The following is a 144,179-nucleotide window of genomic DNA, read 5'->3' as shown; positions in this document are numbered from 1 at the left end:
TATGAGTTAATCAGACTTTGTCAAAACACAGTATTTAAGAGCTTAAAAAATACTTGGATGTTGGATTATATATTAAAAATAACCATGAATGAGTTCCTGGGCTGTAGGAGACATCATCATAGATCATATGACAATCTTTGGTGGTACAATGACGATCCATTATCTGTAAATGCAATTTTTTCCCACCTCTTATATAATATAAGAAAGTTACAACCAAACTTTAATAGCTTCTTCCCTATTTTTTCTGGTTTCCAGTGGCTCGGGCTGTGTGTAATGGCTTCTTGTTATTGTTGTTATCTAACTTGCTGCAACATTTTGACAAGAGCCAGAAGAAGTAAACAGGAGTCCGCGTTTTCCAAACTGTACATACGTCTCAGACATTTGCAGCATTTCCATTAATTACCAAAGCTGTGGCGGCATAATTTGCCCCAACGGAGCATTATGACAAACCAAAAATGTCTTTAGACTCTATTATGGCTCATTTGTATAAATCAGACATGGTGCACGTCAGAGTTCAGACCAGCATCTCATGGATATTTTTCAGTGTCTGCAGTTATTTCATCATTTATTTGTTTGGCAGCAACAAAACAATAAACCGTTTACTGTAGCTGAGATACAGCACTCAATGCAATGATTTTTGAACTGAGTAGGAAAACGCTATTATTTATTTATTACCTCCACCAAGGAGGTTATGTTTTCATCAGGGTTTGTTTGTTTGTTTGTTTGTTTGTTTGTTTGACTGTTAGCCAGATAACTCAGAAAGTTATAGACGGATTTTTATGAAGTTTTCAGGAAATGTTGATACTGGCACGAGGAACAAATGATGAAATTTTTGTGGTGATCTGGGGGGTGGTGGTGTATTTTGATGAAATTTTCTGGAAAGGTTGATACTGGTACAAGGCACAAATGATTACATTTTGGTGGTAATGGGGAAGGGGGGGGGGGGCAAATTTTGATGAAATTTCAGGAAATGTAGATACTGGCACAAGGAACAAATGATGCAATTTTTTTTGGGGGGGGGGGTGATTTTGATGAAATTTCAGGAAATGTTGATACTGGCACAAGGAGCAAATTATTCAATTTTGGTGGTGATCTGGGGGGGTGATGAAATTTCCTGGAAATATTGATTATGGCACATGGAACAAATGATTCAATTTTTGTGGTGATGGGCGGGGGGGCAGTTTTTGATGAAAGTTTCAGGAAATGTTCATACTGGCACAAGGAACAAATGATTCAGTTTTGATGGTGATGGGAGGGGGTTTGTTTGTCTGTCTGTTAGCAAGATAACTCAAAAAGTTATGGAAGGATTTGGATGAAAATTTCAGGAAATGTTGATACTGGCACAAGGAACAAATGATTCAGTTTTGGTGGTGGTGGTGGTGGGGGGCAAATTTGGATGAAATTTCAGGAAATGTTGATACTGGCACAAGGAGCAAATGATTCAATTTGGTGGTGGTGGTGGTGGGGGGCAATTTGGATGAAATTTCAGGAAATGTTGATACTGGCACAAGGAACAAATGATTCAATTTTGGTGGTGGTGGTGGTGGGGGGCAAATTTGGATGAAATTTCAGGAAATGTTGATACTGGCACAAGGAGCAAATGATTCAATTTTGGTGGTAACTCGGGGGGGGGGGGGGGGGCAAATTTGGATGAAATTTCAGGAAATGTTGATACTGGCACAAGGAGCACATGATTCAATTTTGATGGTGATCTGGGGGGGGGGGGGTGATGAAATTTTCTGGAAATATTGATTATGGCACATGGAACAAATGATTCAATTTTGGTGGTGATTGGGGGGGGCAGTTTTTGATGAAAGTTTCAGGAAATGTTCATACCGGCACAAGGAATAAAGGATTCCGTTTTGATGGTGATGGGGGGTGGGGGTGGGGGGATTGTTTGTCTGTTAGCAAGATAACTCAAAAAGTTATGGAAGGATTTTGATGAAATTTTCAGGAAATGTTGATACTGTCACAAGGCACAATTGATTTAATTTTGGTGGTGATTGGGGGGGGGGGGGGGGGCTGATCTGCCTTGGCGGAGGTCTGTGCTCTCCGAGTGCTTTTCTAGTTTGTTTATTTAATGATGCAATCTGTGCGGTCCTTCTAAAAAAACAGATTATATCGCTCAGCCCTGCATGACGTTTTCATACAGTTTCATAATTAACATGCCACAGCATCCACACTGTGCCTTAACTGAGCTGTAGAAAATATGGAGTCAACACGGATGGTGTGACCCCAATTACCCTTTAGTCTGCTCTGAGACCGGCATGTGTCCCTGGGTGTGTTCATGAGTTTGACCATATTTGTTTGTGTGCATATTTTTGAGGCCTTCAGGTACTTTGTAAGACAGAAACTTAATATAATAAAAGAGCTCCTTTTACTTAATTCCTCTCTGATTATTAAATTATCATCACAGTGGACTATATCGCTTGACCTTTAACCCTATTATAGTTTTTTATTATCTACTTTTGCACTTTATGTAGCTTAACCAGATGTTTAAATCACGTGGGCGCTCTGTGTAACATGCATTTTGTGTGTTTGTGTTGTGTTTAGGAGCTGTTAGTGGAGCTTGGTTGGGCGAGCAAATCCAGAGGAAGGGGGGAGGAAGAGGAGGGAGGGAGTGCGCAGACAGAGGGAGGCAGCGGAGACGACTGTGATGATGAAGATGGCTGTGAAGCATCTGGTGAGGGGAATGGTGAGTCACAAACAAAGCAGACGAGCAGAAATACAGGAACAAACATCAGCAAACAAACACCCACACGCATAATCACATGCATTCGTACGCGCATTCTAAGCTGTTGTTTTCGTGCACAAATAGAAAACCTGTTTTTACGAATACGTAAGGTAAAACACCCAGAAGTATATAAACACTCATGGATGGCGGAGGTTTTAAAATACTGCTGCATCCACATATCTTGTGCCAGCAGGGAAATGCCCAGAGGGAAGGATAGCACTGAGAGATAGATTCAACTGTCCTTCCTCTTTCTTCCCCTTTCTTTCTTTCTACACCCTCCTCTCACTTTTTCCATCTCTTCTTCTGCTGGTCTCAGCAGTTTACCGCATTTTCCACTCAGTCAGGATAAAGAATGCACTATCAACCAGGTCACCCAAAAACAGAAATGGAAAAATAAACTCTAATTATTCATTTATCTCCTGACTTATTCATTGTGCTTATGCTTATACATAATACATGGGTGTCACAGGGAGATCTAGGGAGCCCTGCGAGCCTTGAAGCAATCCACCAGAGTGAATATATTTAATATAAGACACAATTTAAATTGTTGACATGATAAACTTGCTTTACACTCTGGCTGACGGCCAAATGTGATGTTTTCTGTCTTTGACCTATACCACTAGGTAATAAAACTGCACTTTGTATTCTCAGTTTTCTCAAAGTTATGATTGAATTTGCAGCACTGTGATTGGATGTTTTCTGCTCAGTTGTTGCTAAAGATGTAATGCAGTGTTTTTGGTGTCATTGGGCAAAAATTCCACAATTATCGTAAGTGCTTAATCAATAATAGATCAGAAAATTAACTAAATATAATTAGATAAGAGTGCAGGATGTGGGTAGTGACCAAACGAATAAGATCACTGGAAATGGAAATGGAGGAAATGAGTTTCGTCTGCAGAAAGGAGCTAGACTCTCCTTCCTTCAGAGATAGGAGGAGGAGTTTGGCTCAGAGTAGAACCGCTGCTCCTCCACATCCAGAGAAGGTGGTTGAGTGGTTCAGGCACCTAGGATGGATGGATGGATGGATGATGATAGATTGATGGATGGATGGATGGATGATGATAGATTAATGGATGGATGGATGGACAGATGGACGGATGGATGGAAGGATGATAATAGATTAATGGATGGATGGATGGATGATAATAGATTAATGGATGGATGGACGGACGGACGGATTATGATAGATTAATGGATGGATGGATGGATGGATGGATGGACGGACGGATGGATGGATGATGATAGATTAATGGATGGATGGATGGATGATGATAGATTAATGGATGGATGGATGGATGATACATGGATGGATGGATTGATGGATGGATGGATGGATGGATAAAATAATGTAATAAAATCTGCATTAACATGAATATGTAGTCCTCCAGACTTACATAACAATTAGAATGAATGTCGACTTTCAGTCCAATGACAAAAAAAGTGTTTAAGTTCTAGAGTTCATTCACAGCCACATGGACTCTGTACTCAGCTCCACTACTTCCTGAACTTCAGGTGGCTCCTTTATTTCCTGTCTTTCATTATTGGACACATTGATTAATCCAGGTGTGTGTAATTAATCAGTAGTCACAACATAAAGTAGCAGACACACCTGGATGAATCAGTGTGTCCAATAATGACAGACAGGAAATAAAGGAGCCACCTGAAGTTCAGGAAGTAGTGGAGCTGTGCATAAAGCCCATTAACAGAAAAATGTTTTCACCATAGATTTATAAATGTCTACGTTTGGGGCAAATCTATGCTCTACTGCCACTTCATTCCAGTTTTTTGCAGCATAACGGCTAAATGTTGCTTCTCCATATTCAGTCTTGTCTCAGGGCTTGTCTAGCTGACCTGAGGAGTCCTACTCAGTTTATATTCCTTAAACATATCACTAATGTACTGTTGACCTTTAGATGAGTAGCAGCAACATTTATCCTGCAACTTGCAACTGAAGTGGTGTAATGTGCTCTTGTGTCTTAGTCCAGGGTAAAACTCTGACATCAGTTTGATCCAGTGCAGTTAGAAGACCAGTACAGTAATGGACTGTACTGGGGGCAGTGCAGAGGCTGCTGCCCCCCTTCAGACACACAAATGGGGGGGGGGGGGTAAATATGTGACTGTAATTACTGTAATTACCAACGGCTTATCAGGTTCAGTCAGATGTAATTCCTACTCTGTGGGTGGATGCAAAATGTTTCTGATGTAATAGTTTCATTAGGGGGCCAAGCCCGCGGGGACTGGGGGACGCGTATGCCAGCATACGCGTTCCACAGTTCCAGCGGTGCTGTGGAACCCTATTGTTTTTGTACGGATTTTTTTTTATTATTATTATTATTATTATTATTATTATTATTATTCATTATTTTTATTCTTCCGTTGATAAAACTGTTACTGCAGCCAAAACCGTACATGGTACAGCGGTGCAATTTGGAGGGTTGGTCCAGACCCCTGCAGGGACCTCAGACGCAAAAATGCGCATATAGTCACCAGCAGGGGGCGCTATAATCAAGGATAATGCGTTTTGGTCTATAACTCCCACACCGTATGTCGCACATTCAAAAACCTTATATCGTCAGATTCCCTGAATAGTAATGAATCAAGTGAGCTAGGCCACGCCCATTTCCGCCATGACTTTTTCCCCCGCAAAATCGGAAAAATTGAAAAACTTACTTTTTCGAACTCCGACTTGGGAGTTTGTCCAATCTGCGTGAATTTTGGCACATACAGTCTTCTCATGGACCTGATCTAAACTTATCACAAGAATTTTGTTCAGTCGAAAAATGTGCAAATTATAAACAAACAAATTTCAGTAGCTAGCTAAAAAAATGCTAAGTGTTACATATCTCGGTCAAAATAAATGCTATCAACACCAGATCTTAGATCCTTGGTTCTCATGTGACTGTGAGGGTATGAGCCAAATTTGGTGAATGTTGGCAACTAGGGGGCGCTGCAAATGTGGAAAATTTATATCTCTTAAATGGCTGCACCAATTTCTACGAAATTTGGTGGGTATGATGGAGGGCCCTTCTTGAGGCAATATCTTGAAGGTGGGTGTGGCTGAACAATGTGGGCGTGGCTTATTACAAGTTAAACAACAAACATTTCCTACAGCTGAACTGTTCTGCTGAGGGCTGTGAAATTTCTATGGACCCTATAGAATAGGACACAGATCTACCAGAGCAAAAACTGTGGATGTGCGCCACTAGGTGGCGCTATAACGGACAAATATGCGTTTTTGCCTATAACTTCCAAATTTTGAATGACACATTCATAAACTTTACATCTTTGTATTCCTTCGATAGAGATGAGTCTTTTGACATAGGCCCCACCCACTTCCACTGCATATTTTTCTTTCTAAGTTGCTAGATATCGAAAACATACTTTTTCGAACTCCTACTAGGGTTTAAGCCCCGTTGGCTTCAAACTTTGCACAGACAATCTCCAGAGGCTTCTGATCTAAAGTTATCACAATCAGCTTGCTGCTGTAAAAAATGTGCTAATTATGAACGAACAAATTTTTTTGCTAGTGAAAAAAACACATATTCTTGAATATCTTTGTCAAAGTATATGCTATCAACATCAAACTTAATATACTTCTTTTAGAGGTCAGCCAGATGGTCTGTACCAAATTTGGTGCAAATCGGACAATAGGGGGCGCTATAAAAAGCGAAACACCAAGTCACAAAAAAGTTGGTCCGATTCACAAAAAATTTGGTGAGCATGATAAAGGGTCACTCCTGAGACCAGCTGTAAAGTTTGGTAATGATTGGTCAATGTGGGTGTAATTTATTACAACAAATCCCAGTCCCACACATTCCTCCTTTTGCATTCCTAATGCATTGGTCCCATTCCAGTGAATGCAGGGAATCCGGCTCCAGCTGTTCCTGCAGCCTAAAGCGTACATGGTAGAGCGCTGACATTTGGAGGGTTGGTCCAGACCCCTGCATGGAACTGAGACGCAAACAATTATATATGTCCACCAGCAGGGGGCCATAGAACCAAGGCATATGCATTTTTGTCTATAACTCCCGCACCGTGTATCGCACATTAAAAAACCTCATATCCTCAGATTCCCTGAAAAGGGTTGAATCATGTAGGCATGGTCAGGCAGATTTGGGGGATGACTTTTTCCGGCAAAATTGCGAAAACTGGAAAACCTACTTTTTAAAACTTCTACTTGGGATTTTTTCCGATCTGCGTGAATCTTGGCATGTACGCTCTTCTCATAGAAATGATACTAAGTTATCAAAAGGATTTTGTTTGGTCAAAAAATGTGAAAATTATTGATGAATAAATTTTTGTGTAGCTAGCTTAAAAAATGTTAACTATTACATATCTCGGAAAAATTAAATGCTATCAACACCAAATAGTAGGTACTTGGTTTACATGTCACTGTGAGGGTATGAGCCGAATTTGATGAATGTTAGCCTCTATTGGGCGCTGCAAATATGTGAAATTTTTATCTTTGAAACACCTTTACAGATTTCTGTGAAATTTGGTGAGTATGATGTGGGGTCACTCCTGAGACCAGCTGTAAAGTTTAGTAATGATTGGTCAACGTGAGTGTAATCTATTCCAACTAATCCCAGTTGCACACATTCCTCCTTCCACTCTACTGGTGCATTTGTCCCATTCCAGTGAATACAGCGGCTCAGACGGTGGAATACTAACTCCAACTGTAAACCCTTATGAACGGGGCCCAGCCTCCACCAGCTCAGCCCCAGACCCACGTCCTTCAGGGCCGACTTCCGGGGGCTCTGTGGGGCCTGGGGTCCGAGTGGGCGGGGAGGCTTGGCCCCCGTTCATAACTGCTCGCAGTTCTAGTTATGTTTATATTTAGTTATTTTTACAAAGAGGTGAGAACTGCAGAAAAGAGTGTACTGTCAGACTCTTAACTTTGCCTCAGTTTTTTTTTATTTTTATTTTTTTAAATTACACTTCAACCTAATTTCATAAAACAAAAATTACTGGATTATTTGCCTTAGATGATGGTCAAGCACATAGGGATAAGGTCATGAAAATACTGATGTGGATGAGGCAGTACCAAACACAGCATTTTAGCATGCACTTCAAATGACATTTCTAAATGTCAGTTTAAGTGTATGCTATATTTAGAATATTTTGCCATCAGACAGACTTTTGTCTGACATTCTCTCTGACAGGAGACTGAGTCCCTGCTGCGCTCTTCAAAGCCATTGTCAATCTTTGAGGAAAAACAGTAGTTTTACCTCTTGGAACAGGTGCTGTGATGTGTTTGTTTGTTGGTTTGGATTTGATCTGACATGTTAGATATCCTATAATGAACTGGAAGCACACTAAGCATTTTGGAAAATGAATGAATGAATGCATGAATGAATGCATGCATGAACAAATGAGTGAGTGAGTTAATAGGTGAGTGAGTGAGTGAGTGAGTGAGTGGATGAATGAATGAATAGATGGGTGAATGAGTGAGTGGATGAATGAATGAATGAATGCTAAACACCAGTGTCCCACAATAATCTAAATAAACTAACCAGTAGAAGTTGTGTTAGATCAAATCTCTCATCTTCTGTGAAGTGAAATGATTGCTAAAGGAGCCTGGCAGGTTTGTTAAAAGGGAGATAACAGTTTTGGATTCCCCGTCAAATAGGGCGGACAGCAGAGAAAAAAATCTTAATTATATACAGGGAAAGCTATTTAACTTTTCTGGTGGTTAAAATCCTCAAGCTTCCATTCTAATTCTTTTGTCTTCAAATTGGGGCTGTGCTGAATACAAACTACTTCAGATATCTTTATGCTGTATTGATCAGTATTGATGAATGACATCAGGTATCGGCAAATAAGATAACACTAGTTCAATAGCAGTAATTGTTTATCTGTTTTGTTTTATTAAAAGCTATTCCAGAATTTTGTTCTCATTCATTAAATGTATTGAAGCCCTAAAAGAATAGTTAAAAGTTTAGTTATTTTTCAGAATAAATAAAGATGTCTTAGTTTATTTGGCACAAAAAGACGAATGAGTAACAAAAGCAAAAGAAACCAACAGAAAATAATTCTAGCATTCGTTGTCATCCACATTGTTAAACAAAACAATCAGCCCAGTTTTCAATAAAACCCACTTCAAATAATCTGAATTTAGTCTTTAAAGCTGCAGAAGCTGAAATCAGAAGGAAAATACACAGCTCATTTCTGCAGCTCTTTATTCATAGTCCAAATCAAAAACTTCAATTAGTTCAGATTTAACTTTATTATTGCACACTGTCACAAGTACAAGTTAGTGAAAGGCATATCACATCTAACCAGAAGTGCAAAGCAGTAGGATATTATGATGTAAATATGCAAATATGCAGAAGTAGAATTAAAAAAAAATAAAAATAAATAAATAAATATGTGTGTATATATATATATATATATATATATATATATATATATATATATAGATAGATAGATAGATAGATAGATAGATAGATAGATAGATAGATATAGATAGATATATATAGATATTTTTTTTAATATCCTACTGCTTTGCACTTCTGGTTAGATGTGATATGCCTTTCACTAACTTGTACTTGTGACAGTATATGTTGTGCCTGTATGTATGTATGTATATATATATATATATATATATATATATATATATATATATATATAGATAGATAGATAGATAGATAGATAGATAGATAGATAGATATAGATAGATATATATAGATATTTTTTTTAATATCCTACTGCTTTGCACTTCTGGTTAGATGTGATATGCCTTTCACTAACTTGTACTTGTGACAGTATATGTTGTGCCTGTATGTATATATATATATATATATATATATATATATATATATATATATATATATATATATATATATACAGGCACAACTTAATTGTTTATACAGACAAGTCCTTTAAAAATTGCAAAAAAGGTGTCCAGATCTTATAAAGGTCTTTGATCTTTCCTTGAGCCAGGGACGTCAGCTTTTCCAGTGCCAGGTTAGAAGACATTTCTTTAATCCATTGGTTCACTGTGGGTCCTTGAATATCTTTCCATTTCAAAGAAATAACTCATTTGGGTTGTAATAAACAAAAATTTAATACTTTCCTTTTTCTTAAGATTACTTGAAACTGTGCAGGGAAGATGTGCAAAATGCACAATTTTAGATCCACAGGGATAATTCTGAAGTTTCTTGCAGCCATGGGATGCTATAGAATGTTTACAGTGGGCGACACGGTGGGGCAGTGGATAGCACTTGTGCCTCACAGCGATTCCAACACCGGTCGATGGGGGTGGGTTTTTTCTATGTGGAGTTTACATGTTCCTCCAGTGTCTGCGTGAGTTTTCTTCCTCCCACCATCCAAAGACATGCACTGATAGGTTAATCGGTTAATCCAAATTGCCCATAGGTGTGAATGTGAGAGTGACTGGCTGTCCGTCTGTGTCAGCCCTGTGATGAACTGGTGACATGTCCAGGGTGTACCCCACCTTCACCCATAAGTAGCTGGGATAGGCTCCAGCGACCCTAGAGAGGATAAAGCGGGTCCAGAAAATAAATGAATGAATATCTAAGTATAATTTTTGCATTTCACAAATTCATCCCATGGGCCAGACCGGACCTAGATTTGCCCCCGGGCCCATGTTTGACACCCCTGCCTTAAATCATGCAGCTCTATTAGGAACACCTTAACAGCTAGTGCAGTGGCTAGCTTGGTAAGCACTTACAGTAGATAAAAACAAATACATCGCAGCAAACAACTTGAAACCAGAATACTTACAGATAATGCCCCTACAAGCATATTTAAAGAGTAGATAAAAGATGTCTGTGTCTGTCTCTGGATGTGGCGAACAGTGTCAGCCAGTTAAGCAGCAATGTTCAACTTAAACCCACTCCTGGCGGTGAAATAATAAGCTCAGCAGTATTGATTGGCAGCTCGCTGAACTACTTTTCTCATACTCAGCATCTGATTTAGACAGATTATTTACTTTTTTTTTTGGAGTGATCTCTCAACAAATCTGTTTTCCCTCATGATAACAGCAAACAGAACCAGTATTTTGCGGATTATCAATGTAATCTCCACCACCAGGGGCCTGAAGGACAGATTGTCCTCAAAGGCTGCAAGCTACACCCTCATCTATAGGCTATGGAAAGCTTTACAGTCCATGTCTATCTTTAGCTGCAAAAACACATATGCCGATTAACTGGGCAACATGTGAGAAGACCCCGGCCCTCGATAGGGTGACGTAACTTTCCATGACACCCAAGTGGTTTGTGAATGGAGATTTTATGGCTGTTTTGACCCTGGACTGTTATTTTCAGGTCAAATCAATAATGTCATAACACCATCGGTTGTGGTGTTTCCTGTGGCTTCAGTCGTATGGAAATGTAGCTCCAATAGAATAGGAATATCCCTGTCAGAGGTTTGCTTCACACCTCTTGAGTTTGATGTTGTATTTTAGTGAAGCGATCTTTGTTCTGCGTCATCTCCTCAACACCCGTGATCACAGATACGTCACCCTCATTACCCTCATGTCACAGGACCTCAGTGGTAGACTGGAATCCCTGAGGACATGATGGTATAGGACATGTCAAAGGTCACGGTTGCTTTCATTATCCCCTGCTCTTTTGTTGTCATTACTTGAGCCCTTACAATGATGTATAAATTGGGGTTTATTTTGATACTGAATATATTTACATTATGAAGTACACTAGAAAAAGATGTATTAAAAAAACAAATAAAGCAAAACTCAATTTTATATATATATTTTTTATAATTGAAAAGCCATATCTGGAGCCAGAATGTCTATTCTCGCACTGTTTTATTTTTATTTTTACTTATTTTATGTTTACCTGTTCTCTTTGGCTTTTGACACTCTGGGAATGTTGACATTTTGTTTCTGTTTTTATATTTTAACTTGTCTTATTTATTTGATTTTATTGTTTCTTAATGCTTTGATTAATTTTATTCACTGTGTTTTTAGTCTTCTGTACGGCACTTTGGTCCACTGTGGTTGTTTTAAAGTGCTTTATAAATAAAGTTGGATTGGATTTTATGTGATAATAAACTGAATATATATAGATTCTGGACGGTTGCTAAAACAAAACAATCCAGCTCTAAACTAAACTGTAAATGTAAATATCTTTTACTATAAATATATGCTCCCTACATTACAGTTTTACTACGCAATAATTAAATGTTGAGAATTAATATAAGAAAAAATAGCTCTGCACTTATAATACAGGAGTGTCCTACATATTTCGCTTATAGGACTTCAAACAAGGGCTGAGTGTGAACTAGATCTGTGATCACCTTTCATTTTCATTTTCATTTTCTATTCTTATTGCTATGCTATGACTATGGATGTAAATTACATTTCCCTGCCAGAATCCAGCATGTTTACATCGTGTATTATTCTAATACAGATGTTCATTAATGTGCACTATCCCTAAAAAATCGAATAAATACTTAAATGTTACGTATTCAGAGACAAAAGATCTGTTGAAACAGTTTCACAGTATCAACTGAATTTTATGACAGCGTTGTGATTTTATTTTATTTTTTTTAATGGAAATGACAGCAGAAAGTGCTTTTGTTTCCTACATCTAAACACATACGAACGTCATGATAGGAACTCCAGTATTTGATGTAAAGTCCTGTGTTTTGTGTATCTGCTATCCTCCTGCCATTGAGCAAAAGCAAAAAATAAAAAAAATAATGTTCAGTATAAAGTTTTCTTCCATCAAAATGAAGGTACAGCTATGTTTACTGTTAAATGTAAAGCCGGTGCCGTTGTGTTTATTACCCTGCCTGTTTTCGGTTCAGTTTGTTTGTTTCTTTGTTTGTTAACTATTGGTTGAATTCACACCAAATTGGGTTTATAGATTGCCAGTGACCCAGAATAGATTTCATCACATTTCAGGAGCAGTAGGTCAAAGTTAAAATTTTTTGTGAATTATTAAAATCTTTTTTTTCCCCATTTACTTATAATGGGTGAAATTTCAAATGTCGATAGCAGCAAAACTCTTGGTTGAATTCATACCAAATTGGGTTTATAGATTGCCAGTGGTGCAGAATAGTTGTGATTACATTTTAGGAAAAGTAGGTCAAAGTTAAATTTTTTATGAATTTTTGCATTTTTTTTCTTCTCTTATTTACTTATAATGGGCGAAATTTCAAATATCTGTAAAAACATAAATTTCGTTTCAATTGATCTCAAACTTGGCACATATATAGAGGCAGTTGATATGCTGACATCACCACAAGTATAGACATGATAACATCAGCTGGATTGATGCCAAAATAAGCTATAATACGTGTGAGGGGTGGGGTTTGTTGTGCCTGGCACCACTTGTTATAAATTGCAACTGGATTTGCAGTTTAGTTGCATATAAAGTTTGCGAGACAGGGTTGAAACAAACATCACTTTAGGCTTTGGAAAAGTTGACAAGCCTTTTCTGGGTCAATTACTTCATCATCATTGTGAGGGAGAATCAATAATAAAATGTTGTTATTTTTCATTTATGCTGGATCGATCAGTGCTCTGAAACACTGCTCGGACACAATGTAAAACTATGATTTTAAATATAATTCAGTTCCTTACATTGTTCATTTTGTTGCTTCCAATACATCAGCTTTGAGCTCTAAATGTTCACTTGCTGCCTAATTTATCCAACCAAGTGAAAGGTGCCATTGTAGTGACATAATCAATATTATTACCACTTCTCCTGTTTGTGGTCAGAATGTCATGGCTGACTGGAGTATTCCAGATATGGGTGCTTCTATGAAACTGGGTTCATTTTGGTACCTGCCACTTTACCAGCTTTTTAGAACCAATAATAAAAGGGAAATTTAGGCATATTTTCCCCCAGGATATACCTAATGATGACTCAGATAAATGCAAAAAAAAATATTATACTCTTGCTCTGAGCCATCCCAAAATTAATACATTTTTAATAAAATACTGGGGCCAAAAATAGGACCAAAATTGGGACATGAAAAACTACTTAGGTGTCAGTGCATTTGATCTGGAAAACATGGCTTGAAATGGTCTAATATAGTGCTATAAATAAAGACATTGTGTAAAATTTGATGATCCTAGTGGTTTTTCTAATCCAGACATGCAGGTTTTTCAAGCATCGGCAGTCTCATTCCAGGTTTCGCGTGTAACCCATCGTGTCCACTCGCATCACATAGAAAACCTGCCCATTTAAACATGTATAAATCGTGTGTGATTGTGCAACAGCTGTCATTTTTATGAAACACTCTGCCTTGTATATTTACTTCGATTCCCAAAATGTACCTTTGACAGAATAAAAAGATATCCAAAAAAATTGTAGCGTGCAATTTTCGTGTCCTTTTTGCCATGTTACACACAGATTTTTGTATAAAAATAATGTAAAAATTAGAAAAATGTGTTTTATCTGAAAAATAAGTTCTCTTTTATCTCAGTAAATATTTATTTTTAAAATAGACTGAAAGTGCTTCCAAATTTGCTTCATAACATTAGCCTGCATCTGGTTTGACGTTTTAGCCCCCATGTCCTGTTTTTAGGGACCAGTTTCATAGAAGTACCCATATAAAAAAAAACCAAAAAAAACATTGCTTTTTTTCTAATCATGTTTACACTGTTTACATGTTCGTTGTGAATGGATGTATTGATTTCACAAATGTGTCTTCTGTGACACCCTAAATGTTTGTTTTCATATCCTGCTTCTCTACTGTGTTTAACAGCTCTAAAAGTAAGCTAACTGTAGGCACATTTGTCTTAGCCTTTCCCCTAACCTTGATATGTCCGATCTGTGAGACATAGGCCTCCCGTTGGGCCTGAAACTGGTACATTGGCTATTTACAGAGAAAATTGCTAGTTATGATTTACTGAGGTGGTGGTGTGCGGGGACCGGGTTTCTCAAGCTACAATGAATTCCTGAAGAAAGAATCACAATACAGAGTGACAAAAGGGGATTTTCTGCATGTCTCGCTGCTCGTCGGCATCCCTTTGCATATAAACAAGTCTCAGAAGTAGTGGAGCTGAAAGAGAAGCGGTATCAACCACACACAAATCACCGAGATAGACTCGAACAAGCCATTTATTTTTGAATGATTTGTACTTTTTATGCCTCTACCGTTCATTAAATCACAAGTTTTGATTTAATATATGAATAAAACACCATCAGATGAATAAATCCAGGGAGTCTGAACTTTTTTTTTTTTTTTTTTTTTTGCATATCTGTGTCCTCTGACTCCCTCTTTAAAATTCTGCTTAGACCACTTTTCCCAAATCTGAGTCACTGAAATGCAAATTCTAATACGTTACATGAAAGGAAAGGCAGAGAAAGTGATTTTTAGTATGATACCATATTTGGCAGGTTTATGCTGACACTTCCAGCTCTTTGGCTACGTTCAGACAGCAGGTGTTAATAATGTACAATTCAGATTTTTTGGTGAAATCCGATTTTTTTTTTTTTTTTTTTTTTGCTCGTTCAAATTACACATTAGATACGACTTCTATCAGTTTTGAGAAAGCAACCCTGAGGTGCAAAAGAGGTTTGTTGCATTTTAATGACATAAAGGTCGAATAAATGCGACCTGGCCATTCAGACTGAAGTCGCATTGCAAAATATCAGATACTATAGGATTTAGGAAAAAAGGTGAATGACACGCACATCCAAAATTAGAGGTGTGCAGGATCCCAAAAAAGTAGAACATGAAAAAAATAAAACGTGAAAAAAATAAAGGAAGGACCTTCCTTTATTTTTTTTCACTATAGGATTTAGGACCACATATGAAAGTGGCCTAGGTCGGATTTGAAAAAAGCTGGATTTGTGCTCTTCACAGGTGGTGTTAACGTGTTCTTTTGTTGGAAGCTCCAGGGATGAGTCTGGGTTCAGCTTGGTCTCAAAGTTGACAAAATTTATTCAGATCACAAATAAGGTGGATTCTCAGCACTGAGAACTCAAAGAACAATGAGCCCCAAACATCAGATGAATTGTACATTTATTTCCCTATGGGCGGGCTCATCCATACAAATGGATGGGTCTTTAACTTAGCGTTATCTAAAAAGGTCAAGCAGAGGTGGGGCCTCAACTCTAAGTAAACTTATACCAACAATACGTTTACTTCTTATCACCTATTTTTGACAATACTATGTGTGTGAATATGTGTGTGTTTAGACATGTGTCTAAAAGAAGAACAGAAGATAATTAACTCCTATGCATATGGATGTTTCCTATTTTAACAAGCATAACCTACTGACCAATTATTTAAACTAGACGAGGATAAAACATAAATCTGGTCACAAAGAACTCATCACTAATGTTATTGTAATAAAACAAATTAAACAAATGAATCCTATGTTAAAACATTAACTACTAACTAATAAAACAATTCATCCAATTACTTCATGATCTAAATTAAAATAATATTTCAGTGGGAAGCAACAAAGTAGAAGTACTTCGTTACTGCACTTAAGTAGATTTTTTAGGTATCTGTACTTTACTTGAGTATTTATTTTTATGGCATTTTTTAACTTTTACTCCCTACATTTTTGCGTAAATATCTGTACTTAATCCTCCTTACATTCTCAGAACAGGCTTGTTACTTTTTCAAACTGAACAGATGTGACAGTACGTAAAATACTGTCACATCTGTATTGTTTCATTTTACCCGTGCCCATACCCGTGAAAATTCATGTAATTTTTTTTTTTTTTTTTACCCACCCCTGCATGTTTTTGTGGGTTACCTGTCGGGTACCTGACCCGGTGCAGGACTCTGGTCAGTACCATTCACTGTGGAATTAGAAAACGGAAACTTTTATGATTTTGCCTGGTTAAATAAGTATTGTTTCATTCATGGCAAAGAAAAGCAGTTTTACTTTTTACTTTTGTACTTATTACAATTGAGAAGTTGTACTTTTTTTTCTTTTCTTTTTTTTAATTTAACCTTTATTTAACCAGGAAAAAAGATACCATTGAGATTAAGAACCTCTTTTCCAAGGGAGTAAAGGAGTTGAAACAGTACTTCTACTTTTACGAGAGTATTTTTTCCCACAAGTACCTGTACTTTTACTTCAGTACAGAATGTGAGTACTTTTGCCACTTCTGCTGCTGTTCAAACTGTCTTTAACAGATTGGATACAGATCACATATGGGCAAAAAAATCGGGTTTTGGACACATTTGCCTGCAGCCTGAACGTAGCCTTTGACTATATTTCATTGTTAAGGTGGGTTCATATATGGACATTTGTGTCTAAAATGGCTGTGTAACCACGATGACCCATTTCTCAGTCTTAATAACTGGAATAGATCTAATAAAGCAGTGCTTCATGACTTGTTTTTCTCAATATCGACCGCTTTTTGTCTTAAGACACTCATGATTGAACTCTCTCTGTCACTGTGCTATAAATTAGAAGTGTTAAATCAAATAGAAAACACATTTTTTTCCAGTCCTGAAAGTGTTTGTCATGACATTTAGTGAGAAGAGACAGGAGAACAGAAGGATGAAAGGTTAGAGATGGGCGCCAAGTGTTATCAGCCAGAAGCTGGAATTAAATCTCCCAACGTCAACATCCCGCCAAGCCTGTGTTTTAGATATATGGGTCATTTAACACCGAAAAGTTATTTTAGTCATGCTACGGCTGAACACAGCCTATTATTATTTGATTTAAGTCAGTTTTCCACATAAAAGTGAGTTGATCTCATCCCAGAGAGAGAGGGAGAATGATTTGGCAAACATCATTCACAGATCAAACCACAGAAAAAGGCCTAGCATCTCATTGTGTGAGCTTAAATTAGCTTCGTGGCGTTTCATATCAAGGTTTTAAGAAAAAGAGACTTTGAGCCAAACCAGCTGATAGTGTATTGAGTTTTAGTTGCTTTGAAATCAGTCGAAAATGTGGCTCATGCTTTGCTATGTACGTAGTTCTGCTTTATTATATGATATCAGACACATTTGTACTTATAAGATTCATTTATGTTTTGTGGTATCCCAGTGAGACAAACCCACACCACACACTGTATATTACTAACACAGACTTATTATGTTGCGAGGGAGATTCTTTCTCATTTACTGTCCTTCTCTCTTTTCGTTTAGTCATTTCTCACCCTCCCCTTCTCTAGAATTCACCAAGATTAAACTGATTGATTTTCTCTCCTCAAACCAGCAGAATCCCTTTTTCAACTGCCCCCTCTCCGATCCCTCTGTCTCCCCAGACATATCCAGGTCCTATAACGTCAATAATGTAAATGTAATCACAGCTTCTCTTCTCTTCTCTTCTCTTCTCTTCTCTTCTCTTCTCTTCTCTTCTCTTCTCTTCTCTTCTCTTCTCTTCTCTTCTCTTCTCTTCTCTTCTCTTCTCTTCTCTTCTCTTCTCTTCTCTTCTCTTCTCTTCTTCTCGTCTCTTCTCATCTCGTCTTTTCTCTTCTCGTCTCTCCTCATCATGTATAACAAATGAAAAGCTGTGTCACCATAATTCCTCCAGGTATCCATGAGTCACATAAAAACCAATGAAGTCTAGGAAGCATCAATCTTTTTCTCCTTTTCTATTGTCTTTTTTGCCACATCATTTCATCATCATTAATATTCATGAACTCCTCGCATTTTTTATTTTATATTTTATTTTTTTAACCAAGCTGAGACACTTTTGTGTGCGTGTATATATGTAAGAGAATGCGTACCAGCATGGGCACTCAATCCTTGTAACCATGGTTACCAGGTGGTCTGTCCTCCCATGGGTCCCCTGTGTGATGACAATGAAGAAAGAGAGAGAGAGAGAGAGAGGAGAGAGAGAGAGAGAGAGAGAGAGAGAGAGGAGAGAGAGAGAGAGAGAGGAGAGAGAGAGAGAGAGAGGAGAGAGAGGAGAGAGAGAGAGAGAGAGAGAGGGAAATTCAGAGATGCAGAGGGAGATGAGGTGTGGTGCCATCTCTTTTGGACATGTAGCATAATTTTGCAGGCTGTATTTGCATTATCTCCTTTGTAGTGGAATGCATTTTATGTGGTAAATTCAGTTTCTTTTGCATTTAAAACCCTGTCAGTGTGAGCCCGCAGTAAATAATGGACACACAAATGGAGAGTATACGTTGCCGAGCCATTTTCTATTTACGTCCTGCTTCCATGTGTCTTCCCTCCATCATCTCTGCTGTGCTTCTCTGGCCTCTCCCCCACATCCCTGGGGCCAGATTCACAAAGCCTTAAGAAGCTATTTCATCTTAAAGGGAAAGGGCAGTTTTTTCCAGCTCTTGAACATGTTGCCCCTCTGCCTGAGGACAGTTTGATCTGCATTCGTAAGCATCGACTGCTGTCTAAAGGGAGCCAGGAAGAACAATAAAAAGTCTGGCAAGGCTTCTAATCTGCACCAGTGACTATAAAAGTTCCCAAAGCAAGCCTTTGGATGGGATTGATCAGCACTATAAAATGAAACTGCTTTCTTTGTACATGCATGAACGGGAGAGCATAAGGGTGTAAAACATGCCATGAATCCAACCAGCATTCCACTGATAGAACCGCCTCATCAGCTGAGTGGATGTATTTATTTATTTATTTTTTGCTATATGTTCTCTCAAGTCATTATAACGACAGAAAAAGATATAGGATCTGGAATAAAAAAAGAAAAAAGAATGCTTCAGATTACTTTTGGCTAATAAGGAAACCTTCTAAGTCGACACTGTTCACACTTCATATACACATATTACATGTAACATATGTGCAAGATGCATATGCATTCATGTGTGAATGGTTCATAAAGCAAAAATGAGCTCATATGAACACTGGTGATAACAGCCTGATGACTGGTGTCGATGTAGAGGAAGTAGATTTTCACAAACACACACAGACACAAAATAAATTTCACATAAGGGTGCTTCTATGAAACTGGGTACATTTTAGTGTTTTTGGTATTTTTAGACCCCCCAAAAAAGAGAAATTTAGACGTATTTCCCCCCAAGATGTACCTAATGATGGCCTCAGATAAATGCAAAAAAAATTATACTCTTGCTCTGAACCATCCCAAAATTAATGAATTTTTAATCAAATATTAGGGCCAAAAAAAGGACCAAAATTGGGACAGGAAAAGCTACCTAGGTAAAAACATGGCTTGAAATAGTCTTAGACACCGCTATAAATAAAGACACTGTTAAATATGAGGATCCTAGTGTTTTTTCTAATCCAGGCATGTGGGTTTTTCATGAATCTTAGTCTCATTCCAGGTTTCGTGTGTAAACCATCGTGTCCACTGGCGATACATACAGAACTTGCCCATTTAAACGTATATAAATTGCGAATGATTTTGCAACATCGGTCATTTTTGTGAAACACTCTGCTTTGCATAATTTGTTTGATCCCCAAAATGTACCAGTGAGAGAATAAAAAGATATTTTAAAAAAAGGAGCATGTAATTTTCATGTCCTTTTGACCGTGAGTAAAAAGTAAAATAATGAAAAAAATAAAAATAGTTTCTCTTTTATCGCAGTATTTATTTTTAAAATAGTCCCAAAGTGCTTCCAAACTTGCTTCATAACATTAATCTATATCTGGTTTGAATTTTTAGCCAATCAGTCCTGTTTTTAGGGACCAGTTTCATAGAAGCATCAATAAGCCTGCAAGCATTTGCACGTTACATATTCTACCTTTAAATGGTGACATAGACCCTACATGTATCTGCAAAACATTGATCATCAGTGAATTTGAATAGTTCTCCTATGGTTTCTACTTTTGGTTGTTTATACTGTGTCACTGATTACAAACACACAAATAATTGCATCGCTAATTTTCCAATTTTTTGCCTGACCTTCCATTTGCAATTCTGATTTCCCTCTGAACTGAACTGCAACTGACAACATAAACAAACATCTCTGTAATTTACTTGAATGAAAAATTCATTATTGCATGTGCAGGTTACATCCAGAGTAAACAAATAAAATCCAGCTGAAAATAAATTATAATATATGAGGCAGATGAGCTCAGTTTAACATCCTGCTATGCTGTGTTAGTTTTACTTCGTATCTTTTTCACTCATGTTGAACAATATGCACGTGTTATCGTCTGTGTTGTAACTGTCTGTCACCATGTGTGTGTGACATGAACATCATCACTCAATGTGTAAATTCAGATATATTGGAATCTGATCCATCAGTCACTGGCCCTGACCAAACAAGCTGAAAATCAGCTCAGTCAATGAACAATTGATGATCTTTACTCAGCACTGAAATAGATGAGCACTGATTTGAAGCACGTATTCAGCAATTAACCAAAACAACACTCTTTACCCTACTTAATTAATCAGATTAGTCTGATGGTATTTTGTTTCAGTCTCAAACATTGATTTTCTGTTAATTCTCTGTGTCATAAAAGCTGCTAAATGCTCATCGTTGCTTTCTTTATAAATATTATTACAAATGTACAGATCATACCATGCAGCGATGGATGGATGGATGGATGGATGGATGGATGGATGGATGGATGGATGGATAGATAGATAGATAGATAGATAGATAGATAGATAGATAGATAGATAGATAGATAGATAGATAGATAGATAGATAGATAGATAGATAGATAGATAGATGTATTTGATCACAAACTGGAAAATTACAGTGTAGCAGCAGCAGCAGCACAGCACACATTCAGTAACAATAATATAACATGACAGCAAACATGGGTAAAGAGAAATATAAGAGCATACACTATACACTATACACTGTGCATTATAGATTAAAGATAAAAATATCTGGGAAAAATCTGGATAATAACTGTAATGTGCTGAAAAATAACTGTAATGTGCTGAAATTATAAAATAATATAGTAAATATTCCACTTAATCTGACACTGACATAGCTCTTAAACACTATTTATACAAAATGGAATTAAAAATCACAGAACTGAGTCATTTTAGGAAATTATAGTGTTGTTGAGTTGCTTTGGTACAGTGTGAAAAATTAAGTTTTTTTTTTTTTTTTTTACTTAATTTTTATTAGATTTTCTCTTTTTTTTCAGTACAGTACAATTATACATTCAAGTGCAGTTCAATGAATTTCTTTTCCCCCTACACAGCTGAAAATGTATTCTCATACACCTCCACAGGCACATATGATGAAGTTTGAGAAAGCAATAACAATTATAGCAAACAATGCTCACTCTAAAAAAAAAGAAAAAAAAAAAACAGAAAAAAAAAAACAAGGCTATAGATATAAATCTTTGTCAGAGGTAGGATGACAGCACCTTGATAACATGGAGTATTCTTGTATCACCAGTAAATATTATTGCAGCAGTAAAGGTAACATAGGTTCCCATCTTTTAGTAAATATGGTTTTCTGAAGCCTGAGCAAGTATGTGATCTGCTCCATCTGGTAAATATCCCAAACTTTTTGAATCCATGTATTATATGAGGGAGGTTCTGGTTTCATCCAACTGATGGTTACAGACTTTAACCCTTTCATGCATGAATTATGACAGCCTTAATCAAGATTTTTTTCTCTGTAGTGTTTTTATTCCTCTTTAGGCATGGAAAAAAAAAAACCAAAAAAAAAACAATGGAATTGATTTTTTCTGACCTATATTTCATGGAATTACAAAAATATTCACTCAGCTGGACACCATGCGTTTAATTATAGAAGCAAAGAAACATGTATTTACTGATATACTGTGTGAAAACTATGAAATAAAAACACTTTTAATGCTGGTAATCTGATGGTTTGTCACATTTTAACACACCTGCATGGAGATAATATGCAAAAAAAACAAACAAGCAACTTTTGTTTAAAAAAACAAACAAAACAAAACTGTTTATTTCAGTCTAGTAACAATTAGCCTCTTTTTTTTTTTTTTTTACACTCAAACGTGTCACTGCAGATCAGGTTTATCTAGAACGGTAAAGTTACAGTAATGGTATGAATGGCAGAGTATGGGATGATGCACAAAATAACAAATCCATGAATATACAAGAAAACACCTTTCATCAGCTGTCCACTGTAGAGACCACTATGCATGAAAGGGTTAAGGCAGTGGTGAATAATATATTCAAAAGGTATTTATCTGCTTTTCTTTCCAGACCTTCAGGTATTACTCCCAAAACTGCCACTGTGAAGCTTTGTGGGATGTTCATTTTAAAAACCTCCTTCAGGGCATTGAACACCTCCCTCCAAAACACACTTAACTTAGGACAAACCCAAAATATGTGAGTGTGATTAGCTCTATGGGCTCTGCAGTTCCTCCAGCATGAACTGGGATGTTGGGGATCCATCTTTGACACTATTTCTGGTGTTCTGAAATATCTAGTGATTATTTTCCATTTGAATTCCCTCTATGTATTAGAATTCGTAACCAGATGTGCCTCTGTACATACATCGCGCCAATCCTCCTCAGATATGTCCACGTTCGCCTCTGCCTCCCATCTCCCTCTTATCTGCGAGGAGTTATTTTGATTCATAAATAAGAAAATATTATACAAAAAAAAAGAAATATATATATATATATATATACAGGGTGGGGAAGCAAAATTTACAATATTTTGAGGAGGGGATTTAAAGACAGTGTATGTATGACCAATTAGTTTATTGAAAGTCGTGAGAATTTATTTGCCACAAGAAAATTGACATAATAGAAAATGTTTTTATTACCTCCGCCAAGGAGGTTATGTTTTTGCCAGGGTTTGTTTGTTGTTTGTTTGTCTGTCTGTTTGTTTGTCTGTCCGTTAGTGTGCAACATAACTCAAAAAGTTATTGACAGATTTGGATGAAATTTTCAGGGTTTGTTGGAAATGGGATAAGGAAGAAATGATTAAATTTTGCTGGTGATCGGGGGTGGGGGGGCCCAGGGGGGGGCCCCCCACCCCCATAAACATGATTCCCAAAAATTGCTAAAGTTGGATTTGTTGCTGTTGTCAACAAGTGTTTTGGTGTTCTTGTGTAAGATTTTAACTTCAAATCATATTTTACTGCATTTCTAACGGTCTTGTTGTCTACCTCAAGTTCAATTGCCATTTTTCTCATGGATTTGGTTGGATCCTTTAGGATTTTGGATTTGAGAGCTTTAATAAAAGCTTTGGTGCGTTTTTTGTTGTTTCCTCCACTTCCAGACTTTCTCGTAATAGTTTTGCTCATAGTCATTCTCTTCTTTACATTATAAACAGTCTTTATGGACACTCCAACTATTTTTGAAATCTCCTTTGGTGTGACGAGTGCATTCAGCAAATCACACACTCTTTGACGTTTGCTTTCCTGATTACTCATATGGGCAAAAGTTTCTGAAAAGGTATGGATAATAATGTTAGGTATGATTATGACATCAATATATGTTTGGTTTCAAAACAATTGACGTAGTGCCTGCTGAGAAAAAACAACTAAATGTTCATTGTAAATTTTGCTTCCCCACCCTGTGTATATGTATGTATGTATTTATATATATATATACATATATATATATATATATATATATATATATATATATATATATATATATATATATATACATACATATATATGTTTTATGCAGGAATATTTATTCTATTCTTATTATAAGGTTCCCATTTGTGTTTTTATCTGAAATACTGCAATATTGGGCACCCTTATACAGTCATGGAAAAAATTATTAGACCATCAAAAGTCATCAAATGCAATCAAGTACTAACTCCTGTGTGTATCATGTGACTAAAACAGACAGAAAAAAAACATGGAATGCCTAAAAGCACTGTTTTTTTCAGTACAATGCCATAGATATTGATGTAAGAACTGAAGTGATTTTGGTTATTATCAAGAAAACATGGAAAATAACTAGGTATCAGCTCTGAAATTAAACTCTTATAAGCTATTTTTGTTGTTCTCATTATATTTGTCCAAACAAATGTACTTTTAGTTGTACCAGGCATTAAAATGAACAAGAAATGGAAGCAAACAAGGGTGGTCTGATAATATTTTCCGCGACTGTAACATATCTAATTGTACATAAAGACATAAATCTAATTTCTCTTTTCGCTGCTTGTTAAAGTCTATCCTTGGTTGCTTGGTTTTATTTTATTTATGTTGCCCATCTCCCTATCGTTGCTTGAGGCGTATTGACCACATACGCAAGTCATTATCCACCCACATAAACACACATCCACAGAAGGAGAGTGTGTAGAAGGAGGGGATGGAGGGAGCAGATACAGGAGAGGACGGTAGGTGGTAACAGTGGGAGAGAGAAAAAAAGGGAATTTATAAATGATAAAGGTTACATGCTGAGTATGTGTGTGTGCTCCCATGGTTTTCTTATGTTATGGGGACGTAAACCCGTTCACATCGTCACATTATGGAAGCATAAAGCTGGTCCTCATCATTTAATTTGAGGGATAAGGTTAGGGTTAGTATTGTTGTCAGTGTGTGTATGTGGCTGTGCATTTTTTATTTTCCACTGATGTAAATTTATCACTTGCAGCCATCAGCTCCCTCATTGCCTCTGACTGTAATGTATAAATTTAAGGGTTAAGACTTGTTTTAAGGTTAATTTCACAGTAAAGCATGTCATAGTTAGAGTTTGTCTCCAGGAAATGAATATGTTTGTTTATTTCAAATTAGCATTAAAACCAAACAACAAAAGGATTATGTAAAAGAACGTCCAACATTTGAAAAGAAACGGGATGAAGTCTAATTTATAATCTCCCGCCCCCTTACCCCATCCTTCAACCTACCCTAAATTCCTTTGTCAGATCCCATAAGTAACTCAAAAATCCTATACATATCAGACTAAATTCTAACTATGCACAAAACACAAAATTGCTGTACATATCAAGGATAGACTGTCCATTTTGCATCAGCATTTCACATTAAGTAAACTCTGTCCATTTTGTAGCAGTAATAGTGCTCATATAAAAAACAAAAATAAACTCTGTCCATTTCATAACAATAATACACATATTAAAAAACTAAAATAAACTCTATTCTTGTCATGACAATATACATATCAAAAACAACAGTATATATATATATATATATATATATATATATATATATATATATATATATATATATATATATATATATATATATATATCTATTTCATAACAGTAATGGACAAAAATAAACTGTCCATTTCTTAGCAGTAATATACTTATCAAAAATAAACTCTGTCCATTTTATAACAACAATATTCATATTAAAAAAAATAAATAAATAAACTCTGTCCACTTCATAACAACAATGTTCATGTAAAAAAACAAAAATAAACTCTGTCCATTTCATAACAACAAAACCCATATAAAAAAAACACACAAAAATGAACTCTGTCCATTTCATAACGATAATACCCATATAAAAAAAAACAAAAATAAACTCTGTCCATTTTATAACAACAATACTATATATAAAAAAACTAAAATATACTCTGTCCACTTCATAACAATACTCATATAAAAAACAAAAACAAAAACAAACCCTGTCCATTTCATAACAATACCCATATAAAAAACAAAAATGAACTCTGTCCATTTTATAACAATACCATATAAAAAAAAACTAAAATATACTCTGTCCACTTCATAACAATACCCATATAAAAAAAACAAAAATGAACTCTCTCCATTTCATAACAACAATACTCACTGAAACAAAACAAAACTCTGTCCACTTCATAACAACAATATTTATATAAAAAAAACAAAAAATAAACTCTGTCCATTTCATAACAACAAAACCCATATATAAAAAAAAGAACTGTGTCCATTTCATAACAATAATACCCATATATATATATATATATATATATATATATATATATATATATATATATATATATATATAAATAAATAAACTCTGTCCACTTCATAACAATACTCATATAAAACAAAAACAAACTCTGTCCATTTCATAACAATACCCATATAAAAAAACAAAAATGAACTCTGTCCGTTTCATAGCAACAATAGTCATTGAAAAAACAAAAATAAACTCTGTCCATTTCATAACAATACCATATAAAAAAAAACAAAAATATACTCTGTCCACTTCATAACAATACTCATATAAAAAACAAAAACAAACTCTGTCCATTTCATAACAATACACATATAAAAAAAACAAAAATGAACTCTGTCCATTTCATAACAACAATAGTCATTGAAAAAAAACAAAAACAAAAATAAATTCTGTTCATTTCATAACAACAATACTCATGTAACAAAGCAAAAATAAACTGTGTCAATTTCATAACACTAATACCCATATAAAAAATAAAAAGAAAACACTGTCCATTGCATAACAATAATACCCATATAGAAAAACAAAAAGAAACTCTGTCCGTTTCATAACACTAATACCCATATAAAAAAAGAAAACTCTGTCCATTACATAACAATAGTACCTGTATAGAAAAACAAAAATAAACTCTTTACCATTTCATAAAAATAATATCCATATAAAACAAAAACAAAAATAAACTCTGTCCATTTTGTACAATAATACGCAAATCAAATAAGCTTTACATTTCTCAGCAGTAACATACATATCCAAATTAAACTCTGTCCATTTCATCATATTTCCTCAACACATCAGATTTAATTGTCTTTTTAAATGTGTTGTTTAATTTAATTGCCTTTGTTTCATCCTTTAAATTGTTCCATAGGTTGATTCCTTTCACAGAGATACAACCCTCCATCATCCTCCATTAGCCAATGTTAAGTCCCCAGAAGTCATGGAAACACCGTGGTGTGTTCAAGTTCAGCATGTGGCAGTGGTTAATAAGCAGCAGAGTTAAATGATGAATCCTCAGGGTAGGAGATGGGCCTCATTAAAGAATCACTTTGCTCTCACTGACACTCCCTCGCTCATCTAACACAGCTAAAGCCTCTATGTTTAGTTCAACACACTCGGAGGGAGATGAAACAGTGGAACTTTATAAAACGCTGTACGCTGCAGAACATCTACTGAATATCTACGTGCACGGGCGATTCCTTTCACTCCACATATCAACATGTTTGTAACCTCTATCATGTCCTATTCACTACCTGCCTGCCTGTCCATTAGCTGTCTGTTTGACTATTCACTGCTTTGCCCATCTTCGCCTGCATCCTCAACACCTGAGTGAGTTTGTTCATGCAGATATGATGCGACATCATCTATTTATTAGTTCCTCTCTATGCAATGTTGTTATTTCTACAGTTGACCTTTGCAGAGAAGCCTCCTGCCCTCGCTTCATTCAGCTCCGTCTGCCTCCCGCTGCATTTCTCTATATTTAAATGTGCACAGAGACAAAACACAATGCTCAAACTAAACTGCACCGCCAATCACTCTGCTCTGTTTATTCATTCATGCACCTCTAATCTCACTCAGTCCCTCGTTGCATTCACTCTGCAGCCTTCAGCTCATTTTTTTCTTCATGGTTCCTCTGTGGTTTTTATGTTTCCGCTGGAGGCAATGCTTCACCTCTGCGAATGTGACCTTGTTGAGATGCTTCACTAATGCAAGCAAAAGTGTTAATAGGTGCTATAGTCATTCAGAAAGCGCTCACCATTAACCTAGATATCAGTGCTTTAACTCGAGTAAATACACAGTTTAAGGCAAGAGGTGAAGGTGATGGAGGTGTTACCAAAATAATTATATGGCTTCATAATAAGTCAACAAATCCGTACAGTAATGTAATGTAATACAATTAGTACAGGATACAGTATACTTGGTCGGCAGCTAAAATAAATGTGCTTGGTTGGTAAAATGTAATTTTAGCTGAAATACCATCCCATCTTGTGTGCCCCATGGGACCTAGCCTTGGATAAAATATGAATGGCAGTCAATGGTGAGAGACTAATAATATTTTGATTCTGTTTGGCGTGTGTCCTCATTCGCCCACATGTTTGTCAATTTAAAAGATAATTTTACAAGTCAGGAAAGTCGCTAAAGATAGTTAAATATTTTATGTAGTTTTATGTGACAGTGGTCTGCATCTGACATCGCATGTGATACACGTCAACGACCCCAAATCGACTGTTATCTTGGTATTTTTCACCTCGTTCGAAAGCGAGGTGAAAAAGCATTAAAAGAAATAAGAAGAAATCACTAGAGTTTGGTCGTGTTGAATCAGCAGGGATATTTTCAGTAGCTTTGAACAGATTGCGGAGACAGTTACAGTGACATCATCTTCACGACTGTCAGTTGGGTTGTCTTTCTATTTAAGTATTAACAGTTTTTACCACCAATTGTGTGTAACTGTCTGAGAGACAGTGCGGCCATTAGAGAGTACAGTGTTATGTTTTAACAGAGTATTAAGTGTTAAATTCATGATTTTATTTTTGTTTAAAAATGATTTCAAGTTTGTGCTTTAAAAATGAGATATTGCCTCATGTACCTTTTAAAAAATAATATCCATTTTATGTAAGAGTTTGTTACGTAAAGGTCATAAAAGGGTCATGACAAGAGGATTCTGGGAAGAGCGCGTGAAGATGCAGACCAGTTACGGACTCTTTGTTTGAAGAAAAAACAAGACTCTGCATTCGGTTTATGGCGCTAACGTTGTCACTGTGTTTTTTGGGATTATTACGTTGGAGTTTGTTGGAGATCGAGACAAAATAAATACATCATTCATAAAAACATCAATATGAAATGTGGCCGTTTATTAAACCAATGCAGCTACATTGTGACTTTCATGCTGGGGGCGCTGCTAGCAATTGTGGGCCCCGTGAAAGCTAAATGATCTGGCCCTTTATAAAATTCAGTATCTTATCGATTTGTCGGAGTTGGGGGAGCAGCAGTTGTATACGTGGGGGTGTGGTCCATAACTAATGTAACTAATGCTGGTGTGAAGTGAAAGTGAAACTTAACATGCTTTCAACGTCCGACTCCTAACTTAGATGCCTCTATTATACAGCGGACCTGACGTGAAATTTTCACAACTTCTAACCTGTATCCACTGGGCCCCCTCCACTGCTCTGTGGGTCCCCCAGAAATGCTGGGCCCCAGGAATTTGTCCTGTTTACCCCCCCTTTACAGCACCCCAGCTTTCATGACTTGTAAAGTTATCTGAAACTGACAAACATCATATGTGTAAATGATGCATAATTGACTAGAAAACAGTTTTTAACACAATGATGGGACCAACTAATGTAATGCAGAATATTACTAAAACACTTAATAATGCTTTAGAACAAGGGTACATTAATTAACATTTCTTAATTAATTAATCAGCATTAATAAACAGTAAAGTGAAGTGCTTTTCTTAAAGTGTTCATGGTAACTAGGCTTTTTATTATACATCTACATTAATCAACATTACTTAATATAGAAATAAACATTAATAATAATAGGTCTCATATTAATTTGTTCATCATCTACATCGATTAACTTGAATTAATTCAGTACTAATTGGTATTACTCGATAGTGTTCAAAAAACAATAGTAGTAAATTAAATTATCATTAGTAAATTAGAAGACATAGTAGTTAAATGCTGGTTAATGATTATTATAGCATTAATTAATGTTGCCCTAATTGGAAATTGTTAACAAATATTTGTCTTCAGTTCTGTGTTTAGTTTAGTTTTTTCATTATTATCCATGTCTTTGAGGTGTGCACTTTTTCCCAAACACTTTTTTTTTTAATTAAACTGAAGATGGATTCACCAGAAGCCTGATTTTTTCTTTTTCTTTTTTTTTTTTTTTTTAAGTTATTTTCTGCGGTTTCTTACGATGAGCCATACACTGTAATCACTCCAATTCTGAGATAATGAGCCACCTCATTATGACTTTGTAGAATAAACTGGATAATAAAATACTTGAATTTAATCAAACCAGTCTGCTCTAGGATGTCATAATTCCACTGTGTTCTCTGCCAGGTTTACTATGAATCCAGGAAATTGTCATTGGTGTTGAGATATACTGACTGTGAATTCACTGTACAGCCTTTTCTTTCTTTCTTTCTTTCTTTCTTTCTTTCTTTCTTTCTTTCTTTCTTTCTTTCTTTCTTTCTTTCTTTCTTTCACTGCTTTATCGCTCTAAATTGGTTATCTTTTTATAATTTGATAACTTGCTGAGGCTATAATCCGCACCTACGTTTCACTGTGTACTTCCTGCTTTGTGTGCATGTGTGTGTGTGTGTGTGTGTGTGTGTGTGTTTGTGTGTGTGTGTTTCCTCCCAGGGGAACTGAGGCTGAAGTAATGAAATGCTCATTACTGATTCAGCTGGAAATGCTGGGGATACATTTACACACCTAGACACACACACCAGCGGTTCAGACACTTTTCAAGGTCACCTCACATCATTTGTGTGTCTGTGTGCATGTGTGTGTGAAAACCTATGTCTGTTGTGCACATACAAATTGAGGGGCAACAAGATTGGGCATAATTAGGGCTTAAATTGACAGCTCTGTAGTACACACCAGAGGCGCCTGATATCAGATACCATCATTAACGCTCTCCGTCTTTCTAACTTCTTCCTTTTTACACACACATATTCACCTTCGCTGTCAGTTCACCGCAACTTTTGCTCGTCAGATCAGGCATTCCTGACATCCTTTCATCATTTTATGAACACAAACTCAGACGAGCGCACATATACTGAATATAAACATAAATATTTGAGCTGAGGTTGTGCTCTGCAGCTAGACAAGACAACACAAATGCTCCTTTTCCTCACATCAAAACGCTTTACACACAGGTCAGGCTGATCAAAGCATAGCTAACATGTTTCAGCGAAGACACACAAAGCACATGGAGCGCATACACGGGATTGGCTGCAGTTGTTACGAAGATGCTGTGTTGTCAGTAGGGTTTTGTTTCAGCTGGCAGACTGGAGGAATGCAAGAAAGAGAATTAAACGCAGTTATGCTGAGGTTTTGGTATTGGCTTGTCTGGAATGGATTTTTTTTTTTTTTTTTTTGCATGGTTGTTATCAATCAGACTGGAATGCAGAATTCTCATTGGTCCAACAGATTAAGGAAACACAGGTGCAAATAATGATTTTGGCTTTGGGTGTTAAACTAAAACATACTGGAAAATAAAGAGTTGGAATGATTAATGAGGGCCTTTATCTCAGTTCTGTCAATAATACCAGAATTACATTTGCCTATAATACAGTCCAATCCAATCCAATCCAATCCAATCCAATCCAACTTTATTTATAAAGCAAGTTGAAACAACCACAGTGGACCAAAGTGCTGTACAGAAGACTAAAAGCACAGTAAAAAAAAAAATAATAAAAAAATAAAAGCATTAAGAAACAATAAAACAATAAACAATAACACAATAAATCTGAAATTTCCCCTTGTGGGAATAATAAAGGCATATCATATGTTAGTTTTGTCGATTCTTATTTATTTCTACGTGCACTGCTTACAATGTATTTAGGTTTTTTGTTCTGTTTTTGACTTGTTTCCTTCTTTTAATTAATTTTGTTTATTTATGATTGTATATTATATTAGACACTGTAAGTACTTTTTTTATTTCAAGTCTGTGGGGAGGCCCATGATAAACCACTTTGGTTTTTGGCTTCCCCGGCCTGTCTTTTACTGTTATTATTATTGTGTTTTTATTGTCTTGTATACATGCGAATGAACAATAAACGATAAACAATAGACAAACAATATCTTATCTTATTTTGTCTTATCTTATTTTGTCTTGTCTTGTCTTGTCTTAATAAAATCAAATAAATAAAAGAAGTTAAAATATAAAACAGAGATAAAATGTCAGAAGTGCAAGAGTGTTAAAAAGCCAAGGAGAACAGGTGGGTTTTAAGAAGAGATTTAAAAACAGGCAACGAGGAGGCCTGTCTGATATGCAGAGGTGGGACCTCTATAAAACCCATAATTAATAATAACAGTTCATGGGCTGTTTTTTTTGTTTGTTTGTTTGTTTTGTTATTTTAATGGTATATATTATTGGATTTCATCAGTGAGAAGGTTTTTTCTGAAGACAATCTATTATTTAAAGCTGATTGCAGATTTGAGCTTTAATCGGGAATCAAATAACCTGTGTACGTTTGGATATGAGATAGTAACATACACCAATTGTGTGTTTAACCTGTTATTATTTAACATTTCCAGACTCTGTAGGATGTGGGTGGGACACAGTTTCTCTTTAACCCTCAAAAACCTAAACACCTGCTGCCGACCAAAAGTATCTACCGATCTAAGTTTTTTAATAACAAATGAATCACAAATTTCCCGTGACCCTAGTGAGGATAAAGCGGGTTCAGAAAATGAATGAATGAATGAATGAATCACAAATTTTATCAATGCGTTGAAATAATTCGGGTAAAATGCAGTTCTGCAGCCTTTCACCAGGATCAGATATGATCCATCTGGACGTTCAGAGGCTCCATAGTGACAGTAGAAACCCCATCATGTTCTGTAATATTGATTCTCCAGTAAAACCCATGGAGTTTGATGAATGACAGTGGTTGTAGACACTCGATGCTGGAAAAGATTTCTTCTGTTCTGATGTACTAGCCTTTGGATTTACTCTGTGCTTTTATGACCGTCTACATGATCAGTAAATGAAATATGGGAAAATACCTGATTTACACTGAAAACACAAAGGGTGATATTATAATAAATGCTGACAAATATAGAGAGTTAATATAGAGAAAAATTCAAATGGAAGTCGCAACAAAAATGCACTGAGGCCCATTAACCCATTAAGACCCAGTGCTACTTTTGTGTCAGGTCCAAAATATTCTTTTCTCTATATTTAGCTTTTCTTAAGTGATTTATCACCATTTATTATGACATTATCTTCTGTATATGGTGTTTTTTCAGTGAACATCAGGTATTTTCCTACCTTTAATTTATTAGTCATGTGGATGTTCATGAAAGCTCAGATGAAAGTTGATGGTTATTATATCAAAAACAGAGAAAACTGAAGAAAAAGTGACTTTTTCAGCAAAAATATATCAATAACTAAATATAAACCAAGTGTGTCCATCCACTGTCATTTATTGCATTCCATGGGTTTTACTGGTGAATCAGTGTTGTAGAAGATGACAGTGTTTTCACGTTCACTACAGAGCCTCTGAGTCATATCTGATGACCATGAAAAGATGACAAACTGCATTTTACATCAATTATTTACATGTATTGATTAGATTATTGGATCAACAGATTTTAAACATTTTAGAACAGTAGATGGTTTTGGTTGTCGGTGGCTGTTAAGTTGGTATAAAAATATTTGTACCTCTTTCTATGAAGTAATTACGACAACGTGATTTATTCTTTATATATAAAGTGTAACTGGGATTCAGTATGTAATCAATACCTCTGGTCAAAGGTGATTACTGATGTGTAGAAACAGGAAGAAAAAGAGGAATGTGTCTGAAAACCAAATTAGTCCAATTTTATGGGCGACGGTGTACATCTTCTGAACTCTAAAAAACACCAACACCAAATACACTGCATTGTCACTTTATCCACCTGCTGATTGCACTGTTAATTACTTGCACTATCTGCACAGAACCATAACCAGTACCGTCACAGTCTCACTCAACCCACTGGTTTTGTCCACACTGTATATTGTATATTGTATATTTTGAAACTTTATCTTACTTGTTTATTCTCTACCTTACTTGTTTATTACCTTCACCAAGGAGGTTATGTTTTCATCGGGTTTTTCTGTTTGTTTGACTCTTAGCAAGATAACTCAAAAAGTTATGGATGGATTTTGATGATGTTTTCAGGAAATGTTGATACTGGCACAAGGAATAAATGATTAAATTTTGGTGGTGATGGGTGGGGGGGCTGATGTGCCATGAAGGAGGTCTGCACTCTCCAAGGGCTTTTCTAGGTTGTTTTTTTTTTACTTAAACTTGGATTGGTTTTTCAATAAACAAGCAAAAATTAGGCCAATGCTTTGACTTACAAATCAGTATAGATACCTGCACAAAAATTTAAATAAAATTTAAAAAAAATACAATAAAATTACAACGGGAGAGGGATTCATGTAGCTCCGTGTGGTGAGGATGCAAAGGATAAAATCAACAAAATCAAGGCCACTGGGACCATCTATTTAACATGGGCCAAAGGAAACATAGCCCATTCATGTGGCTCCAGTTTGTCTCAAGTCTCTGGGGAGTGTAGGGAAATGTTTATTTTATTGTATTTTATTTTTACTTACTCCATGTCCTATGTATGCACCAAACCACTGAAGCAAATTCCTAGTAATGTGAACCCTGTTTACTCATTTGTCAATACACATGGTTCTGATTCTGATTCTTGGCCTTTAAGTGCTAACATAGACTCTTACAACTAGGGGTGTGTATTGGCAAGAATCTGGTGATACGATACAAATCACAATACTGGGGTCACGATACGATATATCACGATATATCATGACGCTGTTAAAAAGCCAATTTTTTGTTTGTTTCTTTTTTAAAAAATTATTATTTCCTTGAAGAATTGAATTACACCCAAAATATGCACAAATACTAACCACATTTTCATTTGATCACAACAGGATCTAATGCTATATCACAAAATGTTCCTGTGTTAAAACAGAAATTACGTTTTACAGACATTGCAGTTTAAGATCCTTTCAAATGTTCATACTTTATTAGTCCATAACTAACATCATAACATTGTTTTTGTGCAATCCCAACAAAAGAACTAACATCTGCCTTTTCAGACAGTAAAAAGTGGTTTTAGGATGCTTCGAATAACTACTATTTAATAAAACAGTGTTAAATATAAACAATAAATACCTAAAAATATCGATACAGTACTTTTTTAATATCGATACAGTATTTTAAATGAAATATCGCAATATATTGCAGAACCAATATTTTCTTACACCCCTACTTACAACAGTACAGACCCACAACAACTGTCTACTCTGAGCAAAAGACGCTTTCCTTTTACTGCAGCAACTTAAAAATGCACATACAACTTTTCACAACTCGTGGCATACATACATACATCTTACTTCTGTAAAACATCCTAAGCTTTATGGGTAATGCAAAGCCTCATGGGAAACGTAGTTATCTTTATGCAAACAATCTTAGCATTCACTATTGCTTATTTTAACTCCGCTTTTAACATAAATCACAAATGAATAGTATCTTTTACTCAGAAATAAATTAATTGCAATTACATATGCATCATGAAATTATAATAAATCCAAAAACAAATTACTTCTACTTTATCTTTCCCAAATAAAGTCACAACAACATGTTACTCAGTCACATCTGTCCCGCTATAAACAATACCAGACATTAAAGTTACACTCAGACTATTGGTTTTTATAAGCTATGTAAGTGTAAAACCAATAAATAATGTATAGAATAAATAAGCCTACCTGAAACATAACACTTCTTGGTACTTCCTGTTAGTTCATATGTAATAACTGTTCAAATTGTTCATATTATGATTTTTCTGTTGTAAATTATATTCAGTAATAAACAAAACACACATGTTCAATAGCTCTTCAACAGCTTCTTAAGTGTGTGTGTGTGTGTGTGTGTGTGTGTGTGTGAGAGAGAGAATGAGACAGATGCACTACACGTTTGGCAGCGTGTGTGTTTCCTGAGATTCACCACAGTTCTGATTTATGGCCCTGCCCCACCTGCTCAGGGCTCTTACTGTCACCCCTGGGTGAACACTTCCCTTGGATTCAATTGAATTTTTATTTTATTATTTTAAACAAGTGTCTAAATTACCAGCCGGTAGTGAGGAGGATGTATTTCTTTGGAGAGGAGAGGTTGATGTATCGCTGCGCTGCTCTTTTCTTCAGCTCGTCTTAAGCCGGGATGACACGTGGCCGGCATTTGTGTCCCTCTTTGTAAACTGTCGGCTCAGCTCCACCGGGGAAGCGAACTGTGCATGAATGGAGCTGTTAGCTGGTCCTACGTTAGGCATCTAGGAAAAAAAAGGCAGCAGGTTTGAACTGAAATAGCGCTGACCCGAACGCAACAAAAACAACGCATGCAATTCGCTGTCAGGATCCTTCAAATGTCAGTCCTGTATTCCTATTATCTCACACACACACCAAAACACACACACTCTCATTACTCATTGCAGGAAAGGTTAAACTACCCCATGAGTAGGCCCGGTGACACTCTTCATCACTCATTGCTGGCTTTGTGTGAGTGTGTGTGAGTGTGCACGTATTTCTAGTCAATCTGCCATATGTGACATGTTCTGGATTGTTGCTAAGAGACAAACACGCCGAAGGGCATGTAGGAGGAGACTGCATGTTACCACCCGCTCCAGGACGCATAAACACACTGATACACATGAACATATGTGCACACAGACATGCATATTCATATGCAAAACAGTTAGGGTTGAAGTTGCGGTGACATCGGCGCTGTTCTGTGTACAAAATGTTATGAGGTTTCAATTTATGTTAGTTTTGAGCATTTAAGGAACAAAACAAAACTACTTTCCATTCATATTCATTTATGTAGCACTTCAAAATCCAAGCTGCAAAGTGTCTCACAAAAGCAGGAGAATAAAACAGACATATCTAAAAGAAGAATAAAGAGATAATCCCATAAACACACATAAAAGTCAACTTTGTATTGTTCATATAAACCAACCAAAGTACAAAGTACAAAGACGTTTCAACATGTCAACACCTGCATGAAAACACATTTTAGGATCAATGACCGCTGATATTATACTGAACTTAAAATGTGTTTTTATGATCATGGTGCGATTTGTTGGGGGGGGATGGGGGAGATCAACCCCACCTCTGGTTTTTACATCCCTACTTCTGATCAGTGAATTTCATCCCCGCAACAAACCAATTGAAACAACAGGCAGTTTTCGTACACATATCCTACATTACACTAACATTCACCTGAACCAAACTGTCGGCAGTCTCAGAAATCGTGAACGTCCCCATGCACTGGGGCACCGTAAATGGGGGGTAAACATGACAAATTCATGGGGCCCAGCATTTGTGGGTGGTCCGTAGAGCAGTGGAGGGGGTCCAGTGGATACAGGTTAGAAGCTGTGAAAATTTTGTGTAAAATCCGCTGTATAATAGAGGAACAGAATCCGGGAGTTGGACATTGAAAGTATGTAAATGTTCACTTTCCTTTCACGCCAGCGTTAGTGCGTTAGTTATGGACTGCACCCCCACATATATAACACCCACCCCACCCCGTTAAAAAAAAAAAACATCCACCTCTGTTTTTTGACAAATCGCACCCTGTTTATGATTACAAAATGTGCACTTGTTCTGCAGGATAAAGCGATGGCACTGTGATTCTATCCAGTACTTTTCTTTAAACAGGTTCACACCAGATGTGACTCAAGGACAAATCAGACCACACACACAGGCAGACATAAACACAAACACGCACGTTTACACACTTGCACAGTTATGAACCCGGTGTCCCGTTTTGCTCTGTGCAGCTATTTGTCAAGTGAGCATTGCAATAAAGGACAGATGCTTAAGTGGTAAACATTCTGCTGAGTATTAAGATATCTAATTTACCAACGCGCACAATCAAAAATGAAAACACTTCTTCTTCTTCTTCTTTTCTTTTCTCTCACGCATATTTCCTTTTTTTGGCAGATTATGTGACTGTAGTTTGAAATGTCTGATGTTATATCATGTTCGTCCGACTTAGAAAGCATATTGTGTTATATGTTTGTGTACAGATTTGTTTAGGTGTTTTCCTGCTTTCCTTTAATGTATTATTATTACTGTATTATTAACCCTTAGTGTGTGAACATCAACAAACTCACCTCATTCCTCAGCTACTGAAAGAGGTTCTTTGTCTATTGTGCTTTGGGACAATGTCTATTGTATGAGACAGAATCAGATTTCTGCCAAGCAGGTGTGTGCGTCTGTGTCGTTGTATGTGTGTGTGTGTAGGTGTGTGTGTGTGTGGTAGATGGCACACTCTGTCTCCCTCTTGTCCTAATCCACTCATTTACCTGAGTTTCCCCCATGAGGAGCCTGGAGTTTTGCCAACACACACTCTAACACAGATGTGTGAAATGTTACTCCATTTAATGGGCGACTGGCTGAACTCCACCAGCTGTTTCACCTTTTTCATATGCATGCATGTTTTTGTTTGCGCTCCTGTATATGTATATGTGTGTGTGTGTGTGTGCGCATGTTCCCTAACAATATTCACAACCATGCAAAGCTGTGGGTGGGTGGGGTGAAATCCATAAATCTTCCAGGTCTGAACAACAAACAGCCATAAATAACACCAAAACCTTGTGCAATCCCGACACTAAAAACAGAACCAAAAGTCACTTCCACAAATCTTGATGTTTAATTATGGGTGTATTTATTTGGGGAAATTTTGCAACTATTTTTTTTTTTTTTTTTTTAATCGTTCCAAAGTCCTGAACTTGTTTTGGTACATTTAATTAATGTTTCCAAACTGTTAAACTGCATTAAATGTCATGCAATTGCTTGCAAACATGATGCTTTAAATCCCGTATTTCCTCTGTTTAAAATAATTATGAGTTAATTATCATACACTTTCCTCACACAAGACACGAACCGCAGATATTTAAAATAAACTAAAGTATTGCTGTTGTTATACATAATGAGAATAGGAATAAGACAAGGTATGAAAAATAGGACTATGGAGGTTTATGAGACCCACATCCTTGTGAAAGATCGCTCTGCTTTTATACTGATAAATGTACAGTTTATTATATTTCCTCCTTTTCTGTTCAGGTGGTTCATCCAGTGGCCTTAGTCCAAGGACGAAGGACGTGGCTCCTCCTCCTCCTCGTCGCCCCATCCCTCCTCATCAGCTCTCCCCTCCACAGGTAGGTCACGGACATTCCTCTTTTTATGCGCTTTCTTTTCCCCTTCTATTTATTCATTTTTTACCATCTTTACTGTACTAACCCATCCTTGTTGGCATAAAACAGCGCAGTAGCCACAAAAAGGTACTATTACATGTTTGTGCAAACCATGAAAGCACATAATGTCTTTGTTTGTGAACCAAAAATATTTCATTTCCTCTATTTTTTTTCTTTTTCATAGTAAAAATAAACAAGCGAGTCTTACATTAAACACAATTCGTGCATTTTGGATGACCTCCGCCATTTATCAATTTATTTAACCAATCCAGTTGTCAGAACATGTTTTGCCTTTCATCAGTAGGTGGTTATTGTTTTTGGCTTACATACAAAATCCATGGCTTAACCAGTTATGAGCTTACTCAACTTGCATCCAAACTTTAGGTTTATGCAACAAAAGCCCTTTGATTAAGATTAGTTGTGTTGCTAAATATGCTGTGAGTCATTTTTGTCGTTGTTCTTTATGAAACAAAGCTCTTCTGTCTTTTTGTAACCATCACCAACTGTCTTTGCCTAAATTTAACCACAAAAAAGACTGAAATGTTATACAGTCACGAAAAAAATTATTAGACCACCCTTGTTTTCTTTAATTTCTTGTTCATTTTAATGCCTGGTACAACTAAAGGTGCATTTGTTTGGACAAATATAATGATAACAACAAAAATAGCTCATATGAGTTTAATTTCAGAGCTGATATCTAGACATTTTCTGTGGTTTTCTTGATAATAACCAAAATCACTTCAGTTCTTACATTAATATCTATGGCACTGTACTGACAAAAACAGTGCTTTTAGGCATTCAGTGTTTTCTTTTCTCTGTTTTAGTCACATGATACACACAGGCGTTAGTACTTGATTGCATAACCATTGTTTTTGATGACTTTTGATGGTCTAATCATTTTTTTCCACAACTGTATATAAATGTAATTTCTGGGTGACATGGTTAGAAAGTATGACTTCTCTCTACATCCAACTTTTTCTGAGTGATTTACCACTATTTATTATTTTATCCTCTGCATCGTTCATGAATTTTCTTGTATCTAACTTACTGATCATTTAAATGTTCATGGAAGCTCAGAGTAAATTCAAAAGGTCATTATATCAGAACGGAGAAAACCGAAGCAAAAGTGATGTTTTCAGCAAAAGTTGTAATTCACTGAACATAAAAACACACATCTACCAGCAGTTTCATTTATGAAGCATGGTTTTTACTGGTGAATCAGTGTTGCAGAAGGTGATGTGTGTCAACCTTCACCACAGAACCTCAGACATCCAAATTTCTCATAACTGATGACTGTGAAAAACCAAGAAACTGCAATTTTCCAAAATTTATTCAACATTTTCAATTAGTAATAGTTTGTTAAAGTCTCTGATGGTTAACATGCTACAACGTGGATATGCATTATTAAATTAACCCATAAAGATCCAGTGCTATTTGTCCAACAGTTCCCAAATGAATTTTTCTCTCTATTTAACCTTTCTTAAGTAATTTATCACCACTTATTATAATATTATCCTCTGTATTCTGCATTTCTTCAGTAAAAATCTGGTATTTTCCTATATTTAATTTACTGATCATGTAGATGTTCAAAAAAGCTCAGATTAAAGTTAATTATCATAGTAGCAGAAACAGAAGAAAATTTTAAAAGGAACTTTTTCAGCAAATCTATCATTAATTGAACATAAACCCAGTGTTTCCATCCACTGTCATTGATCCAACTCCATGAATTTCACTGGTGAATCAATGTTGTAGAAGATGATGGTGTTTCCATGGTAACTATGGAGCCTCTGAACGTCCAAATGGGTCATATCTGACAACCATGAAAAAATGAAAAACTGTATTTTACACCAATCATTTACATGGATTGATAGGATTAATGGGTCAGAAGTCATTAAACATTGTATATCAGCAGATGATTTTGGTCACCAGTGTTTGTTTGGTTCTTTATGGGTTAAATTGTTCAATAAATTGTATATTTTGTCACAAATTGTCATAATCATCTTGAAGAGTCAGTTTATGACATGAAGTGCATTTTTACTTCCAAAATGTTATTCATATAATGCTCTATCTGTATTCTGTGTCAGGTTGCTGTTCGAGGCTCTGCTCAGACGTTGGTGGTCCAACCCTTACCTTTGACCTTGGTGACCCTGTTGTTTCTGCTGCTGTCGCCATGGGAACCACGCTGACCTTCAGTGGACGGATCCCTTTTGGGATAGAGACAGAAAGATGACCACGTGCTGCATGTTTTGTGATGTTATTCAGCAATGTGGAGTTTCTGTAAGCACAGTTCATCCACTCTGATTGTTTTTTTGGTTTTTTTTTTTTTCGTTTGTTCAAGTCCAGGCTGCTCTGTTGTGGAGACAAGCTGCTGATTTGTCACAGCTATGAATGCGCAGTATGTATTTTTGTATTACCTGTACTGACCTCTACATTTGTCTTTTTCTATTTAACTTCAGTAGAATAGATTGCACAGCACTACTGACTTTTTACCAAGAGGGATGTAAATACATATACAGGCAGGTGAAAAATTAAAATACAAAACCTGATGGGAGTGGTTTCTTCCAGGGTGAGAATGCCTCCATCTGAAGGGTGCAAAGGTTCACTGAACGTGTTCAGGAGTAAATGATGTGAATCATATGCCGTCACCTTCACAGTCCCCACATCTCAACCCAGCTGCACATTTGGCAGGTTTCGAAAAGACATGTTAGATGGCAATCCCTACCTCCATCATCAAAACACTAAATAAGGGAATATCTTTTGGTAGAATAGTGATTCATCCCTGCAGTAGAATTCACAGATTTGTAGAAGCACTTCCAAGGCACATTGATGCTCTTCTGGCAGCATGTGGAGCCAACACCTTAAAACAGAAACACACAAAAAAAATGGAGTGTTTGGAAGTGTGATCAACCGAGTGTGATGAAGGTGCTTTTTTTTTTTTTGGTGAGGGAGCCAAAACAGAAAAAGCGAGAAAAAGGGTTCATGGCTCTGTCTTCTGACAAAAAAAACTCTGCTCAGATAGCTTTGTCGTGATTACATTTGAAGAACATATGCTTCTGTGTGTTGAAATACAGCTGGGTTATAACTGACACCTAACAAAACAAACAAAATAACTCTCTTCAGCGACACCCTGACCATTATTAAAACACTTTACAATGGTTTTAACTTTAATTTGTCACCTATCTGGATATAAACATATATATCAGATATATATTTATGTAAAGACTTTCTATAGATAACACTGGCTTGATGTGTACATAGAGATTAATATAGAGCAGAACAGATGACCTATACGTTATGCCCCCACCCACCACACATTAAGATCCATGACAGCTATAGTGAACCTGAAGCCTTTCACTTTTAAGGCAGCGTTGCACTTTACTGTGGGAGGCAAAAATGTGCATGACTTTATTACAGAGAGCAAAAGTCAGGTGGCTGTAAAAGAACATAAAGCCATTTTTCTGCCTAGACCAGAAAACCCATAATGTGGTAATTCAGAAGGATGTACAGATGGTCCTGCTGCATGATGCAGACTTTGACATTTTGGCCTGTAAATTGATGCAGTTTGAATAGAATAAAGCCCATCCAGCACCTTTTATAGTTTTTGCAGCATGTACCCTGAGCATTCAATCTCCTAAATAGTAAAGATCTTTCATAAGGGAGCATCTTCTGGCAGTTTGTCATCTCATATGGACTTATAATACATCTCAAAGTGTAGGTGAATGCAGAGAAAATATGGAAAATGTATTTTTAAAAAAATGCAGTGTGCAGAGTTGTAAATGCATGATAAGGATGGATAAAAGCGCTTTTAGTTGAAGAGGTTTTTTTTTTTTTTGAAAGATAAAATGCTCATTTGCGAATAAGAAAATCCAAAACAATAAGAGAAAAGACTAAACATTGCAAGCAATTCAGAGACAGAAAAAGCAAACTGAGCAGTAAATAAGAAGACATCTGATTGTCATATGCAAACACTAAAATTTCATGTGTTTTCAAAGCAATCTGGTTTCCAACTGTTCTAATTAAAGCTGCATTAAGGGCTTATGAAATTATGTGAATACACTAAATCTTAAAGCCATAATGCATGTGTTATTGTCTTATCTCGGTATCATGTGAAGGCAAGACACTGATCAGAGTTCAGCTGGGCCTGGATCCAAACACATAAATTAAATATAATTCATAATAATTAGGATCATCAAGTCCCTCTGGCTCTCTGTTCAGTGTCAAACCCTCAAACTGTGCACAACAGCAGGATGGACAACTGGAATACAGATCAAACACAGTTAAAAGGGTGTAAATGAAGCAAGTGAAAGGTGGTGGATGCATGTATTTGGTGACTCAGATCTACATGCATCTCACTTTACTACATTTATTAAATTGCTCAGATATATATGTTTAACAAAGACTATACATTTTGAACAGAGGTGGCTTGTTCTAGTGGGGATTCACGCTTTTATGTGATTAATTATGCCCTGCAAAATTTCAAAATGCTCTTTTTATAAACAGGAAGAAATGTGACTGACAGATGAGACAAGTTATGAAATACAATTAAGAGCTTAACTGTGGTGTGGTATTTGGGCACTGAGCCCAAACATCATGTTTGCTAGCGGGATGCTTTTACAACATAATCTGTCAAACAAATACGTTATTATTTGATTACTATATACGTGTTATACTCAGACAAGATGAGATTTTGGATTCAAGCCAACATTTCCATCTTTGACAGCCCACCCCAGATGACCTCCTGCATGAACAACCCCCAACGCACTCACAAACACACACAAAGACCCTAAATCGGATAAGAAAATGGATGGATAGATGCTATTTTATTGTTTTTTTTTTCCAACCTGGGGTATAAACCAGGATGAGCTACTGACTGAGAGAGATTTTGAAAATGTAAAAAGTATATATTTTCATATATTTTATATGGTGATAAAATTGTTTTAAAATAATGGCATCAAACAGCTCTTTTACACAGTAATTTAAGTGTTAAATCAGTGTAACGTTTCAGTAAAGCTCGCTTTCAAGTAGGAGCCGCAAACTACTACTATTAGTACTTTTAGATTAAAATGATGAAAGCATCTTGTTTGTAGTGAATACTGTGCGAATCGCTCAGTATGTTTATTCATATCAGTGTTTTTTGTAGCACAGATATGAGTGCTGGTTGTTTGTCTACTGCTGAGTTTTCAGCCTGTGTGGTGACGCACACTGGTGGTGCTGTGTCATAGTTGAATAAATTGTTTCAATGTATTTTATCCATGCCTAACAGCTCTCTTTGCTTAGGAATCCTAATTTTTGGTTGTAATGTAGCAGCATGTAGACAAACCAGGGTGCAATAGATCGACCTGTTAGCTTTGTGGTTACTCTTACCACACTGAAAAATATTAATGTACATTAAACCAGTGATTGTCACATGGAAGTTAAATAAACCTGCAGTAATGTTTGTCTGCTGTTCTGTCATTTATATGAATCAAATCTGCTTATTCATGTACTGTTTTCAATAATGTTTTATACTACTGTCTTTCAGCGGTGGTCCATCAGAGCAAAGGCTTAAGCATCATCACAAACACTGACCTACATTCACAACCTAAATTCTAATATTTGTTCCATGAAATTGTATTAATTTATTCAGACAATTCTCTTCATTTCTTAGCGTCTCTCTTGGCAGCACTGCTTCCAGTACATGTATGTGGACACAGGATATTTTGTCCAATCAGATTTCAGTCTCTGTGTGTTGCCTGGGTTAATCTCTGCCCAGGGCCTTCAAAATGAGTAGTGCTTGCCCGTGTAACTTTTTTTTTTTTAAAACTAATCTCCGTACATAACAAACATGGCAATTTCACATTCTGTGTCAGTGTGGCATACATTGCCTAAGGGAACAGAATATCAATAACAACTGGCAAATATTAAATTAAAGTCCAAATCAGGAAAAAGAAGTCTTGAAATTAAAAATAACAATAAAAATAATATTTTAAAAAACTGTAAGCAATTTTGGTTTACAATTTTTCCTAGTATTGATTTGGAGGGGGAATTTGTTCAACATTTTGTATAATTTTGTAGCTTTGAGGTCTTCAGTTAATTTCAGGGACTTTAAGTATAGTTTGAATTCCTTTATAAAAACAAACTTGGGGGATGACTTCATAATTCTATTTTTGTGAATAAAGAATTTGGCAAGACACAACTCACCACCTGCCCATGGTGGGTGTTGCGAGAAAACTAGGGAAAGCAATGCCTTCCGGGTCATTACAAATACCTTTTTTTTTTTTTTTATTGGCACAAAGCAAATTTACAGAACAAGAATGGGATAAACATTACAAAAGAGAAATATAAAAATACATTTGAGACATGGTGGAATGATTAAACACAACTATTACAACTATCAGAAACAAAAAATAAATTAAAAATAAATAAATAAATAAAATAATTTTTAGACATTTGAGGTGTAATGAAAATATTGAAGCAGAAAGAAAAATAAATAACTAAATCAGACTGGACAACAGAGCACAAAGGACTAGGCAAGATATAATTAAAACAGCAAGGATTTAGATAAACTAAAATAAAGTTTTCTGGCTTTTTTTTTTTTTTTTTTTTTTTGACATATTTTCAATATACTTAAGAGATTTGTAATACTTAATAAAATAATATAAAAACAAGTTAAAGGAGTTTGTATTTTTCCACTTACAAGAATGAATATATTTACCCAAAAATAATAATAAGGTTAACTATATCTTTGACATTAACTTCTAATGAATCCATAAAATAAATAATATCACATAAAGAAAAAGATGGAATATTTTCAGTTTTTAAGGACAACCAATCGTGAATATCAGCCCAAAAAGAAATGCTGTTTGAACAATTAAAAGAACAAACAATTAACGGTTTTGGCTTCAGATGAACAGAAAACACAGGGATCCACATCAAAATTAAATCTTTTATGCCAAAAATCATTAACAGGGTAAATTGAACATGCAATTTTGAAAAGAGTTTCTTTAACTTTGGGAGCAACAGGGCACCAGTCATTACAAAGACCTACCTACGGCAAAATGGAAATGAAAAAGGAACCTTTTCACTGATGCCAGTTTTAGATTTTCAACATCACCTAAAGTCAGTTAATGAGCTGTTTCCCGTTTTTTGTTTTTCATTTTGTAATTTTCAACGAAAATCGAATGGCGCGCGACATACACGTACCCACGTACCGTACACGGACCCTGTTTTTTTTTTAACCAATCTGATTTCAATTTCAATGTCGTCACCATGTATCCTTCCTCTGATTGGACGGTAAGAGCAAAACGTAGTTTACGTAAGTTTGGTTGTATTATTTTTGATTCATGCTAAAAAAAAAAAAAAAGCTCATTTTAATTGAATTCAATTAAACTAATAATATATTTGAGGTAGAATTTATTACACCCACAGTGGCTGTTGGAGAAGAGGAAAATTGTTTGGTCTCGGACATACTTAAAAGACCATTTTTAAGGCGGAGTTTTCCAGAAAAGCTGGACATGGTGCTTCCATCCCTGATGCTAGCTTGCCAGTGGAGTGGACATTTTCTGTCCTCAACAGAATATAAACTCATACCAGGAATACGAATGGACAGAGGACACTCTCAGCCTTGGCCTCCATGGACATAAAAAAGGACTTATTGATGGAACTGAAACACACAGATCACCTCTATGACGGAGTCAGTGAAGTTTTTCTGCGCAAAAGAAAGGAAGTTGGATTTTGTATAAATAATGAGCATCTCTGGTGAGTAGGCTATGCTATGATGTCTTTTTATTAATTTTTTTTTTTTTTTTTACGTTTTTTTCCTGTCATTAGATAAATATTGAGTGTGAACTGCTCCAGATGATGTACATGATACAGTTGTAGTTATAGTGTAGAGCACAGGTGTCAAACATGAGGCCCGGGGGCCGAAACCGGTGTGGCATAAAATACGGACCTTGTAAAATTTGGACCTATTGGAATTTGCGCATGCGCGAGCGCAGCCTTACCGGATGTCAGGTTCAGCGAGGCTTATGAAATAAGTACCTTGCGGGTAGAACTGTGCGCTTTTGGGTTGGGTTAGGGGTTAGGGTTAGGGTTAGGGTTAGGGTTAGGGGTTAGGGGTCGCTGAACCTGACATCCGGTAAGGCTGCGCTCGCGCATGCGCAAATTCCAAAAAGTTCCAAATTTTACGAGGTCCGTATTTTATCACACACTGGTCCGCCAAAGGGTCCAATCTGGCCCGCAGGATGAATTTGCAAAGTGCGGAAGATATTTACAGTCAAGGGCGTCAAATTGGAAAATAATAGCATAATAACCTAGAAATAATGACTCCAGATTTTCTTCTTGGTTTAATGTGAAAAAAATAATCATGACATCATGCCTCTAAATAATGGCAACACCATTTTTTTCTCTTTAATTTACTGCAAAGAACATTCAATTCTGATATCCTTTAATAATAAAATGTCAGTAACCTGAAAAAATATGAACAACCTGAAATGTCTAAAGAAAATTAGGTGCAATTTTAACAATATTGTTTCTGTTTAGTGTCTTGGTAGATCTGACACATGTAGAAATCATAAGTTGAGGCAGAATATTGATTAGATTTTTCTTATTATTTCTTCTTATTTTTCTTCAGAAATTTCAGTTTTTTCAGGTTGTTCACATCTTTTTTGTTTGGATAGTTTGTAAAATGTAAATGTTTTCATAATTTAATGTTATTGTTTGCATATAAAAAATTTGTAGTTGTCATTATTTACAGGCTATTATGCTATTATTTGACTGGTCCGGCCCATTGGAGCTCAAATTGAGCTGAATTTGGCCCCTGAACTGAAATGAGTTTGACACCCCTGGTGTAGAGGATTTGTGTTGTCTGAACTGGGTTTACAGCTGTAGTAATAATGAGATTCACCATCAATATAGGAAATGTCTCTCTCTCTCTTTCTCTCTCTCTCTTTAATGCCACGCCTTTTTGTATAGTTGTGATGTTTTCTATAATTATGATGTCATCATAATTTCCTTCTGTTTTGACATTCATATTCGAAATCAATCAATCAATCAATCAATCATTGTGGTGGTATCAAGAGCTGGATTAAGTCCAGTAAATCCCCACTGAAGGCCCAGGTACCAAATACAGGCCCGTCATTGCCATAAGTATTTGGACAGTTGCACATTATAGTATAATTTTGCATCTGCACAACACCACAGTGGATCTGAAATGAAGAAATCACAATTTGATTGAAGTGTGGACTTACAGCTTTAATTCAAGGGATTTAATAAAAAAATAGTGCATTAGCCATTTAGGAATTACAAGCAGTCCATTTTCAGAGAAGTAATTGCACAACTGACTGACAAGCAGCTTCATGTCCAGATGTGTCCTGTTCCTTAGTTATTCTATAACAAATGAAGCAGATAAAAGGTCCAGAGTTGATTCCAGGTGTTGAATTTATATTTAGTAGCTGCTAACTGGAAAACTATGAGAGCAAAGAAGTGTCAGAATCAATAAAAATAAAAAGATTTTTCTTAAAGTGCTTAAAAAACTTTTTAAACTGTTGACAAGTAGCTACTTCATTCATCAGTTTATTGTTTCATATTTAATTCATATACTGGTCATTCAGTTTCTAGACCAAACCAGTGAAGATGATAAAAAAAAGATAGCAAAAAGGAGAGGAAACACTAAAAGAATGTGAGATAAAAACAGTTAAAACAATGAGACAGGGAGACAGTGAGAAGGAGACAGTAGGTATTTATATTTGGTAGCTGTTCACTGGAAGTTTTATTATAGTCCAAATACTTATGGACCTGACAACGCATGATTTCACAACACAGAATACACACCTAAGTATCCAATTTAGATTTTAACCTGACTGGGTCAAATCTTAGGAAGATTTAGGCTTAGACTGTACCGTGCTGAGACATGTTTGAGACAGAAATTAATATATGAAGCTGTTCATACTCTACAGAAGAGCATGTCTTTTACTATTTGCTTGTACACTGTAATCCTGCTGATTACAAACCAAAAACCAGCCTGTTTTATTTCCAGTGTTGGTAATGCAAAATATTACTAACTCAATTGTATTTAGTTAAAATGTAAAGGGGTTATAATCCAAATACCAGCTTTAAAGGGTAAAAGGCATCACTAATTTCCCAAAAGCCCCTGATTTAAGACAAAGAACAGCACTGAATCAGACTCGTTTCCATAAAATTACAAGCAAATCAGGGATGAATCATCGAAAAGGCATCAGCAAACAACCACCTCAAGTGAGCATAAAAACATGTTCTGATGTGAAACTTCAAAAATATGCATTAACCACTTTCATGAAAATGCACCTTTTTACCTGTGCACACATGACCCAGAGGACAAGTATGAGTAGGAGTAAATTCACCTATTTAGCTATTTTGTTCTGTTTTTCATCCATTTCATGTAGAGGAAAAACAGAGACCGCATAAAAAAGTCCCATTGCCATTTTCATTATTAAGGGGATTAATTACAACAAAACAGTTCAGAAACAAAGTGAAAACAAAATGCTCGACTCTGAACTGTAATTTCACAGTGAATTATTTTCATCCTTATTTACTGGATTTCATTCTACACTGATGATGTGGGTCATAAAAGGTCAAGGAAAAATCTTAGTCACTTTGATTCTTTTTACAAGACAAAGCATCACACTGCTTTTTGTGTTTGTATTTACTCACAGCTTACATCTCTGCAGCAAGTGTTCACATTTATTCACAGCGACTTCTGGGTTCACTTAAGGTAGAAATATTTCATAAATGCCACAGTCATTCATCAGCACACAGTGATAATGTAAGACAGTGTTAGAGGAATCTAAAGTGTTTAAAATAGGTTATTCTGAGTACTTTTGACCACAAATTACATCTAAGAACCTGTATTTGTTGATATTTAGTGAAATATATCCTAAATTTAATCTTTTTTTTAATCTGTCCTCTCCATACATACAATAAACTTCATGCCTTGCAGTAAAGACATTTTAATACAGAACCTTTAAATAATTCCTATAGCTAGGGGTAGGAGCAGGATCATATTTATACTTTATTTTATTTATTTATTTATTTATTTATTGACACTTTGTTTTTATTAGTTATTTATCATTTTGTCATACAGAACACAACAAACAACAATCGGCAACACATATACTTTATTATTATTGGTATAATTTCTTTTTTTTTTTTTCATTATTATCATTTTTTGCTGTTTCTATCCTCTCAACATTGATAATTTCTCTTTGTAAGAGATCAGTGCAGTGAATTGCGAACCTGTGAACTTTCAGTATCAGGTAGTTTTTCAATACATAAGGCTTGATTTTCCTCCAAGAGATTTAAAGCAGTTGATAGTTAAAATATCTCCCAAAAACTAAACACTTCTGCATTCCACTATAGCAGAGACTTATCTAAAACACTTAAGTAACAGTGCATTTTAGCATTGGTGCATCCGTCACATCTGGTTTGCGAAAACAGGCTGGTTTGGAGGCGTCAGAGCCTTTCATGTATATATTTACGTGTATGGGAACAGAGCAGCAGCTCTTTGGCCTCTGGCCCTTTGAGAGATTACTGTGATTGGATTGGCATGGTCGGGAATTTGGCAAAGCATACCCTGTTGGCACAGGACACTGCCAGGGGATGATGAGAAATAAAGACATCATTGAATGCAAATCACCATGAAGAGGAAGACACAGTGAGAAAGAAAGACATAGTGCAGGGGAAAATGTGCAAGAGCAGTTCCCATTCCTCATCCTGATATTGGCACAGTCACATCCCAGCCTCATCTAGCATTTCATTTTAACAACACCATTTTATGATGTCTATGAATGAACCATTTAATTAGTTTTTTATTTATTGTTGTCAAGATCCGTTTTAATTTATGGTAATTTTTATATATAATGATACAATGTGCTGATGAATTATCTTGATGCCCAAATGCACTTTATCTAAAGATGAAGGAAGAAGTGACTTACTTCTGCAAAGTGCAAATCCTTTAAACAGGAGAAAAAAAAAAGACAAAGGATTTTCAGTCTTTTTGTTCTCAGGTGAAAAGGTGAGGGTGGTGAGGAAGAAAAAAAAAAAAGCGAGGCAGATCTACTCTTGATGACAGCGAAGGAGCAAGACAGGAAATTTACAGAAAGTTGTTTCAACAAGCTGTGGTTTCTCTGCTGAATAATATCCTTCTTCATGCCAGCGCTAATGAAATCAGAGCTCTGATTATGTTACCCTTTCTCCGAGGCTCATGGTTGAGGTTTTCACTATTTAACTCATATTTGTGTTCCCATCAGCATCAGTATTTGCAGCCTTCAAGACACATTATATCAGATTACCAGCTGTGTACATGTTTCTAGCGCTACATATTTGATAACAGTCTACGCCATAAAATATGTTGACAGTGAGCCTTAGGTAACAGGGATCATCTGTACGGCACACCTGTATACCTCACAGGGAACACACACACAAAAGATTTGGAACCAGTATTCTAAACACTACTAACTATGCCGCAGCCGTAAAGGTTAGGTAAGGAAATCAATGCCCCACAGAGCTGGATTTAGTAGTAAATCTGGGCAAAGAAAGAGAATTTTCTGTGTCTAAAGTGAGAAATTTTTTCAGTTCCCACAAAACAGAAACTTTAATCCACAATGGACTTTCCCAACATCGCCATTCAGTACTGGTACACAACCACAACCCGCAACTCCATACTCTCCCAGACACCAAAATTAAAGTGTATATTTGGTTCTTTTTTTATATATATTTTCATCTTTTCTTCATCTTTGATACATGTAAGTAAATATCGGTGTAACTGATGTCCAACCAACCGACAAACCAACAGATAAATAAGACTAAATAATAATATGAGACTTTAATCTGATAGCCAATCACATTTTAAGAAAATAAATCTAACTTTGCCCTAAGCTACTAATACGGGGCTACATTTAACTAGTAACAAGGTAAAAAGTTCTTTGCATATTTGCACATTTTCTAATCTAAGAATATTAGATCTTAAATAACAGTCTACTTTTAAGGCATGTATTGTTTTTCACTGGGTTGAATGGTTTAAACCTGGTAAACCATGGGCTATTTTTTTTCCAGCTATCAGAAAGCAGCAAAAAGTAAGACAATATTTATAATCATCTCTTCATAATGCAACCTTTTTTGCTCTTCTTTGTTTCGTTCCGTGAGTTTTAGTTATAAAGAAACAATACTTATACTGTTGGATCTATTAGTGTTATCTAAGCACTGCAAAGTTTGTCGCATTGGTCTGTTTTAGTAAATTATTGATGAGGTACGCTGGTTTCAGACTGTTAGTTATTTGGATATTTGCTTATTAAAGTGCTTGTTGTGTAAATTGTGTTCTGTTTTCCGACAGTTGGTTATGTTGACCTTTCAGCTGACAATTTTTTCTGGTTACGTGGATGTAGAGCATGTGCATACTGCTACAAGTAGGCTAACGTGTAGCATTACCATGGTAACCCAGACGAAACAACAGCTTCTTCCAGTACCGGGGCAACCGGGCTGAAGAGGCTACGAAATATAAGCAAGGAACATTAGCTTACACCAGTAGCCGATTTGTTTGTGGGCAGCAGTGTTGGTAACGGTGACATGCAGCTACAGCAGTTTAGAAATAAGAACTGACTATGACCAAAAATATGGAGAAAAATTGCAGTCATGGCATTGGATGATTTCTTACGTCTCTATTTGCTGAGGTCTTTAAAAAAGGCTCAGTCTCAGCTGATTGGGTTTCTAATGTATCAATCAGATATTCATCTTATTTATTGTTTTATTGGTTCCTCTGTTGGTTGCATTAATATGTTATTCTGTTTCCTGCACAGATTTGGCCTCCCTTGGGGTTAGAAAAGATTTGTTGAAGTTGTATTGAAAAAAAATTGGTTATATTAACCCTTTCATGCATGAATTATGAGAACCTTAATCAAGATTTTTTTTTTTTCCTGAGTGTTTTTATTTCTCTTTAGGCATTTTTTTATGAAGCTATTTTCTATAGAGTTGCAAAAACGTCCACTAAACTGGACACCAAAGAAAGCAAACAAAACAAGTATTTACTGATATACTGTGTGAAAACTATGAAATAAGAACATTTTATTACTGTTAATCTGATGTTTTCTGACATTTTAACAAACTCAAAGTCATTACTCACTTCATGGAGATAATATGCAAAAAAAAAAAAAAAAATCTTTCTGTTGTTAATTACAGTCTAATAACAGTAACAAGCAATTGATTTACACTTGAACATGTTAGAGGTACAAGTTTATCAAGAACAGCAAAGTTCCGGTAATGTTATCAGTTGTAGTGTATGGGATGATGCATGTGTTTGCAGATATGAAACTAAAACAACATCCATGAATATACAAGAGATCAGCTGTAGAATAATTGTCCACTGTAGTGACCACTATGCATGAAAGGGTTAAGTATATTTGCCACTATATTTCCAGTAGGACTGTATTTGCAGTGCACATCTCCTCCATTTTGCTCCCGTCTGGCCGAAGTCTGCCAAGGAAATTAGCTCACAGCTTAATCTGGAACAGTGGATCTGTTTTCTTATAAGATTAGCTGTGCACAGTCCGCGACAAATAAATAAACTAAACCTGAGAAGGTGTAACCAGAGAATTACCTACAAGTGGTTCCATTCACAATAGTGAATAAATGCCTCGAATAAAAGCTGGACTTGCCAACATCAGATCTTATGCCCTTCTTGTCCCTCAGGTGTCAAAATCTTCATGTTACTTTCACCTGAGAAGTAAATGTGTGGCTTATTGTTTCTGAATGCTTCTGGGGGTGTAATAGATTCCTCCATATCAATACATGCTGATTGAACCAAATAGGCAGGAGCATGGCACCGGTCTAAATTTGGCTTTGGACTTGTTAAACTCTGAAAGCTGATCAACTTCCCAGTGGTGGTTGGCAGCCCCCCTACACACAGTCCTGTAACGCCAACTCCAGAGCTGCTCTGCTGAAGCAATCACGGATTAAGTGTCTAGCTGAAGGGCACTTTAACATCAGTCTCTGTGTGAAAAGAAAGCCCTGATTCACCCAGTTCACCTATACACACCCATATTCAGTGGTAGAAGAAGTATTCAGAACATTTACGCAAGTGGAACTTCAAATAAAGCCATGTAAAAATACTCCATTATAACTGCACTGATTTACATCTGACATCATTAAATTAACTTTGTCTTGCAATAAAGTTAATCCTTGTATTTTGGAGCTGTTCTCTGATCCCTGATTTTACAGAGTTCTTAGATGATTTGAACATTTGTTGGAATTAAACCATGTGAGAACTTTATGGGGAAATGTGAAACGTAATATGACTATGCTATGCTTTTTATGAGAAGAAAAGCTGGGAACCGCTGCCTTAATAATGTGTTACATATTAAAAGCTTGCTATATTATCCCGTGTGTAAATCTACAACTGTCAAGCAAATGTAATGGAGCAAAATGCACTATATATCCCTCTGAGAAGTAGTGGGGTAGAAATATATAGTTGCACAAAGTTGCATAACTTAAGTAGAAGCACCTCAAGTTTGTACTTAAAAGTTACTTCTTGCTGCAGCCCATATTTTGCCCAAAATTATCCAAACCACTGCTTCCCAAACTTTGGATCAACTTGATTTAGAAATAACAAACCAACATAATTTGTGTATAAAAGAGCTTTGCTTACTGTGATAGCCACATACATATAGGGCAATGCAACCTTAGGCCCAATCCCAATTCACCCCTTGGCCCTCCCCCTTACCCCTACCCCTTAATTTTGCACGTGTACATGAAGGGGTAGTGTTGTCCTGATTCTCAATTAGACGGAGGGGAAGGGCTTAGGCAGAGGGCTGTGTAGTCCTTGAAACAGAGATTTTTCAGGACCACACTACGAACAGAGGGGTAGGAGAAATTTCCCATAATTCTGTGTTAATCATGGGCAAGATGGAGGTAAACACAGCCAAAAAGTGCAGCAGTGTGATGAAAGAAACACACAAATGTATGTACGTATTTTCTTTTTAAACAGCTTAATCATTTGATTGACTGCTTAATGCCATTTCAATGGGTTATAGATTGCATTTCTGCGGTTTATAGTTGATAGCTGTAAAAAGATGAACAAAGCCCATGGAACAGAGACAGTTACAGCTAGTGACGACAGGGTGAATACTTTCAGAAACAAAGTTGTCACATCTGTTAATAGTAGCATCAATGACTGCTAATGACGTAACAAGTCATGAAGGGTTGTCCCATTTCATAGGGGAATGTTTCAACCCCCAACCCTTGCAGCTCTGTTTCAAGGGGTAGTGCCAAGTGCAGGGGCCAAGGGGTAGGGGTAAGGGGGAGGGCTAAGGGGTGAAGGGGATAGGGCCATAAAGTACACTCTCCCACCTCATTTTTGGTTTCACAAAAACAGTTTTTTTGTGTTTGGTGCCTGCATTTGCTCAGTTCCAGTCAACCACACTGAAGCAGTTAATATTACTTTATTTGATTCTGTATTTATGTATTTGATCCCCACACTGTTCGCAAAGTAATGCACATCAACATTATAGAGTGGCTGTTTTATTAACTTGTGAATATTTTGTTGTATTAATATTTTGGTTCTTTTTTTTTTTTTTTTTTTAGAGTTACCAGACACGGCTAGTGGGAGGCTTCTCCTGGTTTAGTAAGAGATGTGGCTGAGAGAGGAAGATTTAATGAAGTTAAATGCTGGTGCAAGCTCCTAAGACTGAACCACGGGTTGTGGCGTAACAGGAGGGATTTAGTTTCAGTCAGGTTTGCTTGTATTTAGTTATAGGTAGAATCTGTCTTCTTTTCCCAATTTGTGCGTCATTTGATTTGGTCAAATCACTGTATACAAGTACAGTTACACCGTGTTGATTTCTTTTTTGTAGAGCTATCATATTTACATTTCTGTGGTTGAAAAAAAAACAACACATTTTTTAGACACTCTAATCCAGTTTCCTCATTGCCTTACTGTGATGTCACCAACAGCTACCATTTTACTGCCATTTCCACACCTTATAACATCATCTTGAAGAAGTGAACCTGCCATTTTAAAGACATGTACAACTTTTTTTAAGGCATATGTTTGAAACAAACCACATACACATTAAATGCTTTATAAATGAAACAACATGCATGCATGCATAATCCAAAAAGCTACACAAAATCCCACAACCCAGTCTTTGGAAACAGACAGTCTAATCCTCTGATTGTTTCTGCTGATCAGACTACCAAGAATCTTTGCACATCTAAGTAACTTTTGCTTGCAGCATTAGTTTCTGTTTTCAGGTTGAAGCAGGTTCATTTGGCCTGGATGCCATCCAGTCATTCACTCTCGTCATTATGTCAGTATTTATTGGCTGTGACTCAGAGATCGTATCTTGAGTGACAGACAGCGTGGATTGAGGGTGGCAGGGTAGCAAAGAAGAAATATGGGTTCATCATCAGTGTGATTGATTCCACCATTTGTATTTACCTCTTGTCTGTGGGTGTATAATATGTAACAGGTGTCAGTATGTAAGAGTCTACGAGGCTGTGATAAGTCGACAAGAGACCTTTAAAAGTTCAGCTCCTGCTACTCCAGATGCTACTGAATATGAGTGACATGTGAATGAAGCATGCCATCAGTTTGAAACCTGTTTAAGTAGGAAATATCTGTCACACTGATATTAAAGCATGAAAGGAGATGAACTGAGCTGAATAATGCTTCGGCTCAGCTCAGAATCACACAGAGACACCTCAAGGTTGCTGAATGCAGGCTGTAGCAGGCTAAGCATATTTGTCTTTCATTATTTTTCTCCTTGACATCTTCATGCTCTGGTGCATTAGAGGCATGCACATGGAAATGCAGAGTCTCATGAAGTATTTGCATGATACTTAAGATACATTTGCTGCAGATCTAGTCAATTTTATGTAGTCTGCAAGGAATGAAAGGTGCAGATTAATAAATAAATAGAAAGAAATGTAATATGTAATGTAGTGACATGTTGCATTTTGGAGTTTGGAGCAGTTCAGTTCAAAACAGAGAAAAGTTAAAAGACTCCAGGATGGGGCCGATCTGATTAAACGGCTTTAATCGTGTTATTAATTCACCTGTGTGTGTCTGATCTGCCTTGACACGTCCTTATAATGGCTTAGGAAAAGAACTCACATGTTAGAAACAGAACTCAGAGCTGATATTGAAGGGAAGGTGAAGAGTGCAGTGGTGGATACAGAACACTAAAGTACCTGAATCAAAATGTACTTCACACTTTATCAACTCTTCAGAATAGTCAGTATCACTGGATTTCATTACTTATGCATTAACATATTATCTTTAATGTTGCAGCTGTTAATGGTGGGGTTTATTTTGAGCCCATCCTCATTTATTTATTTAAATATGAGAGATCATTGCCATTTGGCTAATTTCCATCTTGAGTTCCATTGGTAGGTAAAAAAAAAAAAACAGCTTACAAATAACATAATACCATAACTGAAGTAAGACATACAAAAAGAAAAACAAGCAATAACACATAGTGCACACAAATACACAAAAACAGGGACCAAGGCAAGCCACCAAGCAAAAACTGATTAAGGTCCACACATGAATTATATTATAAATATCCTATTGTTGCTATTGCACATGATTATATTGCAAATATCCCATTGTTGCTATTACACATGATACATGATTTAATTTAATTCATTACATTGCACCTCTTGCTGACCATTACAAGATTTATGGATGTTGCAAACAGTAAATATTGACTGCAGTTGTATAATAGATGATTACTGTAAAAAGGAAAAAAAGCTGTTTTAAAGTTTTGTTCAAAATTGTTTTGCCAAAAAAGTTAAGATGATACTTTTTCTCACCCGTTAACAACCTAAAAATGTGTCTGATATAAGTACAGGCTAATCAGTTATGTCTTAATGTGATCTTTAGCCCAGTTTTTGTAGATGTGGATGACTGCCACTTCCTCCTAAATTTGATGTATCGTACTGATGTTTTTTTTTTTTTTTTTTTTTTTTTTTACAGTGATAGCGATTATGAAAAACCCTCCTCCAAATGCTGGAAGACTCAGTGAATTTCAAGCAGGTAGGTCTGCAGCATGTGGACATTAAAAGAAAAAGATTTTTGGCATGATAGTAGTCATCAGTCAGTACTTTTAACTGATTTAAAATGTCTTCCTCCCTAAGGCTAGAGTGGCTTGTATGTAGCAGTCTCTTTTAACACATTAATCCTAACACTGCTGAGCTTGCCAAGGCAATAAATCATTGGGTGGATTAACACTTGCCCCAACATTAAACCAGGTGTGTGTGGAGCAGAGCATGTACTGTATGGTATGGGTGCAGGATGGTTGGAAAGTGTAACTTCATTTTTTTTTTTTTTTTGCAGTGGTGGTGCCACCATTAGATGAGTTAAGAAATGGACTGAGGCTGTGCAAGATCCTTAACCTATAAAGACCCAAAAGCATGTACTGATCTAAACTGTTTAATACCTGTTGATCCACTAATCCTATCAATACATGTAAATAATTGGTTTAAAATACAGTTTGTCATCTTTTCCTGGTCATCAGATATGACCCATTTGGACATTCAGAGGCTCTGTAGTGAACATGGAAACACCGTCATCTTCTACAACATTGATTCACCAGGAAACCCCATTTAGTTTGATAAATGACAGTGGATGGACACACTTGGTTTATGTTTAATTAATGATAGATTTGATGAAAAAGTCAGATTTTTTTTTATTTTCTTTGTTTCGGATTTAATAACCCTCAACTTTAATCTGAGCTTTTATGAGCATCTACATGATCAGTAAATTAAATGTAAGAAAATAATTGATTTTCACTGAAAATGTGCAAAATACAGAGGATAATATAACAATAGATGGTGATAAATCACTTAAGAAAGGTTAAACAGAGAGAAAAATTCATTTGGGCACTGTCACAAAAGTTATACTGGGTCTTAATGGGTTAAACAAGACAGTGCAGGCCAAAACACACAGTATAGCTATTTGTGTGATAAACAAAAACAAAAAAAAAAAGCTCAAAATTTACTTCCAGACACATCGTTCAGAAAAAAACCTACACTTCATCGATGCATCACAATAACTATGTTTGTGGCAATGTTTTTATTTATTTTACATAAATGACACTTCTACCATTAACTGATTCAGAAATTGTACTGATCGCTGTATAAAACTCGCTAGAATACAGAAAATGAAGTGTTTCCTTCCAGATTCAATGTCCAACTAAAACCTACAGCTCATGAATGCATCTAAATAACATCCATGTTTACAGATGTGTATATTTTGTTTGACTGGTTAGTGCTTTATATACGCTGCACTGTGCTTTTGGCCCTCTGTTTTGGCAATTAGTATGATTCCTTCATGTTTTAGGATGTATCTGTATGTGTGATGGATCACTTATGTATTACTGTGTGAATGTGTGAGTTTTATCATCTGGATGCGTTTTTATACATTTAATGGCATGGATGTGTTTATGCATTGACGTACCTTACTGAAGTTGAGCTTTAAATTTATTGTATTTTTAATTCACTGACAGTAAAGGTGCTTAGAGAGATGGTTGTGTGTGCCTGTTATTTGGTATTGACATGATTAAAAGCATCTTAAAGAGAATACAATCACTGACCTGGTTTACAGCTCTGCTAAACCACATCTTTCTCCATATGCAACATTACATAAGCTGACACAGTTGTCCAAAAAATGTTGAAAATAGGTTGCACATCTCAAATATCGCAGTCAAGGAGGACAAAACACTGGCATCATACTTGGAATTAGCACAAGTATATTAGAAGTACAAGCTTTATACAGCAGAAATGAGATGGAATTTCATTAGCCTGGTCAATCATCCGGTTTTCTCAGTGTATTCAATACTGAGAAAACAGTCTGGAATTGGGCCGATCGCTGTGAAATATGTACAGTCTGTTCTATACCAACCAATCACAACGCTGGTGGGCGGGTGTTTTGCAATGTGTCATACGCACCGACTTCTTTTTGTCACAAGTCAAAGTCAGTTCCAAGTTCACAAATCTCTTTACAACTGTTGTCGGTTGTTTACTTGATTCAAAAATAAGGATTGAATTACAGATTACACGCTGTATTCTTAAATTTATCTGACAAAGCGTCATGTCCGTCTTATCTGTGATTGGTTTACTCAACGCCCACTAGTCCTGCCTTCATATTTGGATTCAAGCCACGCAATTCCAGACAGATTTCTCATTGTGAAAGATGGATGGATGGTCAGGCTAGCATTTTTGTAAAGTTTGTCTAAAATATCACTAGTCACTTTTCTATTGGACATCTGCGTAAAACTTTACCAATATTTACTAAATGTCGAAAAAACAGAAGTGCATAATGTTGTTTTTTCCATTAAATCACAAATGCGATGATTTGTTTATTTATTATTGCGAGATGACATGAGACGTCATTCCATAAACATGGCGACCAACGTAAATATCGTGTTGATTTCCAGATATATTCATTATTATTATATATTACCCCTCTATCCTGTACTAAATTAAAAAATGATTCGGTTTCCTGGTGTATCCGCACATACCACGCCATGTTTCTTTTAAAACTCTTCTCCTTCGCTTGTTGTAATGTCCGTCAACATCCGTTTTTTTATTGACTTGACTCTAGTAGCGGAAAAAGGTCTTTCCATTGCAGTTTTGCGTGATATACCAGTTGCGCTGCACCAAAAAAAACACCCCTTACCAGCGCAAAAACGATGAAAGAAGCAACCCAAACTATGAAAAAAAATACCCAGAATAAAACTAAACAGAACATCTACACGAACGCAGGTGTCGGCACACTTTACAAGTTCATTCTTCGAAAACCGGTTGTCACTTTCCCTTCATTCCTTCTCCTATCATCATTTTTTCATTCTTACTATCTTCAGAATTAATTTTTTTTTTCTTTTTTGAGCATACTATAAAGTGAGAGCAGTGACTTTCCAGTTTGAAGTTCCTCTGCAGTCTGCCAAAGTACAGCAGGGATTATTTTAATTAACATGCCTTGACCCTGAGCCTGGCCTGTGTAGAATGAACATCACACACACAGTTACACACATTTCAACTTTTCATTCCTATGCTGAATACAATTTAAAAGTATAATTAGAACATGCTTAAACCCTTCACAGCTTCACTCTCACCTACAAATATAATCTGGGTTTCTGATGGATTGGCGGAGAGTCTTATTTCAGAGTTGCCGGTGACCTTTCGTGGCCAGCCCTGCTTCGACCCGGCGCTGTTGCGAGGGAAGATGTAGGATGTGAAGACTGGAGAGCGTCTGACAGCTCATTGGTCACGTCCACTACTAGCCAAGATGAGCTGGAGGAAGACACTAACTCTCTCTAGATGACTGCCCTTAAGGGTTAAGGGCTAGCGGTTCTATAAATCAGGACACAGGGCTAATTCCTTTTAGGTGCATGACACACTTTTGGTTTTTACATTCACTCGTAGAAACTGAGGCTTACATCTTAACCTCGGTTTATGGTCCAATATACTGTATATAGGCTCCTGCTGCAGGCGAACTGCACGGCAGCATTAGGAAGGTTACTTTTGAAATGTAAGAACCACTTACTCCTGAAATATGGAACTATTTTAAGTCTTTCACATAACTTGCATTTGGTTACTTTTCTTATAATTATTATAACTACGATGAACCTGGAAATACATATTTAAACCAATATCGTTTGTATTTTAAGAAGGTAAATGCTGTTGAATTTCTAGCACTGACAGATATTCTTTTCAATTAACTCAGAATATATTCAGATTTAACTTTCTTTGATTAGTGACAGTAGTTTGACTGCAGTTTTTCTGTCACTGCAACAACTGTAACTGATTACCCTGACTTTAATTATGCAATGCTATTATGTGTAACTAGTTACTCCCCTAAACTGATGGGTCATGTGCAACCAAAGAACTGAAAAATTAAAGATGTAGTTACAATTTTTTGGCAATTATTGCTATTTTATGGTCACAAATAAATTACATGCAGTGGCCATTGAAATTTCCAAATTTTTTGTATGAATTGGTCATAAAATGTGATCTAGTTGTAAACACAAAGAAATACTAGTCGCTTTTCCATTGAACCTCAAACTGCGCAAATATAACATGCATAAAAATTTACCTAATGGAAAAACAACAATTTTGCCAAGACTCTCGTTTTTTGATTAAAAGTTTTTGTGCTGGCAAGAGGTGGTTTTTCAGGCGTAGCGCAATTGGTATATCATGCAAAACTGCAATGGAAAGACCTTTTTCTGCAACTAGTCATATGAATAATGTTGAGGGACGTTACGAGTGAAGAAGAGTTTTCAAAGAAACATGGTGTGGTGTGTGTGGACACACCAGGAAACTGTCATTTTTTAATTTAGTACGGGATAGAGGGGTAATATATAATAATAATGCATGTATCTGTAAATCAACACGATATTTACGTTTGTCGCCATGTTTCTGGAGTGACTTCTTGTGTCATCTCACAATAATAAATAAACAAATCATCACATTTGTGATTTGATGGAAAAACTGACATTACACACTTCTGTTTTTTTCGACATTTAGTAAATATCGGTAAAGTTTTGTGCAGACGTCCAATGGAAAAGCCACTACAGTGTTCTTCTTAACCCAATCTTGAACAAACACTTATTAATATGTCATGTCTTTATTGAGCGCAGCTATTAAACCTTCAAGAGCTGCTGGAAAAGTAATTGAACCCTGGATTAATAACTGATTGAACCTCCTTCTGTAGTGATAAACCTCAGCTGAAAGCTTCCTGAAGCTTCTGATCAGACCTGCTCATTGTCATATCTGCTGCTGCTTTATTCCATTAAGCACCTCCTCACCTTTCATCACTTACTATATTGTACTACCACCATCATTGTAAATAGATTTGATTTACATTTTTTATACTCTAGTATAGTTTATTTTTAATACCACTTATTCTTATTCTATTTTTATGTCTTTTTTTAATCGCATAGCATTTAAATAGCAAGGTGAGACGAAACAATATTTCAATTTTCTGTATGACAATAAGAAAATCTTTAAATCTTTGAATCTTGCAGCTCAGCCATACATTTGTGGATTAGATGTATGCATTTTATGACCAGTTCATGCAGAAAACTAGAGATTTTCAAAGGTTTCATATACAGGGTTATTCAAAAAGAATGAACTGATTTCATTACGCAATATTTTAATAAGGAAAAGCAATAGAAAGCTCCAGCCAAGTCACAAGTATTCTACTCACATTCAACTTTGATTTCCTGTCTTAAAAGTGTTCAATGTGGCCCCCATCTGCAGGACAGACAACATCAATGCGATAAGACAATTCCTCCCAGACACGTATCAGCATATCACGAGCCACTGGGTTGATCACTGCTGTTATTCAATGTTTAAAGTCATCGAGGTTAGTTGGTAGCAGTGAAACATAAACTTAGAAAACTCCTCTTTCAATGGTCACTGACTCTTCCATGACAATGCTAGAGAACTGAAGCAATGCGTCATGAAATCGGTTCATTCTTTTTGAATAACCCTGTACTTTTTCTGGCCACAGTCCTTCATTAACTGGGCCAAATCCTCATTGAGGTTAAACTTGTATTTTCCAAGAGTGAGCTGGGTAAGAGAATAACTTTCATAGACTTCAAATAAAAAAAGTCTACTTATGTACAACAAAAGATTAATCCTTATCGGGCAAGTGGCTGTTTCTGGTCATTTCCACACACATTACAAGGGTGACAGTAACAGTTCCAGTGAGGACAGTGAGTCAACAATCTCAGGTTCAGTGTGGTCTACAGGGTCTGTAAGGTCCACCTCTGCATGAACAGTGAGTGTACCTGCTTTGTTAGGTACCATGAAGTAATGGTACTAATGTAAGGAATAACGTTCAAAGGGAATATGTGGATGTTGACAGGTGTCTGGATCAGCACTTATGTTGGACTAATGTTCTAAAAATGATGTTCTAATGTTCTAAAATAGATGTTCCTTTCACCTTACGTGTTTTTCTTGCATTTTTAATATATCCTTGTATTTTTTTTTGTCATACAGGGTGGGGAAGCAAAATTTACAATATTTTGAGACAGGGGTTGAAAGACAGTGTATGACCAATTAGTTTACTGAAAGTCATGAGAATTTATTTGCCACAAGAAAATTTACATAATAGAAAATGTTTTTATTCTGTGTCCTCCTTCTTTCTCAATAACTGCCTTCACACCCTTCCTGAAACTTGCGCAAGTGTTCCTCAGATATTCGGGTGACAACTTCTCCCATTCTTCTTTAATAGTATCTTCCAGACTTTCTCGTAATAGTTTTGCTTCATAGTCATTCTCTTCTTTACATTATAAACAGTCTTTATGGACACTCCAACTATTTTTGAAATCTCCTTTGGTGTGACGAGTGCATTCAGCAAATCATACACTCTTTGACGGTTTGCTTTCCTGATTACTCATATGGGCAAAAGTTTCTGAAAAGGTATGGATAATAGTGTTAGGTATGATTATGACATCAATATATGTTTGGTTTCAAAACAATTGACGTAGTGCCTGCTTAGAAAAAACAACTAAATGTTCATTGTAAATTTTGCTTCCCCACCCTGTACAGTTGGAAAAAAAATTACTAGACCATCAAAAGTCATCAGAAACAATGGACATGCAATCCAGTACTAACTCCTGTGTGTATCATGTGATTAAAACAGACAGAAAAGAAAACACAGAATGCCTAAAAGCACTGTTTTTGGCAGTACAATGCCAAGTGATTTTGGTTATCATCAAGAAAACATGAAAAATGGATAGATATCAGCTCTTAAATTAAACTATTATGAGCCAATTTTGTTGTTATCATTATATTTGTCCAAACAAATGTACCTTTAGTTGTACCAGGCATTAAAATGAACAAGAAACTGAAGAAAACGAGGGGTGGTCTAATATTTTTTTTTTTGCGACTAGCATCTATGAAGTATCTAACAATGTCCAATAACATATCATATTTTCCAAGCCTGAATAAAATGAACCAAACATTCACTTGCAGCAAGGGTTGTCTGCAAGAAATGTTTTGTTCAGATATGATAAGAAACTGAAGAAAACAAGGGTGGTGTAATATTTTTTCCTGTGGCTGTCTATCTACAAATATGGTAACATTATTGACTTTGATTTTCTACATGACAATAAAAAAAAAAGTGAAATATTTCATAAAAGTAATAGATTTTTTTTTTTTCAAACATACTGTCGCGGAAAACATTATTAGACCACCCTTGTTTTCTTCAATTTCTTATTCATTTTATAGATAGATGTTCTTTATTTATCCCAAACTGGGAAATTACAGTGTCGCAGCAGCAATAAAACACTAATGTTGACATTTTGAATTTCAGAGTATTTCTGTGAGTGCCCCCATAAAGAGTTAATAAATTATAAGTTAGATTTAGAAGCAATCACAGTGACCAAGAACATTATTTTCTTTGTCCTTGAAAATAGACTTAAATTTCCCCCAAATTAACAAACTGTATGTTTCACTTCCTACAAAATCAACAACAGTAACTTTCTTATTAACCCTTTCATGCACGAATTATGAGACCCTCGATCAAGATGGTTTTTCCTTCGTGTTTTTATTCCACTTTAGGCATGAAAAAAAGCATGCCTGAAAAAACTTTTCTTATGAACCTATTTTTCATGGAGCTGCAAAAATGTCCACTCAGCTGGAAATCATGCATTTAATTTTGGGAGCAAATAAACATGTATTTACTGATATTTTGTGTGAAAACCATGAAATAAAAACATTTTTAATGCTTATTATGGGTAATTCATTTCTCATACAGTGGTAGTTGTTTGTTTACTTGCTTTACTAGTTTGTCTGATGAATGAATTACCTACAATAATTACATGTGGAAGACAGTATGAACCTTTACCAGACATGTTTAACCCTTTCATGCACGAATTATGACAACCATAGTCAAGATTTTTTTCTTTCTTCTTGTTTTTATCCCCCCTTAGGCATGAAAAAAAAGCAATTGAATTTTTTTTAATGAAGTTACAAAAATGTCCAATGCATTTAATTTTTGAAGTAAAGAAAAGTGTTTAAAACCCAATATCAGAAAGTGAGATAAAAACAAATGAAAAGATTTTAGTCCTACTAATCTGATGTTTTCTCACATTTTAACATACTCTACTGCTAGTTATTGTTCACTTCATAGAGGTAATATGCAAAAAAACAAAACAAAAACAAAACTTTTTGTCTAACAAATAAGTGATTTACACTAAAACATGTTACTGCAGATCAGGTTTATCAAGAACGGCAAAGTTACAGTAATGGGATGAATTGCAGTTTATGGGATGATGTATAAGTGTCCACTGTGTTGGCTGATATGAACTAAAACAACAAAACCCATGAATATACAAGAGAACAGCTGGAGAATAGCTGTTCACTGTAGTGACCACTATGCATGAAAGGATTAATGCTGTTAATCTGATGTTTTCTCACATTTTAACACTCTAATACCAGTCATTACTCACTTCGTGGAGATAATATGCCAAAAAAAAAAAAAAAAAACTTTTACAAAAACTTTTAATTACAGACTAATAACAACAATTGATTTACACTTAAACATATTACTCTAGATCAGGTTTATCAAGAACAGTAAAGTTGCAGTAATGGTATGAATGTCAGTGTATGAGATGATGCACTGTGTTGGCTGATATGGAACTAAAACAACTAAATTCATGAATATACAAGAGAACAGCTGTAGAATAACTGTCCACTGTAGTGACCACTATGCATGAAAGGGTTAAATTAAACCCACTCACTCTTGTTCTTTTCCATGCGCAATCCATAAACTTCAACATTTCCTACAGTTTCCCCGGTCAATGGTTTCCCCCCTTATTGTCTTAACCTGCAGGTGGCGCTGTTTAGCCCAAGTTTACAGCAGAAGAATCACACAAAGAGAGAAAACGTGTGTGAGCGCATCAACACTCCCATCCGCACACAGTCAGGAGCAGGAGCACATTGTCCCAAAGCGCAGACTGGAGGATCCACCGGACTTCTGCAACGCGTCATAAACAACTGAACCTCTTTTTTTCCCCCCTTCTTTTTCTTTTGTTTTCCTTGAACGGGCTGATTTCCGTGATGCTGACCGGAGAGTGAGCGCAGATCCGCACCGGCTTCTCACTGAACGACACCTGCTCCCCCCTCCACCTCCACCTCCTCTCTCTCTCTCTCTCTCTCTCTCTCTCTCCTCTCCTTTGCTCTGTCTTTTGTCTCTGGCATCTCTGCGGCTCCGGCTCTCCAGAAGGAGGAGGAGCAGGTGTACCTGACACCTCCAGCCGCGCTCCTCTCCCGCACAACAGCCCGGAACGCACGGCTCACACAGAGTTCACCACCGGATCTCCGCGCACCTCCGGAGAGGAAAAAAAAAAAAAAAAAAACAAACTCTTAGAAATAAAAAACCAAACAAAACACTGACAAAACTAAAACCCTCCGAGAACTTGAATCTCACGGACCCTTACATCTCCGGATTTTGCGGACTGTTTTGCTGCTCCTGTGAGGAAACGGACTACACCTCGGAAAGATGCGTCTCCCGGTGCTCGTGTGCGCCTTGGCGTGTCTGTCGGCGGCACCGGGCCCGGCGGCCGGGGGCGGACCGGAGCTGCGCCGACCTGCGGCAGTTCTACAACCGGCAAAGGATCACTCTTGCCGGGGTACCTCAGACTGAGATCTCTGGTAAGTTTTCACGAAAATTCCTACAAAAAAAAAAAAAGCGCATTAAACCCAGCACCTAAGAACACTTACCAAGTCACTTTTTCCTTATAATTATCAAAATATGAATTATAAACTTACATGAACTAATCTTTTATTAACCTACCTCATAAATATTGCCCAATGTGACATACTCAAGAATGTCTTGTTTTTTTTAGATTTAATTTTTTAATATCTCTCCCATGATAACAATGTGATATTCCTATGGGGATTAATAGTGTGTGTGTGGGAGGCAATTTTATTGAATTTTCTAGGATTAAATTTAACAAAGGGTTACAATGAGGATATTGATTTGAATGAGGATACCATTCATGCCATAAACCCACACATAAAGCTTGATTACCTCGGTTTCTTCTGAGCTTTATCTACTTTTACTGGCCCGAAAGGCATATTCAATTGGTTCATATTTCTTACTGTGCATTGCCTTTAAATGATCCTATTTTCCATTTTCCTCACTGAGCACTGCCCTCATGTTAAGTGAAGTGTTCCCCTTCTCTAGACTATCCTGCACATCTATATTAGAGTCCTTTCTGGGCCATTTTCATTGTTTGCTGAGGGCACTACTGCAGGTGGGTGTAAGCCATGTGTCTTGTGGAGCTATTACGGTTTATTCAGGGCATTTATCGTAGCATTGCAGGTGTGAACAGCTTTTAATACTAACGCCAGAAAAAAAATATAGAGATTTGTTTTCTCCCCCTGGCTAACCCCATGTTTAATAACAGTATACTAAGGTATTTTTTCATTGTGTCTTCTGTGCAGGTGTGGTGCATGCTGCATGTGTGTGACTCAGTAGATGCTGAAATAGCCAATTTTGTCATTTGCATAAACTAATAATTTAGGCAAGCCCTGGGTAATACCCTATAACAGCTATGGCTCAGCAGCTTTACAACTTAAGCTGCTGTAAGAAAGTTGAGTCAAACCAGAGAGGAAAGTAAGATAGCATTTGGGATAATCATTCTGTTCTTGATTCCTGATACCCTTTCTTGTCAGTCAGTCAGTCAGTCAGGCAGGCAATCATGCATTTAATCAATCAGTCAATTACCCAGCTGGTCAGATAATCAATCAGCTGGAGATCCAGGCAGTCAAGCAGTCAGCCAATCAGGAAGCCCGTCAGTCAGTCAATTGGTCATCCAGTCAGACATTACATATCAGTCTGCTATCTACGTCCTCAAATGCTGATTAAACTGTCTTAGCCTCTGGGAAAGTACAGATAGGACATGTGAAATTGAGTTGTTCTCCCCCCTGTAAGGTGCTCATGTGTCACTCTGTCTTCACCTACAAAAAAGCCACAGCCTCTCAAGGCGGACATGAAAAAGAAAAGGGGATTGAGGAGTTTGTTTGTGCTCGCCATGGTTGTGGTTTGATTTGAAGGTCATTTCATGTAGTGTCAATGAAAAAGGCTGTCTTCAGGCATTCGGGCAGGTGGGCGGGTGGGTGATTCAATATTGTTGTTGTTTGTTCGTGGGCCTGTGTGTAGGAGCCGCCAGAGTGACAGACACTAGGCAGAGACAGACAGAAACAGACACAAGTGGAAAAAGAAAAGAGAGACTGTGAGGTGGGGTGACAGAGATGGAGCATGAGAGTCAGTCAAGGTCCCTGTCTGTGATGAGCCTGGACCAGACACGGGGCACTCCCCCCCCCTCCCATTCCATTAAAAACTCATCTTTTATTGACAGATGAAAAACACAATGCTTCAGTCACTTGGACCTTGATCTGCTCTAGTTATTTGAGCAACAGTCCTACCTTCCCAGACCTCATTAAAACTGACATCCAGATAGGAATAGAAAGATGGCAACAGGCAGCAGTATTTCCCTGAACGGGGTCTCCTCTATCTTTTTCATCTCAGAGACCCAAGGTTGGTAATTTTAGCTTTTTCCGTTTAGAGATAGATAGAGGCTGCTCTGCACTCGTCTCGGTGTCGCTTTTGGAGGATGTAAGTGTTGGCCACGGCTCTTCGTGTAAACATAATTTCTTGGCTGCTGGCTCAGGTCGTCATGTTTACATTAGGAAAGACCCCACTGATGCCAAAAGTACTTGTTCAGTCATATTTTGCCTGTTTGCCCTTCTTTTCTTTATCTGAGTTTGCAAGTACGTAAAACAGGATCCAAGTCTTAGGAGCTGGCTACTTGAATAATGGGTCCGTGTTGAATGAGTGAAGGTAGATCTTTTTTGTTTTTTTATGACTTGAACTTTATTAACTTTACCTTTTTTTAAGAAAAAAAAGACCTTACATAATATAAATTTCCACACGTTAAGCCAGTTATCAATGCAAGTACACTGAAGACATGTGGACAATCTCAAACAAGACAAAATATAAAATAATAAAGACGATGCCTACAGTACACATATACACGGTTACAGCAGTCATTACTTATCACTAAGTCCAGTTCAAATTCTTGAGCTGGATGCGTTATTGACCTATGTAGGAAAAGTCCATTTGTCGTTGTAATCATCTACTTTATTGAACAGTCTTTACAATAATCTTTCAAATGCTGCCACTCGACCAAGAGAGGTATGGCGCTGGGGGGAAAGTTGGAGTGGATGGGGCCTTCCACTCCCTTACTAAGAGTTTTCTCCCCAGCATGATGGCAGTTTGTACCCATTGCGCAGGAGAGGAGGGCAAAAAACTCAAAACAGAAGGATTCCCTAGCACATAAAGCCTGTTAGTAAAGGGAATACCCTGACCAACAACTTTCTCCACTACAGTGTGAACCGAAGACCAGTGTTCCTGGACTTGGGGACACTCCCAGAGCATATGCAGAAGTGTGCCATTGTCATGCTGGCACTTCCAACAGGCGTCAGTACCTGCTAGTCCCACCTTCTGTAACCTAGAAGGCGTCCGGTATACTCGGTTTAAGATCTTAAAGGACCAATCTTAATCATAATTTTCATACACTTAAAAATTCTACTCTACTCATCTTCTGAGAAGCGAAAGTAGATAAAAAAAAAAAAACAAGGCCAGTTTACCGATGTTAGCATTTACTTGTGGCACCCTCACTTAAATGACATAATGTGAGTATTTATCACAAAATGTAAAGTGACTTGTCAATACACCTGATTTCTGATTCCATTTTCATTGGTAATGGTAGTGAAAACAGCAACTCCCATGATTCCACATGACATCATAACATCATCTGCTGCAGAGAAACAAAGTGTCAATGGTGAGAGAAAGATAATGATTTGATCCTGTTTGATCTGTGCCACTGTTTACACATATGTTTGTCTATGTAGAAGATAATTTCACTCAAAGTTGCAGTTCTTGGCAGCGATGGTAAAGAAACATCGAGTTTTGTGTTAAAAATAGAAAATGCTCAATGAACTGCATGTCTCGTCGTATGTGACACGTCACTAACACTGAAACAACTGCTGCTTTGGCACATTTGACATTGATCTTTGACAGTGAGGTGAAAAAGTCGGAGAAAAGGTGAAAATTACTACAGTCTGTAACCAGAAGCTTGTTGAAGCTGCAGAGGAACTTGAGATTCCTGGAAAGAGTCTGTTACCATAATGTTACCTTGACAACTTTTTGATCTATATATTTTTTTTCTATGTAGGTGTTTTCACAGTTTGATACTTCAGCAGTTTTTTTCCCTCAAACTCTGACTTTCTTGACAGGTAAAAAAAAAACATTTAAATGGACAAAGATCAAATATGCAAATGGTGGAATAATTCAAAAGGGATCAAAAATTAATCATCTCTCACCATTGAGTGCAATGCAGTTTTTTTTCCCAAAATAAAATCCCATGGGGCAGGACTTCAGCTCTTTATGTGTTTTGTTACTGTCATGATTGAGAGACCCTGTAGTGCAGAAATCACATGTGTATTTAAGTCTTCCACTGATTTCATCCAAATAAGCCACACAAGTTTATGCAACTTCTTTTAATGCTGGACATGTCTGGTTCGGTTTATATTCTGTCTGTAGCTATGAGTTATCTCAGCTTTATTTATACCTTATACCAGTGGTTACCAACCTTTTTTTTAGCTTGTGATCCCATTTTAACATCATACATTTCTGGCAACCCCAGAATGGAAACATTTTTTTGCTAAAATTAATTTGTTGTTGATCATGTGATAGTTTGCTCTACTATGTTGCAAACATTAATTTTAGACGACATTTAGTCTATATAATGTCTATTATTATGGACAGAGGCAGAAAACCCAAGTTGAAATTACTGCACAAAGTGAGAATTTTATTTTCTTTGGTCAGGATATGTACAGTCAGTCCAGCTTATATTTACAAGACTGACAATTAATACTGAAAAAAACGTAACTCCAACTATGAATTATGAAAGCGCTGCAGCATCTTAAACCGTCCACAATGAACATTTGAAAGATAAACAGTACCACAGTGCTTCAGTTTCAGCTTCTGTCTTTTATGTATGGTGATTGTCTCTCTCAACTCACCATATATATTTTCATTAGTAAGTTTTTATTAATTTTTTATCAATTACTAGAAATTTCAGGTGACCCCATTAGAATTCCAGGTGACCCCACGTGGGGTCCCGAAACCCAATGTTGAAAAACACTGCCTTACACATATATATGAGACAAAAGGTGATGTTCTCAATTTTCTGTCAGTCTTAGTTTCTATGGTCACAAGTTATGGGTAGTGACCGGAACCACAGGGCTGTCAATACAAGCAGCAGAAACGGGTGGCTGGGCTCTTCCTTAGAGATAGGGTGAGGAATTCAGCCAACCGAGAGGAGCTCAGACTACAGCCACTGTTCCTCCACATTAAGATGATCCAGCTGAGATGGCTCATGCATCTGGTCACGACACATCCTGAACCTCCCCAGGGAGGTGTTTGAGACATGTCCAACTGGGGAGACCCGGGGCAGACCCAGGACACGCTGGAGAGATTACTCTATGTTCCTTGGCTGGGCTGGGAACGCCTGGCTTGTTCCTTGCAGGAGCTGAAGGCAGTGGTTGGGGAGATGGAAGTCGGGCCAGATGATGGATGGGTGAATGGATGGATGGATGTGATCATGTAATACAAACTCAATTCCTCCCATTTTTACTGCAGGGGAAACTATTTCGCTCCATAAACTCAGGTAAACATCCTTTTCAGAAGCCTAAAAAGTCACATACAAATTGATCACTATGCCTTGATTCCTATTATCACCCACTGTAGTAACCACATGCACAGATGTTTTAGCCCTGTGGCCTTCCTGTGCAAGCAAGCCCACATTTTAGGAACAAACACTTTCCTAATGATTTGAGAGCAAGGCCCAGCTGTTGCCAGTCATGAGTGGGTCATGATTAGCATTGTGTGCAAAACAGTTGTGGAGAAAGTTCCTTCACTTTACTGACATTATTTAAATGATAAAATGTTGTACTCTGCAAGGCTGCACTGCATTTTAATAAAATACTTGACATTCAGTAGAAAAAAAAATCTTTCATTCTTGTAGTTGGATAAAATCTTTGTGAGAGAATAGAACTAAACCACTTGTGTGCACTTTGTGCAAACAGTTTTTGTGCCCTGTTTATAAATAAATGCCAGATTGTCATACCTGAATGTCTCTGATGTGTGAAAACCTTTGAATTGGTGCTAGAGAAGCATTCAAGTTTGATACACAAGATGATTTTTTCCAATAGCCCTGTATAAAAGGACCTTCATACACAATCACTGCTTTGTATTTGTTATTTCGAGGTCATTCTGGTATCACACAACACTTACTCCCTTGCTTATCTGAGCTACTACTATGATGCTCAAAAGTGCACAGAGTATTACGCTAAATTAGGAGAATATGGGCAGAAATGTTTGAACCCAAATGAACTTTCAAACCAGATTTCATGCAGCTACCAGTATACAAACAGGAATAAATGCATCTTGTTAATACCTTTTTGCTTTTTTCTCTATTTTTCTAACATTGCTGTGTTTTTAGTTTCATAGAAGACAGCTTACAAATGTACATTAAAGAAGCGCATAAAAAATCTGCGGTAATTTAGGCATCTGAAACCTAACAGGTGTTTATCAGATCTGGAAGATATACATAATGCATGTTATTTCTGGTGGAAGCAGGTGTGAGCTTGTATTTGTAAGATAAGTATTCTTTGTAATATGACAAGCAGATGCTCTAAATTCCTCCAGACTTTAAAAAAGCCCTATTCTTCTCCCAGCTCACACCTTTTGTCCTATAGGTTTAACACCATGTGAATGGAAGTCGACTTTCCTGCTGTCTGCCTCTGTGTCTTTGTGCCTGGAAGCGATTTTAACGCACACACATTGTGTCTTTCACCTGGTCAATAGTTAAAGACTAGCTTGTCCTATAGTGTGTGTGTATGTGTTTTAAAAGTCAGTGAAAGCCAACACCTTCTCCAGGGAACACACTTAGTTTCATTCATACATGTATTGTCTGTGCAAGGCAGCACACACCCATATGATCATATGACATGCAGAAAAATGTACACACACACACACAGTATATATAACCTGCACGCTTCATATTCTGCGTTGGGAGGTGTCGGGTTTGATGCCTCTGTGTGTTTGTGTGTGTTCTGCAGCCTACATATTGGTTGTTTATCACTTTTGGTTGTTGCATTTTTCAAACAATACAGAGGAGGAGCGGAGCATATGTGTTTCAAATAACATGAGTTTAACACGATACACCTGGTTTTAGGTCAGATTACCAACAGATTAGGATACATTATAGCTTTAGTTACAAGTCAATAACTCTAACAAGGCTGAGTCAACATGGGACTCTCCATTCATTTACATGTATACAACTCCCATTTCTCTGTTGGGCGGATAAGAAGCACCCAGGCCAGTGCTGTAATTGTGTTTCATTGACTTTCTGTGAAAACATATTGTGATTAAATGGCCTTATTGCATTATCTTATTATTATCATATAAATCTTGTTTGTCCACATTTGGAGGATTCATTTTGTTTGCGCCAGCAGATCAGCAATCCATTTGTGCACCGTGAAATCCAAGCTCCTTTTGTTTTTATTTTCACGTCTAACCAGTTTGTTAGATTCTCAAAACGTCTGAGAAAGTTATGGGTAATGATACTAATTCAGTTGCAGGAAAAATTGAATTGTGTCGTCTCAAACTAGACAAAAAAAAAAGCTATGGAAGTCACTTTAAACTTCACAGTTTTGTGCAATGTATAGCACCTCAAAATGATTTCTTTCATCACTTTGACTTCAGTGTGTGTTTAAAGCTCTTTATGTAGTGAGATCTAACAGGAAAGTTTTCTGGAAATAGAAATAACTTCCCTTTAAAAACACATGGCCATTAAATCTGAGATAAATAAACAATACAGAATACCCAGTGAATAAGGATGAGCTTGGGGCGATGCAGGGAGCTGCAGCTAATCAGTTGTATAATCTGGAAAACATGGATTTGACACCTGCATGAATATGAATGGATGTTGGTGAAGGAGCTGCTTATTTACAGGCATGAATGGAGAGGGTGCTGCCAATCAGCTCCAGTAAACAGCCTCGGTGCTTTCCCTAAACTAATGCAATGCGCTCCGTCAATTATGTTTGTGGTTTTTCATACATGTAGTTGACATTTTAGTGTGTAAATATGACACAGTAATGTACATACAGTCTATTTCCTGCAAGTCGACTCAGATTTCATGATGTCTCGCGATCCAAAACCAGAAGCTTACTGTCAGAGATAACTACACACAAACAAAATTTTGCTTATTTCTTATGGTAATCAGTTATTGTCTGTACACAAAAGAAAGAAGCTTTACCTTTTTTAACAACACAAAGTTAAAATGCGCACAAAATGATCTGGACTTGGTTAATATGATGTATATCATGTGGTCAAAAGATCATATGATGATATTTTGAAGTAAAATCACAATCGACCACTTGAACATTGTCATGTTTTATAAAATACAGAAAAGTTGCAAATAAACCATAAGTTTTCCGCGTTTTCTCTGGTTTTTGGAGGCTTAGGTTGTGCGTAATGATTTTTTTGTTGTTGTATTTGATTCAAAATTCTACATTTTTACATCATTTTAGCCTGAAATTTTTACAATCTCTCAATGAAGCAAACAAAAACATCCACATTTTTGTACTTTCAGCTACAGTGTTTCTATTAATTACCTCGACTGCAGCGGTCTATTTGCCGCGTTGGAGTTTAATCATGAATCAATAACATTTTCACACTAGCATAACTCTAAAGCATCTGCATCTAAATCAGACTCTGTGTACGTTTCAGTTCAGAGGCTGGACCTGCACCTGACCGATTTACAGTAATTCTTCATCATTATGTTTTCAACAGAGGCAAATCAACACATTACTCAAACTCTGCAAGTTAGATTGAGCTGAAACTGAACACTTTAATGCTGGCAGATGTTAAAATATTAATATAAGCAGACTAAAATAAACTCACTAATCTTGCGACTTCTGTTAATGACGTTAATGCTACAAACCCATTGGCCGGTGCCGCATCCCCTGTAATTATACTGATCCACAGGCCAATTGAAACCAATGTTAGCTGAGTAGGAAAATTTAGAAAACACCACTATTTTTTTTTTTTTTTATGTCACAGTCTGTATGATCCCTCTGAAAAATCGATTATATGCCAAATTAAGATGACCACCATCTAAAATCATTTATGTACAGTCAGGTCTGTAAGAATCTGGACAGTGATTAAACAAAAATATGGCTTAAAAATTTAGGGTTTACAACTATTTTTAACTCAGTAGCTCCATTTTCAAGGGCTCAGTTGTATTAGGACAAACCATGATTGTTGTCAATAGGAGGATTTTGTTTAATACTTGGATTAAAACCTTCAGTGAACCCATGGACATCACCAGACACTGTGGAGATGCTTTTCAAGGCCTTTACTACAGCCGTCTTCAGTTGCTGCTTTTTTTTGTGGGTCTTTCTGCCCACAGTGTAGTCTTCTATATCTGACAAGCATACCCTAGTGCAGGGGTGTCAAACTCATTTTAATTCAGGGGCCACATTCAGCCCAATATGACCTAAAGTGGGCCGGACCAGTAAAATAATAGCAGTGAAAAAAGTAAAATTACATTATAAATATGTTTACGTCTACAAAGTTTCATTAAAAATATGATGAGAACCTGAAATATCTAAAGAAATATGAATGCAATTTTAACAATATTGTGCCTCTGTTTATCATTTAAACTTGTAAATGACAACTTACAGATCACAGTGGAGCTACTGATACACAAAACATTTAGAAACAGGCAGAATATCGGAAAAATTGCACTTAATTCTCTTTGGACATTTCATGTTGTTCATACAGTCGCGGAAAAAATTATTTGACCGCCCCTTATGTTCTTCAATTTTTTTGTTCATTTTAATGCCTGGTACAACTAAAGGTACATTTGTTTGGACAAATATAATGATAACATCAAAAATAGCTCATAAGAGTTTAATTTAAGAGTTGATATCTAACTATTTTCCATGTTGTCTTGAAAAAACAGAAATCACTTCAGTTCTTACATCAATATCTATGGCATTGTACTGACAAAAACAGTGCTTTTAGGCATTCCATGTTTTTTTCTGTCTGTTTTAGTCACATGATACATACAGGATTTAGTACTTGATTGCATAACCATTGTTTTTGATGACTTTTGATGGTCTAATAATTTTTTCCGCGACCGTATATTGTTCAGATTATTCACATTTTTTGTGAAAGGATAGTTTTTAAATGGATTCATTTTAGTTTTGGAATTGTCATTACTGAAAGGTTGTGATAGTATTTTACTAGTCTGATCCACCTCAGATTAAATTGGTCTGTATCCCTGATTGTTAATAACTTCAGTATAATTTTTGCATTTCACAAATTCATCCCACAGGCCGGATTGGATCCTCTGGTGGGCTGGTTTTGACACCTTTGCTCTAATGGGTTGACAGGTGACTGAGGGTCTTTGTATAAAATAGTTGTAATTCCCTAAATGATTAATGCAATATTTGTGTTAAACTCATTCAAGTCCACACTTCAGTCACATCTTGATTGTTTTATTTCCTATCCACTGTGGAGGCAAAATGACAAAACTAGTGTCACTGTCCAAATACTTTATTTATTTACCCAGTGTATCTTTATTTATGTCGACCACACCCCTGACCATTACGGAGATCCAATGTTTAATTGACTTTTAATTGTTTCTATATGAGGAAGAACTTACCTGTATAATAAATAATAAAATACATACACCCCGAAAGTAGAAGATTTTGACCATCTGGTCTAGTCCTAGATAACAGCATAAATGTTTTACTGTTTAATCGCCATATATCCTTGTGCATAGGAACGTTTACATATACAAGCGTTTGTGAGTGAGGAAATTGATACTGTCCATCATCTGCCACACATCACATGCCCACTCAGGCGATCACAGCAAATGCCACCAACTGGAACGCCAAACACACACACATACACACACACTTCTGTACCTTTGACATCCATCCTTTCCCCTGTTGTCTGTCTTATTCCTGGTTCCATCTATTGTTTTTTTAGCCAGGCCTCAGATGTTTGAGCACAATGTTGTGAATGTGTGTGTATGAAGGAGAGAGAGGATGGGGGGGGTCTGGAGGAGAGGTTGGTTGGCAAGATCTGTTAAAAGCAGAGCTGTGAATCTTTCATGATGTCTGATGCAGCGACATAAGAGGGAAACAGGGAGAGATGGAGTTGAAGAGGGGGAGAGGATGAGACGAAAGAGAGGAGACCAGAGGGAAGATAAGAACAAGAGGAAGGGAGCTCTGTCCTGTTTGCCTTTCTGCTGCTCACTCCTTTATACAGATGAGTGTCTCTAAAACTGGTTTGATAATTATAGCTCATATTTAATCTGATGCCCTTTGATTAACGGTATAAAAATGTTGCACTGATGAGTAAATTATTCTGCAAGGAAAATCTTCAACTGCAAGAATTAGCATATTTCTTCCATAAACATGCCAATAACTAGGAAAAAAAAAAAAAAATAAAAAAAAAATAAATAAATAAATAAATATAAATATATATATATATAATATATATATATATATATATATATATATAATATATAAGCACAGCAATCCTCTTTAAAATGTGTGTGTAAAGCTGCATTAATGCATGCACATTGACATTCAAGGACTATACTGCTACTGCTATTATCCGGAATGACTGTTCACGGGTAAAGGTAGGAGATTAAACTCATCCGTTGCATTGCCAACATATAATCAAGTAATACTGATAAATGCTAGGGTCCCACAGCCTTCTGCTTCTTTATGATGATCACATATAATAGGAGTGGTAGGTGAAAAGGAAGAAAAGCACAAGGGAGCTAAAGCGCAAACCGTTCGATGCCTAAACATCAATCTTTGTGTCAAAAATCAATGCCATACAAACCAGTATAGCTTCTCGATAACCTCTGTGTGCATGTGTTTTTTTGTTTTTTTTTATCTGCATCCCTCCCCCATTGCTTCTCCGGTTCACACCTCTTTTCCCAATTCCCACCCTTTAATATTCACTCCTCCTCTTATCAGTCACTATTTTTACTTTCTCCTCCTCCTCTTCCTCCTCCCAGCTTTCGTCTCATCTTCCCTTCCTCTCTGAGACTCCAGCTGTTTTCTAAATGAAAAGATGAGTTGTTTGACTGATGTGGTGGACTGGTGGCATGTTTTATGAGTCAATGCTCTCTGACGCTCTGTGGGTCCCTATATGTACATAAACCCAGTGTGTGTGAGAGGGAGGGAGAATATGTTTCTCCATGCGTGTCTGGACTGAAGCGATAGAGATTTATTGGTATGTGTGTCAGTTGGATTAAGGCATTTACATAAAGTGAAATGAACTGTGGCCAGAACTGGTGCAGAACAAGTGCTTTCTGAGACAATTTGTCACCTAGTTGAGAGATTATCGAATAATAGAAACACAAAGTATGTTCTTTTGATTAATTGAGCAAATCATCTTTTAACTATACAAGTATGAAAATGTAATGATTAGTTCATTTGTTAGCCACTTAGCCTGGAAAAAGTAATTCCTCTTTAAGTTAAAAAAAATACCAGATTTCATAGGCTGAATGTTCTCCAAAGTGAGTATGTTTTTGCTGTGGTACGTCTTCCAAAAAATTAACATTTGTTGCTATAAAACATTACACTGGAAAAAATCTAAATCTTACCAAGTGTATTTTTCTCATTTCTTGTCAAAATATCTCATCACACTTAAAATAAGGGATAATCTTCTAAAGAGTAACTTTTCACTATGATATAAGAACTTATTTTTAGACAATAGATCTTGAAAATCTTATTTCAAGAAATCTTACTGAGATCATTTTCACTTGTTCCATTGGCAGATTTTTTTTTTTTTTCTTTTTCTTTTTTGCTTAATCCAAGCAAAAATATCTTGTATTAATTTTTTTACTTGTTTTTAGGGGGGCATTTTTCCAGTGTATGACTACTGACATGCAAAGTGGTATTAATTTATTATTTATTATTATTATCTCATTACAATTGGACCTGTCAGTGGGTGCGATATATTAGTCAACATTTAACCATGAAGTTTGTGTGTTGGAAACAGCAAAATGGGAAAGAGTATGGATCTGAGTAACTTTTACAAGGGTGAAGTTGTGATGGTCAAATCACTGGGTCAGAGCATCTCCAGATCTTGTTCATTCCTAATATAAAGTGTTTTGTACCTCCCAAAAGGATCTAAAGAACAACCAGATCTCAGCCAATCCAGCTTAGTCTTTTTGTTCATTTTGACAATTTTCTTTGTATTTGTTTATTTTATTGATTATTTTGCTCATTTCTGTCAACTTTATGGATTATTTTCCTCATCTTTGCCCTTCGTGTCGATTATTTGGTTCATTTTTTTTGATTATTTGGTTATTGTGATTGTGTTGATTGTTTCTGTATTTTTTTCATTTTGTCAATCATTTTGCTAATTTTTAGTCAATTATTGTCCTTTTTGTTGATTGTTTCTTCATTTTTGTTTTGTTTGTTGGTTATTTCCTTCATTTTGTTGATTGTTTTACTCATTTTTATTTGTTGTTGAGGTGTAAATAGCCCTGAACATCAAATCACAGCTTTTAATGTTGAGATGGTGATACCAGACAGAAAGATAGAAGAAACAGTAAACAAACTCGTACAGTCCTGAAATCATGAGAATCAGAGAGTAGAGAGGTAGGCCTCTATGGATTGGATTTATTTATTCAACACCTCCCACAGATGATCAGTTGTCCTCAGAGTGGTCATGTCCTTTCTTAGTCCATTTTTGGTCAGTACTAACAAGACCAGACTAGGCCAGGAACACCCAAGAAGACCTGTAGTTGTGGAGATGTTCTGACTCAGTCATCACTGTCATAATATGGACCAGAGTCACTCAGTTACTTCCGTTGCTCATTTTGCTGCTTCCAAGGCATCAGCTTTAATGACTAAATTTTCATTTGCTGCCTAATACTGTATTTCCAACCCAATAAAAGGAACCATTGTAATGAAATAATCAATACGTTACCACTTCTCCTGTCAGTGGTCACAATGTTGTATAAGCTACGACTAGAGGTGGGTCAGTTTATGTTCTGCTGTTCTAGGTTGGTGTAAGCAGCTTAAGATGATTTGTTGTCAATTAAAGTCCTGCATCAGTAACCTGTGTTGATGACATCATGGCGCAACTTATTTTGAATCAGTAATAGTTCATTTGGCGTCATGTATGTGATGAATATGTGAGTAATTTATGGCTTAGCTGATCCTGTAACATGAAGATCACTGTAAAGGAGGGTTTGAGGTGCACATGGTACATGCTTTTTCTGTTTGCTAGAAAGTTCAGGTGTTTTTTGGGGTAATGACGAGAAGAGGGCAGATGTAGAATTCTAGAAAGGAGAGGGTTGGATTTGAAACTCACGAAAAGATGAGCTAAAAACGATAGATGGGGCAGCATCTAAAAAGTAGAAAGACATGGCAGAACTAATTAATTTACTTCAGTAACTTCACATAGCCAAACTTTTCAGAGCTGTGAAAGCACCAGACAGTGGCCACTTCACTGCTGCTTTTCATTTAGTGTTATTTACCAGGTGAACTGGAGTCTCTACAGTCTCATTCTGAGACTCTGACAGTCTCATTATTTCCACTCAGGAGCATCTGCACAGTGGATACCCAGTAGTAAAGTTCACGACTGGTTCAGTCCAGTCGTAGACTTGCTCAGGAATTACTTAGTCTACCATGAAGAGAATAACAATGGCCTGTTGGAGACCATCAATGAAATGATTCATTGTTAAAATAATCTGAGCAACAATTGATGAAGGTAATTCCTCTGGCTTGTACATAAAATGGAAAATGTCTAGTTTTTAGGGGTATAACGGTGCACTCGTTTGTACAGAATCATTTTGGTTCAGGGCCTTCAATACAGCATGGACGTGTACTGAACGAATACATGTAGCCTATGTGAACAACACAAACACTTGCTTCAAGTTTCCACACAAACCTTGAAGCGGAACGCACACAGTATGAGCATGGTGACGGCAAGCAGAACCCATGTGTAGGGTTTCCTCAATATAAATTCTTGCCCCCCCCCCCAAACAAAAAAAAAAAAACTACTTTATTCTGAAGCCGGGGTATCAATAAAAGGGGGGGGGGGGTGAACATCACAGCAAAGAGTATAACAGAGGCACAGAAGCTGGGTCAGACGTTTGAAGCATGTTAAGTTTCACTTTCAGTTTTTGGTAGTTACAGAGCACCCCACACACACACACACATTGGTCTCCTTCACTGTACTGAAAACATACCGGACTGAATTTTTCTGTACCGTTACACCCCTACTAGTTTTCCTTATTTTCCATCACAGCAGATGGTACTGTATATCATTGTGTTTTGGCCTGCTACTTTGGGAAAAAAACAAACTAAAAAACAATAAATGTAGATATGCCAGTCATGATGTTTTTATTTATTTATTTATTTTGTGGACAAAGCCAAGAAGAAAATTGTATTTTTTTTTTATAAGTTGGTAAACTTAAATCAAACAGAAGGCAGAGGATAACTGGTGGAGTAACGATACCAAGTGTTTCAGGGATGTTAACAGACAGGTAAACACAGCAACAACACACAACGATGGGAGATCCAGGCTGAACTGAGAAAAAGAGTGTTACCAGGCTAGGGTGCACAAAATACTGTAATCAGTGTAGGAAAATGGTAAAAATTGTACTTTGTCCTGAAGGAGAAACGCCATATAATCATGACAAGCATGTTCTCCCACTTCCAAGAAGTTCTAGAGTAAAAAAAAAAAGATTACTATTAAAGTCACAGTAGTTTTTAGTTAGTTTTTTTTCTTTTTCATTAAATCCAATGTTCCCCCTGTGTTCACTTGTTTCGTGTCTCCATCATTTGCCATGCCTATTTCTTATTTTCGAGTAGAGCCTGAAGAACGCTAGCTTTTCCTCCTGCATCTAATCTTTGGGCAGTTTATTAGCTTCAATGAGATGATGAGAAAGTAATTTTCTTCTTCCTGCTGTGATTTCACTGTGCACACAGCACCAACAACAGCCAGCCAGAGGCACATGCATTACTGTGACACAAAGTATGATTAGATGCACTGATTTATCATCTGAATACCATGTTTTCCTTCTTGACTGTCCTAATGGGACTAAGACTAGTTCAGTTCTTTGTCAAGTGTTTGCCTGAGTTATGCATGTTAATGTGCTGAACTGTGTGTGGTGTGTGTGTGTGTGTGTGTGTGTGTGTGTCTCTAATGTTAGTTCAATGTGGATACTGAACCAAGTCAAGTGCATTGATGTAAACTATTAATGTAGCCTGCTAGCTATTAGCAATTTAACAATTATTTTACAAATATTGACAAAAGTGATACAATAATCAGATGAATTGTCAGTTTAACCGTTGTGTCAGCCCTGAGTTTCGTTTTAATTTTAACATGTTGTCATGTTTTATGAGGCCTAAAATGAACATTGTGAGCAGACTACTTCATTACTTTTAATAAATTATTCCTACAGTAGCAGTAGCGAAACAGATTATTCTCTGAAGCTTTTTGATCCATACACGTAGTTGATCATTGCATCCATGGTCACGATAAGCAGCTCTCACTGTAATAATTAGTTGAATCCTTAAAGTGATTTATTAATCACACATCTTGTCCAACAGAGTTAAAGTAATGCATTTTTGTCATTTTCTTTGTGCATATTTAATCAATGTTCATTATGTTCATCTGATAATGAAGAATAATGGAGCTGCCCATATAGAGTTACCTACCTTGCTCTCCCAGGCCTTCAAAGGAACCAATCTTGAAGTATTTTTAATAGCCTTACATGACAGTGAATAGAGATGACAGTAGAGGATGTGTCAGCTTAGTGCTTTAACCCTGCACGGATTCCTACTCGCAGTTCTGCATAATAACTGTCATGCATTGCAGTTTGTAATTTCAGGGAAGGACACGAGTGTAGCCTCCTCAGTGTATTATCTACAGACGTATTAGAGAGAGTACAGTGAGGCATTACTGTGCTCTGCCTTCCATCCCACTAACCTTTACAGTCTGACACACCAGTGCAGAACTACTTCCTTTGAGCACCGGGCTTCTTTTAACTCTGCTGTTATTATTAGGTTTTTACCAAGGTACATTTTTACTATATATACTTCAAAGTATTTCAGAGTACTTCTTTTATAGCAATGCATGTTAGTCCATCAAGATGCATTTTCAGCCACCTGAAACCAAAAAATAGCATTGTATATAAAAAGATTCTTAATGGTCAAATCAGCACGTTGAATGAGTAACTGTACATTGGCTCAGTACAGTCACCAGGGGAGACATTACCACAGCTAATCACATAGTAGTTTATAAGTATTTTCATCAAACCCCAGCAGGGCCTTTAGCAGTTTTATTGCTTGAATGATGTCTTTGGAAAGAAAATAAAGTCATTCTGAGCTGTTGCCACATAGAGGATGTTTCAGTGTCCTGACTCAGAGGTTACAGCGTCTCTCACAACACACAGAGCTGATGGGATCAGTCGTAGAGTATTATCGGAGGGAGATCTCAGAGAGTGTGACTAGGTGTTTGTGGCAGGTGTATCTGTCATGGCTGTACAAGGTAAAACAAACAGACTTGGCAGCGGTTTCCAGTAGCAACCGAGAATGCAGATCATCTTTGATGCTTTACATGGCGCTGAAGTGGAAAGATAAGTGATTTTAATGCTCAGAAGAAGAGGATTTAAAAGGGTCAATCAATACAGGGCCATGATGCAGCTTATACCTCAAGTGTTCGCTCAGTCAAAGAGCACACAGACACACTAAGCTGCCACAAAGAGTTGTGGTTAGTTAATGGAGAACCTGAGACTAAAAGCTGCAAATAAACTCACTGTCACCATGTGTTTGTGTGTACTTGTGAGGCTCAGACACAAGGATATAATTAGATTGCAGTGAAAAGTCTATGCAAGCCTGTTGTGTTTTTGTGCATCTTACTGAGCGTGCTCCCTGAAGCCAGGATCTCTACCAGTTTTTTATCATTTTAACCTCCTGAGTGTCACCTCAGTGGCTAGGTCATGTTATTTTTTATTGTTATTTTATGGCGTTTCTGTTTATTAATGCTTTGCCTTCGGGGAGTGACAGAAAAATGTATTGATGAGGGTGGCGAAGTGCATAAAAACAGCTCCTTGGCTCTAACATTTTGGAAAGTGTGGTTGCGTCAATCCTGACGATACACCAGGGTGTACATATGACTTTATATGAGTTGTTCAGAGCATACCACACTTTATGCTCAAGCTCCAGTACTGAACTTGCACAGCATACCCACAGGTGCCATGGGAATTATAAAAATGAATGTCTTCATGCTGAAAAAGAAGGATTTTGCATTTTGTGTGTGATTAACAAAAGCTTTTATCAGTCGTGTTGCACAGCGCCACTAACGAAAGATTTTATTGAGAACATTTTCATGACATTTTTGCTGACTTTGAGACTTTGGGACAAACTTGAGTGCTTATTGTGTATGGGCACATTTCCTTCTTTTCCCCAAAAAACAACAACACTGTAAGTCATCATAAGTGTGTTAAACTGATTCTTACTCATATTATTGTTCCAGGACTTTATCTTTGGCAAAACATTATCGGAAAGCCACATGCCACAGCATACAAACCTGATTAAGATCCTAAATTAGAAAAGTGTGACTAGAAACTGGACCAGGTTTTTGGACTTCATCAATGCTGTTTCAGTTTAGACGTGGACTGGAAATCTGGAAGGTCACAGCATATGATTCACATCAGTTCTGTACTCAAACTACTCAGTGACTGTTATGCACTGTGGAGACATTCTTGTCTTGGAGGAGACCGCTCCCATCAGGATTTAACTTGGTTCCCTTTCTCTATCATACACCACTGATAACTGTTTGGCATGAGAAGGTCCCAAATATTGAACAGCGTTGACAGTAAAGTCACGGTCAGATGGTTTTGAAATGGATTTATGCTGCTATAACTTTTAACTCTGCAAAGTCTAACATAAAAACTAATTACTAACTACATTTGCACATTAAAATATCTTTGTATGTATATAGGGCTGGGTGATTTGGAGAAAAGATCTTATGATGATCTGAATCAGAATTATTTCACCTCAGACTAAGTATTCCTCAACTTTACTCTAGTTTCTGGAGGTTTAGTCTGTGTGCTGACTTTTCGTTTTTGTCTATGACTAGAAACTGCATTTTTCATAACTTTGGATTGAAATTCTTAAAATATTTTAACAGTATCTAGGTGACATTTTCCCATACACACAGCTACTCACCTGTTAGAATTTGTGTATTAGTAACCTTTTAAGCACCAAAGTTACAATATTGTTACAAGCAAAATAAATGAAAGAGAAACACACACTCAACACAATTGAATATTTAGAAAAGAAAAAAAAACCCTCTGGCATCTAAAGGGTTAACAACAAGAATAATGTTCATTCTAACATGACTCTTGAGCATCTATGTAAATCAGACTGACTGTACATCGGAGTTCAGAAGCTGAGCCCACAGCTGACAGACTTACGATAATTCTTCATCGTGATTTCTTCAACGATGGCAAAACAACACAAAAAGTCTGCCAGTCAATGCAGACTGAACGTAAACACTTAAGTGCCGACAGACTCGAAGGTATCCCAATAAACGGACTGAATTAAACTCATTAGCATAGCGACAGTAATACTACAAAGCCATGAAGATCTTTGCCATAGGTCAGCGCAAGGAAGGCCATCTGTAAAATACTGGATTCATACTGAGAATCAAACATTTAATGAAAAATGAAACCAAGGAAAGTACGAACCTTTTATCAATGCAGTTTTTTTGTTTTTTTAAGGACACAATCCTTTTGAAAAGTACATTGTGAGACAAAATAAGATTGATTTTGGTCTAAGATTGTTTTGTACAGAAGTCATATCAAATGTTTACAACAATGTTCAGAGTCAAATACTTAATTTTATTTAATACAAAGGCTTATTTGCCATGGTGGCTCCTTGTAGTTGATGCTCATGCTGGATCTGGCAACGCCTAGTCTGGGGAGGAGGCAGAGGGGATACCACGCTCTACAGTATTTTGAATGTGATTGCAGTACCAGTTTTGGCCACAATCCCACATATGAATCCTTGAAAACTTATTTTAAAATGATCTGACATGTAACATTATTGTTTTGATTATATATTATGAGAACTACAGCTTCATAACTTTGCATTTTCCTTAGTGAATGTATGTGTGAATTGAATAATATGGGTGTGAATAAATTCTGACTGCATAAGGTTATCGTCCGCTTCCTTTCTTGCCACTTCATTCCAAATCCACATGGTTTTACCTCAGCGGCTCTGATCATGTGGTCGGTGCCACATTCATTCACTTTCACTTCTCTCCTGATATTGAAGATTTGACCTGGAAAAGGCTGACCTGGGGCTGTGACCTAATGTTCCCCCGCCGCAGAGATTTGACGCTCCCCGCTGAGAAAGACCAGCGACGGAGAATCTGCCCCTCATGTGCCTCTATTAACCCCACCCCCATCACACCGACGTATACAATCCCCACCTTTTGTTCACCACCTTCCCATCACTACCACCAATGCTGTACCACTGGATTAGCGGCTGTTGACTAATCTCCCACTAATCCTGGTTTGTTAATCTACGTGTTAACGGTTCTTAACACACAGTTTGACAGCCAACACACTGACCTTGCCATTGAAGGAATAACACACACTTGGATATTCCACAATCATTTTCTATTGTGTTTTTTTGTCTTGTTCTTGTTCAGCATGTTTCTACTTGAAGAACAAAAGTCTCCTTTCAGTTTGCTGGAGTGTAATGCAAAATCCTGTTTGGGGTCAACTGTAAATATGAGATAATCCTGGCAGTCAAAGATAGCTGACTTGATCTTTACCCCCTACAGTATTATCCGCATACTTGAACGAGCGTGCACACACTTTGTCTCAGTTCGTAGCGTGGCGCACACCATCAGTTGGCACATGTTTTTTTACTGACTGAGTGAAGGGGAGTAAAAGTAGTACTAATTTAAGAGCCTTTAACTACTCCCAGAAATGACATAGAATTATGGTATTATACGGTGAAGTTGGTGCCATGTGAACACACACATGCATCCACATGATGGGCAGCAGCAGACAGGGTTTGACTGGGGAGGTGGTGTATTTTTAGTCCTGTAATGGTATAAAAGAGGGAAATGTTCACCCAAATCACTATCTGCCTCCTATCACCCTGTCACTGTCTCCCAGTCCTGGACCTTTTGCTGTTTTTATCTCACATTCTTTATTGTTTCTTCCCTTTTTGCTATCTGGTTTTTTTAATTTTTTTTTTATCATCCTCACTAGTTTGGTCTCGAAAGTGAATGTACAGTATATGAATTAAAATGCAACAATGAACTGCTGAATCAATTACCTGTCTACTATTACATGAGATAGATAGATGGATGGATAGATGGATAGATGGATAGATGGATAGATAGATAGATAGATAGATAGATAGATAGATAGATAGATAGATAGATAGATAGATAGATAGATAGATAGATAGATAGATAGATAGATAGATCTGAGATGCACTGCAGAATGAAATTTTGATGCAGGGTAAACACTAAAAAAAAACAAAAAAAACACCTGGGATAAAATAAGTTATAAAATACTGATGAGGTAGTCTTGAATATATAAATCTATAACTGAGAGAATAATAAATATAAACATTGCACCCAGTTTTGGTAAGTGATAAGTGTTTGGAGCAATTTAAGAAATATTAAATTCTGACCGTCTCTGACCTCTATTGACAATTCAAGTGAGCAGCCACCAAATGCAAATTCAACATTTTTAATTACCACCAGACATTTTTATCTGCCTCATTTTGCATTTTGCAAGAATAACCAGGAAAGAAATCATAACTAGACATGAAGCTGCTCATCAGTCAGTTGTCCAATTACTTTTGAGGCTGAAAATGGAGGAGGACAACATTAAAAAAGGTTATAATTTTTTTTTTATTATTTTTTTTGTACAACTCCTTGAATAACAGCTGAAAGTCCAAACTTCAATCACATCTTGGTTACTTCCATTCCAATCCACTGTGGTGGTGTACAGAGGCAAAATTACACAATTTGCGTAACTGTCCAAATACGTTTTTACTTCCAAATTGCTGTTTATACCTAAAACTGCCATATGAATCAAATTAACCAGTGCACTATTTCCACTTCACACAACATACTGTCATTGTATTAATTCTCATCACTAAAGATGTCTCAAATCATAACAATTTATTGCACATTAGAGGTAAATATTGACATATTTGTTTGGCTTTTAAATCCTATAAAGTCTCTTATTCATTGTAAATTGTTACAAATGCCATGACATAACATTGAAATCACCATATCCATAGTTTTATTCTGGATTTATCTTAATTATATTTGACAAAAAGGAATGGAAGGAACTCAAAACACTTTGAACAAGTTGAAAACTGGGGAGCTTCACTATGTTATTAAAATTACATTTGAGTAACAGCTGTATAAATCTTATAAATCTTACATGTGAGCAGTTCTTGTATTAAATGTGAACATACTGTGCTTTATTTACTGTGATAGTAAAATGGTGAAAAAAAAGACTTTTTCCATGATTTTAAAGGGGTTGTATTTTGCAAAACCCACTTTTATTTGGTACATTTATTTGTGTATTTGGACCCTAATAGTTCATAAAGTTTGAATTTGAACCCTCCAGGTGCTGCAAAGCTATCTTTATATTCATTTTGGCAAAAATCGTGTGGATTTCTACAACCCGTTTTAATTCCTGCTGAATTTGCTAAGTCTATAACTAGTTACATCATAACATTTGCACATATAAGGTCAAGACCTCCAACGAACATTTCTCTGAGTATGACATAATTGTTTATCAGCAGCAATGGTTGTGGTAAAAATTGAAAATATGTCCAAACTTTGAGCCGATTGCCTAAAATGTTCAGTTGTTGGTTGTATTAATGTACACAAGTGGGTTGTTGAGCACACAGTCAACAACCTGGAGGGGGCGGGGTCATGTGCGTTTAAAGAGCCAGCGCTCAAAACAACCTTTCTGGTGTCATTACTCAGAAATAGGGTTGAAGATGGACCTGTGGAGTTGAATTAATGAAGAATTCAGACCCAAACATAGCATTTCCAGTATATGTAGACCAAAGGGAAATGTCTTAAAATGCATAATTCCATTTAAAAAAGCAAAATATCACTCCTTTAAAGACCAAACAATTTATCGATTGAGAAAATAATCAAGATACAGCCAGTCTCATGATCGTGGCTTGGAATTGAACTTGTTTTTTCATATGATCTACTTTTCAGAAGGAACTGTACAAATCATGTCATTAAAAAAATAAAGTAACCATAAAAAACAGTTTACTGAGCTTGTGTAAGAGCTGGTGTTCATCAGCTGTGTGTCCAGCTTTTAAACTGACGAGTGAGTCTGAATTACACAGATGCTATGAGTTATGCTTGTGTGAAGATGTTTTTTGAGTCATTATGAAACTCTGGTGGGACAGATTAAGCTGCCACAATCTAGGTGGATGATGAAACACTGCAGCCATCACAGGCGTGTGTACAGTGAAATAGTGGTGACTTAATGTAGGTATACATAACCCATGAAGACCCAAACATCCACCATTGACCAAAATCATTCTACTGATCACTAATCCTATCACTGTATGTCAACTTTAACTCCATTTAAACACAGATCTAGTTTCTACTTCTTACATTTTTCAGATAAGTTCATTACTTTGTGTTAATATATTTTAGGTAAATAACGGACAATAAACAGTAGGTGCATTTTTCATACATGTATTTAACCCTTAAAGACCCAAACATCCACCACTGACCAAAACCATCTGCTGATCTAAAATGTGTTCTGTTCATTCACTAATCCTATCAATATGTGTAAATAATTGGTGTAAAATGCAGTTTATCGTCTTTTCATGATAATCAGATATGACCCATGTGGACGTTCAGAGGCTCTGAAATTTTTGTGGAAACACTGTCATCTTCCACAACATTGATTCACCAGTAAAACCCATAGAGTTTGATCAGTGACAGTGGATGGACACACTGGGTTTATGATCAGTTATTGACAGATTTGACTGAAAAAGTCACTTTTGCTTCAGTTTTGTCTGTTTCTGATATAATAACACTCAATTTAATGAGTTTTAATGGACATCTACATGATCAGTAAATTAAATATAGGAAAATATGACAATGACAGTGGCTAGAAACATTTGTTTTTGTGTTCATTTATTGATATATGTTGCTGAAAATATCACTTTCGCTTCAGTTTTCTCTGTTATTTAATATAATAACCTTCAACTTTAATCTGAGCTTTTATGAACATCTACATGATCAGTGAATTAAATATAGGAGAATACGTGGTTTTCACTGAAAAAGGGAAAATACAGAGGATAATATTACAATAAATGGTAATAAATCACTTAACAAAGGTTAAAAGGAGAGAAATGCATCATCTGGGAACTGCCACAAAAGTAACACAGGGTGTACTAATGTTTAATAATGTAAGTCGAAAACGGTGCAGGATTTCAATTTTATTTTACTCGCCATTTCATAAGATATGACACAGTTATTAATTAGATCATAGCTCATAATTCTACCTCAAAGGATTGTTATAATATCTTTTGGCCAGATCGCCCCATCATTACTTAACCATGACAATAATCCTTAGTTGCAGCTCTTTTGATAAAGTGTTTATATGTGGTGAAGACTGCATTCAAAGTAAATAAACTAAAGAATTATTATTATTAACAGAATACACATCTGCATATGTAAAGCATTAATCATCAAACAGATGCTAAACGTGTTCTGATACTAGTTCTGTATGTATGAACACCATGTTTTCTTTGTCCTTGTCACATAAAAGTAAATATTCTCTGATTTAAGATTTCTATCCAAACAAAACAAGTAATATTTAAATGTCAACTTTGGCTCTGGAAACTCCATCTAGACCTTATTTGTTCTTGGGGTAATAGATTACCAATACGATCATCAGTTACAGTTGTAATTATAAATTATCTAAAACTTTTATGAATTAAAGCTGAGATTCATCTAAGGATCCAAAACACTTTTATGTTTTCTAATTAAGGCTGTAATTAATGATCACACTGATTATCTGTTACCTTGATGATAGTATTTCTCATTAATGTCATATTTCTGGTTTTGTTTAGACAGAAAGCCAACACAGCAATTAAATTTTCTTTGACAAGGATGAAGAAACAGGACATTCTTGCAGCTGTTATCAGAACATGTTCAGTATCTGTCTCGATGATTGATGTCCTTTTTTCAAGGTTTGTTTGTTGTACTGTTTGACATTGACTAAATGATGTCTGAGCAGTTTGACACTTTGACAGTTTCTCTGTGCTCACTGAAAATCTGAATACAACGAGCAGACCTATAGGATTACAAATTCTGAAGCCCATTGTGATCTTACTGTAATGATGCGGAAACATGAAGTGATCATGCACAAAGATTCAAGAAACATCTATTTAACATCAATATTTATATATATTAGGATTTCAGGTCCAGATTTTGCAAGGTTTTTAGCATCTTTGGATAAAAATTCGATAAGACACAATGCCTTTATTTGTCCCACAAGGTGAAAGTCCAGGTTACAGCAGCAAAGTACAAAAGCACACAGGAGCAGAAGAAGTGCAAAATCCAAAAAATAGACAAATTGAAAAAGTTATCTGTACTATTTAATAATTACCTCTAGACTTGCACCAATTACAATTTTTTGGGCCAATCCGATTTCCGATTTGCTGGGCACTTGGAAGGCCGATAGCAATTTTGCCCAATTCCGATCTCATATTTTTCAAACACAACAGGCAACATTGCAGTGTAACTTTCCCTTTCGAACATTCATTCTAAAAATTGAAGAAAAATGTGCAAAAAAGGTGTCAGGTTCTCTGTATCAAAACAGGTGCATTGATTGAAATGCCTGGTTTTTAGCGAGTCTTGTATCATACCAGCAGCTGAAAATTATCATATTTGAAGGAAAATTATCATACACACCCAGTTTTTATTCTGACGTGACTCAGACCATCTGCTTTAGTGACACATTATCATAGACCGTACATATTACACGCTGCAGCTCAGTTTTACTTTTAAATAATCTAATAGAACCTTGGAAAAAAGCAAGTGTCTCTACATTTGTGGAGCACAGGATGAACCCCTGCACTAAATGGACCAGAACACTATTTATACATTCACAACATCTACATGCTTTGGGCTTAATCAAGGTCGTGCCTTACGAGTAGAGAGGATGAATAAAAACAAGTTCAGCACTATGCAAAGAATCCGTATCCTATTTGTGTTTGGTAATTAATTCATTTAGTTGCGTAATGAAGTAGTCAAATTGTTGTACATTACGGGATTTTTGGAGTTATTGATCCTACATTGTACAGAGGGTATAAATAATTGTACAAATATGATAATTATCATAGGACCTGGTTCTGGGGGGAGTAAGAGTGGGCAATGCCCCCTTAAACAAGTGTCCTGCCCTCTCAAATGAAAGTTTTTGAAGGAAGGTTGAGGTACGTACAGCACCCCCCTGTTTCGCCACCTCCGTCAGCGACATGTGCCCCCTTTACATTCCTGATTGCTGCCTCATATATGACTGTCTGGAACTGGTGCCAGGTCTGGTTATGAGGCATGGCAGGAATTTGACCTGCACTCAAAATCCGTCACTTTCAGACTGACCGGCCGGTTGCAGGTCATGGCCGATCACATGAAAATTGGACAATTTCCGAGCATGGCTGATTAATCGGTGCAAGTCTAATTACCTCATACCAAATTGTAGATCAAGTCATCAGACACAAATAAAGAATGTCTCTGGCTTATATTGGTATAACTTCTGTGGGCCCATCACAGTGCATTGCATTGCAGGCTGCACACAAAAACGACATGCCAACTTCTTTTGCCTTTTGTAGTTTTACCCCAAAAATGACTTTTCAGAGGAAAAAAAAACATTTTTTTTTTTTTTAGGGCCAAAGTCATGCAGCCTTAATTTGAACTGTTGGCCACTATTACAGCCAAATTTTCCCAATATCAATTGTTAAAAAGTGTCCCGTTACTGTCTAACATAGTGTTTTTCAGCCTTGGGGTTGGGACCCCACATGGGGTTGCCTGAAATTCAAATTGAGTCGCCTGAAATTTCTAGTAATTGATCAAAATAAAAATAAAAACTTACTAATAAAAATTATATGGTGAGTTGAGAGAGACAATCCCAATCCATAAAAGACATGACAAACTGTGAAGCTGAAACTGAAGCACTGTGGTTCTGTTTATCTTTCAAATGTTCATTGTGGTCGGTTTAAGATGCTGCAGCTCTTTCATAATTCATAGTTTGAGTTCTTGTTTTTTCAGTATTAATTGTCAGCCTTGTAAATCCAAGCTGGACTGACTGTACATGTCCTGACCAAGGAAAATTTAAATTCTCACTTTGTGCAGTAATCTACACCTGGCTTTTCTGCCTCTGTCCATCATAATATACATTATATAGACTAAACGTCATCTAAAATTAACGTTTATTTGCAACATAGTATAGCAAACTATTATATGATCAAAAACAAATTATTCATCATTAATTCATTATCTGAACCCAGTTTATCCTCACTAGGGTCATTTAAAAAAAAAAAAAAAAAAGTCTTTGTTTTGAATGTCTGGGGTCGTCACAAATTTGTGATGTTAAAATGGGGCCATGAGCCAGAAAATGTTGGGAACCACTGCTCTAACAGTAACTGATTAATTCAGAAATCATTTCACCTCTGTGTTGAATATTTTTTGCACTTTTCACAATACATTAACAATTATTGACAGACACTGCATGAAAAGCAGCCTCATTGATTTACATGTAGACCCCTGCTCAGAATAGCTGTGCTGGCTTTGGGAAAAATTGTGACGAACTGCCACAAAACTGCAGTGTAAGTTAATTCTTGTGGAAATGATGTTCAATGTGGTGTCAATCAGTTATGCAATCCTTTCATGTGAAACCATTAATATGCCGACAGATCAGACGTTAAATCAAAAAATCACAGTTAAAGATATAAGTGATGGATTTATGAGGTACTTAGAAGGAGATTACAGTGTTTTAATACTCGCTGCTTTCACCGGTTCTGTCTTCTCTTGATGATCTTTGTCGTCTTCCTCACATCTTCTATCCCTCCGTCTTGTTTCATTTCCATTTTATTGCCTTCTCATCCCTCCGTCTTGCTCTCCTGTTTCATCATTACAGCTCAGTGGCTCTCGGCTCCTCTCCCTCCTTTTGCTTTTGGGTGGATAGTAAAAAGGTAAAAGTGTACTTTGGGAGGAAGGCCATGTGGAACGTTAAATCACATACAGGTGCTGTTAAATGTTGAAGAGAGTGTGTGATGGAAACACACATGCACTCACATGCATTCACGCACACAGACGCACCATCAGCCCCTCATTTAGGTAGCAGTAATTTGCCGCAGTAAGTGACAGGGTTATTGTAAGACGCTCATTAAGAAAGGGAAGCAGCGAATAAACGTCTGACTGAAGGGAATAAATTCAAGCCACTGTGCCACTTTTACTGCTCTGCAATAAGACGCTTTGATGTGGTGTGCGATGGCAGGGCCGGGGCAGACTCGGGGCATTTAAGTGTATACGTGTTAGGACGGTAACGCAGATTTTCCATTTTATTTGTAACACGATCAAGGCATGAACCCGCGCTTTACGTATGGCGCACGTGTATGTTAGTTTTGTGCCGTGTGCTTGTGTTGCAGAAGGTCAGAGGTCAGATGGGTTACAATGACCGACAGTTTCCGTGGTAACACAGCGCGAGGTCACTTCCTATGACAGACTTTCATCTCAGCGGGAGAGAGGGAAGAAAAGAGAAAAGTGGGGATTTATGGATGAAGGGAAGGAGGCTGTGACATTAGAGGAAGTGTACCGAAGTTGGAAGAAGTGAAGTCAGTGAGTGAAAAGGGTCATGATTATGGGATAGATATGAAATAGGCATGGAGAATGTACTCTGGTCCACTATAGACAGATTAATTCCACATAGTGAATATATTCTACCTCCAAATACTTCAAAATTTATCAGCAAAATGTGCAGAAAGTAGGGAGGGGATTCCGATTTCATTATCGATCCGATTCCTTATCGATTCTCTTATCGATTCTCATTGGATGAGGGAATAAAAGAGTACAAACAAATGTCTTTGCATTAACTGTCTTTTACATTTCCATCTCTGCACAGAAAATATAACATACACAGTATGTACAAATAATAATAACAGGTGACGCCGGGCCCGGATGGGGGGGGGGGGGGGGGGGGGGGGGGCGTACAGTGAAAGTGAAACTAAAGACGCTTTACTAATTCCTCTATTGCTACATTTCTGCTACGTGGAACCACTTCGACTCGGCTTGGCTTGTCTCCCGTTGTTGTGCACCTCATTTCCTTTCCCTTCTTACCTTCGGAAGCTTGTATTTGAGGAGTTACTACGTTTGTTGCCCACACCGGAACCAGCCCAGCGTTCACTTTGCCGCTACATTCACAAGCACCGCTAAGTAGCGTATCAAATACGTGACATTCCTGTAAATGATTCACATGCTGTGGACAAATGTTTGAGCATATTGGAGGGATTCTACCCTTTTGAAGACATGGGAGCTTTGACAGTGTTCCAAGTAAGTGGACCTGGTGTCGTCTTTTTAGACCAGGGGTGTCAAACTCAGATCCTCGAGGGCCGGAATCCTGTATGTTTTAGATGTATTCCTCTTCCAACACACCTGATTCAAATGATAAGCCTATCATCAAGCTCTGCAGAAACCTGATAATGACCATCAGGTGTGCTGGAAGAGGGAAACATCTAAAACATGCAGGATTCCGGCCCTCGAGGACCGGAGTTTGACACCTGTGTTTTAGACCGTTTCTGCCTCAAGGCCATATTGAAGAATGAAAAATCGTTCTGACCAAAACAATGCAGCGTACGAGTGACATCATCACGCATGCACAACGAAGGCGGAATCGATAAGCAGAATCGTTAAGAAGGCAGGCAAACGATTCCAAGGAATCAAGCTACTGGGAACTGGTTCTCAAAAAGAACCGGTTCTTGATTCCCATCCCTAGCAGAAAGTGTAATACTACAGGGTGGGTGAAAAGTAACAAGACATTAGAAATTGCTTATAGAATTTTTAGTATCACCTAAGTCAGTTTTTACCTGTGGTATTACACAAAAGAGGATGTGTACAAGACAAAACCTCGCACAATGGAGGATTCAGGAGGTTCTCACTAGTCGCTTTTCCATTGGACATCTGTGCAAAACTTTACTGATATTTACTAAATGTCAAAAAAACAGAAGTTCGTAATGCTGGTTTTTCCATTAAATCACAAATGCGATGATTTGTTTATTTATTACCACGAGATGACACGAGAAGTCATTCCATAAACATGGCGACAAATGTAAATATGGTGATGATTTACAGATATATTCATTATTATTATATATTACTCCTCTATCTCGTACTAAATTAAAAAAATGATTCGGTTTCCTTGTGTGTCCACACATACCATGACATGTTTCTTCTTCTTCTTCGCTTGTTGTAACGTACGTCAACATTCAGGTTTTTCATTCACCTGACTTTAGTTGCAAAAAAAGGTCTGTCCATTGCAGTTTTCCATGTTATACCATTTGTGCTACGCCCGACAAACCACCTCTTGCCAGCGCAAAAACTTTTAATCAAAAAATTAGACTTCTGGCGAAATTGTTTTTCCATTAGGTAAGTTTTTATGCACAAGTTATATTTGCACAATTTGAGGGTCAATGGAAAAGCAATTAATGATATCTCAGACAACGTCCTTCACAAGGTTGTTCATTCCATCCCTGGCTGTTTGAGGAAACTGGTTGATGGTTCTTATGTTTAAATATGATTTAATTTCATATTCCCATGTAATAAAGAACATGTATCACTTGTTTCAGTAAATTTGTAAAAGGAATATGGATTTTATTACCAATTTTTAATGCATAGTTACTTTTCTCCCACCCTGTATATTCATATTTCTACTGCATTCATGAAGTATGATCAATGACAGTGGATGGAAATGCTTGTTTTATGTTCAAGTAATGATATATTTTACTGAAAAAGTCACTTTTTCTTTAATTTTCTCTGTTTCTGATACAATAACCTTCAAATTTGATTAGAACTTTTATGAGCATCTACATGATTATCAAATTAAATACAGAAAAACACCTGATTTTCACTGAAAAAACTCCAAATATGGAGGATAATATTACAATAAACAGTGAAAAAAATCACTTAGGAAAGGCTAAATAGAGAGAAAAATTAATTTGGGAGCTGCTATCAAAGTAGCACAGGGTCTTTATGGGTTAATTACACACATTTATGTGAAATGGTAAATCTGTCCTATAGTTTGTTTAATTACCTTATTTAATTTCATTTATTTTATTTGTTAATCCAGCAGTGGTCATGTGTTTTGTTTAGTTTTTATATATATATATATATATATATATATATATTTCCTTGTGTTTTGTTTTATTTTGTTTTTTTTCTCTTAATAGTTGGTGGGAAGGGATAATGGTTCATTCATAGAAGCTGTTCTGGCTTAGATTAAAACTGTTATACGTTGTATAAGACATCTTCCTATTACCTTTCAACTAGAACACCTGGAAACATTGTACGTGTCAGATATTGCTGTGTGTACGAAAAATCCAATAATAAGATTTATTTTAAAAAAAAGAAAAAAGAAAAACTGAAGTGAAACCTACAACATCTGTATCCGAGATGTAGTGGAGTAGAAGTATGAACATGCACAAAATGGAAGTAGCTACTCAAGGAAAGTACAAGCATCTCGATTTTGTGCTAAAATACCGCACGCTTTTCAACACATGCTCATAGTTGGGAGAAAAATGTATTTGTATCCAGGAGGGCAGATCAGTAGCTATATAAAACTGAAATTATTTTCAGTGCCAACCAGAAGTTAAACAGTAAGGTCTTTAAAAACTACAGGTAAAAAGCATTATACTGTGTTTTTCAGACTCCAGTTTTTATTCCATTGTCAGCAGCTGAACCAGGTCATGGAACAGTGTAACAGCTGGAAACTAGTCATTTGAGAGACTTTAGTTATGCTTTATAGTATGCTGATTCAGCTTGCACGTATACTGTCCGACCTCTGAAAAAGATTAGTCTGCAGAGTTGTTGCAGGTTAAAAGTGTGATGGAGCACTTTTACTGTGGCTAAGACTGTAATTGGATTTACACGTTTCATTTAACCCACTAGATGCCTCAACAATCTCCAGTATTGGAAACATCACAAATATTGGAAACGTTGTCTCAACGACTTGGGTTCACTCGTGCGAAACAAAATTAATCTTGTTCTCTTTATGGTACAGAAATATGAGTTAATTACTTGCAATTAAAGAACGTGGAGCCAAAAAAACTTGTTTGAAGAATTTTTAACCGGTTCAGCAAAGTTTGAGCACTGTGCTACTTTATTATGATTAAAGTTAAAACTGTAAATGTGGCTGCTTTCCGGGTTTTGCTCTTGTTGTATAGAAAAATAATGATGTTCATTTATTTAAGAAGCAGTTTCTAAAACACCCAAACCTGAACTGCTGTGTGTGCTAACAGCTTAATAGCACATATTAAAAACTGTGATGTATGTTGTCTGAAGTCTGTGCGTGTGTGTGTTACAAAGGGAGAGGATTATCTAATGTGTACATACCATTAGTAACCTATAGCTTCAGGGTATTGTGTCTGTCGAAGTAACAGTAAATGCCTCCACTCCTGTGTGAACGTGTGTGTCAGCGCTTTGAAGATTAACAGCTCACACTTAATTTTAATAACTGGTATGTGTGTGTTTATGTCTTATGAAACACAGTGGCTTGATCTACTTAATGGTGTGTCTGGTGTCCCTGATCCACCTCACTGAGGAGAAAGTATGTTTGTGCATGTGTGTTTTAGTGTGTAAACCACTATTCATTACCGCAACATGGTCCTTATGCGTTCATGATATTAATCTTAATCTAGTAATTAATTAGAGTTAAAGTTATGCTAGAGTCTGTTTTTACTAGGAATGCACCAATCCAACTTTTTCCAGTACCAATGCCGATACTGATGCTGGGACCATGCATACTGGGCGATACCGATCCGATGTTGTTGATTTAGAACTGAGATTCTCAACCTGGGAGGCATGAGCACATCGACATCGTCGTGCATGTGGGTGCATGAGCGACTACTGTTGTATATCACAACTGTATAAATCACTTGGCACATACTGTGGTGGTGGTGGTGGTGGTGGTGGGGTTTCGGGGTGCAGCATGTAGTCAATGATAACTCATTGATTTCTTGCTCACTTTCCCGCAGCTTTATCTACAGAGCTGTATAACGCATCACATCCTCTACATACAGTTCCGTTGCACTACTTTTGGAAGTACGTTTGGCATGCATGACATAGCCCGTATCACAAAAATGTAAAGGGGAAGGATCAGTCTTACAGATTGGTTGCTTTTACCGATCCCCGGCAAAAATGTTGATATCGGGGCCGATATCTGATCCTAATATCAGATCAGTGCAACTTTAGTGGGGCCATTAATAACATATCATCATGTTTAGCTAAAGAATCTTACCACGCACGCATCAGATGGTTAGTTACTTTTATGGTAACAATGATGTCCGATCACCCCTGTATAAAAAACCCAGTCAAATAAAGAAAGGGAGATATTCCCAGATGCCCGGTGAAACTTCTCATGCAACTATTCTGTCTTTGATAGAGATTTCTGCAAACAAAGCGTGTTCTGGGTTCCTGATGATTTAGACATTAAAACTGCAGTGATTTTAAAATTAAACATTTAATAAAACTTGTTAGCATGCAAAAAGCTATCGCAGAAAAAAATACTTGAACAGCATGCATGAGTATTTGAAGTATTTTTTTCCCTGTGCATCATAAATCAGAGCTCATGGTGCCTTAAATGGTTGGTTTTTATTTTTTGTAGTGGTGTTGTATGAGGTACATGTCTAAAAAGAGTATTATCTACAAGTGATGGCATTTACTGGCTTTAAATACAAACAAACATGCATTGCTAGAAACAAAATCTTTAGTACTATAGTATTTTGGCCTTCTAAAATTTTGATTTTGTTGCACATATGCATAATGACAATAAAGGTATTCTATTCTATTCTATTCTATTCTATTCTATTCTATTCTATTCTATTCTATTCTATTCTATTCTAAAAAAGGCTCAACTAACAAAATCCATATCAGTATGGGTATTCATTAAGTTAGGAATATTTACACCAGTTTAGCTTTATATTAAACAACCCAGTTCAGCTGGAATAAAGCTGTTATATTACTCAACACTCCTTCGACAAAAACAGCAATTTTTTCTCACAAAACATGCGAGTTGCCTTAGTTTCTTCCTTTGCTGTGAAGGTTTGTTGAGGCAAAAGATCTGTGACGCACTGGCCTGCAACATTCTGAAGCCTTCACACTGTACAATTTCCGCTCTACCTGTGATCCAACTGTCATGCTTTTTTGTTGCTGACTATACTTCACAAATAGCATCTTAAAATATGAATGAACATAGTGATAGTGAGTTATTTACTACAGCTGGTGAAAACATAAAAAACAAGAGCATCGAGGATTCCTCCCATCTGTTCCCAGAGCAGGTCTGTTGTTTAGTGGAATTGGTGTCACTTCTAATTAAGGAAAGAAAACATGCCCCCATCAAGGTGTGATTTAGTGGGGAAAGTGTAAAGATAAAGCTGCAGCCTATAAGGAACAGCCTATAAATACTGGGAAAAACATATACTACATAGTGCGATGTTGTAAAACCAGCCTCTAATGAATCGACTAGTTGAATCACTGGCTGAACCAATGTAATAAAACAAAAGAGTCACGTGATAGCACTAAGAAAATGGGTCAATGCAATGATTGATCAGTAACTCGTCTTCTGGAAGAAATAAAAAAATCACTGTTTTTGTCAAAGGAGTCGGGCATAGCCTCTTCAGCTTCATATTTACAATTTACATTTATGCATTTGGCAGATACTTTTTTCTAAAGGTATTTATAGGGGAAAAACCAAAATAAAAGAATATAATACAAGAAGAGATTAAAGACAAAAGAGAAGAATAAAAAAGCAGCATATAGTAATTTAATATAGTGAAATTATTCAAAATGTCAACTATGCTTACACTATTACTGATTTTTTTTCTTTATGTGTGTACATCGACCGCTGCACATTGCTATTATTTGTATTTTCTTCTCCAAATTAGGGCTGGACTGGTTCCCATCTACAGTGGGTAATACACCTATTATAGATTAATTCATTCACAACATCTGAACCAATCCTTTAAAGGGGTCATATTTTGCTAAACCCACTTTTATTAGTCTTTGGTACATTTATTTGTGTATTTGGACCCTAACAGTTCATAAAGTTTGAATTTGAACCCTCCAGGTGCTGCAAAGCTACCTTTATATTAATTTTGGCAAAAATCAAGTGGATTTCTACAGCTCCTTTGTAATTTGTTACATCTATAACTAGTTACATCACGACATTTGCACATATAAGATCGAGACTTTAGATGAACATTTCTCTGAGTATGCCATAATTGTTTGTCAGCAACAGCGGTTGGAGTCCATATTGGAAATATGACCAAACTTAGAGCCAATTACCTGAAATGTTCATTTGTTGGTTGTATTAACAAACACATGTCACTACTCCAACCTGGAGGGGGTGCGGTGTGAAGTGGCTCATTTGCATTTAAAGGGCCAGTGCTCAAAACAACCTTTCTAGCGTCATTATGCAAAAATATTGTTGAAGATGGGCCTGTGGAGTTGAATTAATAAAGAATTTAGACCCAAACATAGCATTTACAGTTTATGTCGACCACAGGGAAATGTTTTAAAATGCATAATTCTATTTAAAAATACAAAATAGCCTTCCTTTAATGCTATAGACTATAGAAATCCAAGGCGCTGAAGCTGCAGTAATAAAGCCACCCCTTATTTAAGCTTGTTCGTACCCCAAACTTCATCTACTCAGATCATATTCTGGGGCTGTAACCAATATCTTATCTCAGCTCAACTGGTACACCAACAAATCCCAGCCTCTAATAAATACTGTATCAAAATCAGTAATAATTGAACTTGCCATGTCATGTGCAGTCAACACACTCAGCTTTCAGAGCGAGAAAAATCTTCCCATGAACATAATAAATGTATTTCACCAGAGGGGGAATGCCAGTTATCAACATGTAGCCAGAAGCCAAACCAATCAATATGCCCATATCTGACAAACGAGGCAGCAGCACGACGCTAAAACACTAAACAACAATGTTCCAGCGAAATTAATTAGTTCTAACTCTTAAACAGAGGTGATGAGGCAGTTACTGTCAAGTGTTGAATAAATTGCTGTGTAAACAACAGCTTGCCTTGTTATATTTGTTGCCATAATGAGAACGTTTGGTCCGACTGGATGGAAGTTTGAGTCGGAGAGAAGTTAAGTTCAACTCCGCTGTGGTTTTGCTGAGCTGAGCACATGGGTTTTACCTCAGTATACATGTGCAAACGGAGAACGCAGACAGAAACACATGTAGCTCTGAGATGACCGTAATGGCACATTTTCAGTCTGTAAGTGGTTTTGATTGCAGTGGATCTGTCAGCCGGCTTGGCACACTCGCAGAAGTTGGCTCACTTGTCGAGACGGGCTCAGGTATGCCGGGGCTTCCACAAGGAATGCAGGATGAAAAAGGGAGACGGTGAGAGAGGGTGTAACAGCAAGACGAAAGTGAGAGCCAGATGCTTTTGATGGGAAAAGGAAATGAATAGCTAAGCAATGTTGTCTTGATGTGGTCTCCATGGCGACCGGTGTAAGCTGTTCTATGTCTGCAGGCAAAACCAAAAACAAGTTTCGAATTAAATAGATTCAGTAATGATTAAGTGCAAAATACCCCGCAGCAGCGCAAGGTTTTTTTTGTTTTTTGTTTTTTTTTTCTTATATGCGGCATTTAGCTCCAGGAGGGCTGGTGGGAAACTGTGATCTCTGCTTGGCATGATATCCACCATTAAATGAATTTATCCCCATAAATATTACATCAGGCATTACCACGTAATCGATACTAAGAAATGTACCTCCTTAGGAGTCATGTGGGTCTAACAAGGTGAATAAACTCAATCCCTCAAATCATTAGCCATGTGATTAGATTTAGGCGGGTTTTGCTGCCATAGAAACCAGTGTTGGCTTGTGACCATAACAAAATCAGAGGAAAGTGACCACAAGCTCTTTCCCTTTATTAGAAAAAAAAACATGATATTCCTTCTAAGCTCTTTACATAGATAATGAAGATGAATATTCATGGTTACATGCAGCCGTGGACACTTACCATAGTAACGGATGAATCTGCTTTAGACATTTTATTATTCTGTGTTGAAATAACATCCTTTTTTCTGAAGTTTCCCACCAGTTGGTCCATGAGATCACAGCCTCCCTGTCATTCTTTTAGCCACATTTTTGAAAAGATCAGCTTTATGATATTTACACGTTTGGACACATCCAAGTCTTTCATAATGTTTAAAAATAGGTGCTTTTATCCTCACAGAGCTGACCATAAACAGACAGGAACAAATACGAACTGATAAAAGTCCCAAATGACACACATACTCTGAATGTCCTGTATAAAGGATTTTAGAAAAAAACTGGAATGATATCTGCATATCACACAGCTACAGTATTGTACATGAAGTTAAAATAAAATACTTGTACCCTTTCTCATCAAATGATTGTGACAATGTGATTTATTCTTGATAAAGTCTGGTAGTCGTTGTATCTGGTCAAAGGTGGTTACTGATGTGTATAAAAGGAATAAAAAGAGGAATGTGTCAGAAAACAAAATTATTCCAACGTCATGGGTAACAGCGTATGTGTATGTTTGTGGTACTTTCATCTGATTTTCCAACCTACGTCTATGCCATGTATGTACTAGTAGAAGTGGATGGCAGATGGTGGCCGTTCTTTCCAATGAAAAGTTGCTCACTGGCCCAGACATTTTTCTACCCCAGAACAAACTGGCTCTAATGAGGGACTACTGCCTTTTTGTGGTCACTGTGGGGGAGGTTGGGGGGTATACAGTTATTTTGCAGCTACATGCTGGTAAATATCTCATACTGAACCTGTAAAATACAAAATATCCATGTTTTGAACTATGATAAAATATACAACTATCCTTTTTTGCAGTTGTATATCACTGCTGATCAATCAATACTGGAATTTCCTCTTATCTTATTTTATCTTATCTTATCTTATCTTATGACTGGGGATGTTTGGAAAATTGTCATCGGGTCCAGATTTTTTTACTGCAGGACTGCATCAAGAACATTACCTGGGACTATGGTACATATTTTAACGACTAGTGCACTTACAAGCACAATGTTTTCTTTTCTCTTTATATAAATCTTTTTGTTGCTTGGTTTAAATCTTTAATTCAAAACAAACAAACAATTCAACAAAATATGTAACATGGTTAGATGTCAGATGTTTCCAACAGAAAACAGAGAAATGCTTCACTTTTTTTGATTTTAAGGCCCGTCAATGCTATCATATCTCTTTTCGAACGCATTCAAGTCTAACATTACTTGCGGCTATTTCATTAAAATGACATGACAACATGGTTGAAAATTCCTCGACTTCATCTGAATAAAACTGTCATATGTTGCCTTTTCTACTTAGATGATTTCTTGCTTCTTCCATCTCTTGGATCTTCATCTGTGGTGAAAACATGCTATTTTACATTTTTTTATTGCTGTTTGATTGAGAGACTCTTAGTAGTAATAACATGAAGTGCATTAATCAAAAAATTTGGAATACCCAAATGCAATCTGAAATGTTGTCATATTTTATTTTATTTTTAAATTGTGGGATATTAAGCTAGGTAAACATAGTAAGAAGCTTGTAGCCAAAATAAAAAGCTTTAATCTGTGGCTGAGTTAAGAAGCACTCATGCTTGATTGTAGTAATGATGTATTAATGCCAATCAGTGTTTTACTGGGTAAGAGCAAGTACACATGACCTTTACTAACCTTATCATATCAACTGAAAAAGAAACATTGCCTAATCAAGTCTGATTAGGCAACGTTTGCTTTTTTCTTCTTTCTTTTTTTTTTCCAAGGGGGCTGGCAAAGAAAAACAGAGACTAGAAAACTCAGTCATCTGTATTCCCTCCTATATTTCACTGAAGATGGCCAGAAGTGCTCCATGTTTCCTCTAAGTCGCTGCCTTTTCTGCAGCGCTTTTAGCATCTTATTTCTTGAACTTGTCCTAAGGCATTAGAGAATCCATTATGTCAACAGGGGTCCCCACAAGTCTGGTTCACACCTCTGTGAATGTGTGTGTGTCCCTCAGGATGTGGAGTTAACTAAATATATGCTGATGCCTGCAGGCGAAATCAGTTTGAGCATCCAAATCACCTACAGAGACACTTTATTTGACCCAAATCTCTCCTCCCAGCCTTTCCTTTCCTGTCCTGTCCTGTCCTGTCCTTTCCTTTCCTTTCCTTTCCTTCCTTTCCTTTCCTTTCCTTTCCTTTCCTTTCCTTTCCTTTCCTTTCCTTTCCTTTCCTTTCCTTTCCTTTCCTGTTCTCTTCTTTCCTTTCCTTTCCTTTCCTTTCCTTTCCTTTCCTTTCCTTTCCTTTCCTTTCCTTTCCTTCCCTTCCCTTCCCTTCCCTTCCCACAGATCATGCTCCCTCACCTAGCCCTTGAGCAAGGCACTTCATTCCGTGAACCTCCTGACCCTTTTAACTACTGTAACGTACCCGTCTGCATGTATTAGCAACTTTGCGTTATGCATGTGTGCCTTTGGTTCAATTTTTCCAAGTAAATTACAATTTTATAGCAGGATGCCAGCTGCTTCCATTACCAAGCAACCCAGGAATGCAGTAAAGCATATGTGTCTGTGGTAAACGCCCTGCATCGTCTGGGTTGGTAAGCAAACCAACAACAAAATGCTAACATTAGCTGCTGCTCATGAGTATGTGACGACAGTGTCTGCTGTGTCTGAAGCACATATGTAACGCTGATGGTGTGGTTTGAAACCCCAGCAGAGGCTTCTACCCCTCTTCTGCCTGACTCTGAAACCTTTTGAGAGGTTTTTTTTTTTTAAAGTGACTTGATCAAAGTGAGCGCTGAGCAGAAGAGTTGACAAGAAAGAAACCTTAGACCTCTGCTGTGTCACACTTCTCCTATTCTCTCTTCCCCTCTGGTCTTCTCTGATTTTAAAGTAGAGGGTGTTAGAGGTGTTGATAGATTTGTAGATTGGCTATGGACATTATTCTGGAAACAACTGAATCTTTTTTGCATGAAATCTACATTTGAGATGCTTTGGTTTTCATCTTTTTCATCTGTTTTTTCATGTTGACATAAGCAGTATTAGATAAACGCAGATTAGATCCAATAGATTTCTCTGTAATGTAGATTGACAGGTTTGTGGGAGTTGTGTGAAAACTTGCAGTATAAATATGAGAAAGTGTGATTGATTTTTCTTTTTTGTTTTTCTTTTTAAATATCATTTTTGGTCTTAAAAATCCAATCATATTAGCATAAATTGATTTAGTTTGATGGCGTTTGCTGCCAGATAATTAATTTCATTTCACACTGATTGATCTGAGCTTGACACTTCCTTACGTGGACTTTTGAAAATTTTTGCATAATCAATGAGTTTGTGGTTGATCTGCTGATTCAGTGTAAGGCTGAGTGACACAAACAAAATCTCAAAAACTCATATTTTTGCTTTGTCATATCTAAACAAAGATGCATATCTTGACCTCCTATATATTTTTGTGTTGCTTTCATCCAATTTTCCAACCTGCATCTATGCCACGTTTGTATTGAACTTGATGGCAAACGGTGGATGTTCTTTGCATCAAAAAGTTGTTCACTGGCCCAGAAAGTTCTCTACCCCAGAACAATCTGGCTCTAATGAGTGCTTATTGCTGTTTTTGTGGCCACCGTAGAAGAGGTTTGGGGGATATTGGTAAATATCTGACACTGAATCTGTTACACATATAACAGGTAAAAAATGTCCATATTAAAGGGGTCATTTATGAGTCTTTGGTTCATTTATTTGTGTATTTAGACCCTAATAGTTCCAAAAAGTTTGAATTTGAACCTTCCAGGTGCTGCAAAGCTATCTGTATATTCATTCCAACAAAAATCGAATGGATTTCTACAACCCTTTTCAATTCCTGCTTAAATTCTTATGTCTATAACTAGTTATGTCACGACATTTGCACATATAAGGTCGAGACTTCCGATGAACATTTCTCCGATTATGCCATAATTGTTTATCAGCAGCAGCGGTTGTAGTCTATACTGAAAATATGTCCAAACTTCGAGCCGATTACCTAAAATGTTCAGTTGTTGGTTGAACGGGACAGAAAGCACAGCCAACAACCTGGAGGGGGTGGGGCGTGAAGTGGCTCATTTGCATTTAAAGGGTCAACGCTCAAAACGACCTTTCTGGTTTCATTACTCAGAAATAGGGTTGAAGATGGACCTGTGGAGTTGAATTAATGAAGAATTCAGACCCAAGCGGAGCATTTACAGTTTATGTATTCACCGTGCCCCCTGTCCGCCTCAGCACCATGGGAGGCCGAGCCTTCAGCCGCTCTGCTCCTCAGCTCTGGAACTCCCTCCCACCATCCATCCGTAACTGTGACTCTCTCCCCACATTCAAATCCAGACTCAAAACTCACCTTTTCAGAACTGCCTACCCCCCATAAGCTCTACTCTCCATTCTACAACTTCATTTCTATATATAGTAATTATTTGTTTTAATCTGTTTATTTCTTTGTATTTTATGGATTGTTTGTTTTATCTTGTTGTACAGTGTCCTTGGGTGTCTTGAAAGGCGCTTATAAATAAAATGTATTATTATTATTATTATTATTATTATTACCTCCGCCAAGGAGGTTATGTTTTTGCCAGGGTTTGTTTGTTTGTCTGTTTGTTTGTTTGTTTGTTTGTTTGTCTGTCCGTTAGTGTGCAACATAACTCAAAAAGTTATGGACAGATTTGGATGAAATTTTGAGGGTTTGTTGGAAATGGGCTAAGGAAGAAATGATTAAATTTTGGTGGTGATCGGGGGTGGGGGGGCCCACGGGGGGGGGGGGGGGGGGCACTGATCAGCCTTGGGGGAGGTCTGCGCTCTCCGAGTGCTTCTAGTTATTATTATTATTATGTAGACCACAGGGTAATGTTTTAAAATGCATAATTCCATTTAAACAAAAGCAAAATATCACACCCTTAAGAAAAATGCTAAAATGCAAAGTTATATCTCTTCTTCTTTGCAGTTGGGAATCACAGCAGATCAGTCAGTTCGGGGGACCTAATGGTAAAATGCTCAGGTTTTTTACTGCAAGACTGCATCAAAAACACCAAAACATCATCCAAATGATAAGATATGCGGTAGAAGACAATAAATAAGTTATGGGTATAATATCAGATAATATGATTTTTTTTCTTTTGTCACATCACGTATCATCATATCGTACAAAATGAAGCAGAAAAGTCTTAAAATATCCCACAAAGAAATGTGATAAGAGGCTGCATTAGGTGCTATTTCCTGTACTAATGCTGTCAGTCTCACTTTCTCACACATGCACACACCAGCCAGTACAGATGAAACATTCATGGAGCAGTGATGATGAAGGCGTCTCCTCTTCTGCTCCACTTATCCTGGTGGACAAATTTTGCCCCCAAACCCACAGACACACCCACACATGCTCACACATAGACACACACATGTACACACACCCATACACAAATTGACCCAGGACCTTTTAGGAAGAAAGACAGCACTGATGCACACAGCTGTGGGGTACTTACTCACCCTTAACCTTCCCAGACATGGGCACACACACACATGAACACACACACACACACACATGCATGCATGAACACACACATACACACATGAACACACACCAATCCTAAGGCATCCAGTCTGCCAAGAGACTGATGCTGCAGACTGCTTTCTAGGCTGTCTGGCAGGTTCAGTGTGTGCACATGTGCACGTGTGTGTGAAAGAGATTTTTATTTTTATGTTCCCTGTGGACTCGAGTATCCCCTTAAGAATAAAAAAAAAATGGTGCAAGTGAGCAATTTCCTTGCCCTTACTCTGTATTTTTTAGTTTTATAGTGAAGGTCAGAGTCACATTATTTCAAGATGAGGGCACAAGTGGAAGTTGTGTATGTGTGTGTGTGTGTGTGTGTCACCTATTGGATCTAGTCAGTCAGAAGAGGGTAGATAGTGGCAGACAAAATGTAGCTGGACATTTAGGCTTATTTGTGCAGTTGTTGTGTGTCGCTTGGCATAGTACCAGATACACTACAAACAAAAAGTTGAGGATATTTTTAATTTTTTGGCTTTTTTTTTCAGTTGGGATTCTTGCACAGCACTTTTTACTTTTTTGTGTGAATTGAATTGAAACTAATTTTTTAATGACCACACATAGTTTTATTTACAAATGGCAAAAATGACACAAAAAAAGACAAAAAAAAAAAAAAAGAAATATCCTCAATGTTTTGTTTGTCGTGTATACAGTATGTCATGAAAACATTGAAGGATTTTTCAGAAAACTCACTCTATCATACCGGTTACCCCAAATGTGTGTATAGCTGCAGACTGTACAGACAAATAAAAGAGGTGAACAGAATACAAAGCTGCATATTTTAGGGTTACTATATATAAGAAGAGTGCATTGGTGGGTTGATTCTGTATGTAAAAGCTTTCCTTGGGTGCAATAAATACTTGATGCATTGGTGTGAGACAAACGTCAGCAAAAACAGAAGCACCACTTTGGAAAAACACTCCACACCTGCATCCAGAATGACGATTAAGTAACAGTAAGCAGTAAAAATACTCACAAGGATGACTGTGTGACCCTTCCAGGTGTTAAAATATTGATATGTGTGTACGTAAGCACTGATGTAATGTTGAAACTGATCTCGGTGGTCAGAATACTTTATTACTGCACTCTAATTGTCCTTTTGAGGTCGGTGGATGAAGTGTCCACTTTAGGGGAATCAGATGATAAAAACGCATTTTCTTAGTCAAGTCTCTGAGATAAGGTCTGATATGAGAACAATTTAGCCACAGTTTAAATTGCTTTATTGTGTTTTATCTGCCTAAGCTGGTTTGAAGTAGGGGGGGATTAGACAAAGCAGTGCACCAATCAGAAGCGTTATTTTCATTTCATTTTTTAAAATTAATTTATTTAGACAGGGACAATGCACAATGTACGTTAACCTTAAAAAGGAGAGATGTAGTGTGCCAGGTTGTAGCACCAGTGCTAATGTCCACTTGTAGTCCCTGGGCAGGCTGATGTTATCATTACAAAAACAGACATGAGTAAAAACTAGAACATACAAAAAGCAGTAAAAAATGCATTTCAATAACTCCATCTATATAAAAAATTCATTCACATCCAACCATTCATTTTTATTCGTCCCCACTGCAGTTTGTCACACTTTAAGCATGTTTACATTACTTTACTTTGTGGCTACAAGTTTGATTCGAGAGTAGCTGTTTTTTCACCATGCGGGAGAATGTGTGATAGTTTGTAATTATTAGTAGCTCCGTTGCTAATGTTGGTAATCCGTTGGTTAAAAATTCATCAAGGTAGTTTTAATTAATAGGAGAAGCATTCAGTAAAACTATGTATTATCAACAAAATACACATAGAAAATGACAAATAAAAGTAGTCATTGTGCAGTAAATGGTCCCTCTCAGTGTTTTACTATTGCATATGATGTTATTGGATTCATTTTAGTGATGCATTAGACTAATGCATATCCTGCCTTTTAGTGCTCTAGATGTTTGAGCTCATAATAATTCATAATCACCTTATACGTGATTGGATATTTTAACATACAGAAATGCAACATATTCCATAAAATCATCATATGTTTGTGGTATTCTTGTTATGTTAGAACTAAGTTTCTGTAAAAAAAAAAATATATATATATCAGCTTTCCATATTTGGATAATTCTAAGAGTGTTTCTTTTTTTTTTTTTTTTTTAAGAATCTGTGTCACTTAAGAAGCAATTTTCTGCAAAGTAATGCACAAACACATCTACCCACTAAATCCTAAAGTGGCGTTGCATGCTTTTCACTCAACAAGAAGAGGACAAAAAACTGGAATGAAATGAAAATGGGTGTAAAGTAACTAAAGCTGTCAGACAAGTGGAATGGGGGGAAATGTACAGTATTTGCCTCTAAGCTGCAGTAGAGTAGAAGTATAAAGTTGTATAAAATGTTCAAGTGAAGGAGAAGTAGATTAATTTTTTATTTGAGTTTCATACTGTCTCAAAGTTGAACTCTTAAGTACACAAACCTGTAACCTTGTGTAAAAAAGTTTGTTTAATAGGAATATATACAGTATGACTTATTATGTAAGAACTGTTACGTTGTCATTTAACCCTGTAACGCCAAACGTATCATATTTGATACGTGACTTTTGAAGCCCTCTACATGATCAGTGTGATTTTTTATTTTTTTTTCTTGAAAAACCTGATGTATACAATTAGATACATGCAATACATATATAGTCCACCAGGGGGAGGAATTAATTCACCAGAGGCATTTCCAGTGACACTACATGACTGTCATTAGGCCCTTTTCCACCAAATTACCAGGAACTTTTATTACCAGGAACTTTTTTATCTGGGTAACCTGTGTGCTTTGCGTTTCCGTCACACCCAAAGTTCAGGGTAATTTATTCAAATCAGGCTGATGATGTATGGGGGAGCTTTAAAATAAACTGCAGTACAGTTCAGGTACATTCAGAAACAAAGCTCTAGCACAATAAAATTACACAGTACTTTTAAGTGGATGGTTTGGGTTTAACATTTTGCTGGTTGTTGAATCACTTAATCCATCTGGAAAACATTTTAAATGATGTGAACCATCATTACATATGGTTAATTAATGAGGAAGGAGGCAGAACTTTGCCAATTTTGAAAAGGAATTACCAATTTGTTAAACATGTTTGTGTTATATTATGTTTTTGTTTGTTCAAAAATAATAATATTTGAGCATTAAGACCTGATGTATCAAATAATATACAATGGATATTATGATTTTAAAATGTTTTTTTTTGTTGTTCAGAAAGACCAGTAAAGGCTCTGGTTTCGAAGAACTGGAATTTTCTGTCAATGATTTAATGTTTCAGGCTTTACAGGGTTAAGCGTTATACAAAGACAACAACATATGAGATAAAGTAAAGTAAAAACTGTATGTGTGCATTTACAGGTTGATTTTTAGCTGTAATAGTAGCTTTAAGGTTTGGTGCCAATGCTTTCCTCAAATCCATCTATTAATTAATTTTAATTAATTACCTAATTAATAACAGCTTAATGAGTGTGTCTGCTCTGTCTTGGCAGGTGAGCATCTGAGGATGTGTCCCCAGGGTCCGACCTGCTGCACCAGTACCATGGAGGAAAACCTAGCAGGTCTGAGCTCCCGAGAGACCGAGGGCCTGATCAGAGAGGCCGGCAGGTCGCTGCAGGCGGCCTTCAATGCTCTCTACAGGAGCTTTGACAGTAAGTAGTGTGTGTTTGTGTAAGCGTGTGTGTTTACAGCACAGAGACTCATTACTGACTGTGCTCAATACCAAAGCTTCAGCAGCGAGCCTAGAGGATTGTGACATTTGTATGTTGTGTATTTGTGAGTTTGTGCCCTGACTGTTTTCCAGCTACTCAGTGCCACTGCTTTGATAGTGAGTGTGAGTGTGCGCAAAGAGAAAGTGTGTGTGTCCTGCGCGTCAAGGGGACCCCTGACTGGGTGTTATAATGAGAGCAGAGTCAGCCAGACACAATGAAATGTGATAAGCCGATCCCCTGATCTCAAAGGAGCGCACACACATATACACACTTGCTTACTTTCATGCACACGCACACACACACACACACAAACAGAGGGGTGTCCCCCGGGGCAGTGGCTGGTTCAGCTAATGAGCAGTTGACCCACTGAGGAGCCGAGTCTGCAGATCACTGCACATCAGAGAAAGAGAAGGATGGAGGGAGGAAGAGAGGCAAGGAAAAGAGGGAACGACTGAGAAGTGACACTGTTAACAACAGGGACAGAAAACAAATGCAGCAAGTGAGAAACATGTCATTAGTGATGTGTAGAAACAGTTAAAAAAAAAAAAAACAGGTTAAAGAAACAGAAACAGATTGCAGCGGGAGGACTAGTCAGAGGAGGAGGAGGACAGTATTATTAGTCTGAAGGCAGCAGGCCACCTCAGTAGCAGTAATGTGGCCGTCCATCTGGTTGTGGTTAGAACAGGCTGGCACTGGTCCACAGCCTTTGAAGCATGAGGGAAAAGCCCAAACCAATATACTGCAGAGACAGCTCGTTGACTCCCTTATTCTCTCCGTTTGACCTCTCTATCGCTTTGTATCCATCTGGTTCGGAGGAAATTTCAAAGAAACCCTTGCCAATGTCGTGAATTTAAATTGGATGTGCTAATCACTAGGGCCGCTTTCTGACCATCGACACTTTACAACACATCAGTATGAAAAGAGCTGCTCAAAAATTCAATAATTGCAGTGACATTCAATAAACTGCTCTGCTCTGTAATCGTGACAACAAATAACGCGTATGTTTGCTCATGTCAGCGTCTATGTCAGAGAAGCAAATCAGTCGATCTAAAAACTCTTTCCATATTCTTCTTGTCGACGAGATTAGTAGAGTGCGCTTTCTGCAGGACTGACAACACAGGTAATAGATAAACCACAGCGTATTCAATAAATAAAACTAGAGATAGCCTTTTTATCTGGTCCCAAAGCATCAGCACTGATTCAGATAATGACCATTAAATTACTTTGGGATTTGCAAGTGGAATGTATAACTGAAGAGCAAAAAAAATAAAAAATAAAAAATCATAGGTCAGAAAAGTAAACTTTGCACTATACAATCACCTTAGTTTGAACTGTTGCATATTTATTCCATGAAGGGTTTTATGTCTTTGACTAATGCTGGTTTTCCAATGTCAGTATGAGCTCAACTTGCCCTGATTTTACTGAACTTGACTTGGTTTTTACCAGTTCATCTCCTTAGCGATGCCCTGTAAACATATTGTGATATCATCTTCAGCCCAACTGAGCTAATGGCCAGTGAAGACGTTAGAATTTTGGAAACACTGCTGTTCCTGGGACCTGAAACATAGATTTAGAGATTCCTACTGGGTCAAAACATAGTCATGTCCCATCAGAGAGCGAACTTTAATTGATTGTCATTCCAACATTTATTTTAGTATAAAGTAGCTCCTTGTTCTGGATAATCCCTTATGGTCCAACTAAAGTAAAAATGAATTTAAAGTAAAAATGTGGATCATTTAGCAACACTTATCTGTCAAATTATCTCTAAAATGTCCCATCAGAGAGATTTAAAATATGAAATCACTCTGATGTGACGTATGCGTTTTGACCCTACTGGAGAAAATAAAGATGATGATGTATCAAGCTAGAGCCTTCTTGAACTATAACATACATTTTTGGAGGACTCCTGCTTGATATAATCATATAATGAAGTCCCACCTTGTGACATGATGATGCATATACAGTCATATAATAAAAATATGTAGACAGTAACACTATTTTTTTAGTTCTGCCTCTGTACACCACCACAATGGAGCTGAAGTGCAATCAAGATGTGATTGAAGTGTGGACTTTCAAAAATGCTACATTAACCATTTAAGAATTATAATCATTTTAACACACACTTTGTCTATTTTCAGAGGATCAAAAGTAACCAGACAAACTAAATTCATTATAAATATGAGGACTGTTTATGTATTGATGCTGCAGTGATTCAAGACCACTCAATCTGCATGGATTTGCATGATGTTTAGTTTCACTTTTCTTGGAAACTTGGTGAAGGTGGTACTAAACACAGGACCAGCTCCAACACTGGAAAAAATCTAAATCTTACCAATTGTATTTGGTAGATTTTTGATTTTTTTTTTTTTTTTTGCTTAATTCAAGATTTTTTTTAGCTTAATTCAAGAAAAAAAATATGCTAATGGAATAAGTGAAAATTATCTTGGTAAGATTTGTTGAAATAAGATTTTCCAGATCTATTGTCTAAAAATAACTTCTCATATCTCCCTGAAAAGTTACTCTTTAGGTGATTATCTCTTATTTTAAGTGTGATGATATATTTTGACTAGAAATGAGAAAAATACACTTGGTAAGATTTAGATTTTTTCCAGTGAAACTACTGTTATCTATTGGCCTTTAAAAACCACTCAACCTCTAATTAAAACCCTGAGGTTTTAGAATATCACTCCTATTGTAAGTCCAATTCTTACCCATTGCTAACAATTGATTTGAGGTGCTCCGTGAACACACTCTCAACAGATCCCTCAGATCATCATGTAAACATCTTTCCATTGTAAGTAGAATACATTCTAGATCAGTTTATTGTGCCTTTGGTCATTATCATTGTACAGCACTGTATATTTGGATGACTTCTGTATTTACATTTAAGCAAATATTCCCATCAATGTTAAACTATAACATTATTCAATACAATGGGCCATTTCTTTTGGTCACCCGTCAGTGGCATCATATCCCCTTCAATAAAATATCAATACATTACCTCTAATATAAACATTATTTCTCCCTCAGTCAATGGTGATGAAAATAACTCTGTTTATTCCTATATCATTTTTATTGTTTTGATTCACAGACCCCTAGTGGCAGAAAACTGTTTAACCGGTTTAAGCCTCCTCCATGTATTGTGATGTGTGAATAAACTTGACTTCCTCTTTTCTCCTCTTTCAGCCTATTTCACTGAACTACACAGTCGTTCGGAGCGCTCCCTGCAGGAGGTACTGGCTCCCCTCGGCTCTCTGTACTCGCAGAACACCCGTCTCTATGGTGATCTGTACAGCGATCTGCGACAGTACTATCGGGGTTCTGCTCTCAATCTGGATGAAACCCTGTCAGAGTTCTGGTCCCGCCTTCTGGAACGTACCTTTAAAAGTGCCGCCCCAAAAGATGTGAGTACTTCATTGTGGGAAGAAGTCAGCTAAGGTCTGACAGTGAAGAAACAAGACACCAAAATGAAAATTAGATAACTTAGAATAGAGCAGAGAGTTTTCTGTTTGCTTCTCTATTCATAAGGGATTCATACAACAAAAAAGTTGGCTTTTACACTGCATGGTAATAGCTTGGCTTCGACTGTACTTGATTCTTCTCATTTTTGGTATAGGGTAATTCATTTTCTTTCTTAGATATAGTACCTCCTTTCGTTCCACAATGTTCTTTGGCAAGTCTGGATGGATGAATGCAAATGCAATGAATCACTCTCATCTTTCGCTTTTGCAAAATACTGTCAGGGGAGAAGTTGTTTTCGCCAAACATACGCATGAGAACGCGTGCCATGGTATTAAAATGACTAGATGCATGTATTTGTCAAAACTTGCCATTTGCACCATGTAGTTGCAGCTGAGTTTGCTCTTTCAAAACAGTAACATACAGATGGTGGAAGGGAGGAGAATGTCAATCCTGCCATTAGGCGACTGAAATAGTCACACTTTTTCTGGGCAAGTACATCCTACAAACCAGACTAGTATGACCTCAAGATGCAAATATATGTGATACATAAAAATATAGCAGAAAACAGGTACTGCCTGATAGAAAACCAAAAAATTTAGTGGAATCAAGTTAAGTCTGTACCATGTGATGGAAAAAGGTCAATATTTTAGGACAAGTGTCAATCTCATGTCTGACACAAGGAGTTTATAGTCATCTTTATTTGTAACCCTTGGCCATAACACAACTTCATATATGATCAAAATATACAGTTCTCATTCGTAAAACACAATACACTGCTGACATATATGACCAAATACATAAAATGAACATTATAATGAACTGAAATGGCTGCAGTTTAAGTTTGTAACTACTTTCAGAATTTTGATGCAGATTTAGATCACAACAGTGTGGTATTTTATAGTCAAATACTCCAAGTTTCTCTGTTACTGTGTTGTTTTTTGATCTATGTGGAGAGAAGCTCTGGGGATGTTTGACAACATATTTGAGAAAACAAAGATGAATCTCACACATTAATGCCATCAAAGAGGTTTTCTGTCTATTACACTTTTAAATGATCTGCAATTATAGTCAGAAAACACTGAGTCATGCTAGATTTGAACAAAAATAAGAAAATAACTGAAATTTAAGAAGACTCCACTGAAGGATTTTGTGACCTTGTCTTGCTTCTACCTCTGCTCCCTCTCCTTCGCCCCTGCTTCTGTTTAGGCTCCTACAAATACACTTCTGTATGTGACAACTGATAAAACTTCCATTTTTAGACATGTCGCTTGGACTTAACAATGTTTTTTTCAACTATTATCACACTCACATGCACGCTGAATATTCTTCTGATAGTGAGGGTATTTTTAAATGTCTTTTAATAGCACGTCTCCAGGCTGTCCTCGGGGTTGAAGACGTATGACTCACGGCTGAAATCTGTAGTTCTTGTCATTCCTATCTCTTTCACCTCTGTGTTATCTAATAACGGTGAAATACCTCAAATAAAACGCAGCTCTCACACTTTCCCCCTCTGTCTGGCAGGTCACCCTGTCAGAGGACTACCTTGAATGTGTTGCTAAGCAACAGGAGACGCTACGACCATTTGGAGACGTCCCACGAGACACAAAGACGAAGGTGATCCGGGCTTTTGTCACAGCCAGGTCGTTTGTCCAGGGGCTGATAGTCAGCGGAGAGGTGGTCAGGAAGGTCTCCCAGGTGGGTGTGTATGTGTGTGTGAAAAAGAAATGGATGCAGTGAAGTGAGACTGACAGACAGGATGTGTTAGAGAAACTGAGTTTGGGAGCTGATGTTTGTGTCTCTGAGTGTGTGTATGTGTGACTCAGGCCTGCTGGGTTGAATCCCAAGAAAGGAGATGTGATGGATGCGTGGTCGTCACACCCTAACTGCCAGAGAAAATGTCTCCACCCTGAAAATAAAGCACACAAAAATCATCAAAAATTAAGTGTCAACAAAACAAAGCCCTCATTTGGAAGGATGACAGTGTTGTGGACAAATTATGCATGTGATGGGGTTTTTTTTTGTTTGTTTTTTTTGCACACAGATTCTTCTTTGTGTTACACTTTGAAAAGGCTGCAGTTAGTAATGACTTTTAATGACATTTCACACACCCATTTTTTAATTTATGTCTCTTAAGAAAAGCAGCTCGGCCAAATTTAATCCTGATTCATTTCACTGAATGGTGTCTAAGCTTTATTTATTTAAGTGATTTAATAATTTTAGTGAAATGTGTACAATGGGACAGAGGACATCATGTCATTTTGTAACATACATTATGACTGTGAGGGTAGATTTATTAAATCTATCAGCACTTGAAGCCACAAAACAGTAATGCAACTTGATTCAAATTCATGCAGACATTTATGCTGACATGACTGGTTGTTCAATCTGTCACTGCATAGAAATCGATGTGTGAAGAGCTGGTAAAAAAAATTAATAGCATGACTTAAATGAATGCGCTTAAATGTAAGACATGTACACACATCAGTGGGTTTCCAGCTCAAGTAGGGGGTATTGGAAAGGTGAGATGTATCAGAAAGGTAACTCCTCTGTGAAAGTGGACACTTCTCACATCCTGCAAACATAATCAGAAACTGACAGTGACTGACAAGCAAGGCCATGCTGTCATCCGTTTCAATTTGCCTCACATTACTGGCTCATTACTGCCCTCTAGTGTCCATCTGTCTTGTTCAGTGAAAATACCCAATGAAGAATAGACTGGATTATACTCCTGTTCCTCATGCGGACTGTCCTCTCCGTCCACACCAGGTGTCTCTGAGTCCAGAGTGTGGGAAGGCCTTGATGAAGCTGGTGTACTGTCCTCATTGTCGCGGCATGCCGTCCATCAAACCCTGCTCCAACTACTGCTCCAACGTTATGAAGGGCTGCCTGGCCAACCAAGCTGACCTGGACTCTGAGTGGCAGAACCTTATAGGTGACAAATTTGAGTTTACTCTCATATTTACAAAGAATAGAATGCAATACAAATAGTTTCGTACTTGAATACTTCTCTAAAAACTGGAATAGACACTGCAAGTCACTGAAATGCATTTGCGGAAAAAATTATTAGACCATCAAAAGTCATCAAAAGCAATGGTTATGCAATCAAGTACTAACTCCTGTGTGTATCATGTGGCTAAAACAGACAGAAAAGAAAACATGGAATGCCTAAAAGCACTGTTTTTGTCAGCACAATGCCATAGATATTGATGTAAGAACTGAAGTGATTTTGGTTATTATCAGGAAAACATGGAAAATGGATAGATATCAGCTCTGAAATTAAACTCTTATGAGCTATTTTTGTTGTTCTCATTATATTTATCCCAACAAATGTACCTTTAGTTGTACCAGGCATTAAAATGACCAAAAAATTTAAGAAGCAAGGGTGGTCTAATAATTTTTTCCATGACTGTATACTTATTTAAATTAATACTAGTATGTACTAAACACTAGCTTCTATGAAGTATCTAACAATGTCCAGTAACATATCATATCTTCCAAGCCTGAATAAAACGAGCCAAACATGCACTTGCAGCAAGTGTTGTCTGCAAGAATGTTTTGTTCAGATATGATAATATGATTTATGAGTAGTTTTAATCCTCAGTAATATTTTGCTGAGATTGCCATAGTGATAAATGTACTGTTTCTACTGTATGCTGCTGAATATAAATGCATTCACTAAAATAATTTCTCTAGGCATCCTACTGTTGACATGGCACATATTTATTTATAGCCCTAACAGGGGTTTAAGTATTACTGTACTTTTAAATAGGTCACTCAAAACTCTTCAGTTTGTTCATTGTGAGTTTTAGTTCTGCAATTAATACTTACTTTCAATACAGATGAAACATATGATCATTCTGCTGATTACCCATTCAATTTTCTGCAAAAAAACAGCATAAAATGTTTTTTATTGAGCCAGCAATCAAACATACCCTGAGCTATTTGGCACATTTGCTTGAAAGATGATTAAAACAATTAATTGGTTACCAAAAATAGTTGCCAATTGATGCTTTTTCTTCAGCTAATTGAGTAATCCTCTTATCGTCGCAGCCATAATGAGTTGCAAAAAGCATACGGGACAACAAAAAAATCTTGCTGAGAGATGAATGTTTTCTCCTCGTCTCCTTTCAGACACTATGATTCAAGTGGCGTCGAGTTTCAGCACAGAGCCCAGTCTGGATGTGGTTCTTTCTTCCATCCCGGCTCGGATCTTTGAGGCCGTCTATTACTTACAGGAAAACATGGAGACCTTTACTGCGAAGGTAAGATAACATTGTCTTATCGCTGCTTCTGAATTCACACAAACAGTACGACTGGACAAAGAACGCCTATAGCGGAGTGATTCACGTCAGCCTTGCTTTGAGTTCAAAAGTAATTAATGGATGTGTTGGATCATACAAAGCTATTAATTATTCACATTATTATTTTTTCCAATGAACCTTGAGGGGATGGTATTCATCAGTGTGTCCCAGTGGGAATGGACTCAACCTTTCATCATTCTGTGATTGCTTTTCTAGATATGTCCTCCAAATGTGCCAACAACCACTAACAGCCTGCCAAGCAGACACTATCTACATTTTAGTTTATGTGTAAACATTTACTGCATTCTTGTTTCTAAAAGTAAGCAGTCTAATTCAATAAATATATTCTGTGAAGTCTAAGTATTGAATTTTTAACACAGTAAAATATAATTACTACAATGTCCTTGTGATTAAATATGTGCTGGTCAAACCCAAATGACCGTTGAAACAACAAACATTACAGTGCAATCTGCACAGGTAATATGGATTATGTGATTGCATGGACGCTACGCAAGTCATGGTTCATCCTCGTCATTAAATATTTATTGAACTGGGAAGGTCACGATGCCCACAAGACGAAGTGATGTTGTAAAGCAGTGGTTCTCAACCTTTTTTCAGTGATGTACCCTCTGTGAAATATTTTTTCAGCCAAACACCTCCTAACCAGCGCAAAGCATTTTTGGTTGAAAAAAACGACTTAAAACAGAGTGCTGTGTCATCAGTGTCTGATTTATTAAACTTTGGAACTCCATTTGTAGTGGTCACTCTTGAACTATTTGGAAATAAAAAGATATAACTAAAAAAAGAAAGAAATAATTAACTTAATTATAAATAAAGATTTGTGCACATAAAAATAATTAGCAACATAAAGTGTCCTCCTTTGGGATCATAGTAAAGATCTGTTCTCAAAAACATAACATAATAATCTTAAAGATACAGCTGGAATTTTGCCAGCTCTGGTTTGGCCTTGTTTGCCACTTGTCCCTCCGTGTTTTCAAAAGAATTACGCTTCAACCACAACTCCATTGTTTGAGTTTTCAAGTGATTGACAGGTGATGCTAGGTGGCATATGACAGGTTGGGTCGAACCATTCTGGTATGGGGGAGACTCTGGGTTTTTAGGATGATGAAATTGAACAGTCTATTGAATAAAAAAATAATTTTATGAACTTATGGGTCAAATCACGCGCCTGTTGACTTTGAATCAAAAAATTAGAATTGAGATAATGATTTCAAACTTTTTGTAGTTCAATAGTATAACATCTTCAGTTTCTAAATCCATTAAAAATTTTCCTGAAATATTTAATTAATTTGATAATTAGAATAGAATAAGAATTTTTTAAGGATTTTTGCATGGATGCTACTTTTTAAATATATTTTAAATGTGACACCACTCTGACTTAATGATGACTTCAGCTTCAAATATATTAAAACCCACAAATGACTATTTATGCATCTTATGATGAAAATGAAAATGACAGTTTTACCCAAATGTTCCTTTGTTGCAATCAAGCATGTTGTTTTAATGATAAATCCTCAGGGGGGTCCTCCACACTGGGAGCTGTGTCTGGTCTGCTAGTGGGGGTACTGTCCTTGGGTCCCTTTGGCCCGGCTGGCTGGGGGTCCTCCCTTCGATGTGGGGGTCCACCTGTCTGTTGGAGTCGGGGGGCCTGGGTGCTGGTCCCCCCAATGGCACGGTCTGCGGCTCCTCCCAGTGTGGACGGCCCCAAAGGTGGCGTTTCCTTGATCCTCAGTGCCATGCCATGTCTCCCTGTTGTGTGCGTGTGTGTGCGTGTGTAAGTGTGTGGGTGTGTGTGTGTGTGTGTGTGTGTGCGTGTCTAGTATGGAGGGTGGGAGGGAGGGGTTTTCTCTGTAATTGTTTTTCTGTTTTTATTGTGTAATTGTTTTTAATTCTGTAAAGCACTTTGTGTTGCATCTGTGCATGAAAAGCGCTCTATAAATAAAGGTTGATTGATTGATTGATTGAATGAAGTTTTGCACGTATGTAAAGGGGCCTAAATAGATAATAGTGTCCACAGATCCTTAAAAAGTCTTAAATTTGATTGTCCTAAATTATTTATCCTTGGAAATGATCATTAATTCTTAACCCAAAAATCCCAAACAGCTGGTGGTGACCAAAACCATCTACTGATCTAAACTGTTCATCCACTAATCCTATCAATACATGTAAATAATTAGTGTAAAATACAGTTATTCATCTTTTCATGGTCATCAGATATGACCCATTTGGACGTTCAGAGGCTCCGTAGTGAACGTGGAAACACCGTCATCTTCCATAACATTTATTCACCAGTAAAACCCATGGAGTTGGATCAATGACAGTAGATGGACACACTGGGTTTATGTTCAGTTAATGATGTATTTTACTGAAAAAGTTACTTTTTCTTCAGTTTTCTCTGTTTCTGATATAATAACCCTCAACTTTTATGAACATCTACATAATCAGTAAATTAAATATAGGAAAATACATGATTTACACTGAATAACCACAAAAAGCAGAGGATAATATTATAATAAATGGTGATAAATCACTTAAGAAAAGTTAAATATAGAGAAAAAACTATTTTGGTATCTGCCATATAAGTAGCATTAGGTCTTTATGGGTTAAATCTGTCACTCAAAGATCTTAAAAATTCCACAAGCACAAATCATAAGTAAATAAATGCTAAATTTACTTTGGACATATTTGTAAAATTTGTACAATATATGTCATTAGTTTGGAATTTTACCATAACAGCGGTGGGAATGAGTAGAGCCTGTAACAGTCATTCATGGATGGAGGGGTTCAGGTATAAGCTTCAGCAGGTTGAACATCTGTAGCAGAAACATTAGTCAGAGACAAATGGAAATGTAGCATTAGCTGGAATGCAACATGGTTAAGACTGATTCAAGAACATAACTATGAGGCTCCTTGTACTGTTATTTTTGTGAATTAAAATTGACCAGACAACTTGAAAAATGTCTTAAAAATTCATACATATTACTTCTTCAAACCTGCAGATGCCCTGTAGTCTCTGTAAAAGGAGATTAAACTGGCTACTGTGTATTAACTCTGCCTGTGTTTATGTTTCTGATCTGAAAAACTGGACTATCTTCTTGTCCTTGAGTTGGAAATTTTAGATCTACAACCTTGTTAGGCTCATCCCAGTATTAAATTTGTTATATTGCAACCTTGTCCTTCAGTCAGATATAAAGATTTATTTGTATTTCTGCCTTTTTATTAGTTTTTGCACTAGGCAATTTAAATTCTACATTCCAAACTAACACTTTGTTATTGGGCTGAAGAAATAAATCCATTCAGCCGTCCTTCCAGTTTGAAACTCTTGTTTGTGGCGACATCTAGTGGATATTTCCAGTGATCACAGATATCGTAATTCAGGCTGAAAATTTAGTGAAATATTTAGATAGACCATAATGTTAATAAAAACAGTACATATTAAAAGGTGCCGTGCCTGTGTCTGTATGTGTAGGTGTATCAGACATGTGGAAATCCAGGTGAACCAGGAACAGGAAGTCCCAGCCTTCATGACCAGAGGAAGAAGAGCGGATCCTTGACTGCTTCAGAGTACAAACCATCCCCGACCGCTGGACTCAGGCTGGAAATGCAGGTGTGTACGTGTAATGAAAAGGATGAGTTTATTTGCAGTATATGGACAAAAGTATTAGGACTCATTGAATTCAAGTGTTTCATGGCAAACAGGAGACTGCGGCTACAGAATAATAATGATAAAGGCCATCATATACTTTTATATTGAGATAAATATCATTGCAATAAATGTATTTTTGAGTTATTCAATGTAATTTTTTTTTATCAGTATAAGAATGATTTTTCATGTTCTCATAAAGTAATTATAACCACCTGGATCCTTCAACTCTCACTTGTCTTTAACCCTTTCATGCATAAATCAAGATTTTTTTTTTTTGTGAGTGTTTTTATTCCTCTTAAGGCATGAAATTGAATTTTTTTATGAACCTACTTTTCATGGAATTACAAAAATATCCACTCAGCTGGAAACTGTGTTTAATTTTTGAAGCAAATAAACATGCATTTACTGATATACTGTGTGAAAACTATGAATAAAATATTTTAAAATGCTGCTAATCTGATATTTTGTCACATTTTAACATACTCTAAAGTTATTATTCACTTTATGGAGATACTATGCAAAAAAACAAAACAAAAGAAATAGAAACTTTTTGTTTAAAAAAACCTGTTAATTACAGTCTCATAATAATAACAAGGAATTGATTTACTCTCAAACATGTTCCTGCAGATTAAGTTTATCTGGAACAGCACAGTTACAGTAATGGTATGAATTGCAGTGTATGGGGATGATGCATTTAAGCGTCCACTGTGTTGGCTGATATGGAACTAAAACAATAAAACCCATGAATATACAAGAGAACAGCTGGAGAATAACTGTCCACTGGAGTGACCACTATGCATGAAAGGGTTAAAGTTAAAATGAATACTCACTGCAACAATCAAAATCTTACCAAGTGTATTTTTCTCATTTCTAGTCAAATCAATTTTACATTTTTTTTTTTTCTTGAATTAAGCAAAAAAAAAATCTGCCAGTGGAGCAAGTAAAAATTATCTTGATAAGATTTCATGAAATAAGGTTTTCAAGATCTATTGTCTGAAAATAAGTTCTTATATCTCACTGAAAAGTTACTCTTTAGGTGATTATGTCTTATTTTAAGTGTGATGAGATATTTGGACTAGAAATGAAAAAAATACACTTGGTAAGATTTTGATTTTTTTTTTTATGTTGGTTTGTGATTAGTGACAACAACTGACACAAACATTTTTTGTCATAATAATATTACAAATCAACAGGAATGGGAAGTCCTACAAGCTGAAGGTGTTATATGTCTCAATAATTCTGTCCAGATTCAGATTCAGAAAAATTTTTTAATCCCCCATACGGGCAATTCATTTGCAGTTTACCACAGACATCAGCCCACATCCAAAGTGCAATGTGACAAACATAAATAAATCGGTGTACAAATACAAGATTATTGGAAGCAACTACAAATAAATGCATTTAAATAATCAACAATAAAAAAATCAATAAATACCATTGCAGACTAAAAAACCCTATTGGTTCTGCTAACATTTTATATCTATCTATCTATCTATCTATCTATCTATCTATCTATCTATCTATCTATCTATCTATCTATCTATCTATCTATCTATCTATCTATCTATCTATCTATCTATCTATCTATCTATCTATCTGTCTATCTATCTATCTATCTATCTATCTATCTATCTACACACACACACACACACAGTACAACTGTTAAATGAAAGAAAAGCTCCAAAACTACTAATATCCAGACCTGAGACCCACTGAAGTCTTCTAGAAAATGATGTAGGGGGATGGATAGTATCAAAAACTACCAAAGAAACCCAGCAGGATAGGCATAAATCAGTCAACAATATTCTGAAAAACTGGTGGAGATTAAAAAAAAAAAATAAATAAAATCCTGTCTTCCTAAGGTAAAACTTGTTTTTTTTTTGTTTTTTTTGTCCTATTCAAAGTCTGAAAGTCGTATCTTAAATAAGTCAAAAACATGCCAATAAATAGCGTTGTAATAATACCAGTAATCTCTTCATTTTTACATTGTATGCTATTATTATTTTTTAAATAGTCTTAACATTTGTCTCGGTGAGTTTTTGGGAATCACAACAAATTCTGATCATCTGTCCTCAGGTATCAGACCTGTCGAGTAAGCTGAGGGAGATGAGGCAGTACTGGATCCAACTGCCGGTGGCACTTTGCAACAAACTGGCAGCAGGAGGCACCAGTCAAGATAAATGCTGGAATGGTATAACTAAAGCAAGGTAAGGAAAAACTGTCAAATTCACTTCAGCCCCACCCCCCCGGAGGCGGAGGTCTGCGCTCTCCGAGTGCTTTTCTAGTTTTCTGATGTTTTACCCTCGCCACTGTCACCAGTCATAAGTGTTTGTTCCTGGAGGATTCTGTTGGGTTTCTGTAAATTGGCTTAAAATTTGATTTGATTGGATCTATCTCCCTTTTATGTGAAGCACTTTGTAACATGTTTTAAAAAGTGCTATACAAATAAAGCTTTACTTACTTAGGTTTCATTCAACACATACACATGTCACATTTCTGTTTGTGCTGCTTCTTCATGGGGACAGGGATTTTTGTGTCTTTTAAAGTGCACATATTTCTTATATTTTCTTGATGAATGTGAAGAAAAGAGCGTGAGAAATAAACATGTATGCTCATTTAAAGCCTGCAGAACAACAAAGGTATAAAGGTGGGTGCATCTCAAAGGGTTTATCTTAATACGTTAAGTAAATATATCATTGTTGTTTGTAAGGCTGTTATCTTGAAATTATGTTAATCAGTATATTTTTTTTATTTCTCTCTTATGACCTAGTCTAGGGGTACTAAAAGGGCCTAACATAAAAGTAACTCCCACTCGAATCCCACTCCCAAAGAAGACTGTGACAAGACTTTTAAATCCAAAAATAAGCAGCAATTTACATATATTAACCCTTTCATGCATAGTGGTCACTACAGTGGGCAGTTTTTCAAAGCTGTTCTCTTGTGTATTCATGGATTTTATTGTTTTAGTTCCATATCAGCCAACACAGTGGATCATCCCATACACTGACATTCATACCATCACTGTAACTTTACTGTTCTTGATAAACCTCATCTGCACTAACATGCTTTAGTGTAAATCAATTGCTTGTTATTGTATTATTATTAGACTGTATTTAACAGTTTTTTTTAACAAAAAGTTGTTTTTTTGCATACTATCTCCATAAAGTGATTAATAACTAGTATTAGTGTATGTTAAAATGCGACCTCAGAAAACATCAGATTAGCAGAATCCAAAAAAAAAAAAAAAAATGTTCATAGTTTTCACAAAGTATGCCAGTAAATACATGTTTCTTTGTTTCAAAAATTAAACACATGGTGTCCAGCTGAGTGGACATATTTGCAACTCCATGAAAAATGGGTTCATAAAAAAAAAATAAAAAAATGTTGAATCGCAAAGCTTTTTCAAGCCTAAAGAGGAATAAAAACACTTCGGAAAAAAATCTTGATTAGGTTCTCATAATTCATGCATGAAAGGGTTAATGTTTTGCTCTTGAAATAAAAGTATTTTAGAAAAAAAAAACCCTATCTAAAGCTACAGGAGGCCTTATGGCAAAGTTACTACAATAGACATGAGTTCTGTCACCATCAAAGCCCACTTGTATCTTCAATAATACTAAGCAACAAGACTCTTCCGCTCTGTAAGCAGAAGTATATGGAATATAAGTGGTCGTTTCTTCCATGCACAGCGGTTTTTTAAACCCGGGTGAAATGCACATGCACAACCCTGCACATTTTTCATCCTCCTTTAACCCATGTGTAAATGGATTATAGAACAATTTGATGCCATGTTGATGTGTCTACACGCCGTCCCGTTCCGCTCTACGCATACACACCCTTAAAGTGGCCGGTTTTACGACACTGATTTATCCTGAGCAGAACCATCAGCAGTATACAGGAGGGTTCTGCTGAGGGGAACGTGAAAGGCATGAAATATAGATAGGTGTGGATGTGTGTGTCTGTGAATAATGTGAGAAGGGCGATGAAATATAGATGAATCGCTGACTGTGTGTGGGACAGATTAAGGAAATATACCATTTGCTCTGCAGGGAGTGAAAGAATTACATCAGTAATGAAGTGTTCAAAAGTCTGCTCTACTGCGACACCTGGTGGATTTCACAACAGATCAATAAATTTCACACGAGAATATACAACTTTAGTAAATTCTTGACAGTAGATGACACATAGGGTTGGAAGTAAGACAGGGTTGTTTATGGTTTTAAGAAGCTTCAGCATCACATAACTTAACCCATAAAGACCCAGTGCTACTTTTATGTCAGTTCCCAAATTAATTTTTCTCTCAATTTAATCTTTAAGTCATTTATCTCCATTTAACATAATATTATCCTGTGTATTTTGTTGTTTTTCAGAGTATTTTCCTATATTTGATTTACTGATCATGTAGATGTCCATTAAAACTCATATTAAAATTGAGTGTTATTATATCAGAAACAGAGAAAACTGAAAAAAAGTGACTTTTTCAGTCAAATCTGTCAATGACTGATCATAAACCCAGTGTGTCCATCCACTGTCACTGATCCAACTCCATGGGTTTTAATGGTGAATCAGTGTTGTAGAAGTAAGTGTGGTTTATGGTTTTAAGAAGCTTCAGCGTCACATAACTTAACCCATAAAGACCCAGTGCTACTTTTGTGTCAGTTCCCAAATTAATTTTTCTCTCAATTTAATCTTTATGTCATTTATCTCCATTTAATATAGTATTATCCTCTGTATTTTGTCATTTTTCAGAGTATTTTCCTATATTTAATTTACTGATCATGTAGATGTCCATTAAAACTCATATTAAAATTGAGTGTTGTTATATCAGAAACAGAGAAAACTGAAAAAAAGTGACTTTTTCAGTCAAATCTATCAATGACTGATCATAAACCCAGTCTGTCCATCCACTGTCACTGATCAAACTCCATGGGTTTTAATGGTGAATCAGTGTTGTAGAAGTAAGACAGTGTGGTTTATTGTTTTAAGAAGCTTCAGCGTCACATAACTTAACCCATGAAGACCCAGTGCTACTTTTGTGTCAGTTCCCAAATTAATTTTTCACCCAATTTAATCTTTAAGACATTTATCTCCATTTAATATAATATTATCCTCTGTATTTTGTTGTTTTTCAGAGTATTTTCCTATATTTAATTTACTGATCATGTAGATGTCCATTAAAACTCATATTAAAATTGAGTGTTATTATATCAGAAACAGAGAAAACTGAAGAAAAAGTGACTTTTTCAGTCAAATCTATCAATGACTGATCATAAACCCAGTCTGTCCATCCACTGTCACTGATCCAACTCCATGGGTTTTAATGGTGAATCAGTGTTGTAGAAGTAAGACAGTGTGGTTTATGGTTTTAAGAAGCTTCAGCGTCACATAACTTAACCCATGAAGACCCAGTGCTACTTTTGTGTCAGTTCCCAAATTAATTTTTCACCCAATTTAATCTTTAAGACATTTATCTCCATTTAATATAATATTATCCTCTGTATTTTGTTGTTTTTCAGAGTATTTTCCTATATTTAATTTACTGATCATGTCGATGTCCATTAAAACTCATATTAAAATTGAGTGTTATTATATCAGAAACAGAGAAAACTGAAAAAAAGTGACTTTTTCAGTAAAATCTGTCAATAACTGATCATAAACCCAGTGTGTCCATCCACTGTCATTGATCCAACTCCATGGGTTTTACTGGTGAATCAATGTTGTAGATGATGACAGTGTTTCCAAGTTCACTACGGAGCCTCTGAACATCCAAATGGGTCATATCTGATGACCATGAAAAGATGAATAACTGTATTTTACACCAATTATTTACATGTATTGATAGAATTAGTGGATCAACAGGTATTAAACAGTTTAGATCAGTAGATGGTTTAGATTAACGGTGGATGTTTGGGTCTTTCAGGGTTAAATAAGGCCTGGAAGCACATGATGCCTGTATTTCTTCTTCTTTTAGGACCATGCGTTTTAAACCATATGTAAAACACTTTTAGAGTCTTCAGTACTTGCTGTTTAATAGTAAATACTTTCTTTTATCCTGTAAGACACAAGCTTTGAATCTGCCTGTAGCTGGAGATTTCAATTGTACACTAGACCCCAATAAAGCTCAATCATCACATTCTATTATAACCCACATTAAAAGTACGGCAACAATTCAACAGTTAATTAAAGATTTAAATTTGACTGATATATGGAGAGCTAGAAACCCTGATTCTTTAACCCTTTCATGCATGAATTATGAGGACCTTTGTCAATATTTTTTCTTGAGTGTTTTATTCCTTGTTAGGCGTGAAAAAAACAATGCAACTGAAATTTTTTATGACCCTATTTTTAATGGAGTTACAAAAATGTCCACTCAGCTGGACACCATGCATTTGACTTCTGAAGCAAAGAAACATGTATTTAAAACGCATTATCAGAAAATGATATACTGTGTGAAAACCATGAAATAAAAACATTTTTAAAGCCACTAATGCCATTTTATCACATTTTGGCATACTCTAATACTAGTTGTTACGCAATTCATGGAGACAATATGCAAAAAAAAACCCAAAAAAACAACCTTTTTGATTAAGAAAACTGTTAATTACAGTCTAATAACAATTAGCAATTGATTTACACTAAAACATATTAGTGCAGATCAGGTTTATCAAGAACAGCAAAGTCATTTTTTTTCCATTTTATTTATTTATTTATTTAGACAAGGACAATGAAAAATGTACATTAACCTTAAAAAGGACAGATGTAGTGTGCCAGGTTCTAGCACTAGTGCTAATTTCCACTTGTAGTCCCTGAACAGGCTGATGTTCTCATTAAAAAAAAACAGACATTAATAAAAAAAAACTAAAACATTAAAAAACAGTAAAAAATGCATTTCTATAACTCCATCTATATAAAATATTCATTCACATCCAACCATTCACTCTTATTCGTCCCACTGCAGTCCGTCACACCCATTAATGGTATGAATTACAGTGTATTGGATGGTGCATAAGTGTCAACTGTGTCGGCTGATATGGAACTAAAACAACAAAACCCATGAATATACAAGAGAACAGCTGTAGAAGAACTGTCCACTGGAGTGACCAGTATGCATGAAAGGGTTAATGTACACATGCTTTTCCAAAACACTCACGAATTGACTACTTCCTTATTTCTGCAGATCAAACATCTAAAGTTCATGATTGTATCTATGATAGCGTCCTAACTTCTGACCATGTTGCAAATAATTTGGTATATGTCAACTCAAGATTACTACGAACCCCCCCCCCCCCCCCCCCCCCCAAATGGAAATTCCAGCAAAAAATGGCTCCAGGAGACTGAATTAATGACATTTCTTGAGAAACAAATTGATATGTATTTTACAACTAATCAGTATGAAACATCTGCTAGTATTAGATGGGAAGTATGTAAAGCTTTTATCAGAGGCCAGATTATTTGCTTCACTAGTTCAAAATCTAAAAAGGTCAAGTAAAAATTGCTTATACTGGAGACAAAAATCAAAAGATGGAGGTTTTCTATTTTTTTTTTTAATTCAAATTTTTATTCAGAACAGTCTCTCAACATATTACACAGGACATCATAGGTACAAATTACACTGTTCTCTTTTTTTTTTTTGAAAAAGAAAAAAGAGGGTGTCAATATTACTCACTGGAAGGAAGAAAAAAAGGGGTGATTTGTGAACCTTTGTTGCATGAAAATTGCCATATAAATATAGACTTTGCGATGTGAAACATAACAGAAAAGTAAACTGTGAAAATCAATGCTTTTCATGCTCACCCTACTTTGTAGAACAACAACATGAATAGTAATAAAGATTATATATGCTAACAAACATATTTACATTTACTTACACACACTCACATTTATCTACATGTATAAATGATTTTGGACGTGTCCATGAAGCACACACATGCAAAAAAAAAAGGAGTAATATAAATAAAGTAAATAAGTAAGTAAATAGATAACACTGGGTTATAAAAAAATGTTTTTTGCAAGTTGTCTAGGTTTTTTCAACTGAATTAGGACCATTTTGCACCGCTAAATCCAAAAATGACATCTGTTTTTCTCAATCAGGTCAGGTTTTTTTTTTGCTAATTTGATTTTGAAAAATTTGATGATCTCACAAAATATAATAATTAATACCAAAATAAGATTGGTAAGCACACTTTATGAAACTTGTGACTTGATTCCTGTTAGGTACAATGGTGTATTCACTGCAGATGTAGCAGAATACATCAGGCTTATTTTTGCAAGATCTTCTAGTCGAAGCCATTTCATTCACCTGTAATATTAAAAAAAACATTAATCATAAATTGTCAAAAGTAAAATCTTCAGAACTTGTTTATTGCAAGAAATATGAAAGAATTTTGTATCATATGATGTGAAAATGCCCATAAATGTAAGCAAAAATGTTAAAAAGTCAATATGTAGCATAGTTCAGAAAGTTGACGCGATTGAGCAAAATTAATGTGATTTTTGGATTCAGCACACCAAAATTATCCTAAATCAGCTGAAAAAACTTAAACAATAAATTTGTTGTTGACCAGTGTAATAATAATGATATTAACAAGCTTGTACATATAGCCAACCTCACTTCTAGGAATTAAGACAAGGAAAATTATATATAAATACATTTATATGTATATACACATAGTAGTATTAATAAAGGTTTTCAATTTTAAAAATCCTTACCCTAAGCTTCATCAGGATTTGCTTGCATTGAGGTTACAGTACAATTAGCTCTCAGCTGACAAAACTGCTGCTAATCTCCTAAAACTAGAACAGAGCTTTTTTGATCAAAAGATTTATTTTAGTGTATAATGTTAATGTGTAACAAAGCAAAGAACTCTTTATTTCAATGCAACATGACAACAAAGCTCAAAGCCTTGACCTGTTTAATGCTTTGTTGCTCAATACATCTTCCTTACTCTATATTACTCATTACTACTGCCCACTTTTGTCAGTAAGATCATTCTGTTTTACGCATTGGCTGGTAGGAAATGACAACTTCACAAGCGCAGAACACACAACATGTTGCAAAATGCACATATGATTTCCCAGAACAGCCTTATTCACTATAACATGCTGAGGTTTTCATTGTAATTTCCACACCTTCACACTGGTTTAAATATCAGTGTCATCTAATTAACAGCCTCCTAGCTTGTTACTACTGTTAACGGTTGCTAAATTTACATGGCTTATCAAACTGTGAGTGTTATAAAGTGAAAATGTACAAGTTGCAGCATTAAAAGACAAGAGTTTCGCACCTTGTTCATTTCTGTTTCAGATTCATCTATAGCAGGGGTGTCAAACTCATTTTAGTTCAGGGGCCATATTCAGCTAAATCTGATCTGCAGTGGACCGAACCAGAAATTTAATAACATTATAATATATAAATAATGACAACTCCAAATTTTTTTCTTTGTTTTCATGTAAAAAAAACACAAAAAAAACATTAAATTATGAAAATATTTACTTTTATAATGTATCCCCCAAAAAAACAAACAAAAAAACTGAAATTTAAATTAAAAAACATAAGAAAATTTAGTTCAATTTTAACAATATTATTCCTCAACTTATCATTTCTCCATGTGCATTATACATCAGATCTACAAAGACACTAAACACTGAGGAACAGGCAGAAAAGAGTTCAAATTGGCTGAAATTTATTTAGACATTTCAGGTTGTTCATATTTGTTCAGGTTATTCACATTTTAGTGTTTTACAGGATAGTTTGTAAATGTAAATATTTTCATAATTTAATGTTATTTTTGGCACTAAAACAAAGAGAAAAAAAAATAAGTTGTTAATTCTAGATTTTTTTTGGCTTAATTGAAGATTTTTTTTTGCTTGATTCAAGATTTTTTTATTTAATTGAAGATTTTTTTTGGCTTAATTGAAATTTTTTTTTACTTAATTGAAGATTTTTTTTGGCTTAATTCAAGATTTTTTGCTCAATTTGAGATTTTTTTTTTTTGCTTAATTGAAGATTTTTTTTTTGTCTTATTTCAAGTTTTTTTTTTTAACTTAATTGAAGATTTTTTTGTCTTAATTCAAGATTTTTTTTTTGCTTAATTCAAGATTTTTTTGGCTTAATTCAAGATTTTTTGCAAAATTTTACATTTTTTTGGCTTAATTCAAGATTTTTTTTTTAACTTAATTGAAGACTTTTTTTGGCTTAATTGAAGATTTTTTTTGTTTTTTTTTTACTTAATTTAAGATTTTTTTTGGCTTAATTCAAGATTTTTTGCTAAATTTGAGATTTTTTTGGGGGGGGGCTTAATTGAAGATTTCTTTTACTTAATTGAAGACTTTTTTTGGCTTAATTCAAGATATTTTTTTTTACTTAATTGAAGATTTTTGTTTGGTTTAATTTCAGATTTTTTCCTTAATTCAAGCGAATTTTTTATTTTTTTTTTGCTTAATTCAATTCAAGACTGTGGAATTTTTGCACTTGGCAAAAACATCCCAGGGGCCGAACTGGACCCTTTGGTGGGCCACATTTGGCCCCCGGGCCCCATGTTTGACATCCCTGATCTACAGAATGATTTGACACAATATGCATTTGACACTGATGGATGGTTTTGCTTAGTACAGTGTGTAAACTTCTGGAAATAATAGAACAGGTTTAAGTGAAGGACACTAAAGTATAATTTAAAGTACAAGAGTTAGTTAAGATTTGGTGTAACCTTTATAGACCAAGAACTATTTTTATGTTGACTTCCAAATAAGTGTTTTTCTACGTTTAACCTTTCCTAAGCAATTTATCACCATTTAAAATAATATTATAGCCCGCATTTAGCATTTTTCAGTGAAAATCAGGTCTTACCCTATTTTAAATATACTGACCACATAGATATTTTTATATAAATAGAGAGAATAAAGAAAAAGTGACTTATTCAGCAGAATATATCACTAAATGAACAGAAACACAAACATGTACAACTATCGGTATTTGTCAGACTTCATGGGTTTTTATCAGTGAATCAGTGTTGCAGGAAGATGATGGTGTTCCCTACAGAGAACCTGAACTTCCAAATAAGACATATTTAACCCTTTCATGCATGAATTATGACAACCTTCGACAAGATTTTTTTTCTTGAGTGTTTTTATTCCCCCTTAGGCATGAAAAAAACAATGTGATCGAGTTATTATTATTTTTTTTTTATAGAGTTACATAATGTCCATGCATTTAATTTATGAAGTAAAGAAACGTGTTTAAAACCCAATATCAGAAAGTGACATGAAAACAATGAAATAAAAACAATTTTAATGCTGCTAATCTGATGTTTTCTCACATTTTAACATATTCTAATGCAAGTTATTACTCATTTCATGGAGATAATAAGTAAAAAAAAAAAAAAAAAAAAAAAAAAAAAAAAAAAACCTTTTTGTCTAACAAATAACAATTGATTTATACTCAAAAAAGTTACTGCAGATCAGGTTTATCAAGAACAGCAAAGTTACAGTAATGGTATACTCAGTGCCAATGAAAACGCAACACTTGAAGATTCTTATATTTTTTAAAATCAGTGAGGATTTTTATTCCATAAGCTCTTTGGAATTAATCATAGGCCATTTCTATACAGTAAAAATACAAATTCACATCCAAATTTGTTGACAAAAAATAAGGATAAAGAAAGAAACTCAAGGACCCCCAAAACCAAAAGTCACAAAGCGGTCCCGGAGGTGCTGCAGCTCAATGTGGCATGGTCACACATGCTCGTCCAGGGCGAGGTCTGTCTGCAGTTGAGCCAGTTTCTTCATGCCTCTGTTGCATCCTGACTATGGTGGACACATTGCATCCAAAACGGCGCGCCACCTGCCAAGCAGAGATTCCGGCCTCCAGGAGCCCCATAGCATGGCATCTGTGGTCACGTGTCAGTCTAAGCATCGCTGAGTTATTGCAAATGATTTTGGTGCTTTTCAGCTTGCCTTTATATACAGAACATGACCGCTCCTTAACTGACCACAATTCCTTAAGCTGAGCAGTTCATTGCTGAGCAATGAGAAAAACAAGTCTTATGAATGCAGACAAGTTCATTCAAGCGTGACAATAGCTCAACCTGTCTCAGGTTGTAAAGAAATTGTCTGGGGTTATCTTATACAGGTGAAACTTAAACATATTGATGCAGCTCAGGAACAATAAAACACATTCAAGTGTTGCGTTTTCATTGGCACTGAGTATATGAATTGCAGTGTATGGGATGATGCATAAGTGTCCACTGTGTCGGCTGATAAGGAACTAAAACAACAAAACCCATGAATACACAAGAGAACAGCTGTAGAATAACTGTCCACTGTAGTGATCACTATGCATGAAAGGGTTAAGGGTCAGAAACTGCATTTTACCTGAATTATTTCAGTGTATTAGTGGTTGAAGAGTTATTAAACATTTTAAATCGGTAGATGCTTTTGGTACCTGGATTCTGTTTAGGTCTTTGAGGGTTAAGACAGAGGTATCGCAATTCTTATACATTGTCTGGTCTTAGCAACAGAAGAAGAAACTCACATATGAGAACAAAAACCAACATTCTACACATCATGGAGTTCCTGCAGGGTCTTAAATGTCTTGAATTTACAAATCTGTATTTAATACCTTAAAAAAGTCTTTAGAGGGTATTCAATTTGATATGGTAGGTCTTAAAGGTAGGGTAGGAGATCCTGGAAAAATGGTTTGACTACGGCTACATTTTGAAGATACACAATTCAAAAGTCCAAACCCCTTTCTTCAGACTTCCTCCTGAAGCCATGCCGCCAGAGTACTGGAGGGGGAGGGACAAATGGCAGTTGAGTTTGATAGACATATCACCATTCAGTCATTTTGATGGGCTGGTTAAAATGATTGGATGGTGTTTTTTCAGTCCTGTACATTCCGCAGGTGACTAAAACTTTTTATTTTTGGTTGCAATCGAGGTGTGAAGGGGATTTTAAGCAATATAGTAAAAAACACTACAGGAAAACACCTCCTACCCCTCTTTTTAAGTTATGTTGCCATAAAGTTGTTGGCTGTATTGTGTTTAAATGTGTCTGTTAAATGTCCAAGCTTCAAAGAAAGTAATGATAGTCGACTCAGTTCCAACCCAATGATTTATATTGAAATTAGGAACCAATTATCGCTAACGTTACAGCCCCAGTGAGAAATAACTCAGAATGGGGTTGGTGTAAATAAATACACTTTCCTAAATTCTAGGAGTCACAAATTTTTGCCAGTGTGGCCAAGAAATAGGCTGTGAAATAGGCATTAAATTCTGTTCTAAGTAGTCTTAAAAAGGTCTTAAAGTGAAGTCAATGAGCTCATTAAAATATATAGACACTATGGTGTATGTGTGGGAAGGATGCATTTTCCTCAGGACTTTGTAATTTAAAAAATACCTACATGCTTTTCTTGTATGAAGATGTTTTGTTTGTCCTTGCAAAATGGTTGCAATTCCATTATACATCTGTCATCTAGGATCAGGATTATTACAAACAGTGAAAACTAAAAGTAAAACTCAAATATTTCAGGGCTCTACTCTGACAATGTTTAAGTCCAGGCTGAAAACGTGCATAGAAAAACTGAAAGCATTCTATGTGCACTCTTCTCTTTTACTTTATTTTAATTGATTATTATTTATGTTTTATTGATTATGTTTTAATTGTGTGTTTTTAACTTGGCTCTTTTCCGTTTTTGTAAAGCACTATGAATTGCCCTGTGTATGAATTAAATTTGCCTTGCCTTAAAAAAAAAAAAAAAAAAAAAAATCATGCATTTTTCATCTTGTTTCTAACATCAATAAATCAAAGCTTTTCTCATAATACTTGAAAAACTAAAAGCAACACAAAACCTTCTTCAAAAATAAAAAGTCAGCTGCGGTTACACTCCAAAACTCCACTGAAACCTAAAAACTATTGTAACAAACAATAAATAAAACCTACTGAATTTCTCCTCTATCCTTTGTTTTTTCATCCTCAGGTATCTTCCAGAGGTGATGGGTGATGGTTTGGCCAATCAGATCAACAACCCAGAGGTGGAGCTCGACATCACAAAGCCAGACATGACCATCAGACAACAGATCATGCAACTGAAAATTATGAGCAACAAGCTGAAAAATGCACTGGATGGTAATGACGTGGACTTCCAGGACGCAAGTGAGTCCCTGCAAAAATTTCACTCAAATCATTTACAATCTTGTATCTTAAAATTTTAGGCATTTTGTCTATCACAAACAATTATAATATCATAAAAACGTACAGTGCTTCAAATTGAGAACTGCATTCAGGGTCCATCAACACATGATAAGAGGGTTTTTTTTTTATTCTTAACTCCACTGGCAGCTCAGTTGTTGTTGCGTAGTCGTTAAATTCTGCATCAGCATGTTTAGTTTGGACTGAGTTCTACTTTCTAACACAACTCCGTAGAGCAAAATGCCTCCAAAATGTTCACTGTGCTGCAAAATCCTGGTGTGTAGATGAAGTCTGAATGATACATCTGGACTCATCAAGCATCTCCGTATGTCGTATATCCAGGAGCATCTTGAGCACAGTTTTTATAAGTTAGTGTGGATTTTATTGCTAATTTTATGTGGTTTTGAGTCAATACTCTAAGAGTCAATAAATCTCAGAGCTCTTGTCTTTATACTCTGTAAACATATTTTGGAGGGGCTTTAAATCTTAACCATTTTGCAGCAGTAGTTATGTGTGTATTCTGTTACCGACTGACGCAAACATTTAGAGCTAGCAGGGATGTTCTGAATGAATTGTAGCTGGTTAATGCTAGTTATAAAACCAGTACAGAAGTCGACTCCGCTGGAAATGAATCCTCGATTTATCTTCTCGGTCTTTTTTTAGACTCAAACACTTTAATTTTGGTAATGTTAGATAGAAGGCTGTTTTAATGATACCTCAAATACAACCAGAAAGGGGAAATGTATGGTCCTATATTGCCCAAAAACTGGCTGATGTGGTTTTTTACACTCAAACGCATATATTTAATGGCCATCTGCACCCATGTGTCCATAACCAAACATGCTGTTTACACCTGGATGTTGTACAGGATTAACCCATAAAGACCCAAACATACACCAGCGACCAAAATCATCTACTGATCTAAACTGTTTAATACCTGTTGATCCACTAATCCTGGGGTGTCGAACTCATTTTCTTCCAGGGGCCACATTCAGCCCAATTTAATCTGAAGTGGGCCAGACCAGTACAATAATAGCATGAGAACTAATAAATAATGACAACTCCAAATTGTTTTAGTGTAAAAAATGATATTCAATTATGCCAATATTTACATTTACAAACTATCCAAACAAAAAAAGATGTGAATAACCTGAAAAAAAGAAAATTTGTTACTAAATATAAAATATAAATTCAATTTTATCAGTATTCTGCCTTGACTTATCATTTATATTTATATACATGTGCATTACAGATCAGATCTACAAAGGCACAAAACATTTAGTCACAGGCAGAATGTTGTTAAAATTGCGCTCAATTTTCTTTAGACATTTCAGATTGTTCATATTTGTTCAGGTTGTTCACATTTTATTATTAAAGGATAGTTTGTTAATGTAAACATTTTCATAATTTAATGTTTTTTGCACTAAATTGAAGAGAAAAAAAATGGTGTTGTCATTATTTATAGGGTATTATGATATTATTTTTGAGTTTGATGCCGTAACTTGCACTTTGCAAATTCATCTCACGGGCCGGATTGGACCCTTTGGCAGGCCGGTTTTGCCCCCCGGGCCGTATGCTTGACACCTGTGCACTAATCGTATCAATACATGTAAATAATTAGTGTAAAATACAGTTTGTCTTCTTTTCATGGTCATCAGATATGACCCATCTGGACATTCAGAGGCTCCGTAGTGAACATGGACACACCATCACCGTTTACAACATTGATTCACCTGTAAAACCCACAGAGTTTGATAAATGACAGTGGATGGAAACACTTGTTTTATGTTCATTTCATGATATATTTTGCTGAAAATGTCCGTTGTTATTCAGTTTTCTCTGATTCTGATATAATAACCCTCAACTTTAATCTGAAGTTTTATGAACATCTACATGGTCAATACATTAAATTTTGGAAAATACCAGATTTGTTCTGGAAAAATGCAAAATACAGAGGTTTATTTAGGTTATTTTTGGATTATAAATAAAAGAAAAATGTCCAATCTGTAACCAGTGTCCTTCAAAAAACTGTAAAACTACATATATTCATTTCTATTAATGATTTTAAAAGTACCATGGAGAATGCAGTGAAGGAAGAATGTCACTGTTTTTCTTGATGCCATTATGGTAGAATAGTTGTATATTGCGTTTTATTGTTAATTGTGCATCATGTATGTGTTTTATGTTGTTTGGACTTTGTATGGCTGCTACCTTGGCCAGGTCTCCCTTGCAAAAGAGATTCCTAATCTCAACATCACTTCCTAGTTAAATAAATAAAAATACAATTATTTTATGGTAAATGGTGACAAATCACTTAGGAAATGTCAAATATAGAGGAAAAAAAATCATTGGAGAACTACCACAAAAGTAGCACTGGGTCTTTATTGGTTTATAATGTGTGATACTATATTTGTACCTGATGCTTTAAAAAACAAAAGAAGGAAAACTCTATTGCACGTGTAGAAATGGATCCCTACGTTCCCACATGGGGTTCAACAACAGATCCATCCACCACATTTGATTTTATTTGGACCAATCAGGATGAAGTCTTGCTCCTAATTCCCCTTTTAAAGCCTTTTCCTCTGCTGACCCTCCCTAGGTGAAGATATCAGCGGGTCAGGGAGTGGGATGTGCATCGGTGGTCAGTGTCCTCGGAGCAGACCGGGACTGTACGGCTACCCACCAGACAACAAAGGAGTCAGAGGCACAGCCACGTCTCAGACCCGCCTCTGGGACCTCCTACTGCTGCTCCCATTGGCTGTCCTGCTGCTCCTCCAGCGATGATGGATGGCTACCGCCTCTAATCAAACTCTGGAGTAAGGCCGAACCACGGGAAGGACAAAAGGGGGTTTGGCGGGTGGAAGATTGGAACGTAACTTTGCCAAAAAAAAAAAAAAAACAAAACAAAAAAAAAAAAAAAAGAAAAAAGATGAAAAAGACATTTGGAGAATGAATGAACATTTTCTTTGACCAAGAGGAGCAAAAACAGACAGTGACAATACTCTTTATTTTATTTTGCTCATTACTGGTTTGTTGAGCTGGTTTCTGAGACGTCTTGGGATGAACGGAAAAAAGGAATATGAAGAAGAGAGTGATGATAAAAGAGGTGGGAACAGGAAAGCTGGTTATGATTTACTGTCATTATATCAGGTTCATTCAGTGTCCTGTCAGGAGACAGCAGAGCTCAGTGAAAATATGTTTTAGTGCCCCGATATGTGGTGCGTTCAACAAGGCTTTTTTAAATTTTATTTTATTTTTTTAAGCCTGATTTGTCTACTTTACATACATTGTGTAAGCTGTAAATGTGTGTGTACATTAGCTAAAAAACTGGCACCATATTGAGCCATGAATGTACAGTATAATACTATATTGGCAATGAATTCCCCATAATCTGTGATGTTGTCGTCCAGATGTTTGGCGTCCAGTGTGTGTTGGCATACATTCAGTAGGATTTGTTTGAGATATTGCAGTTAAGTCACCACACTCCTGAACTATATGATGTTGTGATTGCAAGATTTTACCTCACGTTTGCTGTAACCATTTCAAAAGGAAAAAGGAAATGACCACTTTTTAAAAACAACAACAAAAAAAACATAACTTCTCACCTTTGTAAAGAAATGACATCTCATGAAAGCACTTAAAAACAAGCACAGAATAATAGTTTTACATCCTATATTTTTTCCCGTAATGAAGGCAGAAAAGTGCACATTGTTTTGACACTTCTGTTTACAACAAAATACAGAACACAGCAAAAAAAAAAAAAAAAAACGGAAAAAAAAACCAAAACACAGCAGAAATCATGTCATAAAACAGTGACACTAGAGAGGAGTCCTTGTTGAACGCACGCCTGCATAACAAGATGATATGAAGTCTTACAAAATAGCAGATTTAATGGCTGATATACAGGTTAAACCAAAGCACTTCTAATGCTGTACACTGGTGTCTTTGCAAATATTCTTTTTTTTTTTCCTTCATTATTGATTGCCAACAAATGCCCCTAGTATGCTGACCATGTGTGAAGAGGTTTCACAGCTGCAAAAGGTTTGAAAAATGCATCGCTAGAAAAATCTGAGTTTCAGTTTCTGAAGAGGTGAGACCTACATTCACACTGCAGGAAAATGTGACCTAAATATAAGATGCTTTCTTTGACTCAGATCTGTTTTGTTCATAATAGTATGAACCACAGAAATCACATGGAATCTGATGTTTTTAGTCCCTGTTCGTATGTGATTCTAAATCTGATACAGGTGTGTTTTTGCAGTGAAACTTCATCAGAATTCATGTAAAAAGATTAAAGGGGTTCTATGTTGTATTAATATTCCAAACTGGTAACAGCAGAGCAAAATCACATACTGGAACACATTTATGACCAAAATCACCAACAAAT

General features: G+C 36.4%; 1 protein-coding gene across 1 annotated transcript; it reads left to right on the top strand.

The window, feature by feature from the left end:
- Positions 1 to 67,929: 67,929 nt before the first annotated feature.
- LOC115417728 (glypican-1-like) lies at positions 67,930 to 143,620 on the top strand. The gene is given in 11 exon segments (XM_030131773.1): positions 67,930 to 67,992; positions 67,994 to 68,081; positions 113,963 to 114,121; positions 117,368 to 117,585; positions 119,165 to 119,338; positions 120,410 to 120,575; positions 121,775 to 121,905; positions 125,435 to 125,572; positions 127,688 to 127,818; positions 139,581 to 139,756; positions 142,392 to 143,620. Coding segments are annotated over 11 exon segments (1,629 nt in total). The 3' UTR covers positions 142,577 to 143,620.
- Positions 143,621 to 144,179: the final 559 nt, after the last annotated feature.

Source organism: Sphaeramia orbicularis, chromosome 4 (genome assembly GCF_902148855.1).
Source record: "Sphaeramia orbicularis chromosome 4, fSphaOr1.1, whole genome shotgun sequence".
NCBI classification, from domain to species: domain Eukaryota; kingdom Metazoa; phylum Chordata; class Actinopteri; order Kurtiformes; family Apogonidae; genus Sphaeramia; species Sphaeramia orbicularis.
The sequence above is the reverse complement of the archived record's forward strand: the minus strand, read 5'-3'. Positions and strand labels throughout refer to the sequence as shown.